This window comes from Apodemus sylvaticus, chromosome 9, assembly GCF_947179515.1.
Source record: "Apodemus sylvaticus chromosome 9, mApoSyl1.1, whole genome shotgun sequence".
NCBI classification, from domain to species: Eukaryota; Metazoa; Chordata; class Mammalia; order Rodentia; family Muridae; genus Apodemus; species Apodemus sylvaticus.
In genome coordinates this window covers 46,000,550-46,144,728 of record NC_067480.1, presented here as the reverse complement: position 1 = coordinate 46,144,728, position 144,179 = coordinate 46,000,550, and the positions used below count along the sequence as shown (strand labels likewise).

At 37.5% G+C, this 144,179-nt stretch overlaps 1 protein-coding gene across 1 annotated transcript; it reads left to right on the top strand.

Annotated features, from left to right (window-relative positions):
* Positions 1-26,386: 26,386 nt before the first annotated feature.
* On the top strand, positions 26,387-134,304 carry Cps1 (carbamoyl-phosphate synthase 1). The gene is made up of 38 exons (XM_052192551.1): positions 26,387-26,518; positions 42,363-42,472; positions 45,539-45,683; positions 46,574-46,663; positions 49,374-49,430; positions 52,543-52,635; positions 55,830-55,919; positions 59,134-59,262; positions 59,794-59,900; positions 60,792-60,930; positions 61,910-61,987; positions 64,133-64,231; positions 65,709-65,804; positions 68,240-68,429; positions 69,194-69,351; positions 71,035-71,163; positions 73,660-73,804; positions 75,278-75,488; positions 76,985-77,183; positions 79,163-79,339; positions 82,197-82,315; positions 97,071-97,212; positions 98,458-98,523; positions 98,927-98,990; positions 100,245-100,426; positions 106,884-107,078; positions 107,505-107,572; positions 109,140-109,215; positions 112,895-112,972; positions 115,118-115,225; positions 116,747-116,836; positions 118,127-118,297; positions 120,406-120,480; positions 123,027-123,125; positions 129,944-130,003; positions 130,989-131,101; positions 132,526-132,655; positions 133,384-134,304. Exons 1-38 carry the CDS (start codon positions 26,393-26,395, stop codon positions 133,480-133,482), a joined length of 4,503 nt encoding a protein of 1,500 aa, XP_052048511.1. The 5' UTR covers positions 26,387-26,392; the 3' UTR covers positions 133,483-134,304.
* The last annotated feature ends 9,875 nt before the right edge of the window (positions 134,305-144,179 follow it).

The following is a 144,179-nucleotide window of genomic DNA, read 5'->3' as shown; positions in this document are numbered from 1 at the left end:
CCACATGTAAGGAACACAAATAACACCTGCCACAGAAGCCCTGAGTGTTGGCATATCAAAATGTTCTCTAGGTGCTACAGTATCATTGTTCAATTGCTGCTCCACTGCAGTCTTAATAAAATATGATACCCAATTTAAAGGTGTGCGCCCAGGTCTCCAATTTGTGGCAAGTTACCACACTTCCTTAAATAGTGTGGCATTTTATACGGGAATTATTAAACAGTTGTGACTATTTTAGAGTCAGAACTTATGTGGCTGATCAGCTACCATTTGCAGATGCTGTACTTATGCTGAGTCTGGCCATATATGGGGACTAAAGCAATTTATTTGCCTATCGATCAGATGCTGTTTCTTCTTCTTCACTGCTCCTCAGAACTCCTCATATTTTCTGTCTGAGAAAGTAACACTCATATCTATTTATCTGTCTATCATCTATCTATCTATCTATCTATCTATCTATCTATCTATCTATCTACTATTTATCTAATTCTGTCTATCATATATCTATCTTGTCTAACATCTATCTGTCTGTCTATCTATCAATCATCTATCTATCTATCAATCAATCTATTATCTTTATCAATCATCCATGTATCAATGTGTTTATCATCTATCAATCATCTATTTGACTATCATCTAACATTTATCTGCCTACTATCTACTATCTATCTATCTATCTATCTATCTATCTATCTATCTATCTATACTCTATCTATCATCTATTTATCTATCATCTATTTATCTATCATCTATCTATCTATACTCTATCTATCATCTATTTATCTATACTCTATCTATCATCTATTTATCTATCATCTATCTATCTATCTATCTATCTATCTATCTATCTATCTATCTATCTATCTATCATCTACCTATCATCTATCTATACTCTATCATCTATCTATCTATCTATCTATCTATCTATCTATCTATCTATCTATCTGTATCACCTTGATGTACAGGCCAGGAACAATGCTAAAAATGTAAATAAATAACCTACCTGATATATGTTTTTGTATTGAGCAATGCATTCATTTCCCATTTAATCTGAGCTGGTTTTCCTGATCTGAGAGATGGTGCTGTTATTCATCAACTTTTATCTATTATGCATTTTTTTCTGTCAGGACTTAAAACAGTAAGAAAGATAATGTAATTATATAATAAAATTTGTTTCACAGTTAATAAGGTGATATTTTTAGGTTTCTTTCTTGTTCTAATATATCATTCGCATTTTAAAGGACATTATGAATTTCAGAAGAACTTATATTTAATTTTATAATAAAGTTTTATCTAATTTTTTCCATAAATTTACAATAATAATATCATTTTTGTTTTTTTTTAATATTTTTATTTTCTATATTCTTTGTTTACATTCCAAATGATTTCCCCTTTCCCAGATCTCCCTCCCCATATGTCCCATAAACCTTCTTCTCTCTATTCATTCTCCAATCACCTCCCTCCTTTTTCTTTGTCCTTTATTCCCCTCCAATGTTAGATCAATCCTTTCCAGGATCAGGACCCTCTCCATACTTCTTCATGGGAGTCATTTGTTATGCGATTTGTGCCTTGGGTATTCAGGGCTTCTGGGCTAATTAATACCCACTTATCAGAGATTGTATTCCATGTGCATTCTTTTGTGATTGGGTTTCCTCACTTAGGATGATATTTTCCAGATCAAACCATTTGCCTAAAAATTTTGTGAATTCATTGTTTCTAATTGCTGAGTAGTATTCCATTGTGTAAATATACCACATTTTCTGTATCCATTCCTCCACTGAGGGACATCTGGGTTCTTTCCAGCTTTCGGCTATTATAAATAAGGCTGCTATGAACATAATGGAGCATGTGTCTTTATTGCATGCTGGGGAATCCTTTGGGTATATGCCCAGGAGAGGTATAGCAGGGTCCTCCAGAAGTGTCATGTCCAGTTTTCTGAGGAATCGTCAGACTGATTTCCAAAGTGGTTGTACCATCTTACAGCCCCACCAACAGTAGAGGAGTGTTCCTCTTTCTCCACATCCTCGCCAACACCTGCTGTCTCCTGAGTTTTTGACCTTAGCCATTCTGACTGGTGTAAGGTGAAATCTCAGGGTTGTTTTGGTTTGCATTTCCCTAATGACTAATGATGTTGAGCACTTCTTAAGGTGTCTCTTGGCCATCTGAATTTCTTCAGGTGAAAATTCTTTGTTTAGGTCTGTACCCCACTTTTTAATAGGGTTATTTGGTTCCCTGGGGTCTAACTTCTTGAGTTCTTTATATATTTTGGATATTAGCCCTATATCAGATGTATGGTTGGTGGATATCCTTTCCCAATTTGATGGTTGCCGTTTTGTCCTTTTAACAGTGTCCTTTGCCTTACAGAAACTTTGTAATTTTATGAGTTCCCATTTGTCAATTCTTGATCTTAGAGCATAAGCTATTGGTGTTCTGTTCAGGAACTTTTCCTCTGTGCCCATGTCCTCAAGGGTCTTCCCCAGTTTCTTTTCTATTAGTTTCAGTGTGTCTGGTTTACATGGAGGTCCTTGATCCACTTGGAGTGAAGTTTAGTACATGGAGATAAGAATGGATCAATTCGCATTCTTCTGCATGCTGACCTCCAATTGAACCAGCACCATTTGTTGAAAAGGCTATCTTTTTTCCACTGGATGTTTTTGGCTCCTTTGTTGAAGATCAAGTGACCGTAGGTGTGTGGATTCATTTCTGGATCTTCAAATCTATTCCATTGGTCCACTTGTCTGTCACTGTGCCAATACCATGCAGTTTTTAACACTATTGCTCTGTAGTATTGCTTGAAGTCAGGGATACTGATTCCCCCAGAATTTCTTTTGTTGTTGCGAATAGTTCTAGCTATTCTGGTTTTTTTGTTATTCTAGATGAATTTGAGAATTGCTTTTTCTAACTCTGTGAAGAACTGAGTTGGGATTTTGATGGGGATTGCGTTGCATCTGTAGATCGCTTTTGGCAAGATGGCCATTTTAACTATATTAATCCTGCCGATCCACGAGCATGGCAGATTTTTTCCATTTTCTGAGGTCTTCTTCAATTTCCTTCTTCAGAGACCTGAAGTTCTTGTCGTATAGATCTTTCACTTGTGTGGTTAGAGTCACACAAAGATACTTTATATTGTTTGTGGATATTGTGAAGGGTGTCATTTCCATAACTTCTTTCTCAGCCTGCTTATCCTTTGAGTATAGGAAGGCAACTGATTTGATTGAGTTGATTTTATAACCAGCCACTTTGCTGAAGTTGTTTATCAGCTGTAGGAGTTCTCCTCGTGGAGGTTTTCAGGCCAATTTCCCTTATGAATATTGATGCAAAAATACTTAATAAAATTCTTGCAAACCGAATCCAAGAACACATCAAAACGATCATCCACCATGATCAAGTAGGCTTCATCCCAGGGATGCAGGGATGGTTCAATATAAGGAAATCCATCAATGCTATCCACTACATAAACAAACTCAAAGAAAAAAACCATATGATCATCTCATTAGATGCAGAAAAAGCATTTGACAAAATTCAGCATCCTTTCATGCTAAAAGTCTTGGAAAGAACAGGAATTCAAGGCCCACCTTAACATCGTTGACGCAATATACAGCAAACCAGTAGCCAACATCCAACTAAACAGAGGGAAACTTGAAGCAATCCCACTAAAATCAGGGACTAGACAAGGCTGTCCTCTCTCTCCATATCTTTTCAATATAGTACTTGCAGTTCTAGCTAGAGCAATTAGACAACATAAGGCGGTCAAGGGGATACAAATTGGAAAGGAAAAAGTCAAATTATCAGTATTTGCAAATAATATCATTTTAAAGTAGTCTGTTTTGTTTATTAAATATTTCATAATAAACCCATATAGAATGAGCATCAAATTGTTATTTATGAGAAATCAGAACTTTTGTTTTGAGTGAGGGTCACTATGAAGTCCAGGTTAGCTCCAAATTCATGATTCTCTTGGTTTAGCTAACCAAGTTCTGGGACTACAGATGTTTACATCTTCATGAGAATTTAGGAAAATACAATTCTATAATAGCAAAACTTATTCAATTTATTGAAGTGAGTTATCCTTATGCATTTAATTTTAATTATTGACTTCTCATTCTTTTATTTTTAATAGAAATTATGTTGTCCATAATAACTACTTTCTGTTAGTGTTCTTTAGAATGTCATTCATTGGTCCCTATTTAAATACTATTTTATAATTAGAAAGCAGTTCTTTACAGGAATTCAAGGCCCATACCTAAACATAGTAAAAGCAATATACAGCAAACCGGTAGCCAGCATCAAACTAAACGGAGAGAAACTTGAAGCAATCCCACTGAAATCAGGGACCAGACAAGGCTGCCCCCTTTCTCCTTATCTTTTCAATATTGTACTTGAGGTACTAGCTCGGGCAATTCGACAACATAAGGAGGTCAAAGGGATACAAATTGGAAAGGAGGAAGTCAAACTATCATTATTTGCAGACGACATGATCGTCTACCTAAGTGACCCAAAGAACTCCACTAGAGAGCTCCTACAGCTGATAAACAACTTCAGCAAAGTGGCAGGTTACAAAATCAACTCAAGCAAATCAGTGGCCTTCCTATACTCAAAGGATAAGCAGGCTGAGAAAGAAATTAGGGAAATGACCCCCTTCACAATAGCCACAAACAGTATAAAGTATCTTGGGGTGACTCTTACCAAACATGCGAAAGATCTGTATGGCAAGAACTTCAAGACTCTGAAGAAGGAAATGGAAGAAGACCTCAAAAAATGGGAAAACCTCCCATGCTCATGGATCGGTAGAATCAATATAGTTAAAATGGCCATTTTGCCTAAAGCACTATACAGATTCAATGCAATACCCATCAAAATCCCAACTCAATTCTTCACAGAGTTAGAAAGAGCAATTATCAAATTCATCTGGAACAACAAAAAACCCAGGATAGCTAAAACTATTCTCAGCAACAAAAGAAAATCTGGGGGAATCAGTATCCCTGACCTCAAGCAATACTACAGAGCAATAGTGTTAAAAACTGCATGGTATTGGTACAGTGACAGGCAGGAGGATCAATGGAACAGGATTGAAGATCCAGAAATGAACCCACACACCTATGGCCACTTGATCCTCGACAAAGAGGCTGAAAACATCCAATGGAAAAAAGATAGCCTTTTCAACAAATGGTGCTGGTTCAACTGGAGGTCAGCATGCAGAAGAATGCGAATTGATCCATCCTTGTCTCCTTGTACTAAGCTCAAATCCAAATGGATCAAGGACCTCCACATAAAGCCAGACACTCTGAAGCTAATAGAAAAGAAACTGGGGAAGACCCTTGAGGACATCGGTACAGGGAGAAAGTTTCTGAACAGAACACCAATAGCGTATGCTCTAAGAGCAAGAATTGACAAATGGGACCTCATAAGGTTACAGAGTTTCTGTAAGGCAAAGGACACCATCAAGAGGACAGATCGGCAACCAACAAATTGGGAAAAGATCTTCACCAATCCTACATCAGATAGAGGGCTAATATCCAATATATATAAAGAACTCAAGAAGTTAGACTCCAGAAAACCGAACAACCCTATTAAAAAATGGGGTACAGAGTTAAACAAAGAATTCTCACCTGAAGAACTTCGGATGGCGGAGAAGCATCTTAAAAAATGCTCCACTTCATTAGTCATTAGGGAAATGCAAATCAAAACAACCCTAAGATTTCATCTTACACCAGTCAGAATGGCTAAGATTAAAAATTCAGGAGACAGCAGGTGTTGGAGAGGGTGCGGAGAAAGAGGAACACTCCTCCACTGCTGGTGGGGTTGCAAATTGGTACAACCACTCTGGAAAGCAGTCTGGCGGTTCCTCCGAAAACTGGGCACCTCACTTCCAGAAGATCCTGCTATACCACTCCTGGGCATATACCCAGAGGATTCCCCACCATGTAATAAGGATACATGCTCTACTATGTTCATAGCAGCCCTATTTATAATTGCCAGATGCTGGAAAGAACCCAGGTATCCCTCAACAGAAGAGTGGATACAAAAAATGTGGTATATCTACACAATGGAGTACTATTCAGCCATTAGAAACAATGAATTCATGAAATTCTTAGGCAAATGGATGGAGCTAGAGAACATCATACTAAGTGAGGTAACCCAGACTCAAAAGGTGAATCATGGTATGCACTCACTAATAAGTGGTTATTAACCTAGAAAACTGGAATACCCAAAACATAATCCACACATCAAATGAGATACAAGAAGAAAGCAGGAGTGGTCCCTGGTTCTGGAAAGACTCAGTGAAACAGTATTTGGCAAAACCAGAACGGGGAACTGGGAAGGGGTGGGAGGGAGGACAGGGGAAGAGAAGGGGGCTTACGGGACTTTCGGGGAGTGGGGGGGGCTAGAAAAGGGGAAATCATTTGAAATGTAAATAAATTATATCAAATAAAAAAAAATACATCAAAAAAAAAAAAAAAAAAAAAAAAAAAAAAAAAGAAAGCAGTTCTTTGACAGCCACTGGGAATGTTAAGGAAACAATGTGGCACTGTTTTTCAACAGCATCTAACATACTTCCCCATGTTTACTTATATTTCTGTAATATAAACATATTTCAAATAAAGTAGAAACTATTACTATATTACCATACCGTCCCTTTTAGCATTATTTATTTTATCCAATTTTAGTCAAATAAGCAGTACATTGCCATATTCTCAAAGTGAAATAATTAAATTACCAGAGCTAAGGTAAAAAAAAAAAAAAAAAAAAAAAAAACCTCCCTGTGAAATGATATTTCCAGGTGTAGAGGAAAGTATCATGATGAATGTTATAAGATCTCTTAAGATTTTGTCCCTAGTCATTTATTGATAAAACTACGAAATGCTGGCATGTGTCTGCATTACTAACATTTTATGAGATGCATTGCTCTGAATAATTGCTTAAAAATAGCCTCATCCGTGTGCCTTAAGACTTGTTCAATTCAAGCCCAGTCATAAATAAATAGGGAAACCTTGAGATCTTAACTGAGTCTCTGCTTCAGTTCCCTTAAATGTGTAATGGAAAGAACAATAGCGTCCATCTTGTATTATGCGTGATACCAGTTAATGTCTATGAAACCCTTGGAACAGAGCTGCTATGCAGTGATGCTATACCAGTGTTTAAATCTACTCTGATCTTGAGCGAAATAGATGTACAGCACATGGTCCTAATACTTTTATTTATTTATTTATTTATTTATTTATTTATTTATTTATTTATTATTATTATCATTTTGCTCTTTTGAGATGGCTTCTCTGTGTAGCTCTGGCTGTCCTGGAACTCACTCTGTAAACGAGGCTGGCCTCGCACTCAGGGCTCCACTTGCCTCCTGACTGCTGGGTTTAAAGGCCTGTGCCACCACACTCACCAACCTACATTTTTTTTTTTTTTTTTTTTTTGCCTAGAAATATCTCTATTGATTACTTTGCAGCAAGATTAGGAATTCCTGTAGTTGGCTCACATGTGCAATGAAGTTGGAGATTTTTAAATAAATGAGCTAAATTCTCTTCTTAGCTCTGTGGTCCAAGTACTCCATTTCGGTAACTGCCCCCCCCCCCCCCATTCCAATTCAAGATGGTTGCTTAGCTCATGTGACTGATTGGGAGAAGGGAAAGGTGGTAGGGACTGGTGGTGTACTCTGGATCATCCATGATTTCTACACAGGGATGAGCTGTTGGGGGCCCTGTGTTGGCCCTCAATGCCCTGTTCGTTGCTCAGTCTGTTCTTTGAGTGTGGTACTGGATACTGGTTGATACTTGTGTGTTTGGAGTGATCTGCCTCTGGGAGTCTTTTTATCTGGACTCCAGACCTCACATTTCTTCTGATTCTTTAGAACCTCTTTGTTATGACACTAAATACTTGGATAATTCTGGGACTCTGTCTAGGCCCAGGGATGCCATGGACGTCAATACCCATTGTTGATGGTCTGTGACTATTGCTACTTACTTGATTACTTCTTTGAAGAATCACCCCTGTTGGGGGCTGGGTTCAGGAGTGTAAATAAAGGAACTGATCTGACTCTGTTTCCATCTTCATTTCCCTTCATTACCCAGAAGTGGTGAATTTGAGCCAAAGCTTCCTTTGAGCCACATCTCCTCCTACCGTTTATTCTAATGCCTTGCAATGGTGATAAGAAGAAAATAACTAGCCTCATAGTGAGGTGAAAGAATTTTATGTCGTCTTAATTTTGTAGGCTGGGTCATGAGAAATTAATAACACTTAAGGAACAAAAAACATCCTTTCTCCCTGGGCATGTCAGATTATTTATAACTATTGTCTTCTTGGTAAAATGCTATTGGTGAACTAGAAGAGAAACACACACTGTTTTAATCTTGTTTTCCAGTTACAATAATCCTGAACTAGTTCAAATAAATAAGTGGGCAAGACCAGTAAGATGAATTTCAAAACAGAAAAGAACACTAATACATTAAAATGTTATTTAACTAGATTCATTGATGGCACAATGTATATATATTCTTATTGTTAGTATCTATAATATATATATATATATATTTATATATATATAATTTTTGCACGCATTTTTGTATCTCTAAATTACATACTAAGATGTATAATTACCATAACATATACACAACTGATATTTTACTATATAATGACAAATTGCACTAGAACATATTTTATTACATCTTATTTTGTAGTGTGTGTGTATGTGTTTGTGTGTGTGTGTGTGTGTGTGTGTGTGTGTGTGTGTTTTGCACATGTGGAGGTCAGAGGACAACTGTGGGTTTCTCACTCTCCTTCCGTTATGTGGATGTTGGGGATGAAATTGGAGTCTTCAGGCTTGGTGCCAGGAACCTTGTCTGGCTGAACCTGCTTATCATCTCTGCTAGACAACTTTAGAATATTCCTTGCTAACATTAGACGTTTAATATAATGTACTGTATCAGAAGTCTCTGAACAACTCTCCACAACTCTGAGGGTCATTCCCATTCTACAGGTGAACAAACAGAGGTCTGAAGAGTTAAAGCAACCTGCTGAAGGATGACTAGCTTGGGAACCATTTCAAAGCAAGCACAAGAGTCACTTTAATTCTGGTTTATCCTCAAAGTATGTATTCATTTTGATCCAATCCTTATAATGTTGACTGTTATTGTTGTCCTTGTGCCTTAGTAATTTAGGATAAAAGTAGATCATATTACTAATAATGGTCAATGATACTCTGTCCCCTGTCAGCTCAGTTTAGATAGCTGTTTAATGGTTAAGGGCAGATAGTTGGCTGCATGTCTTTTTGGCCCACAGCCCTTAAGTACACAGGGAAGAGGCACAAAACTCAGTTGAGTTGGGCGTGAGATCAGTTTCAGCACTAGGGACTGTGTGGCCTCAGGCATTGCCCCAAGACTAGAATCATCGGGCCGTACACTCTGTCCAGAGGGACCCGTATTGTTCCAAGCCAGGCTCAAGTACTTACTACAGGGAATTTGATTGAGACTGACACAAGCCAATTCTTCAGGTCAGAAACAGAAAAAACTCTTTGAGCTGAGTAGTGATATTTAAAATTCTCTCATTTTGAGCCTGTTGCCCATCAAGCTTCTCCGGGAGTACATTGTCAGCTACTGAAATGCATGCACTGTAGCCCAGAGTGTGCCCTATTTGCAGAGCTGGCTCCAGCCCGAGGCACATCTCTGGCTGCACTGTTCTATCTATAAGTTACAGGCATGGCCTCAGCAAGCAGTACACCCTGTTCAGCAGCTGCAACTCGTTATCAGCTTTATCCAGAATAACAAACAGAACAAACACGTTTTGCAAGGGTTTCTCTCCTCTTATGGGGAGAAGGAGGAATGAAGCAACCAGTGAAATGCTGATTGATCAGTTGTACTGGCTTAGAGAAGTTCAAGGCCACATGAGTGCCATTAACCCTGCAAAATGAAAAAAAAGAACCCACCAAAGATTGCTCTTAATACGTTATTTAAACCAATTATCTCTTCGATGTTCAATTTTACATAAAAAAGAAAGAAATTTGCTTTGTTTATTATGATTGACTTATGTTGATTAAATTGTAATATCATGGTGGCTACGTTTTATAAACAGAACTCATAGTATTTGGCCAATGATTGGTTGACCACAGAGAGGTGGAGTTGTGTGAAACAGACTGTACAATGAGAAGAGATTGTCAGTGTAACAGCTTGATTATGTCCCCCAACTTCCATAGGCAGACTCAGATGATCTTTACCAGAAAGAGCCACCTTTTAAACCCAAACTTCTTAATTTTCCCATCCTTTCTCCTGTTTTTTGAATTCATGTACTCACTGTGTGGATCTTTCAGAATCTGCCTCAATAGTTCTTTGAGCTGTGTGTGTGTATGTGTGTGTGTGTGTGTGTGTAGTATGTATGTGTTGTGTGTGTGTTTGTGTGTGTGTGCTGTGTGTATAGGTTGTATGTGTGGTGTGTGTATGTTGTATGTATGGTGTTTGTGTATGTTGTATTGTAGTTGGTGTGTATGTACATGTGTAGTGTGTGTATGTTGTATGTGAGGTGTGTGTATGTTGTATGTAGGGTGTGTGTATGTTGTATGTGTGATGTGTCTCTCTGTGTTTGTGTGTGTTGTACGTGGTATGTGTATGTGGTGTATGTGTTTGTAGTATGTATGTGTTGTATGTGTGTTGTATGTGTGTGTGTGTACTTGTGTTTGTGTGTTTGTATGTGTATACAAACAGGTAGAAGTCAGAGGTTGATGCTGAAGTTTCTTCCTCTGATGGTTTCCATTTCATGCTTTGAGACAGGGTCTCTCATCGATTTTTTTTTTTTAGATCACCTATTAAGCAAGACGAGCAGTTCACGTAAGCTTCAGGGAGCCTCCTGCCTCTGACTTTCCAGTGCTGAGCTTTCAGCTGAGTGCCACTGCCTTATTTGTGTGTGAACGTGCACCTGTGCGAGTGCCCATGCATGTGTCGGGGCTTCTCTTTGTAGTCTTGGCTGTCCCAGAACTTGCTCTGTAGACTAGTCTCTCCTGGAACTCAGAGATCCACTTGCCTCCAGAGTGCTGGGATTAAAGGTGTGTGCCTCCCCTGACTGAGACATTGCCTCACCTTTGAGCAATCTTTTCACTTGTTTTAGAATTTAGGGTCTACTCTTGCGGTTATTCCTTCCCAGAACCTCTCAGATTTCACACCCCATTGCTTCCTATATTGCCAGGTGATGCCTGAGCTCTCAGGGAGCCATATGCCACCTGCTAGGCTGCACACATGCCTTTGAAAATAGCTGGTGAAAGCCATGCACATGGACACTCAGATGTCACATGAATTCTCCATTGCCATCACAGATGAAAAGCTGATACTACTGAGGATCTTACTGTAAGGAGAGCACAACCCTAGTTTCCTAGGGACTTTTCTTTTGTTACTGTTTTGGAGTTCATGTATGCATATAACATATTTTGATCTAGTCTACTTCCATTCTCTCCCCTCCAACTCCTCCTTCCTGCCCACTATCATTCCCTCCCCTCTAAGCTGTATATGTTGTTTTGTTTTTTAAACTCACTGAGTTTACATAGTGCTGCCAGTCTGAGTACAGATACTGGGGCAACTACTGGGTCATGGCCAGCTGATCACAGGTCACGTCCTTCAAAGGGGTTTTCTTAAACCTTCCAACCTTCAATGTAAAACCATGCACCCCACATCATTGAAAACTGGAAGCCATGAGGTGGCCGTGATTTACTCTTTACATTGCTGAGTTTATCAACTTGCAGGAAAGAAAGGCTGTCCAGTCCCTCTGCCCCCCAGTTATATTAGTGGAAATACAGCTGGTAGATCAGAAATGACTTACTTTCCATGTTCTTCATATCCCTGTTGGCCATTCTTTGAGTCTTTACTCCTTGGTTATACCCTTGCTATCATAAAAATTTACAACTCCTCTTTCCAGGTAAGTATCCAGATGTGTCGTCATTGTCTCCCATCTCAAAACACAGCCCCAAGCCCCAAACCCAGGTAGAACCAAACCAACAAATGACAAGAAATAAAACCTGACTCTGTTCTCATCCAGATTCTAATTTTTAACTGCCTTTCCCCCTAAAGGCATGGAGTATGTGTGTGCATGTGTGTATGTATATATGTATGTGTGTGCATGTGTCTCTATATATGTATATATGTGTGTGTGTCATATGTGTATGTGTATGTGGTTTGTCTATGTGGTGTGTAGTGTGTATGTGGTGAATAGTGTGGTGCATATGGTGTGTGTATGTGTGTGCAAGTGTGTGTATATGTGTATTCATTCATGTATATGTGTATATATGCATTTGGTGTGTGCGTATGTACTTGTGTATATGTGTGATGTGTGTAGTGTATATGTTGTATGTGTATATATGTGTACATGTGTGTGATATGTATGGTATGTGTATATGTGTGTGTGTACATGTATGTATATGCGTGGTGTGTGTCTCTGTGTGTTGTTTTGTGGTCTGTGTGTATGTAGTGTGTGAGTATGTATGTGTATGTGCCATGTGTTGTGTGTACACGTGTGCATATGTGTGTGTTTACTCTTTCATATGCTTGAATCGGACATTTATCTCTATCACTTAACCTCAATATATAACAGTCACAAGGTAAGTCTGGGCTTGACTTGGTATATAGAGGACAGATCTTGAGGACAGATCATAGGGAAGGGTTGCCATATGATAGAGGAGTTCGGCCTTTCTTGCCTTCAGGATGGAAGAAGGAAAACTTTTTCTAGGGAACAGATGCCATGGGTGAGTATTTAGCAGCAGTACTCATGGCGGCTTGGAAATGAGTTTATAAGCTCAGTAAAGAGATCTGTGCCGAGCACCCACAGGTCTACTGTAGTTACCTTCCTTCATGAATTCACGTTGACAAGAGGCAACGTGTCACTATGCAGACATCATTAATCTTCTCTAAAATTTCATAATATAAACAGGATAATTTCATTTTCCAAGCTAAAATCCTTTAGCACCTTCTTACCATAACTCTGAATGACATATCAACCTCTTAACTGTATCTCAGCAATCCCTCTAGGACCTGGGATCGACTAGTCTCAGAGATATCCTGATAATATTGCCTGCTTTGTTTGACATCCCTGTCCCACCAAACGGTTCCTGAACGGTGCCATCAATTTTCAGTTCAAACTCTTTACTCTTCTTGCTGGAATGATTTTCTTTCCATAATACCCACTTATTTAACATGCATCCCCTCATTTCATATGCCTCCAGCCATTCATATGTTTCATTGCCACTACTATACATTTCCTTGTAGTGTTTATAATCACATACAATATGGAGTGTGACTTAGTACCTCTCTTAATACATTGAAATCCTCATGTAAGACCGTATTCTGTTACAGTAGTTTATAAAGAAGAGAAATCACTTCCCAAATGGTTTGGGAGGTTCAAAAGCATAGCACCAATGTTGATTCTGTTGAGGAGTTCTAAAATGCATTGCAGGCCTTTCGAGTTGTCCTGAAGGTTAGCTAGTGACTCCCCTTTATTCTGTGCTAATTTCTTTGGCACATAGGTCACTGAGATGACCATAGTTTCATCCTCTAGAATACACCCTTTCCCCTCTTTCCTAGACAAGCTGTGAAATCTTCAAACGTTTCTCCGTTGTTTTCTCTTGCTCCCAGAGCTCTCTACTAGTCTCACTAAGCATGGTCAATAATAATCATGTTTATACTCAAGTGGTTTGTTGGTAATTCTGTTGGGAAAAGTACTTTATTGCTTTTAAGCTTGGCCTTCCAGAATCTTCAGGCGTGAGTCCAATGCAGTCAAGTTATTTTGGATTGGGGGTAATAAGGCTAGCCTTTTCCTCAGTGGTCAATAAGAACCTCATTTCAATGAGCCATCTTAGTCCCCTGGTCTCCATTTTTTGTGCCTTCCACCCAGAATCCTTGGATTGCCTTTTCTAATCTTCTCTTCTAGACACTTCTAACTATTGCCCACCATATAGCTCCACAGCCAATTCCAGATTTTTTCAGGTGTAGTAGCAGTAATGAATCCCAGTGCCCATGTTCTATATAAATTGGTTTTCTGTTACTATAAGGAAATACCAAAGGGTGAATGCTGTATTATAAAAGAAGTTTATTTGGCTCATAGTTTCAATGCTTGAAGGACATGGTACTGGATTTGGCTCGTGCTATTTCTACAGTGGTTGGCAGTACAGAGGGATCCAGAGTGGGAACAAATAATAAGACAGGAAACTAGAGCTGAGGTGGGGCCAGAAATCCCTTTTCTCAGTGTCACTTGTTAAAGGCCTCACTGCTTCCTACTATTGCCCTACCTAGGACAAGCTTATAGCATGTGTACCTGTGAGAGATACAGTCGAAACATGTCTGAGCTCAGCACCTTTATACATTTATCCATTTGTACATTTGTATTTGTTAATACCCATGAGGTGAGAGGTGGGAAAGCATGTTAATGTATTTTATCTTTGATTATAGTAAAGGCCACTCAACTTCCTGATTGAGTAAATGAGTGGACAAGTGGAAGATGAGAATGAATGAGTTGGACAAATACAATAAGATATCAAAATATTTATACCCATGGATTTTTCCTTAATAAGTCTATGAAGGAATTCAACATAGATTATAACAGTTAAGATTTTGTTGAATTGGTCTTTCTTGGGATGGGTAAAGCACTGACCTAGTGTATGCAAGATGCTTTGTTCAATTCTTAAAATTCAAAGAGTTGGTGCTTCTTTGGTGTTTTCTCCTTAGATCACAGGATGTGATAGACATTATCTCCACAGCATATGTATCACTGCCATTGCTACAATGTTGATTTGTTCAGCTTTTAGAAAAGCTAGGCTCTATGCTGACTAATTGGCTTGACTAAGAGGAGAATGAAGTTACGAGAGAGCCTGTGGTAGAGCTAACTTCTGACTGGTATATGTTTGCTCACTTACTACCAATCAACAAAAGCACCTATGGGCTCACTTTCTATTAGATTTGTGACACTGGTACCTCCATTCTGAAACGTGTGACTGTAGCTGTTCCTCCTTTACACACACAGACCTGGGGAGATCACAGTGAGGCCACAGGCTCTCTCTCCATGATCATTGATCTCTCATGATCTCAGTTTTCTTAAGGGAAGATGAAATCTATCTACCTATATAAATACCTACCTACCTATTACCTACCTACCTACCTATTCCATTTCTCTCTCTCTCTCTCTCTCTCTCTCTCTCTCTCTCTCTCTCTCTCTCTCTCCTCCCTCCATCTATCTATCTATCTATCTATCTATCTATCTATCTATCTATCTATTTTCATCATTATCTTCATCATTATCTATCTATCATCTATCTTCATCATTATCTATCTTCATCATTATCTATCTATCTATCTATCTATCTATCATCTATCTATGTAAATAATACAAGTTAAATAACTGCAAGGGAATGAATTCCTATAAAAGCTCAGGTTTAAGATGTATGGCTGACTGTAAGTATGTGGTTATACTTTTAACCCTCATTTTAAACATTTACTATTAAAAACTCCTAACTTTACTGATGACTGTGATTTAAAGATACCAGAAGGGAGATGAATAGAAACCAGGATGCTTTGCTTCCTGTAAAAGAAACATTTAGGCAACATTTTATTTAGTTATGTATCGCTTATACTTGTAAGTGTTACTTAAAACAGTTTTAGGACCATAAATAATTTTCAACTATGTTTAATTAGAATTCTTGTACTAGAGTGAGAATGTAGATATTCCTTAAAGTGAAAATTTTTATCAGGTTTGAGATTAAAGTTGCAAGTTGTAGCATATTTCTGTTGGTTAAATCATCCTGAAGCATACTTAAAGTGCAAACCAGTAGCTGTCACTTAGTAGTGACATTCTGTAAGACATTTGTGACCATTTTTACTAAGTAAATATGCTAAATTTGGATTTTTTAAAAATTGAAGTGTTTGGTACATTCCCTCCTATAGTAATTCTAAGTCAGGTGATCCAACAAGGTCTCTGATACTGTGGCCACTGCTGTATGGCTTGTCTCCTGGACTTTGAAGCCATTTTCGTTCTCTGGAAGAGATAAAGAAAGGTGTCTTATCTCAGGTCTGGGAGAAACACGGGAGTCCAGTACCAAGGTAGTGGAGCAGTTATTTTTCTAGACATAGCCCAGAGTTTTCAAGTTTGAAGAAAAAAGATTAATCTGCTTTAAAATAGTACTGTCCTCACTTGGGCCTGGACATGGAAGTCTTGTTTCCAGCCACCCTGAGTCTAAGCTTGAACAGTAAAAATTTTGCTTGCTCTGATTCTGACGTGGCCCATCTTTCCTTAGCTGCTCACAGTCAAGATTTGGGAAAGAAGAACCAGTGGTGAGCTGCGTAATTCATTGCATTCTGATGAGGAGTTCTTGAGAAAATTGATTACGAATCCTTATAACCTGAATATAATCTGGTATGAACCTTTTCTTTTCTCTCTGTCAATTAGTAACTATAGTGTGGTGTATTTGTTGGGTGGGATATGAACTAAAGATTTGTTGTCTCATGAATATTTGGGGTTTTAATTTAAGATTTGTTGTTTTATGAAAAAATGTTTTGACTCATATTCTGTCATTGACTATTATTCTAAGTCCATGCTGAAATACATTTGATCGTGGAATTATCTTTCATGTATTTTTAGAAAGCATCTGTTTTTAAAAATTACTCATATGAGTTTTTATTTTATAGTTTATCTTTCAGTCCTGCATATGCTAAAAGTTTAATTTGCTCAGTAATAATAACAACTCAACTTCTAGTCACAATTGTCTGCTTAAAAAAAAAAATCTGATTTTTTTTTGTTGTTTTTGTGTTCTGAGAAGTTGTAGGATCTGAAGGGTTTCCTAAGGTGTGGGTCAACTCCTTTGGGATATGAAAGCTGACGCAGGGGGCTTTGTATTTTGTGAAGTGTACAGACATGCTCACGCCTCCTCGTCACACGGCTGCTGGAGAGGAATATTGATTTGGCCTGTTGTCCTTGGGTCTTGGGGTCTTGAGATTCTTAAGTTTACAGTTCCCTTTGTCTTTCTTTACTGTTTAATCTTGAGACTAGGAAAGATGTGTACCTTTCTAAGAATAGACTGTAAAGGCTCTTTGAGAGTGAGTTTGGAGAGAGAGAGAGAGAGAGAGAGAGAGAGAGAGAGAGAGAGAGAGAGAGTCTTCTGAGCTCATTTTTATTTTCAGAACTTTTAGCAGCACTCTTGGCATGTAAAAGACTTTTAGTTAATGCTGAATGAAGGGGGGTGATTAAAGACTACCCCTCATGGCTCATAAGAAGTAATGGTTGCTACTACTTCCTATTTGTTGATGCTAAACAGGGGCATGGAAAAGATCAATCTAGGCTCATACATCCAACTATGGAAAACATGAGACTAAAGTCTTGACAAAAGGAAGGTGTTGCATTTTTTGGATTTGTACTGTAGTAAGAAAGCAGCATGGATATAGGTTTTATAGGATGGTAGCGTTAGTGTAGGAAACAATGCTACAATGTGGTGGTTGATCCAAACAAGATATTTATAAAGAATTTGTCTCATTTTAGAAAAAAAAATGTGCAGGATTCTGTAGGAATTCAAAGATTTCATAGGATGCAGGCAGACAGAGAACGCTCCTGTTACTCAGCTTCAGATTTCCTCACGGGGTAAGGCATTGCATTAATTTATGTTGGCTGAGTGAGTCATGGTCTGCTCTATTTATTTTTCCTCTGTCAACTTCATTTTGAACAGAGAAAACTTCAGTAAACACAAGGTGGATGGTTTTTGACACAGGGAGTGTCAAGCCACTGTGAAGAATCAGTTATGTATTTTAGCTGTATTATTTTACAATCATGTGGGTTTTCCCCACCTTGGGATTTTTTTCTTCTTCTTTGCTCCTGCTCCATTATGTCCTAAGTATTTTTTTTTTCTGGTGAAATTTGTATTGCTAGAGCAGAAAAATATCATCTGGGATTTTGAGTACTAGAACAGGCTGGAGTCCAGCCGGCTGTCCTAGTGGGGCGGGTGAAAGAATTCACAGAACCAGACCTTCCCCTTCCCTTGTCTCTGCCAGAAACCTGTCTTAGCAGTAATGTTCAAAAGCCATTTTGGCCTGTCACTGACTCTGCCCACACTTAGAACATGATCTCAAAATTCTACATACAAACTTCAAGGGCTGAAAAAGAACCCCGTAAATGAAGCAATGGTGTTAAATTAATATATTTTCTACTTTTGTATTATAGAAGAATTTACTTCAATAGAAACCTTATTTAGGGAAGTGCTCCATCTTTAAAACATAAGACTTTCACGGTACTTATTCTGACATCAAAGTGAAGTAGCTACAAAGGGAGTTTGTAGACGCAGACAGCTCAGAACTTACTTTTGAGACATTAAAACTTCCTGTTCCCATATCTGCATTCTTAGTGGTCAGGTCACTTTAACATTTTAATTTTCGATTTTCAAGACAAGTTGGACTGTATTGTAACAATAAGTATATTTATTTCTCTTACCTTGTCTACCAAAAAGGAAACTAAAAATGGAAGCTTTTTCTCCCCCATCCTAATGGACAACAAATCTTTTATGCTGTGTTCAAAGAGCAACCAAGGTGTTTTGATTCACTTGTGAATAAAAATTACCATCCTCAAAAATGCCAGGGCGAAGGGATGGGGCTTTCATTACGGTTAAGTGGTCCAGCCTTATCCTCTGAAGATGAAAAGAAGAGATTATAAAGTGCCAACAAAAGTATTTTTATTTATTTATTTATTTATTTATTTATTTATTTACACTCCAGATTTTATTCCTCCACACCCCCAGCCCCTGTCTACCCTCTGACTGTTCCACATCCCATACCTCTTCCCCACCCCCTGTCTCCACAAGGATCCCCCATTACCCCCCACCCCAACCAGACCTCTAAACTCCATGGGACCTCCAGTCTCTTGAGGGTTAGGTGTATCATCTCTGAATGAACACAGACCCAGCAGTCCTCTGCTGTATGTGTGTTCGGGGCCTCATATCAGCTGGCGTATGCTGCCTGTTTGGTGGTCTCAGGTGTTTGAGAGATCCTGGGGGTCCAGATTAATTGAGATTGCTGGTCCATTAATTGAGACTGCTGGTCCTCCTACAGGGTTGCCCTCCTCCTCAACTTCTTCCAGCCTTTCTCTAATTAAGCCACAGGCAACAAAAGTCTTCATTTAAAGTACTTTTGTCTTTTATTTAAAGGTTTGTCTGTGAATCAATCTATCTATACGATTTTAAATTGTATATATTTGAGATTTGGAGATGAGTCAGATCCACTTCTTAGAGAGCCCTCACTTTCTATGAGAGTAATAACATTTTATACCCAGGCCTTTGCATTCTTATGTTACAAGCCTGTTCTCTAAGAGTCCTTCATTTGTCTTTGATTTAAAGATAGATGGATTTTAATAAGATATGTGTTGCTGAGTCAATCAACCACAAATAAATTGATTAGACAATAGTAGAAAGCCAGACTTGGGCAACTAAGTGACTTTTTGAGTCAGAATATTTAATAATTTGAAGAATGCATTCACCATTGTTAGCACAATTATTATTTACATTTGAAAAGCTCCTTTTCCAAGCAACACATTAATGTACCATCTAGACTACTTTGATTATGTCATTTCCCCTATTCTTTAAACATGTGCAATAATTCTTTTTGTCAGACCTTAGAACACTACTTCAGCCTTAGCTTCTAACCACAGTCAATTACATTTATTTTTCATTTTTGAGACAAGGTCTAACACAGCACAATCTAGTCTTAAACTTTCTATGTAGCAGACTGGCCTTGAACTCCAGGCCTTCTCATTTCCCAAGTGTTAAGATTTTATAGGTCAACCCCCAAATGCTCAGTCATTCAGGTAACTTTTAAATACAACATTTTGAAAATTTTCACAGTTATTAACTTTTTAAAAAAATGATCCCTTTGCTTTTGAATGTCCTGAAGTTTCTAAGAACACTTATTTTCTAACTTTGAATCAATTGATGGAACTATATATTTAATTCTTCCTGAGCTGTGAATGATCTTAGACAAGACAAGATCAGGTTAAGGATGAATGACATCAAGTAAACAACACCAGAAGAAAAAAAACCAACCAATTCTCCAATATTCAAAGCTATATTAGGAATTTGAGATCCAAGGAGGTTCTTTGACTAATCGTTAGCAGTTGAGTTCAAAGATCAGAATGCAACCTTCTCTTCATTTCATTGTTCCTGTCTTTCCTTTCTAACTTGCTCTCTTTTCCCTTTCATAGCATTCATTTTCTAAAATAAAAAGTCTTTATATACAACAGTAGAATCATTGCCACCACCTCCATCACCTCCACCAGCTCCACTTCTGCCAGCTCTACCTCCACCACCACAACCAACTCTATCACCACCACTCCCACCCGCATCACCACCACCACCTTCACCAGCTCCACCTCTACCACCATCACCACCACCACCAGCTTCACCACCACCACAATAAACACAACAACAAGAAGAACAAACGATACTCAAGCCTTATAATAATGCCATTCTCAATCTATGACATTGGTGGGAGAAATAATTGTGCATTCCTTTCTTGGCGAGCTTCAATAACACTTTAGGATAATGAAACCTAAAGTTTGTGAAAGTATTATTCCAGTTTCCGAGAATTTGAAACACATCTTCTTAGATCAAATTCCCTTGGACATAGGAGGCCACAGAAGGTGTCAGATTTACTATATCAAATATTCTGTTAAAGGGAGTGGATTTGAAATGTGCGTAGATGGCCTGTTTAAAAAGTCCTCAACGTCATTCTGAAGTAAATGGCTGTCTCTTGCTTCACTATGTCGGTACCTTCAAGCCCATTACACAACACACTTTGAAACTGTGACCATTACACATGTTTAATTTAAAAGGGTCCAGTACTATCCTGGCACATGACCCGAATTACCACCTCTCTCTCCTCATGGCGAAGGTTGCTCTTTAGAGTCTTGCAAAATCATTAGTGTTTACTCTTGACAAGTTGAGAAAACAAGTTCATCAGAGCAGTTTGTTCTGTTCAGCACATTATAAGAGGGGAGGTTTTTGGCAATAATAATCATTGTGCAAAGAAGGGCTACTGATGAATTTGCTGTTTGAAAAAGCATTTTCGTAGAAACATTCTACTAGTTAGAATGAGCACATGTCTAAAGATTTAGTCATCGTACTCTGAAATTTACACTGTAAGCACGTTTTGGTCAAGTTTTAAGAAAATGCTTTGACCAGGATTAGCCAAACTGATATAGCTAGCATGTTTTTAATTGTTTTATCATTCATCAAATAAATTTTATTTAAAATATGTCAATTATGTGAAACTCAGGTCTAGATTGACTCTTTTTTCCTATTTAAAGAAAAACTAAACTAAAAGCTTTTACTAAAGGCTATTCAGGACTGAATAGCTCATGAATAATGAGATGACTCTATATTTACCCAGATGCCAGATTTTTATACACATAAAACAAAAGAACCAGAGAATGATTTTAAAGGTTTATTTTATAGCTATCTAAAACTATCTATCTAATTTATATTATTTGCCTTCTATGAATGCAGGTGAGGCACTTAAATGTTTTCAATTTTCTTGAAATCATTTTTAGCTAAAGTCAGTACTGTTTCCTGAGATATATTGATTGATATCCTAGCATTTCTTAATAAGTACTTCCTGAATTGGTTATTCTTTTAGTTATTCTACATCTTATTTCCAAACAAATATAAAAATTCAATGACACTAAAGTACTCATGTCCTGTGGCTTTGGAATGAAAAACTTACAAACAATAAGATATAAGATAGAAAACTGTAAGAGCATGATTTGCTCGTGTGGTTAACTTTGGCCAAGCACTCTCGGACGTGCTTTCCACCATGCTGGAGCTCACCCAGCCCACTCCCTCCACCGCACTCTCCACCGGCACACCTGTTTTTCCCAATACGCAGGAAGAAGATGGTTATTGGCTATGAGCTGAGTTCTGATCCTGGCCTTGACTTTTTCAGTATGGTGCTAGTCAAGCTAGTTACAATGCTAAGACACACTATCAGTTATACAACAGGAAGAGCTGTTGATAACCAGGAATTGCTTCTAAGTTTAACAGTGAAGGCAAGCAGGTACCTAACAATGAGAATAAAAGGCAAATTACCTAACATTATTCATGACTAGAACTATTAAAGCAAGTTTATTTAAATATGTATGCACACATAGACATATCTTTTTATACAAATATGTAATGTGCTAAAATATTGTAATCACACACAAGTATCTTAGCTTCTTATGTAAGATCTTTTAAATTTATTGTTGAATAATTACCATTTTTTATCATTAAAGATTAAGTTTGATTATTAACCCCACATGCCATGATTTTAAATTTTAATTATTTCTAAAGGAGTACTTTTTACATCTTTATTGACTGTTTAACTTTATGAGAAATTTTCAGTTTATTTTCTTAATTTCTATTCTAGATTCTGTTCTCTAAATATACTTTACATAAGTATAGTAGGCTATAAGTAACTTAGGACCTCTTGCTATTCAGTATTAACACTGCATATGCCTTCTTTCCAAAAAATGTCTGTCCCCCACAGCTTCGTTTTGGTAGACATTTTTCTCTCCATCTTTTGGACTAACTTACATTTGACCCACTTGGATTTTATTTCACTATGTTTCTGTTCAACTGTGTCTTCATTTTTCCAAGATCACTTGAATTCTGAATCAACTTTCTAAGGAACTGTCTATTTTCTTTTCATTCCACTTGCCCTCGACATACTTGGCTAATTCCCTTGCAATGGCCTGCTTTTATCCATTCTTTGCAAATTGTCTATGCAACAATGTCAACCTAGAATATATGTGAGCCTCTTGCATTAAGGTAGATTGTGCCTGATATTTTTATTTCAACTATCAACCAATGTTCAAACACAACAATGAACACAACAAAATGTACTGTTGAATAAAAATACATGTTGCATGTACTAGTGAACTTGTTCTCTTTAAGGTGTTTTCAAACACTTGGGGGTTCATAAGCGATTGCTTTTCTTTGTTATCATAGGTTATAAATCACATGTACCTTGGGGTTTTATTGAGTGAAACCAATTTTACAAGGTTTCTTCTCTTGGTTCATTTTTCAACTTCTTTTACATTACTTCAACGTTTAAGTTATCACATGTTAGATTGATAAACACATTAATCATAATTGGTTCCTTGCTTTTAGCCCTCAAAATGTCAATGGGATCTTAATGGACATGTCTTACTTGATTGAGTTTCCAAAGACACTGGTTATCATAAAAAAAAGAAAAGAAAACCCTTCCTCAAACGACTTAATATCTGTCCATTGTCTTTATCAACATCTGACATGTTAGTAAGCAACTAAAACAAGTTGAAATCTTTGTATTTAAACTTGAAAGAACTTTCTATCAGCATACCTTCACTTTTGAGCAAAGTAAGTAAGTGCAATAATGTGTTCCCTGATTAAGTTGTAATCAGTATGTAGAGGGACACATACTTTTGGAAAAAAACTTAACAATATTGATCAAAATGGCAGCATTAATATGTAATGCAACAGCAATAGGAAGGAAAGTGGAATCATTGCAGGTTTTCCAAGACATATAAATAGAATTTTACAACAATAGTACACCTTTTTAGATATGTATTTACTTCACAAAATACTATATACGTTCACTGAAGATTTTAGAGGCACAAAATTTACAGAGACGTAGATATAGAAAACATACAATACTGTTGATTGAGGTTATATTTTGGGTGACACAATTATGTTTTGAATTTCTTTAAGTATAGAAATGAAAATAAATTCGTCATTGTACTCAATACAATACTTTTACAATAACAGATACCTTATTTGCAAATTTCAATACTTAAATACTTCAGAAGACTAAGAGCTATTATTTTCTTAAAAGATTATAAGTAACCATATTATTGTATACAATTAGTATATACTGGATATATATATATATACATATATATATATATATATTGCACATATATACTCTTATTTATATGTGTGTGTTCTGTGTATAAGTACAGGTATGTGTATGCACAGTATATGAATAGAGGTCAGAAGATAATCTCATGTGTTGGTCCTCACTTTCCACCTAGTTTGAAACAGAGTTTCATCCTGCTTTTCACCATGTTTGCCAAGCTAGCAGATCCATGAGCTTTCTAAGAATCTCATGGCTCTGTCTCTCATCTCATCATCAGAGGAATGGGATCGTAGATGAAAGCGGTCCTGTCTGGCTTTAGATGGGTTCTGGGGATTTGAACTTAGGTACTCGTATGTGCACAGCAAGCACTTTAGTCATTTGAACCATCTCCCCAGCAAGAGGGCAGAGGAGAGAGAAAGAGAGAGAAAGAGGGAGAGAGAGAGAAGAGAGAGAGACAGAGACAGAGACAGAAATACAGAGACAGAGACAGACACACACAAGAGAAAGAGACAGAGAGACAGAGAGAGACAGAGAGACAGAAAGAGAGAGAGAGAGAGAAAGAGAGAGAGAGAGAGAGAGAGAGAGAGAGAGAGAGAGAGAGAGAGAGAGAGAGAGAGAATATCCATTTCAATTTATGGGAAGGAATAAAATGCTTTTTAAGCATTAAATTGAAAGGTACTAGAATGTTCCTAACTCTTCCAAATGTTATTAAATGCCTTGATTTTATTTCTCTATGTGGGATTACATACAAGAAAATAATAAAGCTGTAAGCAGCAACAGCTATGGGAAGTGCTTGAGTAACAGAGGGAAAGCTACTGCATAAAATAATTTTACTTTTGCAGATAAATGAATTATGTAAACTTGGAGACCCCAAAATGAGCTGGTTTATAAGTAGTAAATTTTCTAAAACAATTCCTATCATCTGTGCTCATGATGTATTCTGGACACCCTCATTAGTTGAATGTAGGCAGCTTATGTAAGGAAAGAATCATAGCAGTGTGGGAAAAAAATCAAAATATTATGAAGAATGTCTTTCATGAACGTGTACTATTCTTTTAAATTTTTGTTGCCTGACTTTTGTGGTCCCTACCCATCGCGTCCTAAGCCCCACCCCTTTGACCTGCCCAAATGTAAGTTTCCTCCTTCATGCCATGATATTTGAGAGTTTGGTTGTAAGTTCTAGTCTATCTGGGCACTTAATTCCAAAGGCACTCCCCATTTTATTCATTATTTATCCATTAATAGTCTTTTCAATCTCGAGGTTGGTTATGGAATCCCAATGTATGAGTTCTCTATCTTGAATTTAAATTTTTTAACCATTTTTTTCCAAATAGTTTGACCCCAGAGAATGATTCTGCATTAATTCATCAAGACAGAGGATTTAAACTCTGCTTTGATGTTTATTTATTTATAGGTTCTCACTCCCCCTTTCAGCATTGATACCACATCAGTGACATTAACATATCTTTGTGTCATCAGGTCTCTATGGAAATCCTAAGGAGTAAGTCTCCACTGCTTACATTTCCTGGCCTTCAAGGCTATCTGGTTATGATGCTGTGGGGCTTTCTTCTTTTTATATGCCTTGGCTTAAGTGAGATTCCCTGCTAGACAATGTGACCCTTTGACTACCTGTTTTTACCTGTGGTTAAAGGATGAACTGAATAATTGTATTTAGGTCAAAACACAAGTGCCTAAGTCTTGGATTATATTAGGTGACATTTAAATCACTAAGTAATTAAGATTAATGTTTATATTAAATTGTTTCCCACTGTTTTATTCACATTTTACAGGCTTAAGAGATTTAGAGGCACTCAATAAGTTCCTTTGCTCTCTTGTGTTCTGATTCGTGTTACCAATAGCTTTAAAATCTGGAATGAAGAAGAATGTTGTAATACAAATATACTACTATATTAGTATTCCTCTTTTGAAATAACTCAGATGTTTTCTGTATATTTGTGGAGGAAAGTTCCTTCTGATGTTTTCTTTACTGGATGGTGTTTCCACCATTTTTTTCCAAGCAGAAAATGTCCAGGTTTGGGTTTTCTTGAAATACAAATATCTTCTGAAGCAAATGAGGCATGATTTCCAATATAGTGAAGTGTTTGATCTTTTGCATTATTGGAAAGTTACTTCCCTTTTAGTAAGGAGTACACCCAAGGCTGTTTACCATGCCTGGGTCATGTTATTCAGCTACATAAGCAACTCCTTTCATGGCTAGCTTGCTTGCTACAGCAGTATCATGATTTCCACAGGAGAAGGTGCCATTTGCTATGTTGCAATTTGTATGACATGGCCATTGGAACATCTCTGGACATCAGTTTGGGAGGAGGGGCTATGGAGAGGAGGAACTGTAGACAGGTTATTTAATGGCAGAATGAATGGGGAGTCAAAGATCGCTGTGCAGTCAGCCTACAGCCTCAACTGCACTGTCTCCACACAGCTTTCTTTCACACTGGTTACAAGCAAATTGGACAACGAAATCTCATGAGATATTTGTGATTTAATTTTAGTCACAAAGCATCTTCAAAATGACGAGGATTTTGACAGCTTGCAAAGTGGTGAAGACACTGAAGAGTGGCTTTGGTTTTGCCAATGTGACTTCGAAGCGACAGTGGGACTTCTCCAGACCTGGAATCAGGCTCTTTTCTGTGAAGGTAACACCCCTGTTTCTTGTTTCTGATGATAGTACACAGGGCACAGTTTAGCAGTAAAGCCAACTGGGTGCTGACAGAGCAAATACAGCTCCGAATACAATTCCAAAGTGTTGTTTATTAAAAAGTACTTTACCGTAGAATCCATTGATATAGAAGATGGCTATTTTTAATCTTCTCTGAGTAAACTTAAGGTGATCTTTACCCAATATGAAGAATGGCTTCAGTTCCTATGAACATATAAAATCAAAGTGTACTGCTGGGAAAAGAAACACGTAAAAAAGTTATCATAGTTTAGTTTATATCTCGATTTTATTGTTAATAGTATGAGTCAAAAGAAGGAAGCAGGGTCTATGTACATATGGGATGCATGCCCTCACACACAGTATGTTAAGCCTTTGTTAAATAATGGCTTAACTGAAAAGCCTTCTTTCTAGACATATAAGCTTGTAAAAGTTTAGAAGGAAAATATCTATGAATCGTTAATATTGAATGTCCCTGTGCACAGAGAAAGACAGCATTTCTGTGTTCCCTTAACCTTCTTATCAGAGGTAAATTTATGATCAGATGTTCAGGCAAACAGCAGCTGAAAGTCTGTCTGTCCAGGTTTATCTGTAGCTGAGGGGACAAGTCCACAGTGGAACAGTAAATAGTTTCCCTCCTACCCCCACCTCTGGTTATGAAATTCCTATAGGAACCTCTACCCTTTTCTGTCTGTCACTTTATGATATTTCTCACTGGAGAAGTCTAAATTGCATCATGGGAACTTGGCCAATGAAGCTCTTCTTTACTGAACACAAAACTTCAGAAATCACAGTAGTTTCAATATACTGTGTCTTTAGTGCAAAGAGGTATAAAAAAGTAGGAAAAACCCCCCACATTCAACGTTGTGTAAAAGCAGGTAGAGTAGCATTTGGAATTCTGCTTGTGGTTTGGGTGCATAGTAGGCTGACTAAGTGTTGTCCTGGTGCTCCTTAGATTCTTTTATGTTGGTCAGGGTTTCAGGGGCTTTGTATTCTGGCATGTGTGGGAACAGGCCATTTCTACAGGTTCTGAGTTTCCAGGGACAAGAGTTGAGAAGGAAAAGAAATAAAATGAAAGAGAAGAGAGACATAAGAAGACAAGTGAGAGAGAAAAAGAGGGAGGAAGGGAGGGACTGTGGGAGGGAGGGAAAGGAAGAGGGAGAGGGAGATGGGAGAGGGGAGGACGGAGAAAGACACTGATACTTACATCAATGGCATGATACCAACTTGAGCCTGCCCCTCTGAGAATTTCTTACAAAGCCTAAGAAAGCCATGTTGGAGTCATTTTGATTATAATATGGAAGCCAGAAATAAGGATGGACATTCTAAAGCATCAACAAGGACACAGTACCTTGATATAGACAAAGAATGATGGTTTGGCTTTCGTTAAGTGTTTTCAATGCCTTGAAGACAGTCACATGTCATCTTGAAGAGAAGAAACTGTAATGGCGACAGTATCATCTACAGTTTAAGTGCTTTGTCGTATTTTTGTATTGGCTCACCTGGGACACTTTATTCTCACAGAAGTGGGTAGCTAAGGATGAGCACGTCTCTGTTAAATACCAAAAACAGCAATGAGAACTGACTCGTTAAAATAGTAGATGCCACAATAATTAGAAGTCAGCTCCCTAGACTCAGCAAGTACTCTACATAGCAATTACCACACAACAACATGAGCTAATTATGTGGACAGACCCCTGGGAAAGCATTTCTAGCTCACGGTGGTAGATGTGTTTCAAGGGTCTTCCATAGTTCATAGCTAAGAATGACAAATTTTCAGGAGGAATAAGCCATCATTTCAAGGTGTTCAAGCCATTACTCACATACAGTCATTACTGGCCAGAACTTTGGAGGAATGCCAGGCATGAAAAATGGAAGTTCTTAAGCTTCATGGTAGTGAATTAAAGTCCCACAGAGTCCAAGGGGGGACCTGTGTTCTCATTCACTTATTTTGAAATAGTCCTTTATGTTTTTTTTTTTTTTTTGCCTTCTCTTTTAAAACTCAATTTCCAAGAAATACATATCAAAATTAATTCTTTTTGATGTGGGCACAGTATTTTAAAGATAGTTAAAAGTCATCAGAGTGTATTTACATAATTGTCATTGAAGGGCATGGGAGAAGTTTTTAAAGGTTAGTAACAGTACAGCCAGTTACAGATAATAAATGGATTGTGAAAGACACTGGGATCCAAAAGCATTGCCCTGTGAGCCAGGTTGCGCTTCCAATGTCAGAAGAGGTCACTTCTCCTTCCCCCATGGTGAGAGAGGGAGGTGGAACCAGCAGCGACACACTGTGTTTTTCTGTGACACTTCCTTGCATATTTGCTTGTGGCTAATATTTACAGAGTGTGTGTTGCCAGTGCACACAATTGCATTTCACTCATGGGGAAGAAGAAAGAACTTCAAGGTGTTCCTTGTTTTAAAAGAAGTTGGTACCAAGGGTATAAATGATCAACAACCATAACATATGAAAGTTTTAGAGACCATAATCTTTTTTCTATTAGTATTGAAAATGCCCAGTGTGCATTATTATACTCAGCCAGTTGGAACAGTGCTGTTGAAGACACTGAGGCTGAGAAATAAAATATAGATTCTTGCCTCGGTTATACATTTCATATTATTCTGACCTTGGCAACTCACATAGTCTCTGAACTTATACTTTGTCATAAGGAGTGGAGAGAGAGAGAGAATGTACTATCACTATACAATACTGAAGCTTAGAAAACAATTTAAAATGAAAGATAAATACTTAAAAAATTGTGTTCCATTCACTTCAATAGAAAGACATCAAACAGGATTAGATGGGTTCTTATGTTTTTTACAAACTACAAATTATTTCAATGACAAGAAACCTGATAGGAGCTCTTACACATTTATGATGATTATTTTATTATTATGATGATATTATTTCTGCTTAAATATTTTAATTAAATAAGATGTATTTTATAACAAATACGACTCAAGGACCAAAAAGAATAGTACTTGGGAAAAGAATTGGGATAGGGGTAACCTTGTAGCACATATTCAAGGTCTCAATTTTTAGTTAATATAAGTAATGAAATAATAAAAGGCAGATTGTATATCAAAACTTTCAATTTTATCCACCACCTTTTCCGGTTATCCATTATTGGACAGATCAGCACGTGGTGGACAATATAGAAGAGGAATAGGCAAAAGTAGGTGGTAATGTATGTATAATTTCTGATTTCAATGAGCTTGAAGGTTTATAAATTTTGAATTCACAAGTCTTAAAGACACCAAGACTGAATAGTTTTCCTTGTACTTATAAATTTGAAAATTGAAGGTATTCAGTTGAAAAGGTTGAGTTCCCTGTGAATAGGAAAGAAGTCTAATAACTATGGCTTCTAATATTAATCTATGTACACTTAATGGGAACCTGTGTTCAATTAAGTCAGACACCTAACATCTGAGTATTCTCTTTGGCAATCTGGATGTGACTGACAGAGTTCTTTGGAAAGTTTTATTTTGAAAGACTATTCTGATTCCAATAAAGCAGCATATTTAGCTCAATCTAGAGGAGCTACCACTACTTCATTAGGAATTGGTAACTACAAAAAGTCCTATGAGAAGAATCTTTTAGCTTTAGCCTTAAGAATCATTCATGAAAAATAAAATTTATTAGTATATTGGAGTCTTTCTGTACAAAACTTAGGGGCAAGGATTGGGATAGAAGTAAGCTTATCATACATATTCAAGGTTTGCTGTTTTATTAGACTTTTACTACATACATGTTACAGATGGCTTTCATCTGTGGTAGTGCAAATATTTCAATAAAAATTATGTTCAAGTTCCAAGTAGTTATTGCCTAATTGGCTCAGAGAAGAGATAAATTTATGTGCTTTTGATGCACAGTTTTCCTATAGTTGGGAGATGGCTTCTCTTTTGCATTGTTTTTTTTTAGCTTTATTAAATTTTTAGCTTTATTTACATTTCAAATATTACCCCCTTTCCTCATTTCCCCTCAGAAAACCCCCTATCCCATCCCTCTCCCCCTGCTCACTAACCCTCCTACTCCCTCTTCCCTGTCCTGTTATCCATACTTTGTTTTCTTTCTTGAAGCACAGATCCTTTAGCTTACTACAGACGGTGATTTGACCTTGCGCATCTTTGCATACCATTTTTGGAAAAGCTAGGTGAGGGTAGTGAGTGAGACTCCGGGGGCAGAACTTCTGGAAACAGGGCTCTTTGTTCAGATCATGGGTTGTGTCCCCTAAGTCTGAGCCCCGTGGACCTCCTTGCCTTATCGTTCTGTTGTGGTGACAAGGTATGAATTCTGGTTAAGAAGAGTTCTAAGGGTCTAGCCAGGTCTTGACTCATGCTTCCTTGCCTTCTTCTCAAGGCCTCCTATGCCCATCTTTGAGAATGCTCTTTAATGGTTTAGAGGTGAAATGAGATTCATCTGCTGAGGAGATGAGGCTCATTCCTTTGCCCTTATGTCTCTATTAAAGCATCTTGGGATTTCTGACTTGTTAGGATTGAGAACTGTAGTATGGCTGTCAGTATCCATTTTGCAATGGGATGAAGATGGACTCTCTGTTAATCTTCAGATGGAGAACAGACAGACCTCAATGTCACTAGTATTTTCTAATGTCTTCGCAATGACTGGGTCTCAGAGAAGGCTATACGGGGCCAGCGTCAAACTTGCTGTGACATTGTTTTCACAAGTACAAACAAAACCTGAACATATTTTTGAGGTCACTTTCCTTTCTTTATTCTTTTTCAAACACCATCTGAGAAGCTCTTAAGTTTCTTAAGGAAGTTGATGCGTGGTGAAATTGTCATTAGTTCATCAATAGGTTTGGTACAGAACTTGACGGTTTCATTTGTTCTATACCATATACATAGTGAGAGCGTGTTAAAAAACATACACCAATGAAGACCTGAAACTACATCTTCATAAATACTATACTTTATTTATGAGAAATACAATTAGAACAAAATTATTCATGAATCTGGCTCTTTTGTTTATCTATGCCCAGAACATGGGCCTATTCAAAAAATTAACCTCGTGATTTTTTTCTCCTACATTAGGATATGTTTAACCAAAACCAGAGGACTTTGATGCTGTAATGCTTTATTGATTGCTACAGTTACAATGTTCAGACATCCTGAAATGTTAAGCATCCATAAATGCAAAGAAGTACGTCCAATATTTTGAAGATAATCAAATTGTGCTGAAATTAGAAATTTACATACCCATATTGTGAAAGCACAGTTCCAAAAATGAAAAGATAAGATTTCACTTATACAAAGCAAAACTTTATGATTTTAAGTTTTTACTGTATTATTTACATAATAAAATCTGAAAAAAATTGTCCTTAAGCTTCCTATTTTTCACAGTTTAGTTCAGATATATGTTTTAAGAGGCTGAGTACTGGAGTGAACTAATAGCTATGAAACAACAGGTAAGCCAGAAATCAAATATATTATATAGCTTGAGGCTGTGGTGAAAATGGAAATAACACACAGGGCCTCTACTTTCTCTGATATGCAAATAGCCTACTTAGATAAATGACTCTACAGCAATATAGTCAGATTCCCAGAGTAAATCATTTTCATTTCTCCTACTGGCTTCAGGGGATTATTATCTCTATAATGCTTTATATCCAAATCTCTGTGAATCGTATTGCTCAGTTAGCTTAAAGCTTTACACACAAAACATTTTTGTTTGCAAATACTAACATGTCTGGTCAAAAGCTTCGTTACTCTTCCCATTTCACAGATGTGTAAATACCAAAATTAACAAGAACATTTTTGTTTATAAACTGAGATGTTTATCAGGAAATGTAGTAAGAACTTTAAGCAGGCTTCCATTATCACATATTTTTCTTTTTATTATTTCTTTTATTTTGTAGATTATAATACAATTACACAAATTTATCCCTCCCTTTCCTCACCCCAGATAGATTAAAATTTTTTTTTAATTTATTCTCTCATAGATATACCCTGATCACACCCTCCCCTCCTCATTTTCTTCCAGTCCCGCCCCCAATTCTCCTCCTGTTTTCCTTCCCAAAAGGGCAGGCCTCCCAGGGACTGCAACCAAACATGGCATGCTGGAATAAGTTGGAATAAGGCTAGGACCTCCTCTCAGATTAAGGCTGGGTATGGAAACCTGTACTAGAAAAAGGATTCCCAAAGCAGGCAAAAGGACCAGAGATAGTCCCTGCTCCCATTGTTAGAGTCCCACAGGAAGACAAGGCTGCACAAACTTAACATACATGCAGAGGGCCTAGGTTAGACCCATGCAGGCTCCCTGATTATTGGTTCAGGCACTGTGAGCCTCTATGAGCCCAATTTAGTTGATTCTGTGGGTTTTCTTGAGGTATCCTTGACTCATCTGGCTCCTACAGTCCTTCCTCCTCCTCTTCCAGAGACTTCCATGAGTTCCATTTTGGCTGTAGGCCTCTGTACCAGATAGATATTGTTGAGGCTGTCACTAGACTGATGAATCAGTTTTCTTGCTGGGATTTCCTTGTTTGTGCTAGAGCTCCCATCTACCTCAATTTTATCTCATTGGTGCATTGTGCTCTTCTATCTTTTTTTGTTGCGTTTTTAGAAGAGGCTCAGATCAAAGAGCCAACAAAGATTCCTTCTCTATATGGGAGTCAGAAAGAATACAAATAGAATGTTTCAGGACAATGCTGTTTAGATATTTCTCTCCCCCTTCAATGAAATCATTGTTTTGTGTCTGTAACAATATGTGATGTTTTCCAGTTGTTTTTTTTTTTCTGGTGTGCTCCTATATACAAAAGCCCAAGTCTAATTTCAAATATAAGAAAAGACTCATTGCACTTGTTTCCTGTGTCTTGAAGTAAAGGATTAAAACTACCAACAAACCCACAAAATACTTGAGTCAAAGCAAAGGACTAATATCCTCAAAGTCAGTGGAATGACCCTGGGATGCAGAACCTTGAACGAGCATCAATGGGTGATCACAAACAACATTAGGATACATGCAAAGGAATGCCCAGCAGTAATAGACATGAAGCTGATTGAAATTTTATAGGATAATTATAAATTCTGTTTAAATTTTGAATATGCTTCCTAGGAATGAACTCTCTAAGTTAGCTTAGTATAACTCCAGGGACACTTCTGAAGAACATCTTGAGGGGAAATTTAGCTGTGTGACTTCCATTATTACTCATCACACTGTTCTTAGTCTGGAAATTTTTTTGAAATTTTGACTCTTTTAATTGTGATCTCAAACTGAGAGCCTTAAAAAGTAAGAGTTCTGGCTTTTTGTAGCCCTCTGGAAGCTATCCTGTCACCTCATGCAAAAACAAAAATAAACCTGTACGTGGAGTTTCAAAGTAAATTTAAATTTTCGTACCAAATTAAAAGCCTTAAAAAGAAGAGTGGTTTGGGGGATGATAATATTTGTATAATCATACTTTAGAAAATGCAATTAATAAAATTATGATACTTTAGGACACAGTGGAACCACAATGCTGAGATCTATACAGGCAAAGCACAAAGAAAGCCAAACATTTTACTGGAGTAATAATCAAATATATAGACAAAATCATTTGCACTAAATTTGTTTTCATAAAAATTACTTCTAATTGGTGGAAGAATTCCAAGTTACACAATATTAGAAGACACATAATTGAACTTATTTTAAAATGTTCATCCTAAAGGCAATGTATAAATGGGTGTCATATGAACCCATATATTGAAATATAAAGAAAAAAAAGAAATAATACACTTTAATAGAGAGGAGTATTATACAAATCAGAGGATTAAAATGGTGTAAAAAGTTTAAATATTGTGTATGGTAAAAACCTCACAGACATTCCTTTAAAGGTTTGTGGTTAAAACTAGCATTTAATATTACTAGGCCATAGGGAATTTTGTATTTCTTCCTTATTAAGCCTTTGGATTTCTATCAAGTAACAGCAGAATGCAGGCTTACTTCTGTGTATGTCTACCTATGTGCATTCATGAGGCCAGAGATCAACAACCGGCCTCTCTCTCTACTGCTTTCCACAGAATTGTTTCAGACTAGTCTCTCACTCAACCGGGGACACCCTGCCTGGCCAGTGAGCCTCCAGGATTTACCTGTCTACACACTCCTGTTCTGGAGTTTCAAATGTACACTGTCATACCTCGGATTTTATGGGCTTCTGAGGAGCTGAATTCCAGCCTTCTGCTTACTCAGTCTATGTTTTACCTGCTGAGCCATCTCCCCAGATCCCTGAATACACCTTTAGAGAACTTATTTGCAACTTCATTGGCTCCCAGATTCATAGCATCTACAATGTTTAGACTAAAAGAGGTTAAAATAGCTTAAATGAATTTTCCCTCAGATCTATATTGGCCAAAATTCTTGATCTCCTTTTTCCAGGTTCTGTGCATATTTTGCAAACATAATAACTAGGGTAGATGAATACAAATGTGATCTTGAAAAGGGAGAGATAATATTATTAATTACAGATATAATTTGAACATTGGTTTAAGGTCAGTCATAAAAATTTTCTCTCTGTGTGTGCATATAAATTTTCCTTCAAGGTGTTGCATGCTGCTCTTCTGTTTACTGATACAAATAAAATAGATGCTTATATTTCCTCTAATTCTTCCTTTTCTTCTTCTTCTTGTTTTATGAGGCACGTTCTGCTTGTACTGTCCAGGCTGGATTGATCTCACATCTTTGTGCACCTGTCTCTCAGAGTCTATAATGTGTGCATCACCACATCCTGTATGCCGACTGTGCCAGTTGTGTGTTCACTCTGAAATATAGACCAGCTTGGAAGTAATATTAGCCTGGATGGGTGATTTGGTTAAAATGATCCTTGTCAGTTAGGTTGGTTCATTTAGAAAGGTAGTATCAGGTAGGCTGCTGTTGACTTGGAATTGCTTTGGCGAAAAGAAGTTTCCAGAAGTAGCATTGTAAGAGATATACTGGGAGACAAGTTTGACAAAATGGTCGTCGTCACGCCAATTGGAAGTGGGGCTTTATCAGTTTCCCTCTCTGAGCTTGCTCCTTGGTCCCCTGTCTGATTTGGTCTCCAGATGCAAAAATCCCCAGGAAGGGTGTGAGTTTCTGACAGCAGGAAGCAATCCCCTCACCTGGTTTCTCACAGCAAGCCAACAAGAAAGGCAGAGTGGAAAAACATTTGACCTACATTGTTATCTGGGGTTCTAGTTGTCTTCAGAACTTGAAAATTCGTAGGTCTGAAATCAGTATGACTAATTGTCAACACCCACTAACTTATCTTGAGATTTTAGGATGAACCCAATAACGAGTCACTTCACTCTGGCTATGATTTGTAGACAGGCACTTCTTAATCTCCTGTTGGCTTATCCATGGGGATTTTGAACTAAAGTTTCTTATGAATAGACTAAATTTTATGATATAATTAGTTTTAATATCTTCTTAAAAAACTGTAAAGCAGAAAGGAGGAAGGGTCTTAATAAGTAAGACTGGGAAAAGGAAAAAAAAAAAACCCGACATCATCATCAACAACAACCACCACCACAGAAGACTGTTTCTCCCATTACTACTGAGAGGATTTCTTTTCTCAGAAGGCTCTGCCAACTCAAGTGTAAAACGGAGATGTTGATGAAAAACCAATGCCATCGTTTTTTTCTGTGAGGAATAGATGAGGAAATCCACCACTAGCTATAGAGACGCTCCCTTGCACATTCCTGCTAACCACCACTGTCTCAGGAGGCATCAGGGTGGAGCTCTGAGAGACACAAAATGCTCTCAGACATTATCATTCCAACAGGACTTCATGACTGTTTGAATTAATATACCTTAGCCTGAACAGAAGACACTGCTTTTTCTCTAGTCAATTTGTTTATGCCACTGCATAAGGACTTCGATTAACATAGATAACTACATTCAGCAGGTTCATGCTAATCTAGTTCCTCATTAAGGCAGTGTCAAAGGTAGGTGTTTACTAACAGTGATAGAACAACTTCCTTTAAAAGACATTCTTAGGAAATGGTAATCCTCTTTAACAAGGGTTTAGAGGCGCCTCACTAAATGTAATCATACTAGAGGAAATTTCAAGTATGTTTCTTTCAGTAGTTATTTTTTAAAAATTAATTGTGCAAATACTTATTGGTGGTAAGGATCTATCAGCATTTTCCATAAACCTTGACAACAATAAAGATATAACCACACAGCTTCAATTTTAAATGGAAATGAGAAAAATGAACAAATTATTTCGTCTTTAGAAATTTGGTGCATAAACACAACATTTCAAGTATAAGACCTTATTAGTGAGTTAAGACAAAGAATTGTTCTCTATAGAATCTTGTTCAATCTCTTGAGTACCTTTCTTGTCCTAGCTACTACCAACGTTCCCATTACAAATGGGAATATAAACAAATGTTTAATAATTAGATGCTAGCAAGCATTTTATATAAAAAGTAAATAAAAGAGTTCGGGTTATGTATATTGAATCTGGTTTTATTCCTTTTTGCTAATGGATTTGGTTTCTACATAGCATAGTTAGTTATTACTATTTCTAGTGCAATTAAGCCATGGGAAGATATTAAAACAAGACTGAGAGTTCTTCTAGAACTTTCTGACAGCTTTCCTTATACCACAGTGGGCGGTGTGCAAAGCTGGTGCTTCGTGCAGCCAAGAGTTATCACCAGTTTCAACGGGTTCCTCTCTTTCTTTCTTCCTTTAGTATTGGCCTAGGTAGAATGTGTGTCCTCATTCAAGTAAGGTGAAGACAGATAAAAATGACCAGAATCCAGTGGGCATCAAAATCACTTCACAACATCATGTGTTAGTGTTCTAACATTATAACACAACACAGCACTCCAGTTGCTATGCATTTCCAAGTTTGGCTAACTGCAACTTTGTATGAACCACAGCTAGCTCTTTCTGAAGGTTTACAGTATCAGGTTGGGCTTGAAGTTTTCTGCTGTAAAGGTCACTAGGAAGTAGAAAGCATTCCTTAAACAACTATAACATCCCCCATCATCATCATCATCATCATCATCATCATCATCATCATCATCATCTTCTACACACACACTGAGAGAATTCCAGGAACAGAATCAGAAGGCAATCAGTGTTACTTCTGACTCGTTCAATCATCGAAGGCCTAGCCTATATATATTAGGAAAGACAAACAGGATGTAAATGGGACACAAGCAAGGTGTTTACTCCTAAAGAATAAGAGCTGAGGTATCGCATGTAGAAAATGACCTAAGAGAAGGAACCTATATGCAAATTGATTAATTTGAAGACTAGCATCCTTTAATAAGGAAGCCTTAACTGAACTGCCTAGGATAGGGAGAAGCAGGGAGACACGGAGATAGCTTTTGTGATGAGACACAATAGAAAATGAAAAGTCTTTTCTCTTGGGTAGCAGCATGATTTTATGTAATGTAGAGTTAAATGAAGAAGCAAATGGGCCACTATTCATTCACTTTAGTCATCACTGTTATTAATCTTTGGATATTAGGTGCTGAGATGGAGCTACTTTTAATTGGTATACCATCTAAATAGCTTCAGTATTGAGCCTATAGGACCAGATGTGATTCGAAAGTGACTCCTCCTGAGATGTTATGAAAAGATTAGGAAGGCAGGGGTTGCAACTCTAAGGAGTTGAATTTCTTTGAGTTCGAGACTCTAGCAGCAGTAGCCTCTTCTGGAGAACACATAGCATCAGATATTTACCATTGAATGAACAGTTCAGCCAAAATTTAGACAAATCAATGAAGAATATGAAATGCTAAAAGTGAAGACTAAGTATCTTATGGAAAACAAATAATATTTTCAGTAATAAAATAGATGAGCTGGGGGCACTTTGGGGAATAAAACAGATGTCACACTTTGCTCAAATGAAGGTTGCTTCCTAGCAGGATAAGACAGCAAAGGAGGCACTGTGTGCATGGGCTTTTGGAAAGTGAGAAAAATTGTGACAATTCTCAGCCAAGGACATGGAGGACTGAGAGGCAAGCTGTAGTCTTAAAAACAGGGATCAGGGGAGACCTACAGAAAGGTGACATTCAAGCAAAGGCCTGAAGGATTTCTCAAATTTGGGACTTAAAATGCAAAATTTGCTAAACATTTCTTAATTGAAATTGGTTTTAATCTTAAGCATGGGGAGGAAAACATGAATTCTTTCATGAAAAAAATTCTCCCCAAAAAAGGATGCTATTTTTTCATTAATTTATTTATTCATGTCCCTTCTTCCAGCCCCACCCTTACAAGTTCCTGTGCCCATTACTCCCACCCTGTCTCCTTAGAGAAAGGGAGAACCCCACCCCCCTCCTTGGGTACCACACTGCCTGGAACATTCAGTGACAACAGGACTAGAAAAGGATGCTATTTTAGGCAACTTTGTATTTCCAGGCATTCAGTCACACTTCCATCCCCTGCATTTCTCAAGGTTTTTTTTCCCTTTTACAATTCAGGAAAGTATTTAGCTCTTTTACTATATGAAGAGTCTAGGGACACTCAGTAAGCATCTCCAGAGGCACAAGTACTTAGCATGTGGGAGAGCTTCAGTGAGGTTTGTGGCTAGACGGTCTTAATTGTCCTATTGGCACATTCATTTTTATTAGGCACAAAGGGACCATATCATTAAAAAGGTCCTTGATTTTTCTTAACCTTTCATGACATTCTACAAGTATACACACTTCCCTTAATTAAGACTTTCTCCGCATTTCAGCTTTTAAGGGACTGTGTCCCGGCAGTGGGCATTTAAATTATAATTTAATAATAGAAATCTAATTCCTAGGTTATGCGTTGTTTGACAGGATGGAGGCTCAAAAATATCTTATGATGGTGAAAGGTGAATTCTTATAGAGTCCCTGGAAGGGAACAGCATTCGAGGGGGAGCGGTGGGGGGGACTGTTATCTAGGAGAGAGGACTCAAAATAATAGCTCCTTGCTCCGAGTTCCTCCATCAATTCATAGATAAGTCAATTGGCACTCATCATTTTAGCCATTGGAGGCTAGTATAGTTAAGAGGAATATAAAGTGTACTACAGGCAATAAACAGAAGCCTGTAACAATGTAATGAGTAGTGGGAAAGAGAATTGGAAGATCTATAAAAACTGCCAAAAAGCACAAAAAATATAATTAAGGGAGCAAAAGACATATTGAACACATTCTCTGGGACTATTTCAGACAGCAGTAAATGTCTCTTAGAGACAGGAAAGCAGAGCGGGAAAGCAGCTTCATGAAGAGAAGAGAGAAAAAAACATGGAATAGAATTGTGGGAAAAGGGAACAAGATGAATTTGCTGATGTGAATTTTTACCTTTCTTTAAAAGAGTGTCATCTAACCCAGAGATCAGACAATAATCAGAAAGCTCTAGTTGGGAGAAGGTCTGAGGAGGGGAGACAAACACAAACAGAGGAGACATTAAGTCCAATGAATTGGAATATAGATAATAGCTAAATTTGGAATTCACAGCCCAGCTTGCCGAAGTACAATTATTCTAAGTTGCATATTCTTAAAGACCACACTCTCTTTCTTCTATTTTCTGAAGGCATGTCAGTTACACATGACTTCCACACCAACAGAAAATAACATTTCTAGTAGAAAATGTTTTGCGACAGTAAGTTTTCATTACTTGGACCAAAGGGTTTCATCTAGTGAAACACGTCCGAGTTATCTGGGGACTTTTGCCAATAAGCACACCCGTTGAGACCCATCTCTGTGGAATGTCTTTTACCAATCTTCAGAAGTACACTGAAGGTTAGCACCCAAACTTCCAAACTCATTAGCCCTTGTCTTGAGTTGTAATTACACAAAAGTAACTGAAAAGAATCAAAGCGAGTTATAGAATAGTGAGAAGGTGTTACTGGATGTGACAAACAGAACTGATTTTTTTCAGAGTGAAATTTAGATATGTAGCAAGCTAATCCCTGACAGAAATTGCATCACCACTGATACCAGATGATGCCAGTCACTGGGTTTTTTATTTTTTGTGATGGAAAAATTTCTAACTTTTCTTAACATAGTGTCTAGAAAAACAAAGTCTAACTAATCAAAGAGACCATCAAGCTTGGGACTCCTCACTCCTCTCTACAATGCACATTTCTACACACCAACATCTTTCCAATGAGCAGTGCAGCACTTCTTTGGTCTTTCTCAGGAAACAAACGTGAAATCAATGTGTTTTTTTTTTAATTTAAAACAAAATAAATAAATAAATTACCCACTTAAAAAGAATGTAATTTAAATCAGAAATACTAAAATAGTCCTGTATATAAGTATACTGTATGTATATATTCATATATAATTGAGATTTAGGAACATAGTGTTTAATGAATGACAATCAAAATATCACATTGCATGTAAGAACAGTCAGTCTAATGGCAAGAGATTTGAGTACTTTGGATGTAAAGGAAGCATCGTATTTCTGCAGACATTATTATTGAAAAATAACAGGCTTCTACATTTTAACACTTCCGAGCTAGAGGAAGACAGAAACAAAACTCACTAGCATCAATTATTAAATTTGTTTTGAATTGGTGTGTGTGTGTGTGTGTGTGTGTGTTAGTGGGACAGCAAGATACAGAGTGATTAGACACTATGACCCCAGCCCTAAAATGGTTAAGGGACAGAGAGTAGAAAATTGGTATATTTCTTCCTCTAATGTTCTCACTTAACCTCATGGAAAGGATAGCCTTTGCACCAACTTCAGTGCATGGCCAAATTGGTTTCATATAAAATCGTATCAGTTTCTCTGACTTGTAATTATTTGAGGCAAGTTTCAGATATATTACGATATGATTTAGTATCTCAGTATGTATTTATTAAAAAGATACAGAACCTTAACTGCATAACCATAACCTAATACTGTCATCAATCCTAGCAGATTCTATCTAGTATAATCAAGTACCAATTTGTCATTCTGATTTCCTCAGTTGCTATGAAGTATTTTATGACCACATATTACAATGAGCTACAGTGTCTCCTAGAATTTTTGCCCCCTGAGCTTTAGTTTAACACATTTTTCCCTCTCCCCTGACCTCTATGGAAATTGCGATGTAAATTGTTTCAACAATAGAATTATAGTACTTTGAGAAATGGGTGATCTTTGCTTGCCTCTTAGATGGGTTCCTCTAATTGTTCCTTCTTTTAGCCAAGAGTTTTATGGAAGCTAGTTCAAAGATTAAGACAGCAAAGTAGTCGAATTCAGGATGCCCATAGCCAAAACTGAGAACCAGACATGGACATAATTAACTCTAATAAAAGGCAAAATACAACACTGCTTTTAGAGTGTTCCACAGTGCTTACTGCTGTATTCATGTTAGCACAGTGATACAGCTTCATTTTCCCAATGTCCATAGCACGGTATGGAGAGGGTAGCCCTGGGGACAACTCCATCAAACACCAGAACTCTGTGGAGCATAATTTAATAGCTAATCTCGAGGATTCCTTCTAGCTCTAAACTTCCTAGTGAACATGAACTGCACGGTATAATTCATGATGCCTTTGTAAGCTCACGAGCTTCCCTTAAAGGTATACTTGAGCAAAGCTAGGGAATATTAAGAAGGGAAAGATACCAACTGTAGCTTTGCGGCTACCTTGAAGTATTTCTGGCTTGTCAACAACTCTACAAGTGGACTTGGAATAGGCAACGTGTTGACATGCTTAAGGTTTCTCTTCCAAGCAAAGCAAGACAAAACACCTACTACTGAGAGTGCCATCCACTCTGGGAAAAGTCACAGGCAACACAGAACAACCCCATACCTGTGAGGGGTGGTTTCAGTAAATCTGCTATACATTTATCTATAGTCATGTATTTTATTGTCAGAATTTCTTCTGTGTGTTTTGTATTTTGCTCTTAAGATTCTTGCAATTGCTTCCTTAGGCACAGACAGCACACATTGTTCTGGAAGATGGAACTAAGATGAAGGGCTACTCCTTTGGTCACCCCTCCTCGGTTGCTGGTGAGGTGGTTTTTAATACTGGATTAGGAGGGTGAGTATACTTCTGTCTAAACTCTTTATTTTTCCTCTATGAAAAAGAATCCTTGGGTGATGTAAACCCATGGTGACAGGCTGAAATCACCACATCATTGTATTGTGCATTGTAGTTACGTGGAGTTTTGTGCATGGTCTACTGTAGCCAGCCTGCCCAGCAGGTATCGATGTGTACTTCCTGTTTCTGCAAAAGAAATGCAACATGGAAGCTTAGGTGGTCCCTGAAACAAAACAAAAGAAAACTAATCCTAAAAATATATGTTTTGAAGACATCACTTATGGGAAATATTGGTCTGATGACAGCGAAACTTGCCTCCTGGGAAAGGTGGAGTGTCAAAATATAGGGCCATTCTGTCAGTGAAGTTAGGTCCTGTTTCTGCACAACTAACAGGAGACACTTGAGCAGTTTATAAATTTTACCTTTGAATAAAAAAATGAACTGATAAGATAAAGGGATTAAATGGCACACTTGTCTAGTCTAATATTCCTTTAAGTTTTGTATTTTATTATTTAATTTTCTCTCTCTCTCTCTCTCTCTCTCTCTCTCTCTCTCTCTCTCTCTCTGTGTGTGTGTGTGTGTGTGTGTGTCTGTGTATGTGATCATGGTAACCAGACACAATGTATCCTCTGGAGTTGGAGCTACTTGAAATGTTGAGTTGTTTAATATGGGTGCGGGGAACTGAACTTAAGATTCTTTATCAAAACAGCAAGTGCCCCTTAAACTCTGATCTGTCTCTTGAGCCACATACCTAGAATTTTTAATAATTTTCAATTTTGACACAATTTAATATTTAAGTTTTACTAATGGGTAACAATGATTATGAGAGTTGTTATATAGTTCATGTCGTAGACAACAACCGGAAGCATTCTGGTTTCAAGTCAGGATGTAACAGCTGAGAATGGACTATTGAGATACTGCTTAATCTTTTGGAGTCTTAGGTCTTCTGTTCAAAAAGTAAGGGGGTTATATTACAAAATAATTGACAGCTGGAGGCTTAAACCACATGTGTCTTGGAAAAATATGACTTGATTATCTTAAAAGGTTTCCTTCAGAGAGTCAGTCAACTAACCTTCTATGAGATATTTGATGAACACTTCAGGGAAATTCACATTAGCCTTGAGAGGAGAAAGTGACATCAGGTTAACTGATACTGAGTATATTGATAAATCAAGCCTGTCGTGTTATTAATGTGCATCTTCTCTAAATCCTCACCGCTCCGTGTAGAATGAAGACTATTAGGTCGTTTAAAAATCAGCCCCAGTGGTGAGGACATTAAATTACAGTGTATAAAACCTGTTTGCAAAGTTTTGCTTTGCCAGGCAATTATTTAAGCTTCTCGACAGCACTAATTACTAGCTGTGTTAATATACCTGCCAACAAACAACTGTTTAATATAGATCAGAATGATGGAGGGCGCTCGAGTTTTCTTCTTGGTGATAGATTACAGGTGATAAATCTTGTCACATCACAAAAGTCAAACAGGACCTGATGGATTAATTTACTTCCAACACTAGAGCACGGTGCACATGCTACATTTATGAACTCACTAGAGAGTACGCTAAGCTCGTGGTTAAGGGAGAGGTCAGGTCCTTAAAGAAAGAGTCCAAGGAAGATAAAATTAATTTAAAGTCTCTTTCTTTTTCTTTTTTTTTTTATTCGATATAATTTATTTACATTTCAAATGATTTCCTGTGGAAAGGCATTTGTATTGGATTAGTCCACAGACCTTATGCTTTATGGAGATATGTAGATTTCATCCGTTGTCTCGCTCATTCAATAAGGTGCTTGATAATTAAGGTTTTTTTTTTCATCTTCAAGAAACACATTTATATTGTGTAGAATCGTTGGTTAAAAAAATGATCAGTTGTTGACAGGTGAGAGGCATCTGAGAAATATGCTGGTAGAGGCTGCATCCCCGGGGGTGGTGAAGCTGGAAGACAAAGTGTTCTGTTGACAAAGTTAGTTCTGGTAGGACTTAGTTTGAATGGGGTTGAGGAATTTATGTCGACTGCTATCTGAGCTGTATTGGATTGGTTTCAAGGCTGTCGATTCCATCCTGTTCAGCTCCTAAATTCACTTTCGGTTGTAATCCACAAGAAAGATTTGGTTGAGCTCTGGCTGCAGGAGACAAAATCTAAGAGGTCAGGAAAGAAGAAATCAGTTACAATGTCTTTAAGTGCATGGAGCAAAGTGTTGCTAGTTCCTAATATTTACAGGAAAATGTTCCCTTCCCCACAAAATGTTACACACACACACACACACACACACACACACACACACACACACACACACACAAACACAGGCACACACACAAGCACACACTCATCTCTCCAACTTTAAAATTCCTGCATTCCTTTCCAGTTACTTTTTCAGGACTTAAAAATAGTTATTTGGAAACTTAATTTTTAAGTCAGTAAGGCTGCAGGTGAGCGAGCAGCATTTTGTTTTTCTCACTTTATACAAGCTACTGGTGTTGTATGCTTCATTTGTATGCTCAAACTAAATAATTTAAAAATCAGAATTCTTGAGTCATTCTTGTATGCACATTAACTCCTTAGTTTAATTATTTCCTGAGTTCTAATATGGGTATCACTCATACTGTTATTATCTTCAGTGTCGTAATGTATATTGAAAAGTTATGTTCCCCTCTTTGATGGCTGGTATGTTTGTGACACTTTCAGCCTTCCACAGTAAGTATAAGTTCTTTACTTAATATCTCGTAGGTGAGAGAAGCTTTTAAGCTATTTGCAATCGTCAAACTGGTAGCGGTGTACAAAAAAAATATTATTTGAGAAATTTAAGTTGTATTAAATGAAACAATAAAAAACATAAAAACCACCTTTGTATTAGAATCAGCTTTTCTGCTCATGTTAGTTTTGCTATGGATACAATTTGTCATTCTCATGAGCTTCGTTAGGATTGTTGAAGTCCAGAGGCAGTTTTTAGGAGTTTGACCCCATTGTCTTTTTATTGAAGAGTTCAGTGGCTCAGAATATGTACATAGATAATAAGTTTGCACTTATATATTTGCTTTGATGGTAACGCTCTGGCCTGTCCACCCAGGTACCCGGAAGCACTTACTGACCCTGCCTACAAGGGGCAGATCCTCACCATGGCCAACCCTATCATTGGGAACGGTGGAGCCCCCGATACCACGGCACGGGATGAACTGGGACTGAATAAATACATGGAGTCTGATGGAATCAAGGTAGCGCCCGCCATGATGTGCTAAGAGTCTCTTTTTGAAAAAGTGTAATTGGCTGACTTTTAAGGCTGTGAGAAAGGCAAAGTTTCTCTCACCAAACCATGTATTAAGCCCATGCTTTCAACCGTATTCCTTTGTACCAAAGCTTGACAAGCTAAAGTTTTATTTATTAGGATAGTTTAGATTTTAGGGCCTTGGAGGAAACTTACTTTATTACACAAAATATTGTTACAAGTTCAAATAATGGGGCAATAAAAGATGGAGAATCATCTTCGGAGATAAGTTTGGTAATCAACTAATATGTCATTTATTAACTTTTAAGTATTAGTAAAAGATAATTTATATGAGTAGGAAGTTAACACATTTAGATTATCTAGTTAAGGATATTTCCATAGTATCTTGAAACATGGAGCATATAAACAATTTAAAATATGCATGGCTACGTCACTCTTTTTGCATTCTGGTTCGAAGGACCTTGGGTCTCATGTTTAGTCCTCACAACTAAAATATTTATTACATTTTTTGCAGTCTTTTCTGCATGTATATTAAGAAAATTATTTTATCTATTATCTACATTAAATAAGTAATTGTGAAAGACATCACTGATAAATTAAATTGTTGAAACACTCAGCATGCCTAGAAGAGATAGTTCCTTCATTTGGAGGCTTGCCTGCAGGGTAAACCCACTTTCCAATAATATTATTAAGGAAACAATGATATACTTAAATACAAGTGTTTTTTAATATCAACCTTTTTTATATCACGTTTTCAAAATTTGAATGTCTTATCAGTGCCAAAATCATTTAAATATGCAAAACTAACCTTCAAGATGACTCACAAGAAGTGCATAAAGTTTGGTGAATCACCCTTCAAATGACTGGCTGTCTTCCTAGGTGGCAGGCCTGCTGGTGCTGAATTACAGCAATGATTATAACCACTGGCTGGCTACCAAGAGTCTGGGTCAATGGCTGCAGGAGGAGAAGGTGAGAAGTCGGATAGGTCTGTGGGTCTACGGGAGCCTGGGAGCTTATGAATTTTTGGATATTGCTACTGTAGATAGGGGTTTGTTAAAGTAACAGCAGCAACACAAACAACAAATCTGTATCCTATTCAATTTTTCCAGAATCCATTCGCTGAGTACATAGACCTTTCTATTTTCAGTTTATCCACTAGGTGGCGCCCACACACGAGTGGTAGCGAATCTTATTTAGAAAAGGCAACAGGGAAAGGTTTAGACATTTGCCTTCTGGAAAACCTTTCTGATAAAATAGAAGAAATATATAGAAAAACATGTTAAAACGGAAGTTTATCATGAAAAGTAATGCAGATAAGACGGTAGACATAAAAACCACTAATAAATTGAAAGAGGAATTACAAACATTTTCTGACAAAATTGAAGGTTGACGTGAAAATATTTCAGTTAGTCTATATCTTTTTATTGGGGAATTGAGTCCATTGATGTTGAGATATTAAGGAATAGTGATTATTGCTTCCCGTTATTTATGATGTTATCTTTATGTTTGTGTGGGTATCTTCTTGGGTTTGTTGGAAGATGTTTTCTATGTAAATCTTTGATTTTATCACAAAATGTTTTAAATTCCACCTTCAATTAATTTAGAAAGGTTTATATATATATTATTTTATCTGTATAATTTTCCATGAAATATTCAATTTTAATGTGTTTGTTTATATATTTCTTGAATTTTATCAGAAATATTTTCCACGATAATCTTCAATTTTACCTAAAAATGTTTATAATTCCGCTTTCAATCAACTTAGAATTATTTTTATGCCTACCATTTTATCTGTATAATTTCTATGATAACCTTCAATTTTAACATGTTTTCTATATATTTATTCAATTTTATCAGAAATATTTTTCATGTAAATCTTCAATTCTATCATAAAATATTTCTATTTCATTTTTCAATTAATTTAGCAATTTTTTATGTCTATAACTTTACTCTTTAATTTTTCGTGAAAATTGTCAACTTCAATGTGTTTTTCTATATATCTCTTCTATTTTTTCAGAATATTTTCCACGTAAACCTTCAATTTTATCATAAAATATTTTTACTTCCTTTTTTAATAAAAGAACATGCTTTTCAAAAAAAGAAGAAAAAGAAAATTTTCTTCTCTTGCTCAATATCATTCACTCCATCATTTCATGTACAATTCAGCTCCATGTCTCTACCTCCTAGTAAAGGTCTGCTGTGGCCTCTATGTGTAGGACACATTATCATTCCATACAATAGCTTTATTTTTGGCCATCTTTAATTCTTATAAGCATAAATAGATTCTCAAGTACTTTGTGTCTTAAACATTATGACAAATTAGGTGGCTACAATTTAATTTGAAGTAATGGGTAAAATAGGTTAAACCTTTCCACAGTTTAAATGTTAACTCTTTATCAGAGTATTTACCTCAAGTGTTAGGAATTCTTAGTATTATCAGACCTACTGTATTTAGTTTCATCTTCACTGTTACTGTAGCTGCTTTCATTCAACTGTGGCTGATACTGTAATATAGAATACTACCAATTACAATACTGTCAAGTAATAAGAAAGTTCTGCCTTTCTAACGATGATTGTGTAACCAGTTGGGTTCAATGTTATCCCTTTGTGACAAAATAAAACAAAGATCTTGGTTCTGGATTCCCAGGTCCTAGTCTTCCTAAAACACAAAGCAGGAAAGAAGGCACTTTACTATGGCCGAGGTCACCACTTATTTCTTCTCAACCATTAAAGCAAGTTATCTTTATTTGGCAGATAGCTAGTTTCTATAATGGTTATTTAGCACTTGAAGTCCTTCTCTCCGTCCCTCTGTCTACCTCTCTCCCTATCTTAGTTTCCGTCATCTCTTCTTTTTCCTATTGCTCTTGTTTTTCTCCTTTCTTTGTCTCTGTTTCTCTCCTTTTCTGTCTCCCTTTGTCTCTCCCACACTGACACACACACACACACACACACACACACACACACACACTGTGTTATTTAGTGCACCTTGTTTTCTTATATTAGAATTAATAATTTTAGTTTCAGCCTGCCTTATGGCTGGTTAGTGTGCTTTCAATATATATACAGTCTGTCTTTGTTCAATCCAGAAAAAAAAGGAAAGAAAAGAAAACCAGTGGGTATATTGCTTTAATGATGAATAAAACAGGACAAATATTAGGAAAACCACAATACAACATGGGCCTTCAGAAAAAAATATGTGGGGTACCTACTGTGTGCCATGAATATTTGGTTCAAAAAAGATTTACATATTTTTTATTATGAGGTTCACTGACTGACTTTTTATAATGTAGATGAAAAGTACATGCTGTACATAAAATTATACCCATATTTCTAAAATATATATGCATGTGCACACATCTCATTATTTCGAAATGAGTATTTGTATAGAATGTGACTTAGTTAATATCTGAGGTTAAGCAGCAAAGCTGTTGCCAGGGATTAATACGCAGTTTCTTGTTCTCTATTCTGAGGACGCTCTTCGCTATAGGAGTTTTGTGCTTAAGTAGAACAGCAATTTCCCTGGAACTGACAACACCGTCACCCTGGGTCAGGGCGAAGAAGGAGTGGGGGAGTTATTTACTGCTCAAGAAGATAGATGAGGGTCAGTGTACAACCTGAAAACAATATGCTGCCTCTAACCTCCTCTCCTTTCACTGTCACTGCGACTTTTTTTTTTCAGGTCCCTGCAATTTATGGAGTGGATACAAGAATGCTGACTAAAATAATTCGGGATAAGGTATGATCATCATCTTTGGCTGAATCTATGTCTCTTCTCATTTCCCTCCAGAGCGTGAAGGACTCACTAGTGCATAAGGGAGAAAATCTGGCTAGCTCTCTCTGTTCACTTCTATGTCACATTCCTTTACTTTTCTGATGTAATTTCCAGGGCTGCTTATTTGATTATGATGATTGCAGCTGGGGGGACTGGAGATCAACTTACCTGGCAGGAGTATGTGCCTTCTATGTGTTGATTATGACAACAAGGCAAGGCGTTCTCTCTCCATTCATGTGACAGAGAGGGAGACTGAGCTAGTGGAACAATTAGAGGAAGTATTTACAATGCATCTAACGATTAGACCTATCCAGAATCCTTCATGCTAAAGAATACAAATCAGAAACTTCACAGCATTGGTGTTATTGTTTACTTGGGTATCATGGAAGAATTAGTGGTCTGTTTTATATCATGAGTATGGACTACCTGATTTAGAGAGTCTTTTTTTTTTTTTAAAGATTTACTTATTTTATTTATATGAGTACATTGTAGCTGTCTTCAGACACACCAGAAGAGGGCATCAGATCTTATCATAGATGGTTGTGAGCTACCATGTGGTTGCTGGGAATTGAACTTAGGACCATTGGAAGAACAGTCAATGCTCTTTACTGCTGAACCATCTTTTCTAAGATTGTATTTATAAACAAAACAACTCAAAGCAAAGTTATCCTTGCTGTCTTGTCTGATGGTGACAACATCTGACCTCCCATCTGAGAGTATCATCACTGCCTGCTTCCTTTTTTGTGCTAATATTTGCTATTCATAATCCAGACCATAAAGAAACACTTCCTCACTAGTGTCCAACAATTTCCCCAAAAGTAACTAAGTTTTCTCACCAAATTTTAATACATTAAAAAGGAAACAATGTAATTCAGTATAGACTGACACAGATCCTTCTAGAAAACCAGTTGTGAATTTCTGGTTAGAATATAGTTAGTTAGTCCTCTGCCCCTGCATGTTTTGCACAAAGTATTAAAAAGGTGATTTAAAAAAATTTAAAAACATTTTGTTTCTCACCCAAATTCAGGGTAGTAGCTTCTCACATTGTATTTGCATTATATTAGCTACTATAAGCTGCCTAGATATGCTTTAAAGCCAGATAGATGTAGATTCAATGAACATACGATATCATTTTATATGAGGAATCTGAGGGCCATGGATTTGAGTACTTTCTGGAACAAGTACCCCGAGGCTAGTAGAGGCAGGTATGTTGGCACAGGCTGTCTGCATACAGAAAGGAGGCATGGTCTTCAACAGGAGAGGGTAGCTGCATCGATAGCTAGAAGACAGTGAGCTGGCCTGCTTATATTACCTGTCTGTCCTGGGAAAAGAATTTAGTGAGATGATATATTTGAAGTGGATTCTTGTGTTTCCTTAGCTGAAGAGAGTATGGGAATGATAAACAATGATGTAGCATCTATGACCTGAAGGGAATACAAGTGGAGAATGCAATTCAGGCTGCACAAGTAGCAGGCTAGGTAGAATGTCGCCAGGCATGATGACTTGTGAAAACTCTTTCCAAGTCTTCACTGTGCCTTCTGTGTCATGTGTTGGCCTCAGATGAACTCTGCTTTTGTCATAGGGACTTTGTTTTTTTTAATAAAAATCTGGCTGAATAGCGCAGGGCGCATAGCAGCATGATCAGTTATGTTTATTTATGGTTGATGGTGGCTCATAATAAAAATGTGCATTTTAGCTTTCGCTTGTTACTCCTAGATCGAAATCGTATCTCACACAGCATGCCTTAAGAGAAAGGAGAAAAACAAGCTTCAACATTTGGGATGCATAAATATAGGATGATGCAACTTGGATTTAAAACATAGGTAGAAACATACTCCAGTGGTAGGGTGAAAGGTCGTTTTGTTTAAGTTGCTCAGGATTTGATTCAGTGCCCTGGTTTTAACAATAGCACTGAAACCCCCTGTGCTCCCACGGTGGGCTGGCATTTTCAAATCCCCGTTCACATAGTGACTTCTCCCAGGAATCAGTTTAAAAGGGAAATAAACCCTTTGTTTCCTTCAGTACAATAATACTGCGGGGGAAACTCCTGATAACTAGGTATAACATGCCGCTTTTCAAGGCAGTTCAAAGCAGACTTCCTGACAAACACTACAGCTAATAAAAGAAGACAGTGCTGCCACACTCAGTCTAGCAAGGCTTATCGTGAAAAGGACACAGAGGTTTGAACATTCTTAGCGGCTCAGGCAGTTTGGAACACCTGCATATTAACATGTCTACCATAGGGAAACACTTTTATGGTGACTTCTACAAATCTCTGACATTAAATCTCATTTTCTTTACCCTTTCTGAGCCTCAACTTTACCATCAAACTCTATAAGTTCTTTTTTATTTCTTTGCAGTTTTTGGATTTCATATTTTATTTTCCACAGATTGTTTTGTCTACCTCTTCTGTGTAATAGTTTTTTAGGTCCAATGAACTAAGGATATAGGCCTCTGGGTCTCTGATTAATCTAAACTCATTTGGAACCTGGAAACCTGAATTCTGATGCCATTTAACGTTGATGTAAAATATCTCCCCATGGAACTGGGGAGATAGCTCTGTTTCTAAAATGCTTTCCTTGTATTTCCGAGGAACTGAGTTTGACTCCCAGCACCCATGTAAAAAGTCCTGGACATAGTGATGCGTATTTGCAATCACAATGCCAGCAGTCAGATCCTGTGGCTGAATAACCAGCCAGTCTTGTTTAACCAGCAAGCTCCAGGCCAAGGGAAGACCCATTTCCAAGGTAGAGAGCACCTGAGGAATGTCACCTGAAGGTGACCTGTAGGCTCCATTTGCACTTGAATACATGCACGTACATATGTGAACACACATATGCCTGTCCACCACTTTTCTCCAGTCACATGAAAAAGAACTAATTATGGTTCCTCGAGCATTCCCTGAAACATAGCTGCCAGCTACTTTGCATTTCCCTTTGAGACGATGAAGACCTGAGGCTGGTTATGAGTTTATAAAGATGTCCAAACGAATGAACAGCTGTACATAGTCCCTGTGGGTTTAGCCTGTCAGCACAGAGTTCTTACTTCCCATTTTATAAATATTTTCATCCAATAGGGTACCATGCTTGGGAAGATTGAATTTGAAGGCCAGTCTGTGGATTTCGTGGATCCCAATAAGCAGAATTTGATTGCTGAGGTTTCAACCAAGGTGAGAAGTTTCCTTCTTACTTTATAGATTTGTTTCATTCTCTTGAATCGTACCAGTTTTGTAATATTGAAATCTTTATTTTGACAGAAGTCATGTTCCATCAGGACCAGAGCTAAAGGGGCAAAGTGGTTCCATGGCAGGAACTAGCTATGCTATCAAATCTTTGCATGCAAAGTCAGTAGCCTTCTCTTGTAGACATTCTCGGAGAGCTCAGGCCTCTGTTTAGAGGCTTTCCCGTATAATTTTAGCTCTCCTTTTCTCTTTTACTTGTTTAAGGTTTAGACCACATCAAGTAGAAAACGTACAGATCTGTTAGAGGTAGGCATGGCACTGAGCAGGATTCTGAGAGAAAATCTCCAAAGAGAGATGGGAGGTGGGATTAGACAAAAATAATAAAGGTCTAGGGTTATTTATACAGGAAAAATATTCCTCTACATAAAAGACTGGCTGTATTATATTTGAGCTAAATAATTAATGTCCACAACGATATCTAAGTAACTCCAAAGCAAAGTGTGCTTAGCTTTTATGTATCAAAAGATAGAGAACATGTTTTATAGATTCATGCCCCATGGTCTTGATTGGATGTCTTTTAAACAAAGGTATGAATGAATCGTATGTGCTACCCTCTCTGACCTCAGAGACCATGGGAGTCTGGTGAGAGAAGCAGACAAGCCAGCCAGTATGTACAGGGTCCTGTGCTAAAGGCTATCCTTGGAATGCTCACAGGCCAAGGCAAGGCCATTCATGGTGGAGTAGCAAAATGATACAGGTGTATCATTGAAGGCTTAGTGGGGGTGTTCAGGTTGCCAACAGACACAAAGAGCCAGCTCCTATAGACAGAAAAATAAACAGAAATAGAGCTATTTATGGCAGAAATAATGCCATGTGTTCAGAGGCAGAGGCCTGGGGCAGCTAGGTATGTTTAATGAGTTATACATAATTTGATATGTAGAAGCAGTGGATTCACTTATATGAATAATAAATTTGGCAGATGTCAAGTGGACACGTATGAGATCTAGAGTGTTTTATCCATCCACATACCATTGTCTGAAGAGTAGTACTGGGAAGTGTGGGGAATTCATTCAGCATGTTTGCAGCCAGTTGTCGGTGAACAAAGGATCAAGTAACTTGATAATAAAATTGTGGCACTTTTCAAATGTCAGGAACACTGGCTTAGAGAAATTCACCGTAAAGAACTCTGTGGCCAGTTGAAAACTCTATTTGATCCGTTCATTTTCAGAATTCTAAGGCAAATCCACATATCCAGGTCCCTGTGATGTTTTGTATAGCTTCTGGCATTTGATATTGGAAGAACATGCAGTTGACCCTTCCTACATGTGTAAGCTCCAGATCTGTGCATCTAACAAAATATGAATCAAAGCTACTGAAAAAGTTGGGACATACGAGATGTGTAAATCTTTTTCTCCTTGCCACTTTTTTATTGTACTGCAGTACAATAACCATTTGCACGAAATTTATGTCTTATTAGTTACTGTGAGTAAGCCAGAGATCACTTAGTGTGTGCAAGTTCTGTGGAAATATCACATGGTCTTAGAAAAAGGGCTTTTAGCATCTGTGGGTTTTGGTATTCAGAGTGTCATATTGTTTCCAGTGATGATGGCTAGATGAATGTAAAGTCTGTTTAGGTGGAGAAAAATAGAAATGAGCATTTAAATTAATTCTTCTTCTTATTGTGTGTGTGTGTGTGTGTGTGTGTGTGTGATGATTGTGTGTGGAGGGCAGAAGAGAGCTTTGTAGATTTTGTTGGTCCCTTTCATCTTTTAATAGGGGTCCAGATATTGAACCCTGATTAGGGTTTTCCAGCAAGTGCTTTACTTACTGAGTCATCTCATCAGCTCTGTATTTTAATCCATGTCAAACCAAGGGAAAAATCATAGCGACAACAGCTGCTTCTGTTAATGCCTTTCTAACTGAATAATGTTATTCCAGCTGAAATAAAATGTGCATTTGAACCAGGAAGTTATATAGATTTCATGAGTTTTGTTTGATTATATGCCATGGAAATGTTGATCATTTAATTCATTGTCATCTCATTGCAATATGTAGTTACAAGTAGATGGTATCATTGTTTTACTTTATAGTAGGAGCCCAAGGTTAACACTAAACAAGCACTTTTACCAATTGTCTGATGAGAGACGTTACCTGTGGCATGAATAGATCAGTTCAGCAATAATTCCCTAGATTCGGTGCCTTCTCTCCAGCACAGCCACCGAAGGGGAATAGTGAATGGCCAGCATCCCGTTTATACCTTTTCCTCAAGCACACTTTAAGGATTATGAATGTATGTCTTATATAGACGTTGTGGTAGACATTGCAGTTAAAGCGAATTTTCTTTCAAATATTCAGGCTGCGTCTTTCTTCTAATACCGTTGGCAAGCCATGGATTCATTCTAAATTCAGAGTATTCTAGATAACTCTTGAAGCCAGGGCCAGTGCAGCCACCAAGTGCTCTAGGCTTCTTCCTCCCTCTTTTGTTCTTTTTTTTTTTTTTTTTTTTTAATTTTATGACTGGAGAATTACTTCTTGGGTAGAAGCCTATGAACACCGATCTGCCTCCAAGCAGTACTTGGATGAAGATAATGAGTATGCCATGCTCTGGGTTCTTTTCTTAGCAAATCTACCATTTAAATGCAATGGTAATCTAAAGGGACTAGTTGGTCTATTCCAGCTGGTGAGTTCTTAGGACTTACTGATTTTACTATTCAGTCTCTCTCCATAAGCCTAATATCCAGTGACTCAAGGCTACCCAATCTGATCTGCAGTGCAATTGGACGATCAAGTGGCATTTAAGACATGATGTATCTATTACCTCGTCTGTCTCCCACTGAATAGGCATTACAGTTTGAAACTTCCATTGCTAATGAGGCAAACCATGAAGATGGTAGTTAACTAGGGAAGCAGCCAACTTCTTAAAGATTTTTCTTATCTTTGTAATAGACAGTTTTTTATAAAACAGCAAAGTGCTTTTTTTTTCTCTCACAAAAAGGATACAGTCTGTGGTATTTGCTGTGCTTTTTCCTACACAAATTGATTTTTAACTGCCAGTCACTCCCTAGCAGTTAACAATCAATCTGTTCTCCATCTAAGTACCAAACACCCTCCATGAATTTACTGTCCAGGCCTGGCGCTTATCGCTGGAGTCTCCTCTCAGTGTCTGCTTTCTTTAAATGCAGGATGTCAAGGTGTTTGGCAAAGGAAACCCCACGAAAGTGGTAGCTGTGGACTGTGGGATCAAAAACAACGTCATCCGCCTGCTAGTTAAGGTAAGCGATCCATTCCCTGGAAAAGCTGAAGTTCGTAGTGTTGATGTTTTGTTGATTCCCTTCGATTTGGAGAGAGAAGGCTTATTTGGAAATGCTGGGGATCTCCTCTGTTCTTGCTGCATTTGATCCACAAGATGACACGTATATCTCTGTTTAAATAAAGGGCACAGACAACTATGTCTTTAAAAAAAAATCCCCAAGCACCAAAAATCCATGGAAAAAGGGGAACTTTCTAGTCATTTATTTGTTATTATTTTAATTAATTAATTTATTTTTCCTTTTAGTTAGCAAACACAGAACGGAGTTTTCTTAAGGCCCTTTGGTGCATGCTCAGTGTTTGCTGCCCCTTCCACCCTGTTTGTCTCCACCTGGTCCTTTCCTCTCTAGTTTCCTCCTTTCACTTTTATATCACCTATGCAATAGTCCCTCCATCTTCCCCCTGCCAAGCCTCCCATTTCCTCCTCATTGGCTTCTCTCGTTTTTTTCCTAATCTCTACTCATGCATATTCCAGTGTAAGACACATACATATGCATATATATGTGTGTATATATATATATATATACACATATACATGCATAATCTACATCTACATACATACACAACCACACACACACACACACACACACACATGCATGCACGTGCGCGAGGGAGAAGTTAGGAGCCACCCATGATAGAGAGCACGTGCAATTCCTTGCCTGGATTGACTGTTCTTCTCACTTACTCTGAGATAGTCCACGTTCACTTTCGTTGAAGTTTGGACATGGCAGAAAGCTAGAATTTGTCTGACAGTTCTGTTGGACTACTTTTTATTATGAACTTTGTTTGTGAGGATTATGTCTTGGTGTTGTTTAAGACTTCTATTTGTAAACTCTTTATGTAAACTCTTAGAAAACAAAGTAAAATTGAACCTTAAAGCCCCTTAAGGAGAATTTCACATTATAGCAGCATTTTATTAAGTATTATGTTGCTACAATTTCTCTTAATAACCCTCCTACTTTCAATCTCTTTCTTTTTCTCTCTTTCCGTCCCTGTCTCTCATGTACACACATATCTGCTACAAAAATACACGCACACTCTCACCCATATTTGCATAACATCAAGCTAGCGGGGATCCAGGGGAATTCTTCAGTTCATCTTCTCATTGTCAGAGACTATCAGCAATATTTAAATTATGACTTTAAATGATCAGTTTTATTAGCCAAATTTTTCATGAATTTTTTGTAGTAGATCCGCAAAGGGCCCTTTCATAGTCTACTCCCACGTTCGCTATTTTAATTCAAGTTGCTCAGTTTTTAGTTGCAAGAATTAAAGGCCTCTTTAGCTCAGGGACTGCTCTAGTTGGATAGAGCCTGTTGGTGCCAGGAAATACATTGAGCTTTTCTTAGAACACTCCACACCCATTGATCATAGAGTAATACTAAATTTCCTTTCTCCAGGCCTGGGTTAATATTCAATGTAGGCTTCAGGTTCTCACACCCTGGTTGTCCACTGTGGTCACTGTTGTATACTGCACTGGAATGTCTTGTGGTGTCATTTGTCAATCCCATTTATGTTTATTGGAAAAACATTCCAAATAAGCCTTCAAGATTTGAACTCATTCAAGAAGTTCAAAGGGGAACTTTCAAGCATACCAAATAATTAAATATTTTTTTACTAGAATTTTCTTTATTTTCTATCTACTCTTCATTTCTCTTTGTCAATGGTCTTTCTTTTCTTTAAGTAATACTTTCACTCTTGGAAAGTTCTATATGTTTATACAATGTACGCTGGTAGGATTTTCCCTCTACTCCTGCTTCCAACTTTAGCTCGTCTCCCTCTCCCCCTTCTGCGTTATGTCCTTTTTATTTTTGTTAATAATTCAGTTCAGTCCAATTAGTGTTCACTGTGTGCACATGAGTGTGTTTCTGTGCTTTAGAGCATGGCTACCTGCTGCTAGACCTAAGGAGAGCTACTTTTCGTCCATCAATTCTACCCATTCAACTGCCCAAAGTTTCTCTAATGGAGGTGGGGCCTCAGAGGCCCTCCTTCATCTATATTGAATTTTTGACCTGCTTGACCCCATATGAGCTGGTCTTATGTTGGTAATCACAGTTACTGTGAGTTGATGTGTCCAATAGCTGTGTCATGTTCAGAAGTCAGCATTTCATAGCTCTCCTTCCATTCACTGGCTCTTACATTCATTCTTGCCCCTCTTACATAAGTGTCACGAACCTCAGATGGTGGGAGGCCGATGTACATGACCCATCTAGAGCTGAGCACTGAGTGTTATTCATACTTGGTGTTTTGAGGACGTCTGAGTCTCTGCACTAAGCACTACCCACTGCCAAAAGAAGCTTCTCTGACCAAAGTTTGAGAGCTGCACAGGTCTATGGGAATAAACATACATATTTGAAATCATGATTGTTTAAGAAAACAGTAGGGGTTAATTCTCTGCAAGGGCCCATGATCTTCTCAGGCATGATATTTTGACCAGGTTTATAATACCAGTCATAAAATCCCTCTTGTGCAAAAGGTCCCATAGCCAATAAGTTGGTTACCCCGATAATCTTGATGTCACTATTACAATACTGGATACACCTTCCCAGCCAGTCAGCACTGAAGCATACAATGTCCACTGCTGGGTAAGGCCACAGACGACTTCTTCCACAGCATCTTGCCTAGCAACGTTTGACACTTTGTAAATTTACCAGAAGGTCACTGGTTTTATTCTTCAAGGTCACTACCTCTTTCTCCTGCTTACTTTTGTGAAAATCATTTTGACTTTCTCAGAATATAAAGGGTTGAAAAAAAAACCATAGGAAGGAAAGTTAACTTAAATTTTATCAGACAAAACAGAGAAAATGAAAGGGTCAGATGTGGCCACACATTTGCAGAGAGGGATCTTCTTTGCCACTGTGCTGCCACTACTAAGGTAGTTATCAGTCTTGCTGTCCTGTGACGGGGAGTTTAGTCATTGGAGTCAATGGGAGTGCCACTTGATTTATCATGACGAAAACTTCAATGCCTTTCCCCCTCTGATTCTTGTTGACCATTTGGTTCTCCTACGTCATATGAAGCACAATGGCCCACTCACATACCATTTTATTCAGTGTTACTTGATTAAAAACTCTATTTTTATTTCTTTTAGGGGCTGGTTCATCAAAAGAAGATCAAGTGAAATCACACATTAGCAAAATAAATGTTTAGCTCATCTTTTTTGTATTTCTTTTGCAGCGAGGAGCTGAAGTGCATTTAGTTCCCTGGAATCATGATTTCACCCAGATGGAGTATGATGGACTTTTGATCGCTGGGGGACCTGGGAATCCGGCTCTTGCACAGCCACTAATTCAGAATGTGAAAAAGGTGTGGTGAGCCTGGGGTTGTGTGTCATTGCTGGGGTTGGGGTGTGAAGGGCATCTACCCTGTACTCTAAAGAGGCTATGTTTAATTTATTTAGGTATTTTTAGAACTTATATTAGGACTTTGGGGGCAATTTTAACATAGGTATTTTATAAAGAAACAAGTGAGTATAGCTTTCCTTTAGGGCAGAGTAACCTTGTCATGGCTTCCTCCAGTAAAAGTAGCTGGCTGGAGTCTAAGCTTCACCTAGAAAGTCCCTCACAATTGCAAGATGACAACCCAATCCTCTTACCTCAATGCAGAACATAACAGACCTTCAGGTTTTTAAAATGTTAAATTATATTTAGTTTAATGTGAATGGCAAGAACATCTTACTGTGTTCTTATGCTACAGACATATCAATTGTGTCTTTTTTTTTACACTCTAATTTGCAAATCATTTACTGATGAGGGGTGGGAGATGCTTTAGCTTTTAATCTTCCAGAGATAGTGTTTCATATCTGTCTGACTGGGTGGATGATCTTCCCTGAAATAGATTTTGGAGAGTGACCGCAAAGAGCCGTTGTTTGGAATCAGTACAGGAAACATAATAACTGGATTGGCTGCTGGTGCCAAATCCTACAAGATGTCCATGGCCAACAGGTGAGGCGTTACAACTGTTTGCAGTCAGACTACCTCTGAAATACCACTGGTAGCCAAATACAAAAGGCTTAGAGAATTTACATAACGTTTCTGCAGCTTAAAGGACAGCCATCCTATTACATAGTTCACAGTTGTCTGACCACCTGATACCACTTTTATTACATTTCTGAGAGGCAGCCTTCTCTAACGATAACTTTGCTATAGTTTAAGGTTATTTTCCTTCTCTCATCATGAATTGAAGTTATAGTACTCAATCTGATGGTATTCCAAGGGAAATTGGTCCAATTTTAAACTTAATTTAAGAACATTGATAACATTTTAAGGAGCTAGAATGACTCAAGTTCTGAGGGAACATCAGATCCTCTGTTATACTTCTTTGCCCCCACCCAGACTCAACCCCAGATGTTGTCCCTCCCTCCCTTCTTCCCTCTCTCCCTCCTTCCTTCCCTCCCTCCCCTCTGCCTTCCTCCCTCCCTGCCTTCCTCCCTCCCTCCACACACAATTCAGCCCAGAAGGTTTCTGATATGAGCAGTCATCTATTGGTTAACTGACAATTCTCCTCGGGCTTTAAAATTCCTGCGGCTCCTTTAAAATAAGTTGCTTATTTGTCTTTCTGTTAAGCCAGCATGCAATTCCTTTTGTTATGAGTGCCTTTTTAAAACTGATTGTAGAAGTTTAATAGACCTGATATTTAAGACTCAACAAAGCTTCCTGAATTGATTTTTTTCTTTTTCTTTTTGGAGGCTGAAATTATTGGGACTAACTATCTGTGACTCTTTTCACAAAGTGATTTTCACTAATGCAGTTGAAAGTTGTGAATTTGGATTTATGAGTAACATTAACATTCTCTTCGGCTTTCCTTCCCTGTTCTTTCTCTGCATCTCTCTCCAGAGGACAGAACCAACCTGTTTTGAATATCACAAACAGACAGGCTTTCATAACTGCTCAGAATCATGGCTATGCTCTGGACAACACCCTCCCTGCTGGCTGGAAGCCACTGTTTGTGAATGTCAATGATCAAACAAACGAGGTAAATGCTCTCAAAAATACTGTTCAGTTGGAAGTGAGAAATTAAGGGCTTTTCGTGCTCTGTTTTGTACATCTTTCCCATGTCTATGTGATGTGTGTGTGTGCATGTGCACATGCATGTACATGTGTACTGTGCAGGTGTGTGCATCCATGTGTGCACATGGGGAGCTTCGAGCAGACACTCACAGAAGGACTGGATTGTTCTTCTCTTCATTGTCTTATGACAGGGACATTTATTGAACTGGACAGTCTTGGCTTGGCTGGCTGGCCAGTAAGTAAGCTTTGAGGAAGCATCTAGCCCCATCCCTTAATGCCGAGGTTATAAGCGCATGCATTTACTTGCTTAGCTTCTTAGCCAGGTGATAGGAACTTGTACACAAGTCCTTTTGCCTGCAGTTCAAGTGCTCTAAGCCATGGAGTGACCTCCCCAGACAGCCTGTCACTTTAAAAAAAGTAATTGCTCTCTTACTTTCTAATTAGTTGACTTGTGTAAGAGCCAGCGCTTGCACCCTCCTCCAGAATCCACCTCATCCATCCATCATAATTAGGGGTCAGTTGATATACATCAGTTTGGACACAGCCTTTGGTGTGTCCTTGAGTTTCACTTAGCACTGGAGTACCCTCTAAGAAGAACTCTGGGAAAGTCATTTAAATGTTGGATATGAGAAGTTTGTTTTATTTTGAAGAGATCCCAGAAGGGGCTCAAAGGTTATAGACCAAATTCATTGTTTTTTTAGACCATATTATGGAACCCCCATCCAGCTGCTTCTTTGTTGGGCTGTTTTGTATTCTTACTTAAATACAGGTGAATCTTTAATGTCTCCAATCATGTTACTTAATAGTACTGGGAATTTTCCAGAACTTTATTAAGCACTTAACTTGGTTTCCTATTTGAACTTTATTATCTCCTGAATAATACATTGCCATACTTGACATTTGTTGTCATAGAAGGAATTTCTCCCTGTTTCTTATTCCTTTAGGGGATTATGCATGAGAGCAAACCTTTCTTCGCTGTGCAGTTCCACCCAGAGGTCAGCCCGGGGCCAACAGACACGGAGGTATGCCAGTCAGATGATGTCTGTTATATACTTGAAAAAAAAAATCAGAGATGCTTATGTGTGAAGACTCAAGAAACCAAAATAATTGGTACATAATATTCTTAGGGAGTGTGTTTTGGTACCATGCATTTTGCATTAAATTCCCCCATGAATATCATGGAGTAAGTTTTAATCTTTTCTTAAATTTAAAGTGGGAAAGCCCTTAAGAAACTCAAAGCAATGCTATGGTGCTATTTTTATGCATTATCATTCTAATATATTTAGTTATGAAATTTACAATTGTTGTGCTATGCAAATGAATTCCCTCTTGCTCTTTCCATCTCATAACTGGAATGAAATTTTAATCCCCCATCTGTGAGTTTAAAGAAATCCCTATGGCAACTGCTTGTGTATCCACAGAGGGAGAATAAACAGCAGCAGGGCAGGAAAAGGGGCAGCGGGGAGGGGAAAAGGCAGCCTCCTTGGTCACATGATTTACGTGACTTTTAAAATGAGAACCCAAAGGAATTCTTGAAGCAGTGCGTTTCTAACTTAGATATTTTTCTTTTCTTTTCTTTCTCTCATTTTTTCTTTTTCTTTTTCTTCTTCTTCTTCTTCTTCTTCTTCTTCTTCTTCTTCTTCTTCTTCTTCTTCTTCTTCTTCTTCTTCTTCTTCTTCTTCTTCTTCTTCTTCTTCTTTTTTTAAATATGAGTTCTTGGTTCAGTATTCAAGCACAACCATCTAACCAAATCTCAGGGTGATTCCTACCCTGACAACCCTGGTGTGTCTGGAGTATCTCCTTTCCTGTACCCAGGAACTTCCTGAGGAGCAGTGATGGCCTTCACTGTCAGCAGATGGGCCCCAAAAGGCACTCAGGAAAAAATGAGAACAGGAGCTTCCTTCTGAAATTCCTGCTTTTTCACATTGGTGTAGCTTCTTAGATATTTGCATGACTTTTTTCCGTTCTTCTATTGTTTGGAAATATCAGTTCACAATAGTGGAAACCAGTATGGTTTTAACTACTCACAAGGAACCTGAAAAAAAAAAACCTATTCACCTCAAATCCTATAAGATGAGAAGTTTGCTTCAGTCAACAAACATGTCCCATACTGCCTTCTGACAGTATCAAGTGTTTGGTCTTTTTAATTGCGTGCCATTCGTGTGAATCAAATTCTAACCGACCCAAACTTGAAGCTACGGCGCATGCACCTTAATGTTAAAAATACTGATATTTCTAATTTCTGTTGGTTCTAAAATATGATCCTGAAAGATTATTCTTAAACTTTACCAATGAGCTTACTTCTGTCATTCTGTTTCTGCTAAGCCGGAAACATGGTTACTGTCTTCATGTAGTTCATGCTAAATATTTTGTTTTTAATTTAAAATTTAGCTGTAAGACCATGCTATCACCTCAGATTAGGAAAGATGCAATTATTACATATAATCTGAGCTCTATGACCTGCTGTTTTTTTTTTGTTGTTTGTTTTTTTGTTTTTTGTTTTTGGTCGTGCCAAATAATTGCAAAGTGAACACTTTTGTTGACATTTGTCATGTCTAGTGAAGCAACAGAAGTAAGCTCACTAGCAAAGTTTAAGAATAATCTTTCAGGGTCATATTTTAGAGCCAAGAGAAATTAGAAATATCAGTATTTCCAACTTTAAGGTGCATGCACTGTAGCTCCAAGTTTGGGTCAGCTAGAATTCGATTCACATGTACGGCATGCAATTAAAGAAACAAACATTTGACATTGTCAGAAGGCAGTATGGGACATATTTATTGACTGAAGAAACATCTCATCTTGTAGGACTTGAGATGAACAGAACCCAGAAGGCCTCCAAAGGTTTACTGTGTGTGTGTGTGTGTGTGTGTGTGTGTAATGGTCTAAATGAACCCTTATCTATTGACTCCTTTCTAGTCTTCCCTGAAGTTTTTATTTTGCCTAATTTGATAAGAATAGACATTCAATTACTGGACCAAACCTAAAATCCAAACTAAAGCCAGCAAGTAACAAAACCTCCAATATTCATGGAAGAACTTAAAGTAAAACAAACAAACAAACCCCACAAAGGTCTCCCAAGCTCCCCCTCAACCGAGCATCAGCAGTGTTGTTAGAGACCTCTTAAGTTCAGAAGTACGTAACTAGTTGGTTTTGTTTTTCTTTTCCAGTATCTATTTGATTCCTTCTTCTCACTGATAAAGAAGGGCAAAGGCACCACCATTACCTCAGTTCTGCCCAAGCCAGCACTGGTGGCGTCTCGTGTTGAGGTCAGTAGATGTCGAATGTGTTTGTGAGTCACATGTTCTCTCACGTGATGACCTTTTAAAGAAAATGATGTAAATTATACTAATGTCTATGAAATGTTAACACCAACATTATATTTTTCTGTTATCTGTTTTTGGTAAGTTGTTGGAATTTACATTAAAATTTTTAAAATATTTCTATTAATTCCTTGAGCATTTCATAGTGTATATTTTAGTCCTAGAGACACACCACCCAAGCTCCTCCCAGATCCACCCTTCTTCCCTATCCACTCATCTTTGTGTTCTCATTGTTTTTAAGCCCACCAAATACAATTTGTTGTGCCCATATGTTCTTGTATGTGTGGACATTCACTCACGTGGCCCCTGTAAAGTAAGTTGACTTTCCTCCCAGCAATTAATCCCCTACCCACCACCATCATGAGTTCATATGTACACCTGCCCTGTTGTATCTGTGAAAGTACATTTCGTTGTGGCCACACATTGCTCTGGTTTCTACAGTCTTTCATCCCCTCTTGCACAAAGATCCTCTAGCCTTGGGAGGACAAAGTTAGATTCATATATATTCATCCCATTTAGGACTGAATATTCCCAGTCCTCTATTTTCTGCATAGAACCTTTGTTTAAACAAATCACACAGCGCCTAGGGGAGAGCCTACCATGATTATTCTGCTATATGGACATAGTGCTAAACCTTTTCTCAGTGACTTATTTTTATAGCCAGAGATTAGAGCTTTTCTCAACCCTCATCAGCGAAACTTCTTGCAACAGATGGTAATTAACACGCACAGAGACTCACACCTGGTCAAGCTGCAGAGAATAAGGAATTTTCACTTAAAATACTGTCTGTTGAAATTCCCTTCTTCTAGACTAATAACAACAATATACTGAAAAATAGTGTTACCTTTATTTTACAGTTTGGTATTTCTCCATTACCCACCCCAAATCTTACTTCTTGGTAAGCCTAATATATACTTTAGAATCATTGTAGTCAATACAGTTGATAGACTAGGTTTTAAACTAGAGAAATCTCCATTCAATATGGTAAACAAAATTTTTTTATTTTGCTGCTAAAGGCAAGTGGGTAAACGTTAATATGTATAAGACATACATCATTATATATTTAATCTTATATGCAAATATGATAACACTTTTATTCCTTTTTAGTATTATAAATTTTAGAATGTATTTGTATTTACAAAACATACACATTATATGCAAATATATTTATACACAGTTTTTTGTGTAGAATAGATGCATTTGGTATTTGCTTATTCTTAAGTCAAATATCAGATTCTTAAAAAATTTTTTTTAACTGTTCATGAATATTGGAAAGGAGATTGAAATTAGATTATTTTAGTTCCTAATCTTTTTTTCTTAGGAATCGCTATATAAATCCAGACAACATAGTTTGGCTCTTCTACTTTTGCAAATACCTTATTTCTAGTACATGATAGTAATGTTTCTTTCTCATTGTTTACAGGTTTCCAAGGTCCTTATCCTAGGATCAGGAGGTCTGTCCATTGGTCAGGCAGGTGAATTTGATTACTCCGGATCTCAGGCTGTAAAAGCCATGAAGGTGAGAGAGCATGGGGTTTCCTAGGATTAATATGCTCTCCTTAATGAGTCTAATTAGTATCTTGTAATTTAGATTTATGATACTTCTTTTCAAAGTCACTATAATAATTTTCCTTAGCTATTGGTAGAACTCTGTAGTAAAAGTTGGGGCAAAATCAAACCGAAACTTTTGACTATTTCAAATGTGCACATCTGCCAAACAAAGTGGTTAGAATTATGTACATTGTTGTCTCTTTACATTGAAAATATTAATTTATTTTTACTGTTTCTGGAGTACGTTGCTGAGTATGCTCATGTTTAATGCGAAGGAGGTAGTATACCTTTGTTCAAGTTTACAAAATTATCACCTGTCACCCACTTATTGCTGACTTGCAAACTGGACGATACTTCTGTATTTTCAAGTGGGAAGGATTATTTGTTGGAAATGATAAACTTGGTTCTTCAATTCACCAAGTTCCTCACTGTCATCCCAACAAAGCCAATGTAGACAAACTATCTCCTGTGGTTAGTGCATTCTTCTGTAGAGACTACTTGCTCTCTCATGAGGCCTGTCTTGAACAAGCATTTTTGTGGTAACCAGGTCATCCAGAGGTGGTGTAAGCACTAACTCTGCGACCCTGCCTCAGGCATTCACTAGAGACCTGACTAGCACTGAGCAGTACAGAGGTGTCAGATGGAGAGAAGGACAGCAAACATTGAAAACAGCTGACTAAAGTTTTCCTATGGCCCAAGATTTCATTGATAAATGCTATTGAAAAGAGCTAAAATACTGTCCTGATGTCTAATTCCTCTCCTCCCCTCCCTTCTTCTCTCTCCTCTCCTCTCTTCTCCCCCTCCCTCACCTATCCCCTCCCATTCCCTCTCCCTCCCTTCACCCTCTACTACCCTTCCCTATCTGTCTCTTCCCTCCTCCCTCCTCTTCTCCTCATTCTTTTCCTTCCCTTAGACCCTCCCCTCCCCTCCCCTCCTCTCCCCTCCTTTCCTCTCATCTCATTTATTCATGCACATTATTTTCTACACATTTAAAAAGATTGATTCATTTAATTATATTTTGATTCAGAATCTTTTTAACTAGCAATTTTCAACAGTTTAGTATGGCTAGGACATACTGTAACTATATTCAGGATTTAGAATACTTTTAAGTAGTATACATTTTCATAGTCTTAGGTAATTTTGTAAAGGTTTAGATTTTTCATATAATGTGTTTTATTTTAACCTGTAGCTGAAGAATACAAATTGTGCAATAGCATATGATTAATTAGGAGATTAATAGACAAACTCAAACTAAAATGTATAAACATTTATGTGTGATATACATTATGTAAAGAATCAGGACAATGTTCATGTAAAATGAATTATGGTTGGTGTGAAGTTTTAAGTGAATTAAAAAGTGCTTAATATGTTCTCTTTGCTTCATATAACATTCTCAATATTCTGAAGCTTGTTGGTACCTTGGAAGTAAGCTTTCCTTCAAATCTTTGTTAGTGATATGTTTGCAGTTTAGATTGATTTATTTCAATTATAATCTATATTCAAAATGTATTTGTTTCTCTCTGTAGCTTTGCAATACTTAGTTTATATTAACGCTCTTATTCTGAATAATTACCTAAAGTCTTGACTGATGACTTTTACTGGAGTCAGAGAAAAGTGCATTTGAATGGGAGCATTTAGATTAGAATACAGTGTCAGCATGTAGCCTTTAGTAGCCTGTTTAACCTCATTGAACCTTAGTTTCTTCAGTTGAAAGATAGGCATCACTCTCACTGGATTAGTAAACAACATAAATTAATCAACATTATACTACATGCAATTTAAAATATCACAAGTTGTATTTATATTTAATTCAGAGCTTCTTTGAAGGCAAACTTTGGCGTTCAAGGATAAGTTTAAGACACTTGGTATCTTGTAAAATCATTATGGCAGGCTTAAAATTCTTGAGAAAATGGCTATGAGGAAGCAGGTGGATCTTAGTGATTCTAACAAGCATAAGACATTATACTGCATTGTAAATGTATACTCAATGCTGTTCTCAGACAAGATATATAAAGAAAAGCCTCTAAGTTGCTTCCAGTTCTATAGAATGCTTACTTTCAGTTTTTGTTTTTGATCATTTTATTCATCAGTCAAGGTTAGCAGAAGCTCTCTAGAGAGTCTAGACATGACTTCCAGTTTGACTCGCTGTCTGCCTTGGCGGAGACTCATGGTGATGAGCTTGAGGAACCCTCACCCTCCTTTTCTTATTAGCATTGTTTTAAAGTGTTTTCTTCCTTTGTTTGGCAAGATGCTTATTTTTCTTTAATTTTCATTGACTTGTCCTATTGATCCCTGCAGCCAGTCCAGGGAATAAAAGATTTGTTACCCAACTAGTCTTCATTTGAGCATAGTAAAGATCATCTTCCTCAGAACATAAATTCAGACACTCGATTCTTCTTCCAGGAAGAAAATGTCAAAACAGTCCTGATGAACCCGAACATTGCATCCGTGCAGACCAACGAGGTGGGATTGAAGCAGGCGGATGCTGTCTATTTTCTCCCTATCACCCCCCAGTTTGTCACAGAAGTGATCAAGGCTGAACGGCCTGATGGGTTAATTCTGGGCATGGGTGGCCAGACAGCACTGAACTGTGGTGAGTTCTTTTCTGTTCAGGTGTGGATTGTTCTACTTAAGCATCAATGTGGAACTCATACTGTTAGTAGTCATCTAATAGCTGTGTTCTATGTGTTCATAATGCCTTTATTCAAATGTATAATGAAACAGCAAATGGAAGTCTACACTACCATGTAGCAAATTAGACAGTTTATGGCACAAAATAGTAGAAAAAAAGGAAAGGGTTCACTTCAAGACTCTAATGTGGCTAGATGGATTTAGTGGGTTCCTTTCTTTACTTTAGGAAATTGTCATCATTGAAACCCTGAGAACTATTATGAATGAAAAATGAGAATTAATGTTCATTGTCATAGTCAGTGAGGTGGCATTTTCTGTCACATGACAATGTAGACTGTGGTGTCTCCTTGGATGCAATTTTAAGAGTTCTTTTGGAATTGCTTTTAGATATCTATCTTATGTATATGGGCATTTTTGCTGCATTCATGTGTATGTGCCACACTTGGACCTTGTTCTCTAGGAGGTCAAAAGGTGGCTTCAAATAACCTTAGAGCTATAACTTTGGACGATCGCTATTCACCATGTGTGTTCTGGGAACCGAATCCTGGTCCTCTGAAAGAGCAGCCAGTGCTCTTAACTGCCGAGCCATCTTTCTCCAGCCCTAGGATGTTTGTTTGTCCATTCATCCATCTATCTACTTATTTATTTTGTAATTAATTTCTTCAGTGTTTTTTAAAGAAGACATAGCATTTGAGATTAAGAAGTCCCATTATGTTTCTTCTGTAGGAGTGGAACTATTCAAGAGGGGTGTGCTCAAGGAATACGGCGTGAAGGTCTTGGGAACATCAGTTGAGTCCATTATGGCCACAGAAGACAGACAGCTTTTCTCAGACAAGCTGAATGAGATCAATGAGAAGATTGCTCCCAGTTTTGCAGTGGAATCAGTAAGGCACTTTGTTAGGGGGAGATGGGCACACGTCACTAGCCCTGGACTGCATGGAGAATGGTGTATCATGCCTGACAATTATATCTAAAATCTTCATATTTATATATATTTTCCTCACAGATATTTTAATCTCATAGAAACACTGTGAATTAGTAGCAACACTCAGTGCTAAAACCGGAGAAATAGATGTTGGTATTTTACTCTGCAAAGGAAAATATAAACCCACAGGTGGATCCCTTTGTTTGGGGCTGAAGCACCCATGATCTCTTGAACTGAAAATAACGACACTGACTTCTCATAGCTAACATATTTTTGCCTTCTCTTCTGAAATAAGTTGCACATGTTGAGTATAAGCCTTAATGCCCTGAAAATTGGATTTTTTGGAATAAAATAAATATTTAAGAATGAAATAAATTAGTCAATAAGACTCATCCTGGATGAGCATACTTTTAATATATATGTTGGTTTCGTTTTTCTACACTCATTTTCTATTACATATTATGCCTATTTTTAGGATATTACCAAACACCGAAAAAAAATCAGCTAGCTGTATACCTCTTTTTTGCCTGATTTTATTTTGATTTCATATATATATTCATAGTCATGAATATATATATGAAATATAGTCATGAATATATATATATATATATATATATATATATATATATATATATATATATATGAAAGTAGAAGTTTTAAACACAACCTTCCCATTGTAGAAATAGGCAAAGTTCTAGGGGTGAGTCAAGTATTTCTGCCATGACTAAAACTGGGCGTATCTGCCTCAGAAAAGAATGCTACCAAATACATGCAGACTACAGAGCTGTCAATCAAGAAGAACTCCATGGGAGATCTCCTGAATGCTTTGGGAAGCTCTTGCCGTACATTCATTCTTTCATTGCCAGATATAATTATGTCCTTGCTTCCCCATGATAAGAAGCCAGCATATGGGGAAGGTGTAATTACATTCCCATTGGTGGTGTAATAATATTCCATGACAGAAAAATATAGCCACCATATGTTGAATTCGGTAAGGTTAAAAAAAAATTCAGGCTGGAGAAACTGTTCTGAGAATAAATTTGAAAAATGAAATATCTTCTTTTATGTGGTATTCCTAATGGCACATTGTTTTATTGCCATATTAGCTTCAGGACTAGAAAACATCTTTTTTTCCTTTAAATGATAGACTTTCAAACTAAAGCTAAAAATACCATTGTTCTATATATCTTTCATTCTCAAATAAGTGATGATTATTTCTGCTTTTGGTCATGGTGTAGTGTTTAAAAATGACTTAAAATTCACTTGATAAAAGTGAAAGTACAGCAACGTTTTACTTAACTTTGTAGAGTGATATTCCTTTTTAGATGGAGATGAGGGAAACATAAAACAACTCCCCTCTGCAAATCAGCCAATTAACCTGAGTTTCTGGGATCTCATGGTGAGACTATGCGTGTTTGCGTTTGTGTTTGCACGTGCATGTGCGTGTGCATGTGGGTGATATATATATATATATATAGAGAGAGAGAGAGAGAGAGAGACAGACAGACAGAGAGAGAGAGAGAGAGAGAGAGAGAGAGAGAGAGAGAGAGAGAGAAGAGAGAGAGAGAGAGAGAGAGAGAGAGAGAGAGAGAGAGAGAGAGAGGTTGGGTTTTCTGCTTCAACGTTCTCGTTTTGTTCACAGATGGAGGACGCCTTGAAGGCAGCAGACACCATTGGCTACCCTGTGATGATTCGGTCTGCATATGCTCTGGGTGGGTTAGGCTCTGGCATTTGTCCCAATAAGGAGACTTTAATAGACCTTGGCACAAAGGTAAGTATTTTTCCAAGCAATGTTCTGTCCTCAAATGGTCCTGATATTGAGAGGGAAAAAAAGCTCAAATCTTCAACCCATATGATTTTAGGTAAACTGGTGGTCACTCTACCTATCTGTCCATTTTCATTTGCTACTGACTTCATGAAAGTTCACCTCATCCACCTGTATTTCACAATCTACTCTAGCAAATTACATTATTAAAATATGTTTTACTGGCTAAGAGAAGAGCAGAATAAAAATGCCTTGTTTTTCAAATTACTTTTGAGAAAATGGTATGTATATGCCTTCAAGTTTTATAATATGAGTGAATTTTGCCAGCACACACACACAAACGCAAGGGAAAGTTTAGTTCTTATCATTTGTTTTCTATCAAAAGCACATTAATTCATCACTAAATACATTCTGAGAGATTTAATGCAACTATCTTCAATAAAAAAGATGTTCTATACAAAGCATAGATAAGCACATAAAACATTGCTCTAGAGTTGTCTATCCATATTCTGCTTCTAAAGGCCATAGCTTGCAATACTGAGACTCATTGATGAGTTTCAATCAGGAAACACAGGTGTAGCTAGTACATCTGCACAGCCTGCGGATGAATTTGACCTCATTATTGTGCATCCATTTGTAGGGGTATCTTAAGTCTCACACAATTTACAGCTTTTCATTTTTTTTAATTTTTGAATTAAAATAGAGTAAGATTTAAAATTGTTGATATTGAAAAGTTGAAAGCAGATAAATACAATGAAATAGACATAGGCACTTGTAAGGGACAAGGTTACAAGGCAGCAACTTAGATTTAGTTTTTCTGAAGTTGCCCATATTGTAAACACAAAAGGTAGTATATTTAATATGAAAGGTGCCTTTTCACATTCAGGACTTTGGAGTTATTTACTTAAAGCAAAATATGTTTATGTAGTTATAAAGTATATTTACTATAACATGCTACAAGCTATGAATTCTTAAAATTAGCAATGCACTTAGAGACAGTAAACATATTCTTCTCTATATTAAATGTATTTTCCCCATAAAATAAAGCATTCGGAATTACCAGTCTTTTATATAGAACAGTTACAATATGAAGACAATTTGGATGAAATATTTTTCAATTATTTCTACTCTGCTAAAATAATCAGTGGTTGTTGAATATTTTCCTTGTTGAAAATCTTTATTTTTTTCTCCTTGAGATTAATTAGTCATATCATTACCTCCTAATCTATCCCTTTATTCATTTGATGTTATAATTAGAGCCACTTGATGCTGTGCTAAGTCATTTAGGTACTTAAGTTAACTTTGGAGTAAAATTGGAGACTTGAAAGAATTTAAAAACAAGGCTAGGAGGTTAGCAGAAAGGATGCCAGTTTTTTCTGTATGTAAATTTCTATACAAGTTTACTAAAATACAGAAATTATTCCCTTTGTCTCTGCCTTCTTCTTTCCCCAAACAACCCAAATGACAAATTAAGTCATTACTTGTTTGTTAACAGTAGCTCTGGAATGTCCTAATAGCTTTGAGAATCTCATGATGGGCAGATGGGGGACAAAGGAGTCACACTTTTAGTGTTGAAACCAAAAGTGATGACTGTGGTTGTAAAATACCATGTTGAGATCCATTATAGAAAATTTAAATTGAGTTGTCACTGCATCATACAGCCTACTAATAATTTGAAATAAAATGAAGATTTTTTTTTATCTTACTGTCATGCAAAATCAAGTCTGTTATGAGACAAGGGGATATTTTTGTCTTCAGTTGTCAGTTACCACATGTCCTAAGGTCAGAGATCGCCTCTTTCCTATATTGAGTTCAGTGTTCTGCCATACTGTGGGTATGAAGTAAATATGAAATGGTAATTATACTAATTCATATCTGTCTAATCAGCCATGTATGATATACGACTCAGAGTATTTAAGCACTTAGGCAGTGATTAACCATAATAATAGCTGCATATGATTTTTCTAATTCCCAAGTTGCACATGCCGTCTTGGCTACCTGTTTATAAGCATCATCATCTTCTTTCTCTTCCTCATCAGCACCAGCAAACTTGTATTGTGTGTGTCACTGTACAAAGCACCCTCAGCTATTTTAGAGAAAGCCCGAATCTTCAGACTTATTTTTTCACATTTATTTGTACTTATCACATTTTCTGGTTTCACAGAAGCCTAGCTACTGAAATAATTTCATTTCCCTCTGCCTGATTGCTCAATTATTTTCTCTTTTTCCTAAATTAGTTTGATTTAATGTCATATCAGCACTTTGAATGGCAAGCCTCAATAACCCAAATCAAGCACATTCACTGCAGGATGCTATTCCTGGTCCCACTGATTTTCAGACCCCACCCCCATGCCTTCTGGAAGGTGGGGGGGGGTGCAGAATGGAGATGAGGTTTAAGACTTTAGTGCTGACCAGGATATAGGTCAGAGCGCTTTCCTTAATGTCCCTGTTTAAACCAGAGCCTTTCCTTAAATCTTTGATATCTCTGTCACTGATTTCCAGGCATTCGCTATGACCAACCAGATCCTGGTGGAGCGGTCAGTGACAGGTTGGAAAGAAATAGAATATGAAGTTGTCCGAGATGCGGATGATAACTGTGTCACAGTCTGTAACATGGAAAATGTTGACGCCATGGGTGTTCACACAGGTAGGCAAAGAATCTTCCAGCATTATCGTCATGCCTTTGGCTCCAGATTCAGATTGCCATAGCAGCCTATGCAAGGCACTTTACCAGTCTTAGTTGGTGGACCGATTATAACACTTAATGTTTATATGTTATATAGTGTTTTATAGCACTGAAAATATTCTCACCTTTAGTTTGGAATTCACAGAAATCCTCTGCAGTGTGATGGATATTGTAATAGATAGACAGATATTGTGATCCTGATTTCAGTGGAGGAAGGTCAGATAAACCATGAATCTGAGCCATGAGAGTATTGAGAAATAAAGATGGGGCTTGCAAAACCTCAAAGCACACAGAAGTGTTAGTGACTGAGAAAATAGTATCAAAAGGTATTGAAAATAGGTTTTTAGCAAGTTAAGCTAGTTGGCTCCACAGTACAAAAATGATCACTTATATTCCAGTTTTGTTGAATCAAAGATGGGAGAAATTTGGAAAAAGGAGTTGGAACTCTAGAATGGGATGTGTGGGAACACAGAAATAAAAATGTCGACACAGAGTCATTGGAAATCATTTAGTGTAAAAGAAATAGTTGAAACTAGAGAAACACACTATATTCTTTTAAAGGATATAGGCATAAAGAACGGTAAGAAGAGAGTTACATTTTGAGTGATGGAAAATGATTCAATTTCTAGGGAAGGATAAAGAGAATTCCTGTTGAAGCAAAGAGATAAATAGAGGGTCATGAGGAATATTAGTGGAAAAAGTATCAAATAGGTCAATGCTAGAACATATTTTACAAATGGTCATGCTTTGTAGCAATATTAGTTCTAATGCAAGGTCAAGAATAAAGATTTAGTTTGAGTTTTTAGCTATTCCCAAGGAAAATACTCTAACTTAGTGATAGAGCATGCATGGAACGGGGTTGTATGGCAAGGAGGGGTGAGGAATTTGACAAACTTCCAACACATTTAGTGATGAAGAAATTGAGAGGTTTGTGTGTCTGACAGTGCTGGAGATAGGTTTCTTGAGGAAAGGGGAGCTGATTATGCGTATTAAGGGGCCTGGGATTGAAACTTCAAAGGCCTCACATAGAAATAGAATGAGAACAGGAAGGGAGAAAGGAGAGGGTTGAACTAGTCTAACACAGGAAAGAATATTCTTTGGAAGAAAAAACTTGAGAGACAGTTTGAGATGAAGCAAGAGAAGCTGACAGGCCTGATGCAAATCGAGGAAGTTGATAATTAAACTTTAACAACTAGACGAATGCGGCAAAGTTGGGGGGAGTGTGATTCTATAAGTAAACTGTCAGAATCATGTGGACAATACAAGAGTTATGGAGAATTCCCGATATTTCCCTCACATGAATGTGAATATTAATTTTAATCCTTTCCTCATATCTTCAGCCCGCTTTATGCCTTGCATCTTTTTTTAGTAGATTAAGTCAGTCAAGCTGGCTGTTGAAATATAACATGGAATAATGGGTGCTTGTGTTAACAGGTGACTCTGTTGTCGTGGCTCCAGCCCAGACACTCTCCAATGCAGAGTTCCAGATGTTGAGACGCACTTCGGTCAATGTTGTTCGCCACTTGGGCATTGTGGGCGAATGTAACATTCAGTTTGCTCTTCACCCTACTTCCATGGAATACTGTATCATTGAAGTGAATGCCAGGCTGTCCCGGAGTTCTGCCCTGGCCTCCAAGGCCACTGGGTAAGATCAGAATGATTGACTGTGTGCTTTCAATTTCTTTGTAGGTAGAATTGGGGAATTGACTGTTAGTCAGTACAGAAGACCATTCTGTATTTACAAAATTTACCCCCACTTCCCGTGTGTTAGCTCCAGAACATTTAGAAAACCCCAAAGACGTGGTTATTAATGAGCTTGCTGCCAGGTTGAGACAAATGGTATTGTTAGGTAACGTTATTTGCTGACTAATCAGAAGTCAATCAAAATCTGGGTGGCCAAAATAGGCTGTGAAAAATATGCTTCTTAATTGCACTTAGCAGATGTTGTTAAAGAGTGAGCATTAATCTTTAATTTTGGTTTTCAACTGCCTATACAAGCAGCTAATAAGAAATACTTTAACTCAACACTTTTGAAAAGATTATTTCGATTTTGAAAATTAGACATGATAAAACATACACAATTATCAGCTTATAACTACAAGTGATTTTTAAAACGTTCACAAGGATTAACAATATAGGATCTTTCCATGGGTAAATGTTAGAACCAAATAAGTAAATTCAATGTCCATTTAGCAGCTGTAGCAACCATAATTGGAAAGAAAGTAAATAAAACCTCTTGTTTCTATTGATATTTTTAGCATCTGGTGTTTAAGTTGTATGGCATTTAAATGAGGAAAATATTTACTTCTTTAGTATTTTTGTGTAGCTCTGGAGTAGTACAAGGTTGTAGCACTCTATACAGAAGTCAGAAGACCTGATTTCTTTCTTGGTTCATCCACAGAATTAGTGAATTTGGGCATAGAATTTACCTCCTTCAGCTTCCTGGTCTGTTAAGACAAGCACTTTTACCAAATAACTCATATCCAGTTCTATAGTTATTAATTATTTTACCAAATAAGATTATCTGAACTGAGATTCCATAGGATGGTCAATTTTCTAGAGTGTTAGTTGTTGTTTTTTTTTTTTTTTTCAAGATCCCAATACAGAACAAGAACGCAGACTTGCAAAGCCCATATTTCCTGGCCATGTATAATACACTGAGCTCCAGCTGTCTCTTTAGATACAAATTTGAATGGGTTTTCTCAGAGATTATTTTGCAGATTTTAATCTAAATGGACATTAGACACAGGCAGTGGAAGTAAAATCTTATTTATCAAGAAACCTATTGATTTTGCGTTGAAAGGATGAAGGCTGGAGATTGTAGTAATACAAGATAGGGCTTAAAAGTGGATTCTGCACTGCTGCATGTGTTATCTTGAATCACATTATTTTGTAAGTGGCCAGTAAATATTTATGTGGGGGAGGTGTCAGGTATGTTTTATCCTTTGAAGTAGACTGATGCCAGAATTGTAAAGAAAGTTTCATTCAAGTTTGGAGATGCTTGAAAATAAGTACTGAAGTACTTATTGCTTGGATTTGAAAACCAACCAACCAATCAATCAACCAACGAACCAACCAACCAACCAGCCAACCAACCAACCAACCAATGGAGGTAGGCTAACTCTGCCTCCTGTATTCCAGCTACCCACTGGCATTCATCGCAGCAAAGATCGCTCTAGGAATCCCACTTCCAGAAATCAAGAATGTTGTATCTGGGAAGACCTCAGCCTGCTTTGAGCCTAGCCTGGATTACATGGTGACCAAGATTCCTCGCTGGGATCTTGACCGCTTTCATGGAACATCCAGCCGAATCGGTAGCTCAATGAAAAGTGTAGGCGAGGTGAGTCTGGAAGTCATTCCGCCATTCACACTGTATTTGGTTTTAGTGCTACTGTTAACTCCTTGAGAGCACTGACAGTTAAAGGCTGCCTGCATATTGTTTCCCTGGCTGTTAGAAGTTTCATTTCCTCCTTAGTGTTTTAACAGTGCTTCTTTTGAGGTTAGTCTATGTTATTTGTTAGATGATATTTTTATGGATTCAAAGTTCCATATAAATATATATATCACATTCATATATATGATATGAATATCTAGATACACTTATCTACCTATCAACAATCTATATATGTATATATGATATGTATCAATATTTGACTAAAAAACAAATCTCATCTCATACTTATATGTATACTATATATACATATAGTATATTTGTTTTTTAATCAAATATAGAAAATAAAACAGCATAAAAGATACGATAGTGGATAAAATGCTTGTTGCATAAGTATGAGGATCTGATTTGGGTCGCTGGACACACATAGTGCAGAGTGATGGTGTTGGTCTGTAATCTCAGCACTATGTGGAGACAGGGTTGGGAAGAAGGTGGGGGAGTGGAGATTGTTGATTGGCTATTTGCTGGCTACCTAATTTAGCTAAATGGCAAGCTCCAGATTCAATAAGAGATCTTGTCTCAAAAAATAATCTGAAGAAGCAGTTTAGGAAGTCATCCCCAAATCAAGCTTTGCTCTCCAGAGCACATAGATCAGAAAGAGCATGCCACACACGTACATACTTACTCATTGATAAACCACACACGTACATGCTTACTCATGATTATACCACACACGTATGAATGCCACACCCCAAAATAGTGTACTGTACAAAACCATACAACTGCCTTGAAGTTAAGTACTTGATTTTAGTTCATTCACATGAATTGTGGCTTCATTTTCTTATACTTCACACTATCGCATCTGTATAGGCGACAGGCAGACTACATGAACTCTCAAAATCCTTCCAGTACAACTATTCCAAACTGAGAAAGCACAGTGGAATATTAATCTCCTTTTCGCTGAACGGAAAGGTCCTGATATTTTGTTTATCCCTGCTTCCTGGAAACTCCCTTTACTTCTAATTACATTTGGGACAGCGTAAAAAAAGGTTAATCTGCTTGAAATTAGTGGTATTTGAATATGTATCTTTCACACAGTTGACATAACCATTTTATAATTTGTCATTAATGTGAGCTTGAATCTATCTGAGGAATCATGAAAAATTTACTGAAGGCAGTATTGTAATCACTGAAATTTTACACTGGAGCCAAAAACTGCACACAATTTACTGTTCTGTGGAGAGATTCAAAGGCAGTATTCATCTACTAAAATAACTGGGTAGACTGCAAGGCCAGGTTAAATTTAGTTCTGAGTACCGACTGGTTCAGACTAAATTGTCCCACTTTTTTTTGATTAGATACAATTAGCTGTAAATATTGTAAAAAGACATATAAAATTTGTCATGGTGAAATTTAACTTCCATCTAGATTCAAAAATCACAATCTATGTGTATTTGTTATGATTCTTAGGGGTCTGCTAATATTAATGCTTAGCTATAGAAAAGCCAAGCTGTCTTGATCCTGACTGGAACTCTTCAAATAGTCTGTTTTCTCCTTACTTGCTTTGTATTGTAAAGGACATTGGCATTTGAAAGGGAGGGGCCCTATGATTTAGTCATTTGTTCCTTATTTTAATACTATTATGCTTCAGAACAGGTGCACACAATGTCTTCTTTACTCTCAGGAAATACAGCTACATTCACTAGCCGGTAAAAACCTAATAAAATGTCAAAGACTTATTGCATTGGAAAGCATGGAGAAAGGGGAAGAGTGACTAGGGAACAGAAGAACAAAATATGCGAATACTCTCAGAATCATCTATTTGCAGTTGTTAAGTTTTGGAAAATATTGCACACAAAATTTTGTGAGAAACTAAAAACAAGCGAGGTTGTTCTTTCAAGAGAGCTCTTCTGATGTGTGTATCCCAGGTCATGGCCATTGGCCGAACCTTTGAGGAAAGTTTCCAGAAGGCTCTGAGGATGTGCCATCCGTCTGTGGACGGGTTCACTCCCCGGCTCCCGATGAATAAGGAATGGCCCGCAAACCTGGATCTGAAGAAAGAGCTGTCCGAACCCTCCAGCACCCGCATCTATGCCATCGCTAAGGTAATACGGGATGAGGCATCGGATTTCTTCAGCTTTGCAAACAGCCCAGTGTTTGTAAAACTCCTTCTGACCTCCTCATGTGAACCAAGACACATATGTGCTTGCACTTCCTTTGAATTGAGTAATAAAGAGTATTTTTTTTTTAATTTAACTTGAAGCTTGGACCCAAGGGCACAATGCACTTTGAAAAGATACCAGCACAGCCAAAATGAGTTCCCCTTTCAGTATACACAGCACCAGTACATTAAAAGTTTATAGTTCTGATTTGTCCTTTCTTGTCACCTTTTGTCAAATGCTCCCTGAAAATGGATGAACTTGTAGTTAGAGAGGAGATACACTAGTATCGTATGGTACATCATCCCAAAGACTCTGATGCAAACCCTTTTGCTTTTTTCTGTGTTTAAGCATCAGGCTACCTAGACTGGGAAAGTAGGCTTTCCCAGGCAATTATCTTATTGGAGAGGTTGCTTGTAGAACAAAAGCCTCACCTTTCTCATGTCCACCCCCTAGTTCCTTCTCATGCAAATGAAGTGCCATTTTAATCTCCTTCATATTGACTGTGCTTAGAGTTTTGAAGTTTCAGCTCATCTGATTTTATGAAAAGTGACTTGGGCAGCTGGAATCTGTCTGGCCAGAAATCCCTAAATGGCTTTTTGACATTTAAGGAAGCACCAGCATTAATTCTCTTACAGTGTCAAAACACCCTGGGTTCACAAGGCTCACTGGGCTGTTTTCTGTGTGCGAGCCTGTGGGATGTACTAGTGAAAATATGAACTGTATCTTTAAATAAGAAGTCTGACTTTATATAATGCCTTGGTAGCAACAGATACGTGCACTTAATGATTTGAACTCACTGCAACCCTTACTAGCGATTAGTGACAGGCCTGCAGAGGGCTGACAAAGAACAAGGGTTTTTTCCATCAGGGCATCTGATATATACTCTTCTCATTCTTTCGGGGTCTATGTCTAGAATAGTTAAGTCCTACTGAAATTCTGGGAGAGATTATGATTTTGATGAATATTTTCGAATCTTGACTTTTAAGACTGATGTTTTTCAGGAGTGGTAGGTTGCAGCAACAAGGTCAGATTTTTCTAGAAGGACAATTCACTGTATATACTGTTCTTCTCTTGGTCTTTTATTTAAGAAGCAACCGAGGCCATTCATATGTGTGGGTGTGGTTGTGTAAATATATAGGTACATATATAAATATAATTTTCTCCCTCAGGGGAAGGGCAGCAAATGGATTTTTCCTTTGAGTCTAGCAATCTCATTTCTGCCACTTGAAGCAGATGAAAAAGGATAGCATTTTCTAGTTCCCAGCCAGGCTGTAAAACTCAGGCAAATCTCTCATTCTTTTCTAACAGACTTACAAAGGATGGGGATGCAGGGCAAGCGTGTGGAAGTTCATCCTGCACAGAGCACGCTGTGTACAAGCAAGAAGTGCAGGCTTGGGGATATAAATTATTGTCAGCCCGAGTGCTGGGAGAGGGAACTGATGCCTGTTTGTTAGAGGTCATCATTACTGTTCATTTCCACAGCAACCGGGGACTTGGTGATTTTGACAAAGACCATAAGGACAGTGCAGGGCTGAAAGGGAAAAAGAATGGAGGGCAGGTGAGACTCTCCACCTGCCTTCATGATTCTCAGGAGAGGGCAAGGTACTCTGAGGTCTGGCTTTTGCAGAATTCTTATTTCAGGACGACTGGGTCACCACCTCTTTTGATTTGGAGAGAATGCAGGCATTAGTTTTTATTTGGAGAACATTTCACCAGCCTCAAATGTGTTTGGGGTCATAATGGACTTCATTCCAGTGGGAGTAAGATGGCTGAGTTACACAGTGTGGGAAGATGATCTCTCAGGACCGGCAGACTCGCCTCACAATGGAAGCAGGCCTGACTGTAGTTTCTTCCTCTCAGGGAAATGGCTACCAGGTTCCTGGCCCTTGTTCATTTTACATCATCACATGCAATCTTTATTTAATCCGTAAAAAAGCATGACTAACTTACTTTCTATGTAGCTTCTGTTACTAATGCCCGGCCGCTTTTAGTCTCTTAGGGACTAAGACCAATGTAGATTTTATAGAAATGATCATGATTTTGTGAAGTTAGGTAAGAGTAATATGAATAAAATAAAAAAGCAAGCATGGATTTGAGTGTTTTCATTAAGTGTTATTCTAGTCAAGTGCACTGTGAACCATGCTATAGTTCAAAGCTTGCAATCATGGGCTCTCATGGTAGAAATAAGTAAAGATTTAAGAAAACTCTATGAGTTGAATATAACTTCAGAGTTACTAGTTAGTTGCATTTCTGAGTTTAAAAATATAAAGTATCATTCTAAGAAAGTTTTGTAATAGATATTATATGTCTATTATTGTTCACATTTGTATAAGTATAAATAATAACAATGTGCATTTGGGTTTGGAAGGTTTGGTTTTTGGAGTTATGTAGTTTGCTGGTACATTCAGATCAGTGAGCAGTTATTACTTTGTTTTTGAGATTGTTAAAGTACATTTAAGAAAATGATGGGAGCTGCCAATAGAGTAGGTTTGTAATTTCATTAGATCCTTCTTACTAGCAAATATATAGTTTAGGAAATAGTAACCCAGCAAGATAAGGAGGAGTCAGGACCTGTTAAGACTGTTGAGAGCACACATTTCTCTGTATGGCATTTATGGGTGCAGTTAACAACATCCTAAGTTTATTTCAAGGAACATCAGTGATTCGGTTTCATATCTCAGGAGGTAGCCTGGCCCCAGTCTCTCTAAATAACGCAAAAAGAGATGGCTTTTATGTTTTCAATTAAACAAGACATTCAGAAAATGGTTGCCACAGTTAAGTGTTTGTTCTTTTTTGGCAGGCCTTGGAAAACAACATGCCCCTTGATGAGATTGTGAAGCTCACATCTATTGACAAGTGGTTTTTGTATAAGATGCGTGACATTTTAAACATGGATAAGACGCTGAAAGGGCTTAACAGGTAAGAGGATTTCTTTGAACCACTCTACATATTTTCAGTGCGATGTCTGAGTTACCCTTTTGTGTAGTTGGCCAAGAGTCTGCCTGTGAGCTAAGATTAGCAAAAAAGACAACTGTCAGTTTCTCACATACTATGTTTTGAAAGGCATTTATTAATATTTTGAATCATTTTATACTTTCATTGGTGACATCAAATATTGTGATTGTTTAAACTAAGTCTTTAGAGCTCAGAGTAACTAGAGTACATTTATAAATATTTATAGGTTTGAATATTAATAAGAAATTCAACAAATAATATTCTGATTTTATGTGCATTTTCCTTTCAGTTCTAAATCCTAGTTCTGCTTTTAATATTAACCTACAAATCATTATGTATGGATAGAGAATTTTATTCTCTTTGTATTCTACTGATATTTCAGCATATAAATGAGCCATACTTGAGTGTCTGATAATAACCTCTTCACCTCTGACTAATTTACATTTTAATTTTTCATGGCCAATTATTTATAAATTTCATTTTATGTTTAGAATGTTCTGATGTCAGATATTTAAAATGTGTCCTTTTAATTTTTATTTGAAGACTGCCTATTGGGTTGTCTCTGGCTTAGACAAGTTTTACACATACATCTTTGAGAAGAGGCTCATCTATTTCCAAATTAAGATGTAAAGTCCTCTTTAGCTTCTCTCTCTAATATACTGAAGCACACTTATGTTGGAAAGAGATCTCCTTTCTAATCCTAGGGATATATTTAGAGAAAGAAAGATTTGGAAGAATACACTATTTCCAAATGGCTTGGGGAAATGCAGACAATTTAATTGCATAACATGTTGAGGACAATGGGAGATCTGGAAGGGGGGAGATCTGAGTTTTACCCATGTTAAATTCTTGACTTTGTACATAGGGATGTTGCCAAACAAGGATGAACCTGGCCACCATTGCCTGTAGCTATCCTTTTAAGAGCTTGTGTAAAATGAACAGTAGTCAGCAAATAAGACAGAGATGGAACCTATACATTTGTCTAAGGGTTTTGCTGACTTAGGGTTTCTTTTCTTGGTTTATGACACCAGTAAAACTTCCATGTTGAATTATATATAGTCTGTTCCAGTGCTCAGTTTTAGGCAACAGATTTCAAAGGCTTATGAAACCACACGGGGGCGCTAGAAACTCACAGTGTGTCAAACAGCCCTAGGTCGAAGAAAAGCAGATGCTATTGTGAAAAAAGTGTGCATTTTATATATGTTCTAATTTGCGTGCACGGGGCTTGGGGAGCAATTTCATGCTTTAAGTGAATAGTTCTTGTTACAGCTAGAAGTCAGGTTAAGATTATAACTAAGTAGAAAAAAGTGTATTTGATAGAAAAAAGGGAAAGGTGTTTGGAGAGTAGGAACAACCCATTGCTGTAGGCATCTCTACTGATTCTGTTGCATGTGCTTGATGATACTTTGACACTTTTAGTTTCCATTTTCTGATATAAGCATATTTATGATTAAATGTTTGTTCATTTGTTCATAATGATCTGTATAAAACTACCTCAGAGCCTGTAATATGTTAATGGTTCAAAGGCATTATCTGGCCTATGTAAAGAGTTTTGATGCCTATTATAGCATAAAATCCAAACACCTGTACCGAGACTCAAATGGCACTAACCCTAAATTTTGTGTTATTATCTGAGAGATACTGTATGTACCGTTTACTCTTACTGAGGTTCATTGATTTAAGCACATAGTGATGTGATGCTTGTTACAAATGTTATATAAATAAGGAATGTACTTGGTCACTGAAGCTAGTTGTCTCCACCCTTCTATGGCATATAAGGGTCTGAGGTCAAAACCATGTCAAAGTTGACTGCTTCTAAGTACTTGAGACTCAAGTTTCCTGGCCCAGTTTTGATCATTCCTACCATTATCCCGGGCCACAAGATCTTTTATTTCCTCAGAAATGTCTAAATGTCCAGAAAGATTTAGTTCTCCAATTATGCACAATTCCCACAATAATCGAAACCCCTTATCGTCAGCTGACATCAAGGAGTAGACATTTTTGCCGGTTTGGATAAGGGTTGAAAAGAGCAGTTGTTCTTTTTACATTGACATTTGTTTATGGTTTACATTGCTCTAAATCCTGTGTTGGAAAAATCTGACTTTGGATGTGGGCCCAGGAGGTAATTATTTATTTGATGTATGTTGAGAGGACTTCAAATTTCCCCTGCCACTGCATATCTCTGGTGCCCATGTGCTTAAATCTGTCTGCAACTTTTGCATAGATTTCTGGTGGAAATTACAGCAAGGGATCCCAGCCTTCATCGGTGTGATCATTTGAGGTGAAACATGTTGTGATCATCAGATTAGTGTCTTAGCACTGAGTGCCTCCCTTTCAGAACTCAGTGCTGATCACTGGTTCACCAACCCACGAGCACAGAAATGGTGACATATATGATGCTTTGATGGCAATATACCCACTTTTACTAATTCAGGGGACAGAAGTTATTTAGGTAGCTTCAGACAAACTTTCCCCCTCTCCACTTGTGTTCACTGACTTTCGTGCTGTTTTTAATTACTTCCTGCTGATGAAGAACATGCTAGGCAGTTCATCAAATTTATAAATGGTACACTGATATTAATCAACACAAGGTATCACCATTGATGTGAATTATCTGTTTAGGCTCCAAGAAGTTTCTTGTTACTGAATGTGATGTGTTGTCATACAGTATGTGTGTGTGTATGTGTGTGTGTGTGTGTGTGTGTGTAGGCACGCACATTGGAATTGGAATTTAGAGGTTTAGTACTTACCAAATTACCTATCAACTACACAACAATAGATCTTTACATATTGATAGATTAGCTACAAGGAGTTTGAGAAGTTAAGACTGAAGTTCTAGAGGAATTAAATGTGCAAACATACACAGACATGCATATGTGTATAGTTTATAGGAGTGTTAGGTACCATCTAGAAGAACTAAGACTAGATATAATAAATGCCTCCAGCAGAGTTACATTTGCCACTAGAGACACAGTAGCTTTAATTCCATATAGCCAGGGCCTATAATAACCATTTCATTGTTATCATATTTCAGGGCCAATGATAACACATTTCATTGTGTTAGCAATGGCCAGACAAAAATAGGGTCAAAGATCCTTTAGCTGGGATGATATGGTTGTAATGAAATATAAATAAGGCTCATGTGTGAGCAGGAACTACTTTAGGACCCTATGTCCCAAACATTTTATTTATAGCAGCAAATTAAATTGAACATTTTTCAACTAAAAGGCAACTATAGTATTTAAAGAAATATGAACAGGTCAGAAAAATTATGAGCCCCTCAGCATCCTCTGTCTGCTGCTCGGAAATTGTGCGTTTTCAAACACTATTCTTTTTCTGAACTCATTCGCCATTTCTAATTCAGCACTTTAGGGATGCAGTTACACCTGCATAAATTAAAGAAATTTACATGAAAAGCCTGGCCACAGCAAAGCTGCAGGAAGTTTCCCGTTCTCCTTCACATGAGTGTTTTGGAGAAGACACAGCCTGTCTGTGTGCTGTGACGTCAGCAGACAAAGGTCTCCCTCTGGTTATGGAGATTGTGGTTTTCTTGCAAGAGCCTCTTTTACCCTCCGGCTCTCACATCACACTTACCACTTACATTAGTCATGTTGGAGATAACTGTTTAAAGGAATTTGTTTCCCACTGTTTTAGATGCTCCAAAGTAGTGTATATCCCCAATGAGATATCACTTAGACTTTAGAAGCTAAGGTTTGGATTTATTTCTCTATGAATGATTGATCTAAATTTGCTACCGGTTTATGAAAATACAGAAATTACTTTTAACCAATATTCTATGGGCTTCTATGATCTTTTTTATGTTACACCATTCTGATAATATGAATATTCACTTCCTTTTTCATCTCCCCTTACTGCTATAATGGATGAATTGAAGAAGGGGAAAGTAGGGTTTTCAAGATTCCGGTTTCCATTTGAGCATCACTATGTTTATGTGATAAACTCTACCCATTGGTGGGTGCTGAAAAATCACAGGCATGCCTATTGCTTAGGGAAACAATCTCAGGCAAGCCTAGTGAGTTCTGCTTGGGCATTCAAGTGGTAAATTGAGCTCAGTAAAGTCGGCCATTTCCCTGCAGCCACAAACTTCTGGCTGATGTAATAATGCAGGTGTCACCTTAGCTGGAACAGTCCCTTTGAATGCCCTCTCCTACACATGCTCGTTTCTATTGACTTTTTATTTAACTTGCTCACAAGGCATGGCAAAATCAGACAAGAACACTTTGTGCCTCCGTTTGATGGAAGCTTCCGAGGGAAAGTGTCACCCGAGAGCTGTTAGAACTCACACACACGAGCGAGACTGTCTGTACTTTGGTTTCTGGTGTTAATTTATCATTTCTGGTTTAAAACATTGAATATAGAAGTAACTCAGGGAAACTCATATGACTATAACATACTTGCATGTTAGGATTTGTTTATTTTGGAATGACAGGATGTGGGGGTAGGGTACTTTAGTGCAGTCCTCTGATTTTTATTCCCAGGAAATGGTCTTATATTACTACTGTATTTCTTAGTTTAATCCCATTATAACACATTCACCCATCTTATTTTACTAGGCTGATATACAAAGTGCTGAATATGTGACGTTTGAAGTGTTAAACATGGCAGGAAATCCACTTTTCCAGTCATGACATATTACTATTCTATGTCTTTAGTCTTCATATTCCTAGCCATCTATACGGTGAATTTCCTTTTTCTACTTTTCCTTTGTTCTTTTGATTTTCTGAGACAGTATTTCGGGAAGACTCAGCTTGCCTTGAACTCACTAGGTAGCTGAGTGTGGTCTTGAATTCCTGATGCTTCTGTCTCTACCTCCTAGGTGCTGGGATTAGAGGTGCCTGACTATGAAGTTCTTTGAGAGTATTAAAATTGAAGAGTACTTAAACCGGAATGTTTTTTTCTCTAAAACAGAAGTATTTCTATGGGAAATTTTATGTCTCAGAACTAATACAAAAGTGCATTATAGTTTAACTTGATTTTATTTTTTATGTGATGAGGTTATTTTAGGTAATCTCATGGGTGTAATATTACTCTATTAATTTTAATAATCTATTTAGTTATACATGATACAAAAAGTTACACAAAACATTTAATGTCCTGAGTAAACCTCATTTATTAGTTAAATAAGAATGTCATAGTTTGACAATAATTGTGTATTTTTCAAGTATAAAAGCATTCTTATGATTCTGGTATGAACAAGTCTGTCAAAAGCCTGTCGGAATGGTACTCAGATAATTCATATTATGCTATATATATCTCAATATTAATTTTACATATCTGAAATATTTAAAGTCTTAAGTTGATTAAAATACATATACTCAAAGTGTACAAGTATGAACTTATTAATCATCAATAATTATTAGTGTATTTATATTGTTAGTGTGTCTAATTGCAGCAATAGGCATTTACTTGATGTCATTTTTCTTTACTAATAACCATGTTCATCTATTAGCAATTACTAATGAATATTTATTTGGTACCCATTGTGTACAAGGTCTTGAACTAGGTTCAGTATCATTTGTTGAAGAATATTTTTTAGCTATTAACTTATCTTCAGTGGGCTTATTATTTATATAAATAGCTACACATAGATTGGCTTTATTGATGGACATGATAAATATGAAAATATTAATTCAGGGACATAGAATGAAGACTAAAACTTAGAGGATTGGAACTCTTACCTATCTATCTGATATCTCAACATGAGTGATCTGAGAAGATCTATATTCATATTTTACTGTATAACAGAGGGCCCTGAATGCTTAAGTTAATTCCCCAAGGTTTCCCCAGGTTCATGCTGGAGTCAAGTCTGAGTTCAAGGCAAGTGTGCTTTCCTTTAAAATGTCCCATTGCTGCTACAGCAGCAGGTTGAAGAAAAAAATTCCTATGAAATAAATCAATAGGAGGACATTTTCAATAGTAGGGTATAACATAGAGAAGGGTTGGCAAGATAATTATGAAAGACAATTGAACAAGTCCAGTGAAGTTAATTACAGAGAGATAGGAGGGAAGTCATAGATAGGTATATTATGAGAAACATGTACTGGGAGACTAGATTAATTCTACTTAGGAAGTGAGAAATTATGATTGCTGGCATTTTTATGCTAAGTTTAATGAAAGTGAAAGGCTTAACTATTCAGTGAAGACAGTGTAAGATTAAATTGAATGTTGTCTAACTATTTGGCCACCAGTTGTAATAGTTAAAGCTACACAGTATCATCGTTCTATAATTATCATATGCATGGCATCACCTTCAAAATTAAATGACAAATTCCACTAGGGATAAAAGTAAATATGCAAATATCTTTACTTTTTACGTTAAAATTTGCTATTTGTGTATGTTTGTGTCTATGCATGTGTGTGATAGTTATGTGTGAGTAAAATCACATGTTATGGTGTGTGTAGTTAGAGCAGCAGAGTAGAAAGAGTTTCCTTTTCCCTTGTGGATGCTGGGATTGAACTCAGGTTTTCAGGCTTTTGTGGCAAGCCCCTTTACCTGCTGAGCCATCCCACTTGCTTAATATACGATGTAGTAGTTGTTTCATCGTAAGAACTTTCCTTGATTTGTAAGAGTTTCAAATAGAGTTCACCATTCTAAGGAAGAACATAAATCCTGGAATGTATACTAATGATTTAGAGTTATCTATTTATCTTATATTTTCTTGGCAATTAGCATAAAGTGAGCAATTAGTAAAATGTATATGATAATATATCAATTAAATACAGAAATATTTTTGGTCTTAATGAAAATCAAAATTTCTCAGTTGTAACAAAGAAGGGAGAAGGAAATAAAACACACAATTCCTGGTTGCTTAAAAAAAAAAAAAACACAGCCAAATTACTAACCACAAGATGGATAGTCCAAGAAACAAGCTGACTGTGGTGAGAGTCACCATAAATTAGCATTAGTAGGCTCCAACTTTTTTCTAATTATCTAGGAAGGCTCTAGATGAGCCATTTACTAACAAAACAAAATTTATCTAATTGTTTTGTATCATTAAATAGAGATCATATACATGAAAGCACCAAGGACTAGAATACTTTCAGGATAAAGTTTTTATTAATTTTTGAGAATAGCCAACATTTATATTTTTTTCTGGAAAAAAGTCTACATCTTCAAAAATGTACATTTTTGAGCTTTTTTTTTGTTTGTTTCTTTTGTTGTTGTTTTGAGACAAGGGTTTCTCTGTGTAACCCTAGCTGTCCTGGAACTCAAGCTATAGATCAGGCTGGTCTCGAACTTAGGGACCCACCTCTCTCTACCTTCCAAGTGCTCGGATTAAAGGCATGTGCTGCCACACCTGGCTCCATTTTTGAATTTTTGATGAAAATTTTTCATGAGTATTTTCAATTGTGTTAACAGAGCTGGTTTACTTGCTAAAAAGGATGATGCAAAACCCAGAGATTGTTTTCAATGAAGACATCTGTATTTCTTTTGAGACCTTAAAGCACAGCATGGTGCTACATTTTGTAGATGGTGAAACTGAGTCACACCCAGGTGCTTGCCATCCTTTGTGTCATGTGAGTCAGGCGAAGTCAAGGATTCCAACTCAGTACCCCTGCCTTCATTTCTAGTCAACAACTCTTTTTCAAAGCTTTTTAGAGACACAGCTTTTAAACAAACAGTTGGAGATCAGGTCTCCTCAGCTGTCATGTTGTGAGATGCACATTTTCCTGCATGAATAGTCGACCTCACTTAGAGCAGCAATATTGTAATGAACATGCCCTTTTCTAGAGCTCTTCTGGGGGTATATCCAGGCAGCCTGACAGGGAAGAAACCCCAAAGGCCATATTTAGAAGATGTAAACAGAAGTTTTAAAGGCACAGAGCTCCCAGAGGATATCCTTTAAAACATTTGCTTTATTAATAGTAACTTCTAACATACTTACTAATATGTATATATTTAAAATAGTGCATGAGCCTCCTCTTAGACATTGAGGTGTGGGAAAAACAATAGAGGAGAATGAAAATCATACTGGCAAAATTATAGAGAATGTTGCCCCTTAGGGTATTCTTACCTGGTAAGAAATGCCTGCGATCCCATTACAGTGAAGTAATGAAGTCACAAAGTTGGAGTGTAGGAATGACCATGCCTCTTGTTGGTACCCAAAACGCCTGGGAGCATTCCTTTCAGAATTTCATTGTTCATTTTCAGGGAGTAAAAACTATGATATTCATCACTGCCTCAAGGACTGTATACAAGAATGCAAGCTAGGATGGGAAGAGGCAAAGGGGGTGGAGGTGTGTGAGTATACTGAGACAGGGTCTTTCTGTAATGTGGCTCTGACAACTCTGGAAGTCAATGTATAGACCAGGTTGGCCTCAAGCTCACAGAGAACTGCCTACTTCTACCCCCCAGAACTAAAGGCATATACCACCACACCTGGAAATAATTGGTGCTTTGGTATTAATATTCACAGAAAAAAATATATTATTAAATTTGACAGAGTATGAGTGGCCTTAACAGATTGAAACAAATAGCATAGCATTTCTGTATAACCAGGAATACTAAAATTTATTTAAAAACGAATATAAGGCTGAGGATGTAAACTAGTGATAATATGATTATTTGCATGCCCAAGACATTGGCATCAATACCTAGCATCGCAAAAATAAACAGAAAATTCTGAAAAGGAAGACAGGTAATAATACAGAATCAAGAAATTAGGAATAAACTATTTAAAACATCTACAGTATTGATTTCTCACGATGTTTTGGATCTGAGAGTGTAGTTTTTGTCTTTCAAGCTAAAGTGTAGTTTCACACAATGCTGTCTGTTGAGAATCAGTACTTCAGATACTATGACGTCATGAATGTCAGATTGACTCAGGTCGCATAGATCACTTTCAAGATGCTGTGCTTTCTCACGGAACTGGTCTGGCTCATGTCTGCCCTGTGTGTCATGTGCAAAGATGAAGGTGTGACATTCCTTCAAAGACCCCATTGCTGTAGAGGAAATTGCCATGATAATATCAGAAATGAAGAGAGGCTAATGACACACAGCTTGTGGTCGCCTCTTTTGTTTTTTCTGAACATCACTCCACTCACAATTTTGCAAAGTATCTTCTGTAGTCCTCTTAGGGATAAAGGCGTGGCCCCTTTCCCCAAAGGAAAACGATGAGATGAGAAATAATCTTCCCACCAGTGGCGATAGTATGATTGCAGCACAGTATTAATAATGGAGATGCCAAATATTATTAGCAATGTTGTGCAAACCCAGGGGAGAAGCAGGCAAGAGTTTGCAGGATGAGAACATGCCACTCAGTTCTCTGCTCTTGTTAGACCTGGGGTCATTTACTGAATACCAGGACCAGAGCTCCCAGCTTCTGCCTTCTGTTTTTCCTAAGAGAAAGGACAATAATAAAATTACAGGTCCATCTCATAATTGTAGGCCGAGTAAAGTGCTTATTTTCACATTAGAGCTTGTGCAATATGGAGGGAAATTTATTTAGTACGGCTTGTGAATTGGTGGATCGGAGGGAAGCCGTCAAGTGGCAGAGAGGACCCGTGCGTGCAAAGCTCCCTTGGTAATTGCGATGCTGCAGGCTCTCCTCCAGTCCTTTAATAGATTTCCCCAGCTCCTTGAGCCCGGTGAAAATTTCCTCATTAAGAAGAACTTATTCCATTTCCTTTCATCATTTATTATTGAAGACCAAGTGTGAGTGGAGGAAGTCTCCGAGATTACGGGGTAGAATTTTAAACAACAACAAGATCTACATTGGGAGTCTGAGAAAGAGAGAAGAAAGCTTGTGTTGTTGTTTATAACACAGAGAACACACAAGAGGCTTCCTGCCTGAGAAGCTGAGCCATGATGTCTAACCAGTAAAAGATTACAGCGGAGTGTGTAAAACTCCCATTGTCTTGATATAAGAAGTTTTGCCTCCTAAAATTTTACTAGTTTATTCTGAGTTACTAAGTAGAGAGAAGCTGGGGATTCTGAGAGCCCTGTGTCCCAGGCCTGAGGTGTGACAGTGTCATGTAGATTTTGCTATGACCTGATGAAAGACCAGTCTTTGAAGACTTCCCCTGTGAACTCTGTAAAGTAAAGCAGGTTGGGCAAATACAACTATCTACAGCATATTTTAGAAGATGTAGCTCTGTAAGAGAGATTTAATGTACATATGTTTAAAAGTGTAAAAATAAACCTGATCCCAGAACACACAAATATCCAATAATAGAAGAATCATTTATTGCACACGTTTGAAAACCCTGTGCTTTAGTGTGCTGTGTTCCCTTCAGCTGATCGCTCTCCTAGCTGGGTATAATGCTCCCTTGATTTATAATATAACATAAACGGAGCATCCCACTGAGGATTCAAAACACAATTTTGAATACAAATTCAGCATTCATCTTTCTTTTAGCAAATACTGTGCTTTGTGTATGTTCCAAATGAAGATATTTTTGTTTTTCCTTGGAAAAATAAAATTGTTACTTTCCCTAAAAGACAATTCTAACGAGTTTGAAAAAGAAAGAAAGGAAGGAAGGAAGAAAGAAAGAAGGAAGGAAAGAAAGAATGAAAAGGAAAAAGCAAAAATAAAACCCAAGTTCTTTTGATGAAGATGGAAGTCCTGTTTCGAGGAATGTAGGTGTGGGCAGGAAAGGAGGAGGTGCATCTGAGGCTATTACAAGAGGTTCTTGGTCATTTAGGATAGTGGTTCTCAACCTTCCTAATGCTGTGACCCTTTAATACAGTTCCTCATGTTGTACTGATCTGAAACTATAAAATTATTTTTGTTGCTACTTCATAGCTGTAATTTTGCTACTGCTATGAATCATAATGGAAATATCTGTGTTTTCTGATGGTCTTAGGTGACTCCTGTGAAAGTTTCTTGACCAGAAAAGGTGGCAGCTCTCAGGTTGAGAAACACCTATTTAGATACGATTGCTTCTGAACTCTGAAGAAGTTTAACCTTATCTGATTCACTGGCTCTAAGCTAATAAATCATGTCTCTAAACTATCCCTCCTCCTTATTGTAATTGGATACAAAATGAGGGTTTGTATCAGAACAAGTTGGAATAAAGTCAGTCTTCTTCTGCGTATAATGACATGTCAGCCAACTTTGTTTTGCACAGAAGTGACAACAGTGGGAGACAGAGATAGCCTGCTCTCTGCTTTGGGGGCTGGTTTGCTTTAATCAGGCAGTTTCCAGCTTGGGAAGGGATCTAACCTAAATTTGTTTAGCCCCTGTTTCTCACCAAAGACTACTGAAAATTGCTTTTAAAATGTTTTATGTCTAAAATCAGAAATTAATAGCAGAGAGGCTTCGAATGGAATCTTATAAAAATCCTTCATGGACTTCACACAATCCCAGTTGTGTAGTATTTGCCTTCATTTACAGTGTGACCATGATACAGTCGTCAGTCTGGTTCCATGAGCTCTAATTCTCAACACATGCCAAAACATCATGTCTGCTGTTGATCTAGTTATTGGATGGTCAGGGTTAAAGAATATATTTTCCTTGTATTTTACTGCCTCTCTCAAGTCTACCCAGATCCTTCCCCACTTCTGTTTTATGTTTATGTTCCCCACTACTGTCCCTGAGCATGGAGCCTGCTCTGGCATATGGTTGATATAACCATTGTAACCCAATTGAAGAAAACAGATTCTCCCTGTCCCAGAAACTATCAATTTTGAAGAGTTCCTTGTCTAATGGTTGGATATTGTGCCTATTTCCCTTCCTCAATACTGTATTTTCTCTTACTTGAACCTGTATTGATTCTCTGTGATTTGACACAGTTTATATGTGCATCTGCTGTGTTATATCTAGAAAACACCCTTTCCTTGAAGTTACCCACCACCTCTGTCTCTTACTGTCTTTCTTCCTTCTCTTCCAGATAGAGCCTGAGCCTTGGGGTTTGTGTGTGTGTGTGTGTGTGTGTGTGTGTGTGTGTGTGTGTTTGTGTGTGTTGCTTGATAAAGGCAAAAATAAAGACTTCAAAATAAAAAAAGTCAGTGTTAAAATAGTTCATTTGTTTACTATAAAATTCTTCCAAGAATCAGCTTGTTATCCTAAATTTCGCACTGTGCATCTAGCTTGATGCATTTGTCGCAAAATTCTCACCTGGTATGATAAGCAGGGGTGCCTTTCACAACAGCTCTGAAACACCAATGGCTGTTTGTCCATCTCCAACACACCAAGATCTCTTTGCATGGAAACATTTATCTCCTGTCACTCACCCGCAAAACATGCACAGAGTCACCAAGTGTGGAAGCACAGGAGACACAACAGTGACCAGCTCTGCTGTATCCGGCCTGGTTCCTGTGAATTTTCTAGCTGCAGACTCTCATTGTATTTCCATATCTGCCATGAGCACGGCTGCTTTCTGTTGCTTTGCATATTGTGGCCCTTACTTATAGACTGCCCATCAACACGCTTCACCTTTATAGAGCTGAACTGCTTTTACGTTGATTTTCTTAGCCCTCCGCTGCTGTGGTGTTTCTCACATGCAACCACATGCACTTTATCTTGTTTCTTTGACCTCATGGTACCCCATGCAGCTTATCCCTATGTGTGTTATTCCAAATCTTCATCATTCTGTTGTATCAAATATTCTTTCATATTTCATTGGGCATCACTTTCCTGTAGAAATTTCTAGAAAGAATATTCTATATATATTGCATGCTGGATAGAGTGCCTAATAGCTTTGTGTGGCTATCAAGCAAATGGAAAGGTGAGTGACTACCAATGTAGAATTTAAGTTTATGAAAAAGTTTATGAAAAATTTTGTTTATATTGTTTTTTCCATTTGAAAAAATTTACTTTAAGAAAATACTTAAAAATTTTATTCTTTGACAATTTTAATTGTACATAGTTTATTTTAATGACTTTTATCATCCCCATGACCCTCTCTTGTCCTCTTCTACTCTTGAGGACCTAATTCTTACTTCACAAAGTTCCTCATGGTTATTTCTGAAAATTATTTACGTTGACTGTATGTGTATGAGTATTGTAGCCGCATGTTTATACGTGCATCATGCATGTAGCTACTTGGTGCCTACGGGGTCAGGAGATCGCGTTGGACACCCTGTAAGAGGAATTATACACTGTTGTGAGTCTCCATGTGTGTGCTGGAACAGAACCCAGGTCCTCTGCAAGGGCAGCAAGAGTTCTTGATGCTCTTAGCCTCTAAGCCATCCCTCCAGCTCCATGCCAGCTTTTAGTCTTTCCTTGTTTGTTTCTTTCTTTCTTCTGTTCCTTTCCCTTCCTTCCTTCCTTCCTTCCTTCCTTCCTTCCTTCCTTCCTTCCTTTTTCTTTCTTTCTTTCTTTCTTTCTTTCTTTCTTTCTTTCTTTCTTTCTTTCTTTCTTTCTTTCTTTCTTTCTTTCTTTCTTTCTTTCTGTCTCTCTCTCTCTCTCTCTCCCTCCCTCCCTCCCTCCCTCCCTCCCTTTCTTCTTTTCTTCCCGCTCTCCCTAAACACCGTGTTGGTTTAATTATGACTGCTTGCCTGAATTTGAGCTGGGGTTATTTACCAAACATAAGTAGTTTACCAGTCTGTATTCTGCTTAATCAAATGACTTGTCATCCTCCTCAACTAAATGCTATTCGAGTTTCGTGAAAATGTTTTATTTTCCATGAGTTAGATCTTTTGATATCACAGCTGCATATTTCAGTTTTACTGTATTAAATACCAAACCATTGTAATTTAATTTTATTGTGTCAGCTCTTGCTGGAAGGAGCCCTTGGGTATCGAGCAATAGATGGTTTACAGTAGCATTTTATTTTTATGCATTGGTTCTTTACCAATTATTTTTCTATTGGTTTTGAAATTTAGGTTAAAGGGTGGCTTTAATCACTTTTGTGTCTTTTTTGTTACACTGAAAATTAGACTAATAATTTCATTTATCTAATAAACGTTTGTCTGTGGACCAGATAATGTGCTAGGCTTTGGTAATAATCTGATAAATGAGCGGTTTGTTGAGAGAACATGAAATCTTGTGTAATGTTGGAAAACCCAATTCAAATAGATTTCTGTTTCACATAGATGAAGACCTAGAGTAAAAGTCCAATATTGAAAAAGAAGCCACAAATTTAGGAATCATCATACAGCTAGGCTAATGGATCCCATGGCAGTGGCTAAATACACAGAGGGAGAAAATGTGGTCTGATTGGAACAGGTGTCAAAGGGCTAGTCTTGACAATTTGCACCAGTTGCATTGGATATAAAACAGGGTGGGAAGGGTGGAGTGACCAATGGGGCAACACCAGCTTTATAAAGTCACGAATAACTGTAGAAAAGGAAGTCCCTAGTTATTACTGTAGAAGAAAATTCATCAGAACTGTAAGATTTTAAAGAGATGAGGGAGAGTGACAGAGAGACAAAGACAGAGAAAGAGAGACAGAGAAATAGAGAGTCAGAGAAATAGAGAGGGAGAGAGAGACAGAGAGAGTAACAGAGAGGCAGAGAGAGAGAGAGAGAGAGAGAGAGAGAGAGAGAGAGAGAGAGAGAGAGAGAGAGAGAAAGAGACAGACAGACAGACAGACAGAGAAAAGTTTACAGAGATGTCAGCATCTCCAATGCCAGAGGCCTCCCAATGCCTCGAAGAATATATATTTATGAAATTTTGAAAGAAAAGAGACATGAATATGCTTGGAGATGGAATATAAGAGCATATTTGGTGCATTTGAAATGGAACAGTTCACTGTTTCATTCGGTGCTTATGCTTGGTTTAAACTTAAATCTTTCTTTTCCATTAAATCCCAGTGAGTCTGTTACAGAAGAAACTCTGAGAAAGGCCAAAGAGATTGGGTTCTCAGACAAGCAGATTTCAAAATGTTTAGGACTGACTGAAGCCCAGACAAGAGAGCTGAGATTAAAGAAAAACATCCACCCTTGGGTTAAACAGGTAAGACATTATCTCTTTCTATCAAGGATTTCTGTTTTGATATGTAGGTGCCATATCAAAATTACCATTAATGAAGCTTGTTTAGACGACAACTCCACTTATCTGACTGATGCCCATGTTGTTGGTAGGTTCACTCAGCACAGGGGTGTGTGACTTGTGCATGAAGGGACAAGGATGAAGGGGCAGTGGGATATAAAGAAAACATGATTTCCATGCTTTAAATACAGTAACCAAAATTAGCTCTGCCTTTGACCTATGTATAAACATAGATGTAGTGACAGAAATCTTGGTGTAATAATATATGGGTCAGCACAGGGGCTGAGCGTCTGGAAAAAAATCATTATCTCTTTGGGCACTAACTTTTTAAAAGGTCAATACTTTATTTTAAGTGCCCCATCATTATGGTTCATTCATATTCATCGTGTTGAGGCTGGACGTAATGATCTCATCTAGCATTCATGACAATCACACATGAACATTCATAGGTATGCCATTTGGTTGGCTTTTTTTCCCTTTTAATGGAAGGGGTGTTTTGGCTTAAAGTACCACCAGCTGCTTTTTGTCCTTTAGAATCATTGACTTTTCTCTGTGGGTTTAAGGCGCACATGTAAGCCCTTAGGTCACAAGCCGGATTCTAAATATTTTCTGCTCAGCGATTATTACCTTTCTTTTTTCTTACCAGCTTCGCACCAGCTTGCCCTGTCAGCCCCAAATTCTTGCTCACTAAGCTGAGTCAGTGACCCTTGAGAGTAGAATTGATTTACTTTTTCCAATTATGTCCAATGAGATCCGGATTCCCTACTGCCTGTTGCACGCTTTCTGATATCTGTGTTACCCATTAGTTCTATTACTAATGAAAATCCTATCCATTAATTTGCAGACTGAAAACTTCCTTCCATGTATGGCATTTTGGTCTGACTTAGACGTCATACATAGACACTTTAGGTGCCTGGTTGAATAAGTGGTCCTTGTGAACAGTTATGAACATTTTATGTGAGCGGTACTACTGCAGGGTTCCCAGGAAACACTGAGTAAAGGGGTCACTAGATTATATTGTTATTTCTTTTGTCATTTTGGTTTTCAGAATTAGTAAGTGCCTTGGTTATACATAGCTTTTCCTGGATTTATATTTGGCAGTATGAGACATTAAAGAAATATGGGAACAGCCCAAAATGTCCAGTCTTTAAAAATTGTAAAGAGTAAAAAAAAAAAAAAAAACCTCAATTAACAAATTTTCTTTTGCAGATTGATACATTGGCTGCAGAATACCCATCAGTAACAAACTACTTGTATATTACCTACAATGGCCAGGTAAGAACTACAAAGATCATCACATGTAGATTGCTCTAGGTTTAGGGCTTAGCCTATCTTTGGGAATGCAGAGTTTTCATCTTTGATTATCGGCCGACCTTGGTAATAGAAGTGGCATCATGTAGGAAAGGTGCCACGAGGAATGTCTGAACTCATTCTGTTAGGAAATGCCAAGCAGGTGTGAGAAGATGAAAGTATGCTGTATTCTCACGACTAAGTTGCAAATATTGAGCTATATCAACTTAAAAATAGAGCTTCTATGAGACTCTAGCACATTATATTTAGAGATTTCCTAAGACTAATAGAGACACATGTGAGAAACACACACTTAGAGATGGGCAAGTAGCTTAATTAGATGGAATAATAACATTGTAATGTTAATATTTTTTCTTTTCCCCCTTAGGAGCATGACATCAAATTTGATGACCATGGAATAATGGTGCTGGGCTGTGGTCCATACCACATTGGTAATATGATAACATGTTTACATAAGACTTTATAGTTTTCTAGTGCCCTTTATAAATATTGATTCTATTACCCTAAGAGTTCACCAAACAAATGTTATAATAAGTGTTTCACAATTTAGGAAACTGAGATCTAGAGAAATAATATTTAAACTTAGGAAGTGATTTAGTGTCAAAAGAAAAGTGGGATTCAAGCACAACTCTCGACTACAAATTCTACCTCCTTTTTATATCATAATATTACATCATAATTTTCACTCTTGTTCATAAAGAAGGGCATAAAGGAATCAGATCAAGCTCTCTCCCCAAGCTGAACCTAAAGCATGAATCTAATCATAAGGGCTCCACTTTCCAAAGGCCTCTCCCAAGACTGTAGTAAAGGATTGTGTTTCCAATACACTGATGTGAACATCACCTATTTGTATGACCTATCTGTATTTGGTTTATGGCTGTACAACCTAAGTACTTTCATGGCTATCTAAGCTCTTCTCTTTGGAATGTTTCTTTTAACCTTTGGTTTCATGTGATTCATTTATGACTGCCATGTTACACTGCGGTTGAGAAAAGAATAGCCAAGCTCATGATCAAGTATATACGCACCTGACACTGAGGAGCAAGCTACCACAAGTGGATGAACATATTTTGATTAGAAGATAATGGCCTAATGCGAAAAATCAGTGCCTACCTGTATCTTTGCTTCTACGGCAACCCAGCAGAGTGATATTTGGAGTCTTTAGGCCTTTATTATGCTAAGATTAATTCTTAGAAGGTCACATACTGTTAAAAAGGACAGGACTCATCAGTCAGTGAAAATATGTCGGAGCTGCAAGTCACCTCACAAGACTGCTGGGTTAACCATGTAAGAGTGATCATGTGAGAGTTAAAGCAAGACCTCAAGTGTTTTAATTGCTGCCTTAGCTGTTTAGCACATTGAAGTCAGAGTTTTCACTCTGAATTTCCTTCACTAAATGAAGTTTATCTTTTTATAGTGGATATATCTCTTTATATCCATTGACATCGAAGCCCTGAATTCTTCAAACATGAAGATACCTATTACCTAGCTTAAGTTTAATTCAAGTCAACATTTTATTATTGTCCAGTCAGTCCCCATTTCTCTTACCATTAACAGAACTTGTAAATAGGTTTAAAGTTTTGTATTAAAGATTCAATTGAAATCATTGACATCCTTCACCTGCACTGGCTGGAGAAATATTTCTTCTCCTCTCACTCCTTTTCCTAATATCCTTGTCTCTGCAGGCAGCAGTGTGGAATTTGATTGGTGTGCTGTCTCCAGCATCCGCACACTGCGCCAACTTGGCAAGAAGACAGTGGTGGTGAATTGTAACCCAGAGACTGTGAGCACTGATTTTGATGAGTGTGACAAACTCTACTTTGAAGAGCTGTCTTTGGAGAGAATCCTAGACATCTACCACCAGGAGGTAAAACGTGGAGAAAAAAAATCAAAAAGGAGAGATATATTTAGTGTATACCTTATATATAATTATATTCATGTGTTCAGATTTATAGTGTAACTCTTCTTAGGACATATCTTCAGTTTTCTCCACTGTCTAATTTTGTAGGGAAACTCCAAAAATAATTGCCCTGGCTTTTTACTTCTTGTACCTTGGCATAGAATGGTCATTTCACTCAATATTCCCCCATTTTGTTCATATGCATTACAACTATGTTGAAAACTCAGTAACACATATCAGTCACATACTAACTAGCATAAAGGAATCTCCATAAATATCTTTTGAAATTTTTTAAGAGACCATCTCCTCATTCCATAAAGGATGTGGTTTAGTGATGAACAGTTCTCAGAGGAGGTAGGTCATTTGTTTGCCAATGACCAGTTCATTCCTTTCTTAATCAGATGAAACCATTATTACTAGTCTTCAGGTTCAGATTAGTGAGTCTATTCCAAATGATTTTGGTTCCTGTGAAGCTTTCTTTTACAGTTGAAATTGACCTATCCTCATGAAAACATTGAATATATATTCTCTGTGGATTAGTGATTTAAGGTTACTCTAAGTCTGTAGAAAGGTTATTTTATACTATATAAATAACTGTGGGAAAATTTAATGGTGATGCCTAGTAGTTAGATATTTGATATAACTTTTATTAATTCCTTACCACAAAGAAACAGTCCTATATATGAAAGAAATACACTGAATCAGAGCCATAGGATTGAATTCTAGTTTTGACTGAGAAACTGTTTTGTGCATGTTCTGGAAATCTCTGTGATCCATCCTTTTGTTAATGAATAATATAAGGTTGCAGGCACAGCTATGTAGATACTGTGAAGGTGAGGTGGAGTAGTGGATGATAATGTATAGAGCTGAAGCAATGTGCTGACTTCATGTTTACAAAGAACAATAGATAAATTTAGAGCCAATGTATACTTACAGGTAACTGTTTAGTCTGACCTATTCATCTCAACACAATATAATAACATTCATTGTCCTATTCATATAATCCATGATGAGGAAGAGGATTTAGTTCTGTCACTGATAAGAGTTTTCTAGGTGACTCCTTTATATTCTCAGATAGATAGTTGAACATCAAAAGAAGTGCATTCTACAAATATTTCTTTAGAATGTTGACATGCCATGTTTAGCAGGAAGGATATGTCTTAGTTAGGGTTCTATTGCTATGAGCAAACCCCATTACTAAAAGCAACATGGGGAGAAGAGGGATTTATTCCATCTTACACTTTGAGGTAACAACTATCGCTGAGGGAAGTCAAAGAAGATATTCAAGGCAGGAAACTGGCTGCAGGAACTGATGTAGAGGCTATGCAGGAGTGCCACTTACTGGTTTGCTTCTCATGGCTTCCTCAGCCTGCTTTCTTGTAGAAGCTAGGACCAACCACCTAGGGGTGGCATCACTGTAGGATGGACCCAGCACAAAAATTATCAATCAAGAAAATACATGACAGGATTGCCTATGTGCCAATCTGATGGGAAATTTTCTCAATTAAGGTTTCTTCTTTGAAAATGACTTTAGCCTGTACCACGTTGATATAAAAACTAGCCATATCAGAGATTCTACCTTCAAGGCATTGATAATAAAACTGGGATCCATGATGTATCATGAAAAATTAAACAGTTTTTGAAAGAAATATTAAGAAACATCATAGGCAATAGCATTATGCAATTTCTACACTGTTTCCTTGTGTGATGATTTCAGGACTATCTTTACTGCTTTTAGATGTTCTCATACATAACTTTAAATGAAACTCTGAATATAATTGAAGGATTTTTGAAAATAATATATTGACCCTTCACGGAACCTTAATGGCATCTAAAACAAGCAGTACCACATTAGAATATATTATGTTGGAGATCATATGAGAACCATTCCATCTATGTGTTCTTTTGGTTATCCTAAATGGTGGATCAGGTAACATATACAATAATGTACATATATGTTTCTTCTCATGGCATTGTTGTATTCCTTACAGCAGGCTCCATGATGCTGCGTAATCACATCTGATAATGGGTGTAACCTCAATGCAAGAGATTGCCATTATCCTACCTTGAGATGTGGAATGCCCTAGCATTTTAATTTTACAAAATAAAAAGCATGTCTAACAATTTTCAGAAATACAACATTTAAGCCATTTTGAAAGGAAATCTCTCTTTGTAATGCATAACTATGTTGGGCAATAGCAAGTATAATTGATAGATCTCTTAGTCCAGCTATGGGACTATCGTTAAACTTATAGTATAAAACATTACGAGGTGACCTGCCCAGTAAGTAAAGCAGGCGTCCACTGAGGAGGGTTTTGGCACAGTTCCTTAAGGAAGTGTTGACATCTGCTTCCCACTCTTCTTTACTTTTCTTCCTTTTTTTTTTTTTTTTTTTGGCTAGAAACTATTCTAGGAAAGGAACTCTCATTCTACAGAGTGACCAAGAGAATCGGTTAGTTATTTCTTCTGATTTTGTGCCAAGGTTCTTCTGGAGGAGAGATCTGAATTTTGATAATGTACTTGATTGCTTGCTAACAACAGTGTAGGTGACAAGCATCAAGGAAAGAAGATGCTGGTGTCACCACTGACACAGCTTTGCTGGATGATATCTGGCCTAGGGTACCACTTTGCTTAGGACATTCCCTACAATAGGAAAACTGTTCTCAAAGTAATTTGAAGTAAATGACGAGATTGTTACATTGTTGGAAATCTTAGCACCCTCCATGCTTCTCATTACTAGATCTACTTGCATGGCACACATTAGTATTTGAAATCTTCACAGGCTACAATGAATAAGAGTCACAGGGATCTGGGTTTCAATACACATATTTTTATTCTACACAAGGTTATTGTTTGAAAAGTATATATAAAAATAGTTTAGTTTTTATCTTAACCCCATTTAAGACTCTTTCCTCAATACTTTGATATTTATTCATTTAATAACATTTATGTTCTTTTTTTATGACCAGCATGGTGGTATGCACCTGTGCTCCCAGATATTTAGAGAAATGAAATAGAAAAGACAACTTGAGTCCATGATGATAAGATTAGCTTCGTCAACATATAAAACTTGGTCTGAACACACGAATACATACACGTGTGTACAAACAGACACACACACGTACACACACACACACACACACACACACACACACATGTACTCATGTGCACACACCCCAGATTACATCTGAATAAACAACACAATACCTTTGATGCTGCTGACTGCTTGAGTCTTCCTTGCATATTTTTTTTTGCACTTTCACAATGCATACTTTTCTGGACTGTACTTTGTAAACATGTATCCTGCATACATTTTATTAGTTTTAACACTATAGGTTTAGTTAGATGAAGGTACTTCTGTAACATAAAGAGTTAAATGAATGACTTGCAAACATTAACAAACAGTGCTCATTAGGGAATGAAAGACTAAACAGAATTCATTTTTAGCATTTGGTTTAATTGTAATTAAATATGATGCCAAGGTTCTACATAAAGTGTAATGTGTAACCTAGAATGAAAAGTACCAAAATATAAGGCCTTCTATTTCTCACTGGTATATACAGTGTAGTTTTATAAACTGGAGATAACTCATGAAATTATAGAGTCAAGGTAATTTTTAATTAGGCAAAGCTACTTCTATTAGTAAGATAAGTTTCACTTTCTTATGTTGTATTGTGCCTTAATCAGTGAAGACCAATATGATTAATGGTTAGAAGAAATTAAAATGTTCTCAAATAAATTTGAGGCATGCTCTTTTAATTCATTTGAGGGTTTTAAGGTAAGTTTCTGGTGTGACTTGTAGCTTGGACAATGCTTAGAAATATCCTCATGCTACCTTAACTTAGGGATATCAGTTTTTAAAGTAGGAGATGAAGCTGAAGGTAAAGTTGAGGAGCTGGAGATGTAGCTCAGTGTAATGTGTTTGCTCCACATGCTTCACGCTCTGAGTTCAGTCTTCAGTACAGAGGAATCCCAAGAACCTGTTGAATTGCTTTGAGACTAAATAATTTAGAAATACCTGTAGTGCAATCTTAGCTTTTCTATTACATTTCAGATAAGTACTGGCATCTGACCATAATGGTGATGCCTAGCCAGTGGGTCTGCCTGGATTCTCTTTCTATGTACACATCTCCAGCTCCTGTACTGAGAGCCAGGAATAACCCACGTCAGTGGTTGTTCTCAACTTTCCCCAGTGAGAGACCCTTTATATAATTCCTTATGGTGTGGTGACCACTAAAGGCGGTTGAGACATATTGATTCAATTAAGGTTAGAACCTTCTGTGAAATGGTTCTATATCATTACCCAGCAAACATGCGCTCATGCCAAGTTCCTCTTGGTTCACAGACTAGGCCTACATAAGCTCCACATTTTAATTCATAGCATTTCTGTGGATCTGAGTCAACTTTCTAGTGATGAATGATGAGTATTTGGTTTGAAAAGGGAAGATTTGCTTTGTCTACTATCTCCCAAAAGTCTTACAAATAGTTCTTTTATCCTCTAGTGTCAACCATTTCTGAATACAGCCGAATAGTTCCAGCATTCAGATACTTTGTATATTACACAAGTGTAGCTTCTTCACACTCTACAGAGTTGAATTCACATGTCAGCTCCAAGTTAGCTGTGAAAGAGACTTGTGGCCTTCAGTGAGCCAATTTTCTTAGCTACACAATGGGGTTAGTAATAACTGCCGCATGTGGATTTTGTAAGGATCAAAGACATTTCAGAATGTACAGTTATGGGCTAAATAAAGAACAGTAGCTACTATATTATTCTATCTTTGAAAGTTGTCAATTTCTTGGAAAAAGAAAAATAAGTTTAATGGAAAGGGAAAATTAAATAATGTTGGTATATTCATTCAAGCCATTTTGTTCAACTTCAAGCTCTAATTTAGTCAAAATGGATCCTACTTTTAATTTATTTGATGTCTTTTACATGGAATCTTTATGTATATGCTTAATGGGAAATTTGGTTTTTAAGCCTCAAAATCTTGATGGTACTTATAATAAACTCAAAATAGTCAGAAACAAGGATTACAACAGTAAAGAGAATAACTGTTCTTTAAAGGCTTTGTAAAGATGTATGTTGAATGCATTTTTAAAAGGTAGGAAAGATATGAACATTTATAAATACACAGAACGGTTGGTTATATTCAATACCATTTACAATGCCTTTAAGAATCCTCTTGAAGCATGTTTATTCAGGCAACACTGTAATTATTGTCTCTGAAGAGATGTTAGCTTCATTCCTTATCAGCGTAATCCAAAAGCAATTTTAATTCATGATAAAATAATTTGGCATGGATCAATAACTTCAGTAATTCTATCAATTTTCATTAGTAGGTCATTAGGACAAATAACTATTGGCTGTCATATTTTTATTTTAATATCTTATTTTTGAACACAATGTATATAAGGCATTGAGGCTTCACAATCTTATTTAATCCATGTATCAGCTGTGTGAATCAGGGCAATGCTGCTATACAAATGATGGAACCTTAGGGTGAGTGGTCAATACATAGAATGAAATGATAGGGTAAAGGATTACTCATTGCCTGTATAGTTTACCTGTTATCACCACACCTCAGCTCTTCCTCACTGGTCCAGCAACAATATTGGGAAGCCTTAAGATTTTATATATATATATATATAAGCACAGTATATATACACATATATGTATACATATGCATATATATAAATAAAAGAACATACATACATCTGCTTATAAGGAATATATACATGTATATATGCACATATAAAGCAGTGGTAAGGAAATGGAAGGAAATGCTTTGTTCATTACAGGGATCAGATCCAAGGTGCTAGCCAAGGAAAACAGTTGGTAATTAGGATGTCCGGGTAGGGGTAGATGGACTTGAACTTAGGGTTGGTCAGAGGCTAAGTAAATGAGAGTGTAGAAGGAGAAGAACAATAGCCCAAGATGTTCCGGTGTTGTAAAGGATTTGTTAGTGTTGACATACAGAGATTGTAGATAATGAATAGTCACTGGGCTGATAGGAACAATGGTGGATAAGATAGGAAAGGCTTAAATGGTAGGGATGGCATTGAAGAATAGGCATTTACTTCAGGAATGACAAGAGTGTTTCAGGAAGCCGTGGGATATGCTAGATCATAGTGACAAGCACATGATACACTTCATCCATTTTATTTTAAAAGTCCATGTAAATGTCTCAAGTGATACTCATATGCTGTTCTGTGTAGTTTTGGCCTGGATTTTTATGCAGCAAAGTCAAAAGAAGTTCTTATTCTTTGTGTTACAAGTCTAATACTCTCCTGTTTTGCTAAACATTATGAAATTCTTACCTTCATGATAAATATTTCAGTGAGGATATGCTGTCAATATTATTAGCTCAGCCATCCATTCCTGCTCAGGTTACTCAGTGGCTGATAAGTGGCTTGTTTCTTCCAGGCATGTAATGGCTGCATCATATCAGTCGGGGGCCAGATTCCAAACAACTTGGCGGTCCCACTCTACAAGAATGGTGTCAAGATCATGGGCACGAGCCCCCTGCAGATTGACAGGGCTGAGGATCGGTCCATCTTCTCAGCTGTCTTAGATGAGCTCAAGGTGGCCCAGGCTCCGTGGAAAGCTGTTAACACTTTGGTAAGGAGAGGAACAAGTGTTTCTTTTTAATGTTCTCTTTTGAAGTCCTAACCTGAATGTTAGCTACCAGAGAAGCTAACTAGAGGGCAGGTAGAATACGCAACATGCTTAGTAAATTTACTCTACTGTAGCTGTGCTTGATGATTGCACTTAAATTCTGGTTATAAATAGACAGCAGCATTCTCATTAAGATTCAGACAATGAAAAGAAGTTCAAACTATTTTTGAACTAGATTTGATATGTAGAATGAGAAACTAGGAATTTTATGTATCTCAGTGTCCAATTTACATTTTAATGGAGTCTTTTGAGAGGAGGAATAAAAAGAGTTAGGTTATCCCTTGATCTAATGATACCAGTCTGCATTTTTATTGCATATTTTAAACTATTCATACCCTTTGTGTTGTCCTTTTTTCCCCTATTAATTAGAATGAAGCACTGGAATTTGCAAACTCTGTGGGCTATCCCTGCTTACTGAGACCTTCCTATGTTTTGAGGTAATTTATTGTTTTCCAGAACAATGTCTCAAAAAACTGGGAGAGACAGAAACACGTGCTGCATGCTAAGAACACAAAGCTTTGGTGTGTAGGAATTTGTTAGTCCAGACACAATCTCTGAAGCCACACAGAAAGCTTGAGTATAAATGTTTACCTCTTCCAGCTTAATTTTTCTTCTGGCAGTGGTAGCATTGTCATCTAGAAGTATCATAACTAAAGTAATTTCCTGGCCAAACTAAAGAGGGATAGTTTTACATAGACAACATTAAGACACGCCTGGGACATCTTTTGTCATCATTTATTTATTTATTTTTTGATAGTCAGAAACAACAGCTTCTTTTGGATTCTCATCAGTATCTTTTGATATTATGTTTGTTTTGAATTTGGGGGTTTTTGAGATTAGATTTTTGTAATTGATGAAGTATGATGGTGAAGAACATGGGCATTGGGGAGCCTTTATAGTAAACGTTGAAACTAAGTTCTATCATCAAAGGAGAAGTTGTGAATTATAGTCCCTTCAGATGTTACCACATGTAAGGAACCACTTCACTGAACAGGAGATAATAGGAGAAACACAATTTGCTGTGCACAATTTGGAAGTGTGAATAGGATTTGAGATGGGATCCTTTAAAATAATGAAACATTTCAAAAGAAGAGGAAATGTGCCCTTTCATTGAAATGACATTTTGTGTAAACCAGTCTAATAATACTACTTTGAAGAATTAATGTAAATCAATTTAAGCAATAGGCATGTGTTTAAAGAGGGTTGGAAGAAAGTCTTTGAATATTGTAAGTTATAAGTATCTTCCACTTTCCCATGCCTGGAATCTTGAGAGTCATTGCTTTAGCCACTGTCTCACAAGCCAATAAAACAATGGTTTTGTGCAGAACTTTATAGTAATTAGAATAGGTAAAGAAAATGCTACTTTTTAAAAGAAGAGGGAAGTAATTTTTTTTGTTTCTTTGAGTACTCCTCATTTCCAACTGTCCCATCGCATTTTCAAAGTGTCAAAATTCAGAGTAAATCTATTTAAGAACATTTTATTACTTAGGTATTTAGAAGGAAGGAGACAGTCAAATACATCTTAGTCATATACTGCATATCCTATTGGCACACATTACTGAAGAATCAGTTCTATTGCTATAGAGACTGATAAATGGTGACCTGCTTTGCATAGTGCCAGTGGGTTAAGATTAGCTGTTGATAATGAATACTGAAGAAACAGGGTGAGAGAAACTATGGTCTGGGCTAAATCCTGTTAACCATTGAGATTTACCCAGAACTAGGAAAATATTGATGCTGTGAATCAGACAGCATAATCATGGGGATATAGCAATTGCTGGGAGCAACAGGGATTTTGGGGGTCCCACCCTTAAGTTCTTAGACTTTTTGCTTCAATTTACTGACCTTGTGATTACATGGAATTAAAACGCAGCTTAGACAAAAAAGATACCTTTCTTCTGTATGGGAACTAGAGATTGCTTGGCATTGTTCAATCAGACGTAGTATACCTTACCTCTGAATTGGTAAAGAACACTCACCCGCTTTTCCCTTCACCTTTTCCAGTGGGTCTGCCATGAACGTGGTATTCTCTGATGATGAGATGAAAAGGTTTCTTGAGGAGGCCACTCGAGTCTCTCAGGTAGTGTCCCATTTCTTTGCAATGATTCGGAGTGATCTCGTTTTGTATCTTGTATCATGTTTTCTATGTGGGTTTCACTTTCACGTGAAGTTGTTGGGATAAAGGTTCCCCTTTTGTTCCTGTGTACTAGTTTCTTACATGTGAGAATGAAAACCTAAAAAGGAAAAAAAAAAGGTCTTCAAGTGATGACTAGATTTTTTTAGTATTGGTGGAATAAGCAGAAGACATCTTTCATCATCAGATTGATTTGTTTGGAGACTCTGGGAGTGTGAATGGAGGAGCACCCATGCTGGATGTTTAATAAGTGTCTTGTCCTTTCCGTGAGCTCCATGCTGGCCACGTTATTCCAGGAACTCCCAGTCTCCAGGAATATCCGGCCCTGTGTATCATTACAGGTGAAAGCTCTCTTTGCTTCAATCCTCACACCTGGGGATTGACACAACTTTATTAGTAAGTCACCTTGCTCACCTGTTGATTTTGGTTTCCATTCTGGCACACTGCATTTGCGAGTTAATAAAAATGTTTATAATTTTGTAGTGACTTAAGACACCCTTCTTAACTGCCCCAAGCTTTCACTTCCTCCTTTGGTGTTACCTTGGTGTGATCCATTTAAGATTTACCCAGCAGGGTTATTGATTTGCAGACCTCGAACTGTGTAGGATGAAAGTAATGTTTTCCTTTAAAAAGCTTTCAAAGGCTAGTTTTTTTTTTTTTTTTTTTATTAAAAAGAACAATTCAGAGGAGAGTTTGATGTTAGGCAAGTGGAGTTTGAAGGGGGCTGAAGAATGGAGTCTGAGGCATTTCAGAGTGGGAAAACAAGCATGGATTGTTCTGAACACGTGAACCCAGGCCCCCGTTCCTCCATGACAGCTGTTCTTCAAGGATTCATGGTCATGAAGAAGATGGAGAAGGAGAATAACTGAGAAGAGACTGATAACTTTAAAGAAAGGAAATTAATGGGGTTTGAATTCACATTGGTAGGAAAGTCAGTTCCTGAAGGACATCTCCTTAATGAATCAGTGAACTCACTTTTATGTTGTAATCTCTGCCCAAGATCCTGTTGTGTTCCTCTTTCGAGAGGCCAGTGATTGACTATCCCCTACATTTGAGGGATGGGATAAGTTTGTCTTTATTTCAGCCTCAGAGGACTTCCACTTAGTAAAAGACTCAATTTTACTTTTCTGTTAGGATGTCAGCTGACACAGCACCACAGTTTTCTAAGGGAGATGTCCTGATAGAACTTGATAGCTCAAGTCTCTCCATCATGCTACAGTAGATTCCATTGTACTCAATTGAACATATGTACAGTAAAGTTAGTGCTGATAATTGTTCCTTTGTCTGCACATTCCTATATATTAGCTAAAAGCTATTGTTTTGGTCTCATTACCAAAGGATATATTTGTGAAAAGATAACCTATATCTTATGTATATATATGTACACACACACACACACACACACACACACACATATATATATACCATATTTGTGTATATACACTCACACACACATATACTGCCCTCACAGATTTTCTTTGCTTGTAACATCAAGGCATGGAATAAGCATTTCAATAGAGAAAATGTAGGCTGCTGGGGGAGACTGTAAAAAGCTTGGTGTTCAGTTCTTGAGGCAGAATTTTAAAGGCAAGTACAAGTCACATTTATTTCTTTATTAACCTTAATGTATGAGGGATGGTTAATTCAGCATTAATTAGGTGAAAGTCTATTGGGTGAATAGAAAGAAAGAGATAGCCTGTGTAAAAGGCTGAAGGTGAGAAATGCCATAGAGTTTCTAGAAAATGACAAAGCATTCATTGGACACAAAATAGGACACCGGTTGTACTACTGTAGTGTATACTGTAGTGTAGAAAAGGTGGATTATATAGCAAAAGCAAATTCACTGGAAAAGGTTAGTGGGTCTTCCGGCAGGTTAGAGGCATAATGGCACTGTTTTGGAATAACATAGAGAAGAAGGATATTGAAGATATTCATTGAAGGGAATTGGCAACTGGGAAGAGGGTGAGGCTGAAAAGTGTTGAGAATGACTCCAGAGTTTCTGAGCAGATCGCAGGGATAGAATGTAGCAACATGACAGATCAGGTATGCTAGAGAAGCAGAGAGTTTAGTAGAAGAAACGTATTTTATGTTAGACCATTTGAATGGGGCAGCCTATGAGGAATCTAAACAGCCACAATATGAAGGCAAGAGGGCTGTACTTAGAACTGAGGACCAGGAGAAGGATTAGTGGGGTTTGAGAGATGGCTTATTGATTAAGAGTAAACAATGCTCTTTAAGAAGACTTGAATTTGGTTTCGAGCACCCATGCTGGAAAGCTACAGAAGGGTCCATCACCTCTGGCCTCCACAGGCATGACCATTATATGCACATATCCACAAACAGACCCACATACATACACACGTGATTAAAATAAAGTAAATTTTAAAGGAAGAGGATGAGGTGACATGAATACTGACTTTGAAATTAATAGCTTTTCCTTTAAAGTAAAGCTTTGGAAATGGAGGCAATCACTGACGAGAAAGGACAGAAGACAGGAGAAACTAAGATGGATACCCGGTAGATACCAGTATTCTAGGGCTCAGTAGAAAATAGGAAATGTTGAAGAGTCTTGGGAAAAGAAGCATGAAAGCATATCTTTAAATTTAAATTCTATTCACAGTGTTCAACAATATCTATTAAATCTAACACATGCCGAAGATGATGAATTTTAGCATAGTAGCCAGAAGGGCCTAGAGAAATCTCCAGAAGGTAGTACCTGGCCTAGACTTTGAAGGAGAGCTGTAATGTAAAAGATTACCTTGAAGAGAAAGGATGAAGGACACACAGGGAAGATAGTTACGAAGTCAGGTAAATGTAACAAGTGACTCGGATTACAGAATCCCATAGCACAGGGAAAGAGGAGGAGGGACTGACAAGATTCCCAGGTATCCTCTTCATTTTGTGTGGAGGAAGCATTGCCAGCGTGGGCATGTAGGGACACCTCAGCATTGTCCTAGGACAACCGAGTGCAGGAAGCAATCCAAGATCTATAAGCAGTCCAGAACACTGCCAAAAGATGCACATGGAAGGTTAACACAGAATTAGATTTGATTTCCAGTTGCTAGCTTCAGAGTCTAAAAACAGGCTTATCAACTTCAAAGGATTTTGTTCTCAAAACAAAACAACAACCAAAACCTCACAACTGAACGTCATTACTCTCCTTTAAGCTTATTCAGATTTCTTACACATTTCCTTCAGATTTCTGAGTAGGAAGCTGTGGCATTTGCATGAACAAATAAGAGTAGAGAGAATCAGATGCAATAATCACCTATAGGTACAAAATACATAGAACTATATCGATGATTCCGACAGAACGCAAGGAAGTTGTATTTGTCGCATCCTTAGCCTTCTCTTTTCTCAAATGAGATCAGAAGCCCTATTTGGCATTTCAGAACTATTTTCTGTTTGCTGGGCCCCCAGAGTTGCAGAAAAACACTTGCTCTTACCATAAGCAGAGCATGACCTTATTCTTACAAAACAGACTGGCTAATGAGTTCCTGTTGTATGTTCAGCCTTAAGTTTTCTGCAAGCACTGCTTTGTTATTTACCTAGGCTACACAGCTATCTGATATTACACGTGGTGGAATTTCTGCTCAAGTTCTTGCTTTTGTTTTTTTGTTGGCAGGAACACCCGGTTGTGCTGACCAAGTTTGTGGAGGGGGCCCGGGAAGTGGAGATGGATGCGGTTGGCAAAGAAGGACGGGTGTGTGCTAATGCTTTCTCTCAAGTCTCCCATTTTTTTCTTTTCTTTTGTTTGTTTTTTGTCTTTCCACCAGTTTTTATCTGTGACAACCCTGAAGCGGTCACAGGTTAGAATCCAGTTTCCTCAAAATCATGTCTGACTGTAGTATAGTGGGGAAGCTGTTCAATCAAAACTCCAGACACTATCACAAACATCCCCCACCCGCACCCCACTTCCCTAATAATGACCAACAAAACAAACAAACAAAAATAACCCAAAACCCCGCAGGCCAACTCTCAAAGTCTCTGAAGATTGAGTTGACTTCTCATGAGTATCGCATTCCTTGCCTTTCAGACTGTCAGCCTTTCTCTTTGATGATGTTCAGTGCCAATTACCAGACCCCACTCCTCCTTCTTGAATAGATCTTTCATTCTCATTTTCTTTTGTCTGTGACTTTCCTTTTATGTTTCAGAGAGTGTTATAAAAACACCCAAACACTTTGCTTTCTAAGATTTATAATTGAGTCTCTAATTTTTCTTCTCTTGTTTCCCACTCTTTCCTCTCCTTTTCATTGGATTAATAAAGGCAACCAAAGAGAATTGTGTACGCAGAATAATAAAGTCAAATTAACTTACTAGATCACATCTGAAATGGCTACAACACTGAAAGCCTCTGACTTCAAGGAGAACGGAAATGGAAATTTGAGTGTTTCCCTCAAATTTGCTGGTTGTCTTAATGAAGCAGAGGGCACGCCATCTTATTTGCCTCAAGGATAGAGTTAAAAATTGGCCTTCATCTTCTGTTTTGAAAATGTTTCAAAACACTACCAAATATGTCAAATCTATTTTTTTCCCAAACAGATTAGCACTGCAGAATAGTTTTCCTATTTTCTTCTAAAATCATGACAGTTTCTCCTAAGCACAGAATCTCCTAATTCTGATTTGAAGCATTCAGAGATAATGTTTCCAGTCTCCCATCTTCAAGGACAGGACTTTTTTTGTTGAAACATCTTCAGAGGGTGCTCATCTGATTCTTTTAGGTTGCTGATAAAGAGCACACATCACTTTAAGATTACATATGGGTTTTGCCAGACATTTTTATTCATGTCTGGAATAGATCTTAGTACCTGTGAGATGCTAGGCAAATGTTCTATCCTGGAGCTATACCCTCACAACTGTGAGGTTATATATTAAAGTCTTCTTTCTGGTTGGGAAAGAGCCTCTCATTTGCTATCTATCTTGCTCTCACATACAGACTTACATACACAAGCATGCACACACATGAATTCACTTCTTATGCATTTTGTGTTTTACAAATATTTCGTAAAGATAAGTACCATTGTTATTCCCCTTTTGTCAGAAACCAATGCCATGGTGCCTTGTCTAGGTCTCAAAGCTCAAAACTAACATCAGAAGAATAGAAACTCAATGATGCTATAATTTAATTTACAAAATCAGTGAATAAATACATCTATGTGTTTTCCATTAGTCTCATACAGTCATGAAATTATTCTTCCATAACTAAGCCTCATAAGTTTCTGAGAAACATATCTTATTAACATATGAACTAAAGTTATTGAGGTTTTAGGCTTCAGAATCTGACAGGCAAGATTTCGAGTTTCTTTCAATCTCATGAACTTGACACACACTTGGTTATTCCTTATAGAGAAGACCTTTGCTTCTTTGAAGAAAAACAAGAGTATTTTCTTGTCTCTCAAACTTCATTTTAAAGATCTCTGCATCAAATCTTCAATCTTTCTCTCTACAACAGAGTTTGTGTAGTGTGAGATGTGCAACAGCAGGCACTCGCATCACTAGGTAGTCACCTCTCTTGTCGTCTTCCCCTGGGTCTGAAAGATAAAGCTGTTTTCACAGTAATTTCCTGTCTTAACCTTATTATTAGTCAGTATGAGTTAATTTATTATTGTGCTCTTTACACTCTTGCCAATTGGGGGAAGGAAAAAAACCCAGTCTTTTTGTCCCTTTCTGCTCTCCATAGAGGTTATTTGTCACTGTACATTGAGGCCTGGACAGTGGTGCAGCTTTCTCTGACTTAACAGGTCTGCTCAGTAATGGTGCAAGAACTGGCTAAACATCAAAGGGGAGGTGATGGAGTAGTGCTCCGAAGTAGGTGTCTAACAACTTTTTAAAACTCTTCTTTTGACAGGTCATCTCCCATGCCATCTCTGAACATGTTGAAGATGCAGGTGTCCACTCAGGGGATGCCACACTGATGCTACCTACACAGACCATCAGCCAAGGAGCCATTGAGAAGGTCATCATTTAGAAATGAGGGCAGAAAGGAAGCAGTAAAGGAAAGAAACGACCACCAAAAGCAACAGAAGAACACACAATCCTTTAGTTTTTTAAAACACTAAGTATTGATGCAAGACATGCTCCAGGCTAAATTTAACAAGGGACTTTCTTGCCCTTAACTGGCTGAGTGTTTTAGAGATGATCTCTTCGACTGATGTTTGATTTTGTGCTAGTTTAACCTTTAGTGGACAGCCAGATCATCCAGGTGACTTGCTTAACTGCCTTCACCCTAAATTTATGATGCCAGTAATCTGGAAACTACTCTGAATTTTGCTTTTCACCAAGTCTCCTAGAGTTATAATTACCACGGGTCTAGGGATCAGATTTAGCGACTGGATGCCACAGGTGATTCTGATAGCCGAGACTGACTTAGCAAGAACAACAGAAAGTGGCACTTTTGAAGAGTGGAGAGGCAGGCATGCAGCAGCCACTTGGGAAACTTTGGAACCTGAGTGCTCACTCTTCACTCTGAGCCCCACTTCAAGCCAGCACTTTGTGATATGACTCTTGACCACTCTTTGAGAGCAGTTCCTTTAAAGATATGTCTGCCTCAGTACCCAGTATGCATGGCAAGTTATATGTAGACCCTGCCATCCTAAGTCAGAGAACTTAAAGGAGGGAGGTCAAGTTGAATTGGCCTTTATAGAGAGCTTCTTCTTTTTTTTTTAAATCCTGTTATAAGAATTTGTGCTGGATTGTACATTTATTTTGGGTGTATTCTGTAGGCCTTTGCTATAGAATGTGGAGGCTTTGTAATAACAATAGCATGGGAGTTTTAAAAAGTCTTTAGATTTAAAATAGGATTCAATCTTTCATATTAGGGTGAATAAGCACAGACCTCAGATTTTTCCAAGTCTTTCCAAGTGAACACGACATATATTGGGCTTCCCTCAATACCCAGTTAAGTTGCTGACCCACCCTTGTATCTGTGATGAGTGGAAACTTCTTCCTTCCTGTCATCATTGGCAATCTTGGCATGGGAAACTTCAATTTCCTGCTAGGTAGAAAGTCTCCAACCTGTGGCATGCACACCTGTAAGGCCTCCCTGCAGGCAAACACTATTTCTTTCTGAACATAATCTCTACCCTTGTAGAGTTCAGGGTAACAGAAAAGCAACAGAAATCTCCATGGCTTTGCAGGATCATGTATTGTGAGAGTCTGCCCTTCTCAGCAGGCAGGACAGTAGATTGATGTATAATTTGAACTGCAGTTTCTGTTGTTGAAGGAAGTAGAAAGGAAAGATTTAATTTAACTTTCTGTGGAAAAAAAGGAGTATGTAATTGCAATAGGAGAACAAATGCTCTTGGATATTTGTTTGTTGACCCTTAATATTGCTATTGACCCATTATTGTTATTAACTATCATTATCAGTGGGGATATAGATCACTACAAAAGACACAAAGGCCATCTAGACAGAGTTCTGCATCTCTTTAAGTCTCTAATATGCTCTCAATCATGGTTTCATTGTCCTCTTGCACAGGTGAAGGATGCCACACGGAAGATTGCGAAGGCTTTTGCCATCTCTGGGCCATTCAATGTCCAGTTTCTTGTCAAAGGAAATGATGTCTTGGTAAGAAATCCTAATGTTCTCAGAGGACTTTGCCATCTTGTTAGGTTATGTCGGTCAGGTTGTGCTGTGCTTCACCCTGCTGATCTCTGTGACCCTGGCAGTGGCTCCTCTCTGAGAGGGATGTTACATAGTGTATAATGTCTCTCTTGTTTGACGTCAAGGGCTCTTGGTCGCACTGAGATGTCACTCACACTCACAGCTTTGTAAAGTCCTTGATGTACTGAAAGAGCACCATATCCCACCCACAATAAAGTACACATGGATGCATGCAAATCTTGCAGTGAACAGCACATGTATTTATAAGCTCCTTCATTGAAGTTTGACTTGCTCCTTACCCAGAGAACAAAGTTGTTTTATAAATACCTTGAAAGACAAAATATAATTTAGACCAATTAGATGGTTCATAATTGTTTTATTTTATTCAAATTATTAGTAACCAATATCTGTTCACTATTTTTTATGGAGTCAAGGGGGGATTACAGTAGTGAATGAGGCATATTCTGCAGCATCAGATACTTTGTAACTTAATGAAGACTTGAAGGAGAAGTGTAATAATAGCTTTAGTAGCTGCTGGAAGAGAGTGTAAATGTCTTTGGAGTTGAAAAGGAAGATCATATTTTCAATATACATATATTTTCCATATATATGTGTGTATGAAGCACATATTTGAATATTATATCTTATATGGAGAAAATAAGAAAAGGCTCCAAGAAAGATTTAATATTGTGAATGAAAGCTTGCAGACTAACTCAAATTTTGGTAAATTGAAGGTAGAGAGGGTGTTACACACGGTTATAAGATCATCTACAACTGAATAACTGGCACTTTTGGGAGATCCTAATTCATCAATCTTTATGCTTAGAGAAAGTGTTTTTCTAAATGGGGGCTGGAATGGAATCTTGGAAAGTCAGACTTGGGCCGGTAAAGTGGTTTAAGGGAAGCGAGATACATGCTGAGGCAAGAAGATGCAAGTCTTTGACGAGCTAAGCATTAATAAGTTGCCAGGATTCCAGGGGCAATGTTTCAGTTAGGAGTGTCACATTAGCCAAACTCTGCATTACATGAAATGCATCAGAAATATGCAGACATTGAACCAGGAAATGGGATGGAAAAGAGCCCAGTTCAAAGATAATGACCCCCAAGAAGGCAATTAGTAAAAAAATGTAAGCAGTGGAGATAAAGGGGAGGGGTTAGAGAAGTGAGAAACAGAAAGAAACCAAGGGACAAAATGAATATAAGATGGTTGTTACTGGCTTTCAGCATCTTCTTCCTTTTGATTTTCTTCCTTAGGTGATTGAGTGCAATCTGAGAGCATCTCGATCCTTCCCCTTTGTCTCCAAGACTCTTGGGGTGGACTTCATTGATGTGGCTACAAAGGTGATGATCGGAGAGAACATTGATGAGAAGCGTCTTCCCACACTGGAGCAGCCCATCATCCCCTCTGACTATGTTGCCATTAAGGTAACATCTTGAAATGTGTGTCATTTTATAAGCAAAAATGAAATTTTATAAGCAGAAACTGCCCATGGATTATTTTCACTTAGAGAAACATTGACAACCATCAAGATAGCATAACCTCAAAATCAGTTGGCCAGGTGGATTGTAGCCCATGTTTCTGCAGCTAACACATGCTGGTGATGGTTTTGTTAGCAAATCAAAATTCTAGGCAATCTTGTTTAGGACAAGGCTGAACTGTGAACAGTCTCCAGAAATTCACGAGTCTCCTAAAAGTGGCTACCCTGAGGGCCTGGTTAAATTCTTGCCACCTTGGCTGCCTTTTCTCAGTTTGTACTTTCTTCAGTGGTACAGATTTTTTCCCTTTGGAAGATTGAAATGAGAGTTTTAGTGGTGCTCTTAAGGTGGCAGAATTAAAAGTTTTATTTTAATAATACTTTAATCATAAAGCCTCTATATTCCTCTAGCTGCCTCAGTATATACATTGTACTCATAATTATGAATACTTTGATGGACAGATATGACCATTTATGAAATAGACAAATACATTTGAATCTCTTAGATAAAGCACACATAATGAAATTGATTAATTTTATGAAATATAGTAATTTATATGACATTGATATATTTTGGATGTCTTTAAAGCAGTGATTCTCAACCTGTGGGTTGTGATCTCTGTGGGAGTGGGTGGGTCAAATAACCTTTTCACAGCGGTCTCATATCAGATATCCAGAAAATCAGGTATTTACATTGTGATTGATAGCCATAGCAAAATTATAGTCATGAAGTAGCAATAAAGATAACTTTTATGGTCAGGGGTCACCACAACATGAGAAACTATTAAAGGGTCACAGCATTTGGAAGGTTGAGAACCACTACTTTAAAAAGATTCTGTTCTTATATGTCTGGTAGCTCCAGCCATGGTCTGCTTCTACTGAGATGCCAACTTCTGACATTAGTTGTAGGTGTTTAAGCTGTTTCTAAGAATCAAAAATATAAAGTTAATGAGTTAGGATTCTTTGGAGTATATGATGCATTGAGATAGGATCTTATTTTTTCATCGTTAGGACACATACAGATGAATTTTAAGTTTAAGATCAGAAGGTATTAGTCAACAAAAATATTTTTTTTACTATAGACACTACTTATATATTTTAAATTTTTTATTGATAAATATAGGAAATATGCTTATTTTTATAAATTGATATACATATATAGGAATATGTCATAATTCCAACTAAGTAACATTTCAAAATGCACTGATTTTTACATCTTTTCTTTATAGATTTCAGTATGAATAAACATTATTTTTCTCAAGGTTCTCATTTGCTGTTAATTTTAGAAGACCTAGTATTGCTGATGGGAAAGAGACAATAGCAGAACTAAAGAGCTGGAAGAAAGGAACATATAATAACTTTATTAAGGTCATCCAGTAAAACTACCCCAAGCTCATTTTCCTACAACTTAGAAAGTGCAGCTATCAACGGAAAGACTGTCTAGACCAGATAAATGGGCAAATGTTAAGAAATAAGAAAGAACTCAGTCCGCAGGAGCCACACTGATAAAATAATTGAAAAGGAAGTACTTCAGTGTTCTTGCTTGTATGAAAAAAGATAGAAAAAAGATGTTTCCAAGTAGAATGTTTTTCAAAGCTTTTAAGAGGTATCAACAACACTTTAATGTCTCAGAAGTCAGCTCACAGACAGCCATGTGTGGCAAGGTGGCTTGCTGCAAGTTCAAATGAATGAAATGAGGAGAATGTTCCAAGAGCCTATCAAGGAAAATGTGTTTGAACTCTGTGTTTGGGAGACTCATGCCCAGTAGATGTTGTTTGAAATAGTTCCAATACGAATATATGAAGGCCAGATTAGCAGTGCTGGTCTAGACTGGTCACAGGGTTTACAGAAATCGTTTGTGATTACTTCACCCAACTTTTGGGCAAGGAGTACAAACATCTTCTTGGAGCAGAATTTTAAAGCTATTTTTCAAGTCAGATTTTTCGTCCAAAGAGAATTTATTTCTTCTGCCCATGCACCCTGGCCTAATGAGTCCTGTGGGAGGTGATTTCTTTCATGTCTTTATCTCGTGTTTTCCTTTCCTATCGCATCTGACAGGCTCCAATGTTTTCCTGGCCCCGACTGAGGGATGCTGATCCTATTCTGAGGTGTGAGATGGCTTCTACTGGAGAGGTAAATAGTTAATGACACAAGTCATTTTGTTAAGTTAACTTGGAAATCTATGGTTCTATGATTTGAATATGGTCTTGTAAGGAAAGTCATCATTGGCAAGAGAAACATAAACTTTACAAACTTTCACCTCCCTGGAGAACTCAAAGGTATAGGAAGTTTGAATTAAAAGGAAGTCTACCTTCTGTAACAAGTTAATGTTTTTACGTGTGAACCTGGGAATTGAGAATACGTGTGTCCTTAATTTCCACATTACCCACTGTGAACAACAGGCATGTGTTTCTCTAGACATCTGAGTATATCCTGTATCATTCTTTTTAAAGTTCCCACACACTGCTGTAATGACAGAAGCTCTGGCTTGCTATGCTTGAAGCAGAATAGCACATCTTTACTAAAAATGTGTAGAATGACATCATTAAAAAGGTCATAGATGTGAGTTGTGGAAATTATGAATATATGAAAAATCCCAGCCCACCTTTAAGAAGAATCCCAGCTTCAACCTCTTGAGGCTGGTCTAAAAACTATAATGGGACTGGCCACTGGATGTCCCTCTTCTCTTGTGTTGGAATTACATCAAGTGAAGGTTTCTTTAAGAATGTGAAATGTGTTTTCTCATAGAGAGCTGTCAGATTCTAGAAAGTTCTCTACATGTCAGTGTCAGGACATTTTATGAATCACCTAGCCCTTGACAGACATACTCGCTCCCACCTTCAGATTCTCCTCTCTGCTCACTGGAGTGGCAATGCCAGACTCTGAAGCATCATTGTCTTTCTTGGTATTAAGGAAAGAATCTAAATAGGAGAATATTTAATTGCAATGAATGCATGATGTTTTATATGGTTGCTTGGTTACAAGCACGAGCTTTGATGAGAAGCCAAATGGGACCAGGAGACAGGCAGTGAGGGATGATGAGTGACTGTGGTGATAGACTGACAGTCTTAGAAAGTGGATCTTGATCCTTTGCCATGTCTTTTAGTTCAGCAGGAAGATAGGCCTAGCTGTGAACTATGGGTATCACATTATTCCCAGACAAAGGATGCTGTTTCAGGTTCATTCTGATCCCATGCTTCTGTTTTCAGTGGATGCAGAGCCAGAACAGGGAGAGAGGTCTCTTTCTCTTCTCCTGCTTCACTAGTGTGGCATGATTGTTTTCAGGGTTTATGTTGTCTCTGTTTGCAATGAGGATAACGTGAACCACTTAGAAGCTATTCCTACTTGTTGTTTCCTTTCTAAACCATAAAAAGAATTCTTCTAATATTAAAGTCATATTTCCAAGTGTCATCAAGTATGTTGCTTTAAATTCTGTTTCATAACTGAATACAAAAATAATAAATCCAGTTTAGAAATCTCAGCTGTGCTACAAAGACACTTATAGTGTTTAAGTGGCTTGCTGAGGGGCGGCGTATGAGCCCAGCTTCTTATCTAATTAAGGGGCATTTTATTTTATAGGGGTAAAGTGAGGATGGAATCCTGATATTTACAGGACTTTGCTGGGATACCTGCTTTGGGTACTTGCACTTCTGATCAGACTGCAGGGTTCCTTTCAGTGGCAGTGAGACTCATTAACTTCCGCTGACATTGCTCGAGTTGATTGGCCAGTATATGACTGATTAAAATGCTCACTGTGGAGTGAAAGGCAGGCATGTACTTGTGGTCAGCTGAAGGTTACACTCATGAGAACTTTCCTTGCCCTGCAAGAGAGAGTCATTTGCTTAAGAACGAATTCAGCCATCAGCATTATTTACTATAATGGTGACTCTGAATGTGTGCCAGATGATATGAACAGAATTGACTCCCATCATGTTAAAATACACCACTTGTCCTCTAGTTATGGCTGCCGTTTGACTTGTAATTACAGTGTGCAGAAGTTACCCTAGGGAAATCTCTATAGACCCTGCCGATTTGTGTTAGCTTGGCATCTTTTTCTTTCCCTTTCCTGCATGTCGTGTGGCTTGGTTATCTAGGACGTGTTGTAGGGTATTTTGGTTCTGTTTATAAAAAGTGATAAAAAAGAATAAACTCTTTTGAGATTTTCATGCACTTATTGCATTTCTCAGGCAGCTTTCCCCTAAGGTGTCTAGGATGATTTTACACCAGTGGGTCAGTAGATTGTCACTCCTATCATTCCTCATCCTGAATTCATATACTGCTGCCTGGCACACATGACATATGCAGTTATTTAAGCACTAACTCGCATTAATATTTGGGATTTTACCACATTACACACCAGAAGCTGTGATTTGTACCCAAATAACTTGCAGTACAATCCAGTATGTTGTTCCACTGAGTGTTGTTGAATTGCAAAGGGGTTGCTTATTCATTCATTATGCTTAATTAAAAACATAAGACACATCTGTCCTGGCTAGCCATTCAATCCTTGGATGCAGATTGCTCAGTTTTCGGGAAATACTAATAAAATCTAGAGAAAGAGTTTATTAGTACATTGCTTTTCATTTGTTTTCTTTTTCTTTCTTCTTCCATTGCAAGTGTATTAAACTGTTTTTCCCTTTCCATCTCTTATTTTATTTTTAAAATTTAATCCTAAACAGGTGGCGTGTTTTGGTGAGGGTATTCATACAGCCTTCCTGAAGGCAATGCTGTCCACAGGCTTTAAGATACCTCAGAAGGGCATTCTGATTGGAATCCAGGTGAGTGGTGTGTGTCTGCGCTCATTCTTAGGTAGCACACAGATAGTGACCGGGATGTTAATCTGACACAGAAGTGAGGGGATAGACCACATTCCTTGGAAGATGGTAACTTATAGAATGGGCACTGTTTCTTACTTTTGCTTCTGTGGCATTCTCCTGCTGCAGCATCAAATACAAAAGTAAACCAAGGAACTGAAAGAAGCAAGTCTCCAGTGAAGGAAAGGAGACTTTGTGCTTTGGGAGGGACTATGACAGAGAAGCAATGGCCCCTTATTCCTTGATTGGGCCGTCCTTCTGTATTGTTTTCTCATTCTCATTCATCTGTTTAGAATATTCTACAATATACTTTGATCAAACTCATCCTTTGCCCCCTCTCCATCCAGGTCCACTGCTCCTTTCCTACCTCCCCAACTCTGTGCTCTGTATCTTTTCAAACCTCCTAATTATAGTTTGTGCTGTCCATATACTCTTGAATGTAGGGTCTTCAATGAGGGTGGCCAGCCCAACAGGGACTACATTCTTCAAGCAAATTAGTGTTCCCTATCCCAACTAACAGTTACCAATAATTCCTTAGATAGGTATGGGACTTCATGAAGAAGGGAAATCTTCTTCATGCTGAAATTTTGTCTGGTTTGAGCTTGCACAGGTCTGTGCCATTTTTTTTAATGTATATAGGTCAAAGCAATATGAGATGACTATATATGAATATTCTAACACAATTGAAAAAACACCATTGGTATATTGTTGCAAGTCAGGTGTAAATGTATCTCAGGGTAAAATTTTGAATATAAAATGTCTGGACTTTTTGAAGTAATTATTGCAACAGTATATACATGAATTTTTATTCCTTAAAAATAATTGTATATGTTTTTCAAGTGGTCATTCATTATGACTTGAGATTGGTAACTCTTATATCTTTTAAAAACAATGATTGGTCATATGTACCTCCCCTGCTGTGGCTTTAATAAGCTCAAACCCTGCATGGCTTCTCAAAAATCAATAAAAACATAATTAGAACAGAATCAGGTATTCTCAAGCCGGTGGGTGATTATTATAAATGCCGCCTCATTAGGGTGTCTTAATATTAGCAAATTAGATTCTGAGACTGAACAGGTAGTCACTTTAGAGAAGTTACTGGAGAGTAAGTTGAGATTTTGCTTTATAGAGGAGGCAGAAGGACAATGATGAGGACTTAGAACAGAGGCTAACAGGATGACTTGTTACGTGAGGCTTAATGGCAGTTTAGAGACAAATCACATCATAAGAGTGGCTCATCACATTATAAATGGGTACTAAGTATTATTAAGTCCCAACTAGGAGAATATTGGCCCAACTTCCAGGGATGGCTTAAAGTTTAATGTGAGACTTGGGGACATTCAGAGGAGACCATGCCCTTAGCCCTCATCTTCACAACTAATGAAAACACTGCTAACATTTTCAAATAGCAGTTTAAAGAGGCAGTGATGTACAAAATTGTGGCTTGTTTGGTTCCAGTGCTGCAGGGAAATGTGCCGCAAAATTAATTTGTTCCTATGAAATATTTGTGGAATTTTGGCATCAGTGAACAGAATTTTGCTTTGTAGCAAAAAGGGGGATTTTATGGAGGAGAGAAGACTATTTTCTAAGCAATGGGATTTTATTAATTAAAATTCGGCCTTTGAATGCTTTATTTTTACAATAATCATTCATCAGCTCTATGAGTTATTACAATGAACATTCTCTTTGTGTATGAGTGACAATTATTAGGGTTTTAAAATATATTTTTGGTACAAGGTTAAATGTAGTTTAAAAAATGATTTAATAAAATTATATTCACTGAAATATCTACGACAGGGGAAATTGATCAGTACCACTGTAAACCTCTAGAAATAGAAAGAATATTATTTTCTGACTTATTTTATGAGAGACAAGGAACACCTACCATTCCCAACATTTAATGTTTATATAGTCTCTGTATTTAATTCATAGTAATTTTTAAAAGTGCTCAGTTTGATGACTTACACTGAAAACATGACAGAATAGGCTAGGCAGAAAGCTAACAGTTTTAAGTCTTAGAGACACTATCTCAGCTAGAAATGGATCTACTCCACACTCATATTTTTACCTAGACTTCAGAGCTTCATGGATCCAGTCACCTGTTTCCCGTATTTCAGGATACCTTTGAAAAAGCATCTTAACCTGTTATTATTGGGTTGGAAGCATTCATCATCATTCTTTTAAATCTATGATCAGAATAGAAAAGGAGTTAACAGAAAATCAACATAAAAATGAAGACCAGGGCTAGAAAGTGTGTCTGGAAGCACCTGTTCAGGGGAGTTATTTAATTAAATTAGGAGGGAAGAGTTCACATCTTCATCTCAGCTCCTTAGAGTGATCGTCCATATCGTATGTGCCATAGGCGTCACAGAACACAGAGAGTCATGTCAGTGCGAAGAAATTCCTTTATTTTTCCTTTTCCGAGCAATGGAGAGGGTGTTTAGCTCCCATCCCATTTATGGTGAAGGCCTTTTCCTTTGGCACACCCCTGAGTTAAGCACGTCTTCTGGGCAGAAATATTTAATGAAGACACCTAGGTTCATTCAGTTGGCACGGGTTCCAGGAGAAAACGGGGAACAGAGAACGCCTCAAAGTCGAGGGCAAAGTGACTCCGAGCTGGAAAATTTCTTCACCTGGTGTCACAGGATGAAAACATTTTAAAAAGAGGCATGCATCTATTACTAGCACATTCTGAAATATGTACAGGTGTGTGTGTGTGTGTGTGTGTGTGTGTATGTACACTTGCCTGTATGTGGCATTTTGTTAAATCTGTATTTCTCTTTCTCATTGTAATCTTTTTGCTCAGGTAGTCTCTTTCTACTCTTCTTATGTCAGATCTCAGGGTCAAATGGCCCAGAAGTTTGAAATATTTGTGCCATCAATCTTGTGTTCCTAGCATTTAGGAGAAAGGAAGAGTCAGGATGACAATTTTAACAAAGCATCTTTGTCAGCTTGATTGCCATGTGCACTAGGTCTTTACTAAGAAGCCTTCCACATTCCATAACTTTTGTACTGTAAGAACATAATATGGGTTTAGGAGGCAACAGAATCTGCCCTGATTTCCCTGCAGTTATTCCAGTCACCTTTCATCCTGTTAGGATGTATTTTTAGTTGCTGTGAGGAGGCAATCTGCCTTGTTTTGAGGGTTTCTAGAACACCCTTTAACAATGAGTGATTTACTCTAGAGGAGATGGAGAGCGCTCTCTCAGCGTTTCCCCCTCTGATTGGCCTATTCATTGATGCTGGTGAAGTGGTGAGCACTGGCCTGAAGGCGTGACATCTGGGCTTCAGCACTGCTTCAAAACACAAAGCAAGCGTTTATTCGAAAAGATGACTCCAAGTGACATGAATAACCTTTTATCTTCAAAGAGGCATCATTAGGAACAACCACACAGTTGTCAATCCAGGCAACCCTGTAGCAGCCACAGACATCACTTGGCGTTAACTTGGCTTTCCCTTCACCGGCCGGTAGTTGGATTAGTGTGAACATGATCACTGAAGGAAATAGATATGCATTCCACGTTCAAAAGAACTTTCTTCTTATTAATATTTCCAAGAACATAAACTACCTTGCGCTTTTCACCTTTACCAAGGAGTGGATTCTTAAGCAGATATTTTCAATCAGCTCCTAAATCTGAGGCTACTCAGATGCAAACTGACAGTGGTAATTTCCTTTTGTAGCGAGGCTGTTTTATGTGTCACAAGTGTTCAATACATGTTTGATAGAAGTTTATAATGTGACTATGAAAGCCAACACCCCACACCAGAAGGCAGAGTGGTTCCCTGGCCGGGAACTGCCAATACTGTCATGTTGTATATTTATCTTTCTCACTTGGGGGACGGCACTGAAACAGCTCCATAATGAGGTTCTGCCTAGTGTCTGCAGGTCTTAGAGGACTTGCTGACTTATTTTATTTTAAAGTGGCAGACAAAAAAAAATTATGCATTATGGTATTTCTCCATCAACGTTTTTCATTGTGACTTTGGTCAAGGTTAATTCATCTTGACCTCAAATTGCAAAATGAATCAAGAATAACACCCCCAGCCTCATTTGATTCCACTTCTACAGTGAAGTGTACCTCAGGATTACCCAGGGAGGTTGAAAACTATATATATATGACCCGGATACCCACATGATGCAGTCTAAATGGGTGGAGCCTAAAGTTTTCTATAAGTTTTAATAAGTTCAGACAACATTCATGTTTTTACTTTTGGACATCTGAGAACCACCTTACTTGTAGCAGTTCATTTTAGGGACCTGAAGAAAAATGGGTTATCATGTTATTATTACCTTCATGTCCTCAGTGGCCTTTTGCTAAGTGAATATTTAAAAGATTGCAAGTCATTAGTTAAGTGTGTGATGAATGCACTAATTACCCAGGCATTAACCGAGATCACTCATTTCGTACAAACCTGAATCTGTTCTGCATTTATCAGAAAGTCCAAATTTAATGTTACCTATGAGTGAGATTTGATAGAAGGAAGAGAACCATTTTGCATGTTTCTTATCAAGAAACTTTAAACTAGGAAGCTAACATAATGGATCATCTCATTTATCCTCTTGTCTCTCAAGCAAGACCACAAGAACATGTTAATGTCCTGATCTGCCTAGTGTATATGCCATAACATTGTTGCATACAGCCTTCAATTGTCCTATTGTCAGCCAGTAGGAATTATTCTCTGTTCTCTGTGCTCTCTATTGTATTTTATAATTTTATTTTATTTTTATGTAGAACCATGAACTGATGGTTTCTGAATGCAATTATTTCTGAGTGGAAATATAAAGCTACTATTTGGGGCACTGTTACAATTCATGTTCTAGAAGGCTGCCATGAATAACCCCTGTACCTGCCTTAGCTCAGGTTATTCCATTCCATTTATCTTTTCTATTTGCCAATAGTTTCTTCTCATAAAACTGCAGTTCTGGGATTGAGAGGGCCAGAATCTACAAAATGATTTTATGTTTGAACATAGTCTTTGGAGTTATTCCCTGGGATTTAGATCTGTTCCCAGAGAACCTTTGTGTGTAAATATTAGGAGATTTTATGGGTAGCACATCATTAAAATTGTACAAGGATCCCAATATGTTTTTAATTATAATTCTTAGTTTTGGCACTAAAACTAAGAAATAAGATCATATCCCTGTTTTTTCAAACATCACTAATGTAATTCCGAATTGATCATAAGACATTTACAGGAACAACCACATTATATCATCAGTTAAACAAAACTTTTTAAAATAAAATCAGCGAAATGGTCTCATTGAAGAACAGATATGCTTTAAGCATACAAAAGTTTAAATTGATCAGATACTAAGGAGCTCAAGATAATAAGATCAAGGTCAGAATTTATTGATGATGTGACTCATCATTGTTGTATGTCATCCTCAATATTGCCTTGAAACGCAAACTCTTAACACTGGGACTCTTTAGAAGTGGGCAGCACCTGATGGCAGTGGGCAGAAATCCAGGGAAATGGGGTCCTAAGAACGATAAAACTACATACTGATAGAAACTCTGGAAAATTAGCTGGACCATTAGGAAAACCCATGTGGAAATGGATGTATATGGTGGGAAAGTTGGTTTGTGCTTTAACAAATGGAAGAAGAACCCAGGACTGAATAGTAGGATAGAGAGAAAGGAATCTAGACTCCGAAAAGCTGGCAAAAAAGCAACATTTTAAAAAAATTATTTATTTATTTATTTGTTTGTTTTTATTCGATATATTCTTTATTTACATTTCAAATGATTTCCTCTTTCCTGGATTCCCCCCTCCCCGAAAGTCCCATAAGCCCTCTTCCCTTCCCCTGTTCCCCAATCCACCCCTTCCCACTTCCCTGTATTTCCCTACACTGCTGCACTGAGCCTTTCCAGGACCAGGGGCCATTCCTTCCTTCTTCTTGGGCATCACTTGATATGTAAATTGTGTCTTGGGTATTCCAAGAAAAAAGAAACAATTTTGATGTTAGCATTAATTAATATTTCGTGAGAACTGCTATTAGCACACAAATGACTGATCTTGAGCCTTAATACTCTGTAATGATTGCTAATAAATTTTCCTACTGGTCAATGACAATGACCTAATACCACAAGTACTCTTACCCAATACCAAGTATTGTACTGAAGGGATGAGGAGACTCCCTCACAGAAAAGCTAAATAAGAAAATTCAAATTGGTGAGCTGTGGAGCCACAAGAGATAGGACCTTTCATCATTCTTTTAGAAGAAGCTAGGCCAAGGGTATCAACTTTTCTAAGCATAGACTTCTAGTGAGTGGCAAATCCAGGGTTTGAAACAAACTTTATATTTTAGTGGATCTTAGCCCATGAACTTCTAGGATGATTAATGAATTATTAAAAGCAGTAAAAAATTAGAACTCAGCAACGAGAGCAGGCTGTTTGGAGGAGCAAAACAGCCAGGTGCCAGCAGGGCTGACTCAATGTTCAGTTCTCCGCACAGTGTCTCCTTAACCAGGCAAAGCAAACCAAACCAAACCAACCAACCAATCAGCAACAATAACAACAGAACATGCACAAAGAGACTGTGTGGCTCTAGACAAAGATGGTTTGGACTCATTGTGAAGGAAGGGTCTTAAAGATAGGTAGGAGGTGGACAACAAGATAACAAATGGAATTTTGCCTACAATGGAGGATAAATAACTCATACTAAGGAAAAAGCAACATATAAGATTTATGTTTATAATGGTGGGAGGGAGACCATGTTGAATATGACTAACAAAGACCATGTTTATCTAGAAAGTGAATTCTGTGAATTTCTTTTCCAGCAATCATTCCGTCCAAGATTCCTTGGTGTTGCTGAGCAGTTGCATAATGAAGGTTTCAAGGTATACTCTCTTAGCTATTTTTAAAAACAAACAAACAAACAGATTTCATTTTGCATTGAAAATTGTCCGTACAATAAAATACTGCACAAACAGGAAACCTGACCTCTCAATTTGGAAAGTTTAATTAACTTGGTAATTCCAAAACTTCCCCAGTGGATTATTGGTAGTTAGTGATTGGTGGACGAGGGAGGAGAGTGTCATTTCCTTCAGTGTTATAGGTACTTTTCAGTTGTCCTGTCTCTTGTAACTAACATTCCACTCCCCATGCAGTGAGAACCTATATTAAATTCGGTGAATCACGCACAGAAGAAGACACGGAAATAGAAGGGCTCTCGTGAGAGTGAGGAAGATCGGAGAAAGGAATAGGGGTGAAAACAATTACAATTGGTTATATAAACCCATAAAACTATCAAACAATAAAAGTTAAAAAAAATAAACTTTGCATAGACTAAAATAACTAGAAAGGCTAGGTTTAACAAAAATGACTACAAACTCAATAGCCGCTGTCAGCTCAAATTCTGGGTAACTTTAGAGGAAACATAATTAGGATACTTACGCCAGTGTATTTCTGGATCGTTCCCTTTTCTTGATTCTGTGTGAGGTCATAGTTTCCAGCTGTTATAGTTACAGGCAAAGTGTCTTTGTAGCAAATTGCTCTGTACACAGCCTGATTCAGTAAAACAAGGTTATTTCCACAGCTCAGAGTGGGCCTATGATCATGGATTTTGTGACCTCATAAAAATAATTTAGCAGCAATGACTAATTCCTTTACAAATGCAGTTTCAACTCTTAAACGTTTAAATGAGACTCTTAAATGTTTCCTCACTGAAAATACTTACAAATATTTAAAGAATCTGCAACCCAAATTTTGAGTTCAAGTCACTACTGTTAGCACCATACTTCTTCCTATTGTAAGTGAGCCTCTGTCCCTTCGTTAACAAAGGTTCCTTCTTTGTAGTAACGGTGTTTTCTATTTTAAATGCAGCTTTTTGCCACAGAAGCTACATCAGACTGGCTAAATGCCAACAATGTCCCTGCCACCCCTGTGGCTTGGCCATCTCAGGAAGGACAGAATCCCAGCCTCTCTTCCATCAGAAAGTAAGAACTGAATATTCTGTTGTCTGAGTTGTTGGGAAAACAAAAGTCAAAACCAAAAGCTAAAGGAAAAGCAGAAGATTAATGGTGGGAGCTAGTCTACAGTATGAAGGTCTCATCTCACTTGCTCTCAAATCTTTTCAAAAGTAGGCTTAGTTAACAAATTTACAAAAGAACACATTTATGGGTGATAGGTTCATCTTCATTGAGTGTTATTACTATATGTATGCACCTGTGCACCTGTGCTAGAAAGCACCTCTCAGATCCTTCTGGTAAGATTGTTTGACACATACAAGTAAAACTACAAAGTATTTCATGCAGTGCTTACTATATGTATACATAGACTGTATGTATGTGTATATGTATGTTTGTTTGTATATATATGTGTGTGTGTGTGATTGATCATCTACATTTCACTGGAGTTGTGCATCAAAGGATTAGTCAATTTATTGAGCACTTGCTACATGGAGGAAACTAAAGTAAGCTTTTTGACGATGTTATCAATGAAATGGTGGCTCCTTAGGCCACATTGTCCCCTGATTTCTGTAAGGCACTCTGTTGTAGGCTTCAGAAACAGCAGTGAAACTATTTTCACAAAGATACATGGGATGAAGACACAATAGATTCTCCTATGTTACTCTCGGATGTTAGAGTTTACCCAATAACTATAACATTTTAAATCCTATGCACTTTGGTATTTATTAAAAGTCAAGAAAACATTTTGCAATGAATCAAAAAATGGCAATATGTACAGACCTTAGAAGCCCTCCACCGATGCTATGAGTCCCTTGCTTAGAGTTTGTAAAGTGAGTCCAGTTCTGCTCTGTGCTTTTGACATTTGAACATCTCATCAGTCCAACAACAGAATGTGACACAGGTTAATTCACAACCAGGTATGCTCATGCTTTAGCTGGCCAGGTAGTGGGAATCCGGTAGAGGGGGAGATGCAGTCATCAGGTGGGAGCCTAGAGGTAGCTGGGTTTTCAATGCTGGAGGGATCACCTCTTTCTAAAGACAAGGTGATTGTCTATCAGATTGTCAATTCTTGCTATATTGGGCAGTGTTTTCAAGAGAAAACGAGTTTTGAATCCTGTCAGACTTTTACCAGAGTTCCTTCATAAACAAAATATAAATTATAATAATTCCCTGATGGGTGCAACCTGAATATCTGTGTAAAAGTAGAAAAGAGTGGGCAGTAGTCTGCTCAGTGTGGCACTGGTTTAAATGGGAGAGAGAGAGAGAGAGAGAGAGAGAGAGAGAGAGAGAGAGAGAGAGAGAGAGAGAGAGAGAGAGAGAGAGAGAGAGAGAGAGAGAGAGAGAGAGAGAGAGAGAGAGAGAGAGAGAGAGATATTTGTGTTCACAATTTTGAAGCTAACTATAAAGTAGGTGTTGTCAACTGTAGGTTTTTATATCTTTTTTTCTTTTAGGTTGATAAGAGATGGAAGCATTGACCTAGTGATTAACCTCCCCAATAACAACACCAAATTTGTCCATGATAATTATGTGATTCGGAGAACAGCTGTGGACAGTGGAATTGCTCTCCTCACCAATTTCCAGGTGTGTTTCTTCCTTTATATACAAGCCATGATCAGGTTTTACTTCTGGGTCTCATTCAAGAGTGTTAACTCCTTGAATAGCTCTCTCTCTCTCTCTCTCTCTCTCTCTCTCTCTCTCTCTCTCTCTCTCAGAGCAGAGATGGATTTTTATTATACTTTAAAACAATGGTGTTAATATCATAGATCACTACCTCACTGAAAAAGTTAGAGATAATCAAAAGTCAGGAATAGGAGTGGTTCTTTGATCATCCATTCAATTAACCCATGAATACAAAAAATACATAGTATAATATGGAATGAAGATTGGAAGTGTTGTCTCCCTGTCTCCAAGTGAAAGCCACTGCAGGAAAGCAATAGTTTATTGATTAAAGATACAGCTATAATACATATGCTTTTCCACATTACACCACATACAAAGGATTGTATGAAAGCTCACTCAATTTTATTTGACTATGAGCTACCAGAATTATCACAGAAAGAACCACTTATCTGAGATTCACTAATGATCTGTGAATCATATTTTTGGCCTAAGTAGGTTTTAGCTCTCATTGGGGGTAGGGTAAGTTTACTCATGCTGAAGTCTGAACTCTGAAAAAAAGCAACATCACATCTTTCATTCCATACCCCTTTGAAAATTGGGAGAAGAACTTGTGACTTTTCACTCCTGATTCATCCTGCATTCACTTTCATCTCTTGTAGGTTGCTAACATTCTTGACATTTTCTTTCAGGTGACCAAACTTTTTGCTGAAGCTGTGCAGAAATCTCGCACTGTGGACTCCAAGAGTCTGTTCCACTACAGGCAGTACAGTGCTGGAAAGGCAGCATAAAGCAATCTGCTGGTCTGGTGAAGTCATCCTTGAGTCAGCATGAGCCACACTGCATCAAAGGGACTAGTCCAAGTCTATCTCCAGAAATGGATGTTGTTGCCAAACTTTATTTTGCATTCCTCTGTTCTTAGTAGTCTGTATCTTTAACCACTAAATTGTTGTCAGTCACTGTTTCAAAACCATCAGGTTCTTCCCAAGCCACTTGTTCTTCACAAGGAATTCAGTCATTCGCACATTATCTTTTGTAGACTGACTTAACATCTCATGGTGCTGGTTAATAACAATTGAAGTAAAAAAGCTGCTGCCCTATCTCCTGAATTCAATACTCTAAACATACTCTAGTTTTAAAGTAACTTCTGTCATACCCAGAGTCCATGAACAGGGCAGATTACCATGAAATTTTGTTAAAATAAAATATGAATTTAATTTATGAATGGCATCATGATGTTTGTGTATTATTATTTTTGGCAATTATTCTCACTTATTTAGTCAATCTAGAAAGAGCATTTCTTTCCATGAAATACCATGTGAAATTGGATTTCTTTGATAGATCCTTGCTTAAGGTTTTAGAGGATGTCGACAGATGGCAGAGAACACAGAAATGGTTATATTCTTGATATTCTTGTTGGATTTTAATATAAGACAAGTGAAATGTATAGACTCATGACATTCACCTTCTGCTCAAATTTTGGAACACTTTAGAAGTTCCTGTTCATTTTGTATGATGGATTCTGGCAATAGCCTGATTCTTACTTTGCTTTGCATGCCACACATATTATGCATAGGGCCCCCATTCCTTTACAAGCAAGATTTTTTCCACCTTTCAAGGTAGCCTTTGTTTAAGTGTTTTGGTTATTACAGTACTTTAAATGTGAACTTTTAAATAAATACTCTTAAGTGAAAATGCAGTTGAACTTTTTATTTAACAACATAAAATATAATAAGTTCATATAAAAACCAACACTTTGAAGTCGAGCAAGGTGAATCAACAGAAGGACAAGATTCCCTGGAGGAGGCACAAGATTCAGAGATACACTTGTGCAATATATGTCGAGGACCTGGTGCAGACCTGTGTCTGCTCTGCACTTGGTAATCTAGTCTCTGAGTTTTGCTCAGTTAAGTTAGAGCACCTTATTCTCCTGATGTCCTCCACCCCCTCTGACTCTTACATTTTTTTTCTACCTCCTGTTCTGTGGAGATTCATGAGCCCTGAAGTGGGGAGATTTGATAAAGAAATCTCATTTAGAGCTGTGTTTTACAAGGCTTCTCTCTCTGCACAATGTCTGTCTCTGTATTGGTTCCCATCTGATGTATGGGGAAACTTCTCTGATGATGCCTGAGAAAGGCACTGATCTATAGAAGTAGAGCAGAACATCATTAGGAGTCATCTTATTATTATTTTTTAGGCCATTAATAATTGGGTTTATCCTAGGACTCTGGGCTGTGACGTTTCTGGTTCTTGATCCGCCAAGCTGTATCCAGTGTTGGTAACATTTCATGAAGTAGTCCTTAAGTCAAATCAGACATGTTGGTTACTCCCACAAGCCTTATACTACCATTTCTCTACCACATTGCCCAGGAAGGGCAGCATTTTAGACCAAAGGCTTTGTGGCTGGGTTAATGTCTATGTTTCCTTTATGGGGGAGGGTAGTCTGCAGAGTACTTTCCCTTATCAAAGACACTAGAACATAGGGATAAATGTTTTATATAGGTACCAGCTCAACGTCTCTTTGTTCAATGAATTAGGTGGGTATTGTTCATCAATGGAGGTTTTCTCTCAGTTTATAGAGAGTAACCTATTGTCTTGACATCAGCCTGGTTTGTTTGGGGGATTTCCAAGGGACCTATTTGAACAACAACTCAATTGCCTGTAACCTAGTCCTAGTAATGGAAACTTCACTTCATTTTCTGACAAGAGATAACTAGTTTAGGTTTGGTCATTATTTGGAGACTTCCTTAGGATCACCTTCATATATTTTAGTAAGTTTTCATATCACCCCTCAAATTCTCATTTATCTTCGTCTCTCTCCACCTTATCCTTCCATTCTGTACAAAAAATACAATCCATTTCCTTCTCCCAGGGAGATCCATGTGTTCCTGCCTAGTTCCTTCCTCTATAGCTAACCACCCTAAATTGTAGCTTGGTTGTCATTTACTTAGTGGATAATATCTAGATATAAGAGGGCATTTATCTTAATGGGCCCATTGTGTAAATGCACTACATTTTCTTTATCCATTCTTCTGCTGTGAGGAATCTAGATTGTTTTAAATTCCTAGCTACTGTTCATAGAGCAGCCATGAACATGGGACCAAGTATTCTTATTGTAGAGTGAAATATCCTTTGGGTATATCACCTCAAGAGGTATATCTGGATCTTCAGTTAGTTGGATTTTTGTCTTTATGAGGAACTACTATATTGATTGTTAGAGTGGCAGTACAAGTTTGCACTCCCACCAACAATACATCAGTTTTACCCTTACTCCTCATCCTCTCCAACATGAAATATTGCTTGTGTTATTGATTTTAGCATTCTGATTTGTACAAGATGAAATCTCAGAGCAGTTTTGTTTAACATTTCCCTAATGATGTTGACCATTTCTTTAAATATTTCTTGGCCATTTGAATTTCCTCTACTGAGAATTCTGTTTAGATCTGTACTCATTCTAAAAATTGGATTTTTTTGATAACTAGATTCTTGGGTTCTTTATATATTTCAGATATTAGTCCTTTATTAGATGTGAATAAGTAATGGAAACATTCTTATAATTCCTAGTGAAATATAAGTAATCACTGAAAATATCCCAGGCAAAAAAGCTCAGGGTCAGATGATTTTTAGCACAGAATTTGATGAGATTTTTCAAAGGAGTGTTAACGCCAACATTACTGAAAATATTCCACAAGACACACAAGAAACATTGCCCAACATTTTTTTTAATGAGGCCACAATTATCCTAATACCAAAACTACATAAAGACTCACAAAAGAGAATTACAGATAATTTTCCCTTATGAACATAGATGCAAAAATAAACAATAAAATATTTGCAAACTAAATCCAAGAATATATCAGAAAGATCATCCACCATGACCAAGGAAGATTCATCTTAGAGATGCAGTGATGATTCAACATATGAAGGTCAGTAAATGCAACTACCATATAAGCAAACTGAAAGAAAACTCATATGAGCATATCATTAGATGCATAAAAAGCCTTTGTCAAAATTCAACAACCCTTCATGATAAAATTCCTAGAGAGATTAGGGATGGAAAGGGACATCCTAAACATACCTAAACATAATTAAATTAGTTTACAAAAGCTAGTTGAATTTGCGAAGATCCAAATCAAACATACACATAACCACATAAGCATACTATGAATTTCATATTGATACTTAGAGCAAGACATGGAAGGGTAATGGTTATAACTAAAGATTATTTTATTACAGCTATGTTTGTAACCTGTATGAAGTCGTTTCAAAAGCTAAGCAAGGGTATCCTGACTCCAACTTCTTTTTATCATAGAAATAATATATTTTTGTATGTCTAAGTTAGTAAATAAAGAATTCAACTAGTCTTATCCATGGTGCTGAAAATTACATCACATTATTTGCTGTTGACTTTCTGTTTTCAGATGTCTTTTAAAAATAAGATTTAAATGCAAATAAATATTGCATTTACAATATTTAGTTGGAAGAAAAAATGCAAGGAAGTAGAGACTCTTGTGTTCAGATTTAGCAACAATTTTCTTCTTGTACAGATTGATTCTTTCATATAAACAAGTTAACACATTTTTAGATCTGTGGGTTTGCTGTACATCACAAGTGCAGTTGACACAGTGACAACAGTCATATTGCTGAACAGTAAACTGAAGTGATATTTCCATATTAAGAATATAATAGCTCTTGAAAAGGATAGATTCTCTGTGTGGGGAGGGAGTATAGCCAGCTTGTGAGAGGAAAAGGAATAAAGAATAGTCCATTTATAGATTTGGAATTTTAAAGCTTTGGAAAGGAAAGAGGAATATTTTTAAAGTACTTTTGTGAAAATTTCCTGGTAGGCAGAATTCCTGATGGAAACTTTTAAAAACAGCTCCAACAGTCATTTGTCTCCACAGCTGCAGGTACTTGAACCTCAGCTTCTACAGTGTCCACGGCCTCTCGAACAATGAAAGTGGAAATTATCAGAGAAACAAAACCATGTCTGAATGCAGTTAAGTGCTCTGTAATTACACACCAGAGTTACCATTTGGCTGCTGGTGCGGCCCCCTGCAGGCACACGTGCCTTACATGCTCTTGCACACCCAATCATATCCACAAAGACCTTTCATTAGGGATTATTTGAGACACCCTTAACTGGAAAAAGACCGGCTCGACTTTATTTCTCTCTTCTATTACTGTTTCTTTCTCCCTTTGTTCTTATATATAAAATTTCTATTTTTCCTTAATAAATATCACTTTGCTGTTCTGTCAGACATGTGGCGATTGGTGAGTGTGAAGTTAATGTAGCAGGAGGGAGCATGTCTGTGCCCTTCTAACTGGCTCCCTGAGTTCCATGAAAAATTGAAAATAATTGTCTCACAGTCTTCTCTCTTGCATAATGGAGGGTGCAAAGGCTGCAGAAAGAACTTAAGTACCTGCAGCTGTTGAGATCAAGACAGCGATAGGAAAATAAAAACCCTCAGTGAGTCAAAATTAGTACCATTTGTGCTTGCTTTTTATTGCTTAAAGACCATATTTAGGTCTTCACAATTTTTGTTTTGTAAAGAATTTATATCTACACGGAAAATGATCAATCCCTCTCCAAAATAAAACAAACAAATCAGGCTTTTCCAGCAATAGTAAAGACCCATTTTTCTAGAAGCTGCCAGCTTACCAAATTATTTCCTTTTAAGGTTTTGCTTAGAACAGACCCATAGACTACCAGGAGGAGCTTTCGCTCATCAAATAATGTACATATCCTACTGGAAGAGCAGTCAATGATGCTTATGTCTTCCGAAGGCACTTCCCCATGGGATATCATCAAGTCATCAAGTTGCAGAAATGGGGAGAGAGAATCCAAGTATAGATAAAGCTATGAAGGGGAGGAATAACTTGAAAATTTTACTTGGTTTCATTATTAAGGAATATATCCTATTATCTAGTGCCCAGTAAATATTTTCCATTTTGATATTTAAAAACCTACTGAAATCTATTTTCATTTTCTTAAAGACTCATGTGTGTGTATGTGTGTGTTTGTGTATGCATGTGTGTGTGTGTGTGTGTGTGTGTGTGTGTATGTATGTGCCATATGAATACAGTTGTCCATAGATGCCACATGAAAGTGTTGGAGCTAATGGAGTTACAAGAGGTTGTGAGCCAGTTGATGTAGGTGCTGGGAGCTGACAGAGAGTCCTAAGGAAGAGAACCAAGTGTTCTTTTTTTCTTTTTCTTTTTTTTCTTTTCTATATTCTTTGTTTACATTCTAAATGATTTCCCCTTTCCCAGTTCCCCACTCCCCATATGTCCCATAAGCCTTCTTCTCTCCACCCATTCTCCAATCACCTCCCTTCTTTTTCTCTGTCCTGGTACTCCCCTACAATGCTAGATCAAGACTTTCCAGGATCAGGGCCTTCTCCTTACTTTTTCATTGGATTCATTTGTTATGCTAATTGTGTCTTTGGTATTCAGAGCTTCTGGGCTAATTAATATCCATTTATCAGTGTTGGTATTCCATGTGTATTCTTTTGTGATTGGGTTACCTCACTTAGGATGATATTTTCCAGTTCCAACCATTTGCCTAAAAATTTCATGAATTCATTGTTTTTAATTGCTGAGTAGTATTCCACTGTGTGAATATACCACACTTTCTGTATCCATTCCTCCACTGAGGGACATCAGGGTTCTTTACGGCTTCTGGCTATTATAAATAAGGATGCTATGAACATAGTGGAGCATGCGTCCTTATTACATGCTGGGGAATCCTCTGGGTATATGCCCAGGAGAGGTATAGCAGAGTCCTCCGGAAGTGTCATGTCCAGTTTTCTGAGGAACCGCCAGACTGATTTCCATAGTGGTTGTACCATCTTGCAATCCCACCAGCAGTGGAGGAGTGTTCCTCTTTCTCCACATCCTCACCAACACCTGCTGTCTCCTGAGTTTTTGACCTTAGCCATTCTGACTGGTGTGAGGTGAAATCTCAGGGTTGTTTTTATTTGCATTTCCCTAATGACTAATAATGTTGAGCATTTCTTAAGGTGCTTCTCAGCCATCCGAATTTCTTCAGGTGAAAATTCTTTGTTTAGCTCTGTACCCCATTTTTAATAGGGTTATTTGGTTCCCTGGGGTCTAACCTCTTGAGTTCTTTGTATATATTGAATAGTAGCCCTCTATCGGATGTAGGGTTGGTGAAGATCTTTTCCCATGTTTTTGGTTGCTGTTTTGTCCTTTTGATAGTGTCCTTTGCCTTACAGAAACTTTGTAATTTTATGAGGTCCCATTTGTCAATTCTTGATCTTAGAGCATAAGCTATTGGTGTTCTGTTCAGGAACTTTTCCCCTGTGCCCATGTCCTCAAGGGTTTTCCCCAGTTTCATTTCTATTAGTTTCAGTGTGTCTGGTTTTACATGGAGGTCCTTGATCCACTTGGAGCTGAGCTTAGTACAAGAAGATAAGAATGAATCAATTCGCATTCTTCTGCATGCTGACCTCCAGTTGAACCAGCACCATTTGTTGAAAAGGCTATCTTTTTTCCACTGGATGTTTTCTGCTCCTCTGTCAATGATCAAATCCAAAAGAAGTTAACCAATCAAATATAAAAAATAACATCAAAAATGACAGGAAACAAGTGTTCTTAATCACTAATCTCTTGCCTGCCTTCTCCTAGAAATTCCACTTGCAAAATTTCCCCCACTTTCTATATAATATATTGAAAGCTGAAAAATGGCAAGATTGTCATGCCTGAACTTTAACAGGAAAATCCTAGTTAAGCATTTTCCATATGACTTTGCAAATTTTTTAATAGAATATTGCAACATAAATTTATATGAAATAATTTGAACTGTAAGATTTACTAAACCTCTCTTTCAGAGGATTTGCATATGGATCCTTTCAAAAACTGCTCTCAATAATATGTAGTGCCATTTTGTCATGTTATTCTCTTGTTTTGGTACATGTTCTTTTCTAGTCTCAAATTAAAATATTGAAGAAGCTTTCAGGGCAAAGATATTTCTCTGGGTAAAATGTGAACATGTAGGAGTTAACAGAGAAGTAAAAGAAAAGCCATGAGGTTTAAGTGTTTCATATAAAGTAAGCTCAAATTTTATTTACTGGATCAGAATGAAATAAACAGCACTAACTTGAGTCTCAGCATCAGGGAAGCCTTCCAGAGCAAGCAATCATCTTGTGCTCAATCTTTTATTACCTGCCCCGGGCCCTCTGCAAAGTACTGTTAGTTTCAGAGGTCCCTCACTAATCCTAATGCCTAGATCTGTTGAAATCTGGATTTGCTAGGGCCCGGGTACTTAATGAAAACAGACTGCCTTCTCTGGAATGGTCCCTGGCTTACCATATTGTGTTTTGCTATCTTAAGTACTGGGGAGCTGATGTAAATGAGATATTCTCAGACATATGTGAGCACTTAAATCCTTTGATTACTAGTTTTGGTACTAGTGTTAATGTTACAGGTTTAGTTTTAAGCAGTGCTAATTTTCTTTGATCCAGTAAGGTGAATCTCACAGTGATTTTAGATCAGTTTTAACAACCTTTTTCTTCAATCTATAGCCAAGAAAACAATAATGAAATGCTGGTAGTTATTGTGAAAGAATAGAAAATACAGCCTAACTCCAGCCTTCTAAGGAACCCCAAACACTTTATATTCCAGAGCCTGCTCTTTGTGTTCTTTGTTAGAAACTAGGTAAATGGTCACATTCTAGAGCCCATCCTTTGATCAGAGCTAGACAAAAAGGCCTTGAATAGGTGATCCTGGCCCCACAAGGTAACTAGAAATGAGCTAAGCTTATTTACTGCTAGAGTTGAGACGGAGGGTTGAGACCGAGGAGGTCTGGAGGAAGCTTTAGACCCTGGAGAGAGCTAAATAAGGCTCTCTTCCATCTGTAAACAGCAAGTCAGTAATGGTGGAAGCCATGTTTTGCTGAAATCTGCTTTATCTGGTCCCTGCAATGTGTGCAAGGACACTTGGTATCTGTGTCCCTCTTAGGGGCAAATTGTGTGATTTTCCTTGCTCAGTGTTCTTGAATTTAGAGGCCTTAACTGTGGCAGGGTCAGGCTGTCTATGTGGTGTTGTTTTGTTTCGTGTTTTGTGTTATTGGACTTAGACGGATGATATTATTTGGACTTTAGACTGACTTACAGCAACTCTCTTTGTGGCGCTAAAATCAGGTCATGTGACTCAAGTGCACCAACTTAGAACAAAAGGAGAGACAAAATACTTGGACTCTGACACTCTCTGGTGGGGAAAATAAGCCTTGACAAGACGCTCGATGTGGCAGGTGTGAGTATTCTGGTACATTAAGTTGGTACAGATGGTTTATTTCTTTTATTTTAAATTGTTTAAATTATTATGATCAATGTGATGGTAAACTTTGTGGTTATATTGTTGTTCTGGGAGAGAGGTCAAAATAAGGGAGACTTCCAGAAGACTAGATTTTAAAATATTACATGAAAAATCTGTCTTTGTAATACTAAAATCTTGTTTTGAGATTTACATTACAGAAAATACCACTCCCCTTCATATCTCAACCTTCATGTTCAGATTGAGGAAAAGGTCTTTCTAGAGAATATAGAAATGGTCAGATTTAAAACAGGGAGAAATAAAATTAATTTCATTTGATAAAAATATTTATAATTGTTATTAAGTTCAAGGCATAAGTTCTTATTTGATACGGGTTTTATTTTTATACAAAAACAAGGTTGTCATTGATATAAATACTAAATTTGAAAGTACAGGATTTACACCCAGTTCTTTGTTAGTATTACTGATCTGAGATGTTTAAGACTATTAGTTTCGGGCTAAATAGAAATATAAGGCTCTGAGTTGATTGTTAGGGTGTTTTATAGGTTTTAATCAGAAATAGCTGAAGATAGTTTAACAGACAACAGTACACATTACTTTACATAGATAATTGGTTTTCAAAAATGTCAAAAATCCATGGAATAAGATGTTTTAGTCTTAGAAGCTGCGTTAAGCTTTCTATATATTTTCAGTTAATATTGGTCACTCTTAGATTTCTTATGGTATTGAAGACTGTTAGTCTTATAGACAGCCCAAACTATTTAATTCTGAGAAAGCTGATATAGATTTAAATAAATGATTTTCAGGTGACATAAAATTTAAAGCCAGGCCATGAGTCAATTCTTATAATGTTAATTCTTAAGTTGTGCAGAGCCATATTGGGGAGTCGTGCTGCATGGTGGGTCTTGACATTGGCCATGGACAATCCCTGGCTTTGGGCAGGAATCTGCTGTTAGGGCATAATAGGGAAGTAGGTTACAGCAGTGATTTTTATCCTAGGGTGGAGTGCAAAGAGTGTACTTGACATTGGCCAAGGTGAACTTCTCCCAGCCTTTGTTGAGCACTGATTCCTGTGCTAGTCAGGATCCTGCTCCACCTAGGGTGGAGAAGCTCAGAGTGAAGGTTAAGCTCATTGTTCCTCCAGGTTCCTGAATTAAGCAGGTGACCCACCCAGCTGTCTGAGCAGTAAAGCCAAGGACCACCAGATGACTTTGCTGGGAACTCAGCCCGGGGTCTGGGGGGGAGGGGCTTGCCCAAACTGTTAAAAGGTCTGACATTAAAGTTCCAGTAACCCAGTTCATAGTAGCTGCAGGCAGCTACGGAATACAACATTAAATATTTATTCTGACAGTCTTTTAAGATAATACAGATGAAAAGTTTTCTATTTAATTGACAGGGATGATAAACTAGGTGTTATGTGTATCTTATAGTTTATAATTTACAAAATGGTAATAATTATGCTCAATTGATATTTAGAGAGAACCTGAGACCACCTATCCTGATACCATTGTGGCTCTCTCATTAAGGGTATATTTCCCAAGAGACTAATTAATCTCTTTGAGATTGTTTTATTTGTAATACAGGAAGCCAAAAAGATTACCCCCTCAGACAAAAGGTAAGAAGAAAGACTAACACCAGACTTCATTGGCAGGTCTCGAGGGCATGGCAGCCCACAAATTTGACCAAGGTATGTAAGGTTAAGCAGGGACCAGATGAGTCACCTGCAGCTTTTCTAGAGCAGCTCATAGAGGAATTCTGCCAATATACACGTTATGACTCCAGGGGCACGGAATATAAAGTTACTATGACAATGGTTCTTATAGACAGGGCTAGTAGAGATATCAGGAAAAAGCTTCAGAGGCTAGAGGGATTTGTTGCAGGTTGCTGAGAAGGTCTGTATAAGGATTTAATATAGATTGTTGAGAAAGTCTATAGAAAGATTTAGTGCAGTTTGCTGAGACAGGGAGACAGAGGAGGAGAAGAAACAGAAAAAGAAAGAAAAATGGCAGAGAAGGAAGCTACAGAGAATCCTGGTTATAATAGTTAGAAAAGGCAGAAAAAGAAACAGAAAAGGACCAGTGTGCATACTATAAGGAGAGAGGCCACTGAGCCAGAGTGTGCCCTAAGAAATAGAAGCCGGGAACAGGAATTCCCAGATCTTGGGAAAAGTGCCCCCCAAATGGCAAACCCA

Excerpts from the sequence above, each read along its gene's own strand:
- Cps1 (XM_052192551.1), top strand. The coding sequence starts at position 26,393 with ATGACGAGGATTTTGACAGCTTGCAAAGTGGTGAAGACACTGAAGAGT. Across the intron at positions 71,164-73,659 it reads TAATAGACCTTGGCACAAAG|GCATTCGCTATGACCAACCA; the intron begins GTAAGTATTTTT and ends ACTGATTTCCAG. Across the intron at positions 112,973-115,117 it reads CGGTTGGCAAAGAAGGACGG|GTCATCTCCCATGCCATCTC; the intron begins GTGTGTGCTAAT and ends TTCTTTTGACAG.